The 140,677-nt window shown below is 46.2% G+C and overlaps 6 protein-coding genes, 1 long non-coding RNA gene and 1 pseudogene across 9 annotated transcripts; 7 read left to right on the top strand and 1 right to left on the bottom strand.

Moving 5' to 3' along the window:
• The first annotated feature begins 4,325 nt into the window (after nt 1-4,325).
• KRT77 (keratin 77) lies at nt 4,326-17,319 on the top strand. Its single transcript, XM_090273220.1, has 9 exons — nt 4,326-4,995; nt 9,688-9,902; nt 11,066-11,126; nt 11,662-11,757; nt 12,721-12,885; nt 14,305-14,430; nt 14,550-14,770; nt 15,225-15,259; nt 15,719-17,319. The coding sequence occupies exons 1-9, from the start codon at nt 4,426-4,428 to the stop codon at nt 16,036-16,038; spliced, it is 1,809 nt and encodes a 602-aa protein (XP_090129346.1). The 5' UTR covers nt 4,326-4,425; the 3' UTR covers nt 16,039-17,319.
• Nucleotides 17,320-25,241: 7,922 nt separating this feature from the next.
• KRT1 (keratin 1) lies at nt 25,242-30,893 on the top strand. The gene is made up of 9 exons (XM_090273219.1): nt 25,242-25,884; nt 26,940-27,154; nt 27,467-27,527; nt 27,946-28,041; nt 28,210-28,374; nt 28,509-28,634; nt 28,970-29,190; nt 29,937-29,971; nt 30,060-30,893. The coding sequence occupies exons 1-9, from the start codon at nt 25,321-25,323 to the stop codon at nt 30,410-30,412; spliced, it is 1,836 nt and encodes a 611-aa protein (XP_090129345.1). The 5' UTR covers nt 25,242-25,320; the 3' UTR covers nt 30,413-30,893.
• A 17,295-nt stretch (nt 30,894-48,188) lies between these two features.
• Nucleotides 48,189-55,701, top strand: KRT2 (keratin 2). Its single transcript, XM_090273218.1, has 9 exons — nt 48,189-48,828; nt 49,796-50,010; nt 50,375-50,435; nt 51,236-51,331; nt 51,988-52,152; nt 52,461-52,586; nt 53,378-53,598; nt 54,726-54,760; nt 54,860-55,701. Exons 1-9 carry the CDS (start codon nt 48,265-48,267, stop codon nt 55,261-55,263), a joined length of 1,887 nt encoding a protein of 628 aa, XP_090129344.1. The 5' UTR covers nt 48,189-48,264; the 3' UTR covers nt 55,264-55,701.
• A 246-nt stretch (nt 55,702-55,947) lies between these two features.
• On the top strand, nt 55,948-69,074 carry LOC150011809 (uncharacterized). Of its 2 annotated transcripts, XR_016510674.1 has the most exons (4): nt 55,948-56,127; nt 64,387-64,473; nt 66,092-67,990; nt 68,074-69,074. It is a non-coding gene; the product is annotated as an uncharacterized LOC150011809 (long non-coding RNA). The 2 variants fall into 2 exon arrangements; XR_016510673.1 differs by having other exon boundaries at nt 66,092-69,074.
• Nucleotides 69,075-77,399: 8,325 nt separating this feature from the next.
• LOC150011808 (keratin, type II cytoskeletal 73) lies at nt 77,400-86,942 on the top strand. Its single transcript, XM_090275573.1, has 9 exons — nt 77,400-77,846; nt 79,339-79,553; nt 80,359-80,419; nt 81,142-81,237; nt 81,942-82,106; nt 84,267-84,392; nt 84,759-84,979; nt 85,937-85,971; nt 86,692-86,942. Exons 1-9 carry the CDS (start codon nt 77,400-77,402, stop codon nt 86,940-86,942), a joined length of 1,617 nt encoding a protein of 538 aa, XP_090131699.1.
• An 8,654-nt stretch (nt 86,943-95,596) lies between these two features.
• On the top strand, nt 95,597-110,954 carry KRT72 (keratin 72). Of its 2 annotated transcripts, XM_090275571.1 has the most exons (9): nt 95,597-96,055; nt 97,636-97,850; nt 105,432-105,492; nt 105,843-105,938; nt 106,510-106,674; nt 107,208-107,333; nt 108,833-109,053; nt 109,684-109,718; nt 110,389-110,954. In XM_090275571.1, exons 1-9 carry the CDS (start codon nt 95,597-95,599, stop codon nt 110,580-110,582), a joined length of 1,572 nt encoding a protein of 523 aa, XP_090131697.1. In that variant the 3' UTR covers nt 110,583-110,954. The 2 variants fall into 2 exon arrangements, with proteins under 2 accessions (XP_090131697.1, XP_090131698.1); XM_090275572.1 differs by lacking the exon at nt 107,208-107,333.
• Nucleotides 110,955-120,648: 9,694 nt separating this feature from the next.
• KRT74 (keratin 74) lies at nt 120,649-130,178 on the top strand. Its single transcript, XM_090275569.1, has 9 exons — nt 120,649-121,145; nt 121,757-121,971; nt 122,407-122,467; nt 122,964-123,059; nt 123,805-123,969; nt 126,270-126,395; nt 127,806-128,026; nt 128,432-128,466; nt 128,950-130,178. The coding sequence occupies exons 1-9, from the start codon at nt 120,675-120,677 to the stop codon at nt 129,144-129,146; spliced, it is 1,587 nt and encodes a 528-aa protein (XP_090131695.1). The 5' UTR covers nt 120,649-120,674; the 3' UTR covers nt 129,147-130,178.
• LOC150011806 (small ribosomal subunit protein eS1 pseudogene) lies at nt 124,642-125,380 on the bottom strand (annotated as a pseudogene).
• Nucleotides 130,179-140,677: the final 10,499 nt, after the last annotated feature.

Here is a 140,677-nt window from a genome sequence, read left to right as displayed (position 1 = left end):
AAGTTTCTTTTGATAAATCAGCTGACAGTCTTATAGGCACTCCTTTGTAGGTAATTCTCTTCTTTTCTCTTGCTGCTTTAAGATTCTCTCTTTACCTTTTACCTTTGGCATTTTAATTATGATGTGTCTTGGTGTGGTCCTCTTTGTGTCCATCTTGTTTGGGACTCTCTGTGCTTCCTGGACTTGTATATCTATTTTCTTGACCAAATTTGGGAAGTTTTCCTTCATTATTTTTTCACATAAGCTTTTGATTTATTGCTCTTTCTCTTCTCCTTCTGGCACCCCTATGATCTGGATGGTAGCACGTTTAAAGTGGTATCAGAGGTTCCTAAGCCTCTCCTCATTTTTTCAATTCTTGTTTCCTCATTCTGTACTGGTTGACCTTTTTTTTTTTATTCCCTTTGTTCCAAATCATTTATTTGAACCCTGGTTTACTTCCCTTCACTGTTGGTTTTGTGTGGATTTTCCTTCCTTTCACTTAGCATAGCCTTCACTTCTTCCCTTATGCGTTTGCCATACTTAAGCATATCTGTCAAGTCTGTGAGCATCTTTATCACCAGTGTTTTGAGTTCTGCGTCTGTTAGGTTGGCTATCTCCTCATCACTTAGTTCTCCCACTGGAACCTTGATCCATTCCCCCTTTTGGGCCATACTTCTCTGTGTCCTCATCTTGACAGTCTCCTGTGTTTGTTTGCCTCTGTGTCTTAGGTAGAGCTGTCGCACCTGTTACTTTGTAAGGGGCAGAGCCTTAGGTATTCATCAGTACAGGATGGCCCATTTCACCACGTTGTGGCACTCGCTTGTAGGAGGAGTCTGAGAGGGAACAATGCTGCTTGCTCAGCACTCGCCCCTTTTCCAGGCACTTCTTCCACTTCTGTATGGGACTGGCACCTCTCTTGCTATTGCCTTGGTCATGGTTCCCAGAGTAGGTGAGTTTGCAGACATTCTAGGACAGTGGGGGCCTTTTAAACAAGCAGACTCTGCTGAGAGACTGGCAGTTTCTTCCTTCACCCCAACCCCCACAGGTTTGCACAGTCAGAAGCAATGAGGCTTTATTTTCCCCAGCGCTGGAACTGTGTGCTGTGCCATCTAGTCTGGTGCTGAGAGTGCTCCTCCCTACTTTTCTAAATGTTTGACTGCGCTTTCCCCTGGCCTGCCACTGCTGCCACTGCTGCCACACCGTGTCCTCTCTGCCCTGACTCCGCCCCTCCTACCTGTCTGGCTGAGTAATTCTTCTTTATATCTTGCTTGTTGGACTTACACAGAGCTGGATTTTCTGGAACTTCTGGTTGTCTCTAGTTTTGAGCTAGCTGTGTTCCTTCTTAGTTGTGGTGGACGATGCAGCGTGTCTGTCTAGGCCTCCATCTTGGCCATAAGTCTCCCCCTTTCTACCTATTTCCTATCCCAGATGATAACCCTCCAAATGATCTCCATATCTAATCTATAATTCTGTTTTTGTTCTGTTCGTTTGCTTAGTTTGTTTTTGTTATTATTTTTTAGATTATTTGTTGATAGTTGTGAGTTTGTTGTTGCCTGGACTATCCTGGTTTAAGCACTGAAAGTTCAGGAAAAGTGGGACAGCTGGTCATCCTTCCAGGATCTAAAAGTAGTTATATATATATATATATGCTCTTTTAGTGTATTACAGTTTTCTGTGCTTTTTCACATGCCTAAAAACATTGACTCCTTGAGAAATAGAAACTCTGATTTCTTTAAGTATTTGAGGCCCTAGAGTAGGTGACTTGCCTAAGATCACAGGTGGGTAGAAGTAGGGCTGGGAGCTGAAACCAGCTCCTGTGACAGTAAATTTCAGGTTCACTCTCTTGCATCCCACAGTGTTTCCTGGAGACCATCCACTAAATATTACTGAGCAGATCTGAAGGTGTGGAGGCTTGAGGCTGCCCATAGAGCCCCTCCCAGCCCTAGGATGCCTTCTCTTCATCGCTGCTCCCCAACACCTCTCTTGTTCTTTCTCACCACCCACCTTTCCCCATCTCTATAGCTCTGGCAGCTGTGATTTCAGCTCCAGCTGTTGCAAAAACTTTTACTATTGCTCAAATATAAAGGCAAAGGACACTTAAAATATTAGGAAAAAACCCTCCTATAATCCTTAACAAATCAATTCACTTTTATGTTACTTTTTAAGCTTGGCTTCTCTGCATTCTTAATTTTTATGAGTTCATTGTGTATTCATTTAGCTTTATTTGACATTGTATCACAAACATGCTGCTACATGGTTTCCATGATGATAATTTAAAATAATTTTATCCAAGGGGGAAGCTATCATTTTTCTGAGTTTGGACACTTAAGTTTCTTTTCCCTCAGTTATTTGTTGTTCTTTGTCGTCATCATCATCATCATCATCATCAAGTTTCAGATGATAGCTACCATTGATTTGAGTCCAGAGGGCAAGCACACATTTTTGTTGGCTGACACTTATGCTTGTAATGAACTTCATCCTCTGCTTGCTCCCTGGTTCAGTGCTTCCCAGAACATGGGCCCGCACACCAGTGCTGTTCCAGGGAACTTTTGTTACTGGTTTGAGAGGAAGTTAATACAGAATTTGAGAATAACTACTTAGGAACTTATTTTTCCTCCTTTTTACAATAGCATAATTTTATGTCTGTTGAATCTAAAATGAACAATTGGGGCTTGTATTTATATATCTTTAAAAATCTCTTTTTAAAAGTAACTCATTTTTATTTTGTTTTACAAAAGCATTGGCCTATAAGAGATTGGAAATGAATAGAAAAAGAGAGATTTCAGGTGAGTTTGTCTTTTGGTCTACAAGACAGTGCTAGGTGCTGGTAGATGCTCAATGAATCTACAATCACAGACCTTTAGTGCTCTAGGACCTCATCTGTTTTGTATTTGAGGATCCTGAGGTATAGAGAAAAGTAGTAATGCTTCCAGCAAAATTTGAGCTGTCTTGGACAGAGTCCTCTGGCTTTCACTTGCATTCAATGACCGCAATACCATGTTTAACGTGATTAAAATTTGGAGTGTACATGATGATGATAACAATAGGGAGCAGAAGCAGTGGGTGGGGACAACACTTTTTTAAAAGTATATTTTATTGATTATATTGTTACAATAGTTCCATTTTCCCCCCTTTGCTCCCCTCCGCCCAGCATCCTCCCTCTCTCAGCAATCAAATAATAATCAAAATAATAATTTTTCCCTCTCAGACTTAGGACCCTTTATAATCTTATAAAGGACAATGGGCAAATGTCTCGAGCTCCTCTAGCTGCTTCAAGCTGGACATGGTCGTCGTCCTTCCTACCCTTGGGTCCAGAAATCCCTAATAAGAGTGGGGGTGTGGAGGGTAGGGTGGCCTTCCCACATGGGGAAGGATTATGCAGACTCCAGGTCAGTTGGCTGTCCCGGGACAATGGCATGCTTGATTTAACAGGCTGGCATCCTTGTTGTATTCTAGGGGCAACAGATTTGGCAACAGGGTTAAAAGACATAGTTCAATCCATAACCACTAGATGACAAAAGGTAGGTATTAATTTTTCAATGTCCCACATTAGGGAAAAAAAAGGGCTTCTTTGGAAGAATGTGTGCCAGGCACATCTCACCTGTCCAAAACCCTTTTGCCCATTATACTTAGTTTGGGCTGAGGGAAATATTTTAGGTTTCCCCTCTCTCAGACCTATGGGCTCTTTCTGTCCAAGCCATTAGGATAGAAAAGAGAAACGAGTTTTAAAGTGAAACCCACAGACCACCCCATACTTCACCAACCCAGTCACTTAGTTCAGCCAAACCATTGAGTCTCAAGAGGCAGCGATGCAGACAGGATTAAGTGAGGCCTGTACATACAGACAATCACTCAGGTAATGAGATCATAGGCTTATGCCCTTTGAAAACAGAAAACACACGTTAATTTATGTAACATAACCCACAATGGGGACAGCACTTTCACCCTGCCATAATTCTATGGTAGCAGATGTCTTCACTTTTGTTCCAGCTGTGGTCCCAAGGTGGCTAGATGTTCTCCTGCTTTGCCCCATATCTCTAGGGCACAACCCCCAAACAAACAGCTCAGTGGTGAAGTTTCTTAGGAAGATATCAACTAATAATTTGGGGTGAACTTGTAGAGGAGTTTCCAACAACTTGATCCTGAAAGATCTCTAAGTGGCAAGAGATGAATGATAAATGATCAAGTTGGGGAAGTTTGTCTACACTGCAATTTCTGCAATTCATAGGTATGAGGTTTTAAACAGATGGTGCTGGCAGGCAAACTAAACATAACTACTCCCCTCCCAGGATTTGGAAAGTGCCCCGCCCAGTCATTGCCTACGTGTATATATAGAGGTTGAGCCAAATCTCTTCCAAAGGAGTCACGCTCCTTCCTGCTCTGGCCTCTCTGCTTCCTTCCAGCTGGGCTCCTTCTCTTGTCTGCTTGCCCGATGCTCCAGAAACCATGAGCCGCCAGTTTAGCTCTCGGTCAGCATTTAACTCAAGGAGCAAGCAGGCTTTCAGCCTTGGCTCTTCTGCAGGCTCTGGTGGTGGGAGGTGGGCTGTGGGGTCTGTGTGTCAGGCCCGAGGGGGGTGTGGCGGTGGTGGGTATGGGAGCCATGTGAGGGGGTTTGCCTCCCAGAGCCTGTACAACCTGGGTGGCAATAAAAGCATCTCAGTGAACCTACTGGAGAGAAGCACCAGTGGTTTCCGCCAGAGTGGGGGAGTGGGAGGGGCATTTGGAGGGGCCAGAAACTTTAGGGGTGGTGGTTTTGGAGGTGGTGCTTTTGGTGGTTTGGGGGGTGGTGGCTTTGGAGGTGGTGGCTATGGAGGAGGTGGTTTGGGGGGTAGCAGTTTTGGGCTTGGGGGCTTTGGTTCTTCTTGTCTGCTGGGGGGTATCCAGCAGGTGACTATTAACCAGAGCCTCCTACAACCACTTGACCTGGAGGTGGACCCTGAAATTCAGAGGATCAAGACCCAGGAGCGGGAGCAGATCGTGGTTCTCAACAACAAGTTTGCCTCCTTCATTGACAAGGTGAGTGCCTCAGGGGCAGCCAGAGTCCCTGGACCCTGACCAAATGGCTGAGAGGGCCCTGGGCCCTGCTATCTCTCACCATGTTGTGCTGTCTCAGTTTGGTGGTGACAGTCACTTCTAGATGTGTATGTCCTGGGACCTTAAGAAATTATTTAACTCATTTAGGCCTCAATTTGACTTAATGAGGGAATTGTCTCTATCTTTTCCTTTTGGCAGAGAAACAGATAAGAGGTGTAAATATTTCCAACAAATAAAATACATGGTGCAATAACTACATTCTCATTTATCATTATTCCCTTCTCATCCATCCATTCATCCATACATCTATCCACCCATCTACCCATTCATTTATCCATCCCACAAACATTTACTAAGCATTTATTATATACCAGACAATGTACCACAAGGTGACTCCCTGTCCCCAAGGAGCCTAGGTGAATGCCCTGGTGAGCATCGCTGGGGGCTAAGGTCAACAATATACTAGGTAGAGTTCTACCTGAGTTCCTCATTTTAGCTCATCAAGGGCCAAGAATAGGCCACATGAAGCCATTGAAGTTCCTCTCCCTAGACCTCAGATTAGGTCTTCTCCAGGCCCAAACCACCAAGCTGAGGCTGCTGGAAGACCTACAGTAAACACCTTCCTCCAGCATTTCCCTTTGTTCAGTGGTAGAGGCATGGTGGCTGCTGAAGGATTCCCCAGAATGTTTTTTGCCCTTGGGGATATAGTGGGAAGCACCCTGGATTTTCAGTGACCTTCACTCAGTCCTCAAGTAAGTACTGTGTTGAGGCCAGAGCTTGACCTGTGGTCTGACAGAAGAGTAGCCATAGCCAAGGTCCTGCTCTGGGTTGTATACCTGGCCTCTGATATCTGGGTAAATGCTGGGGGTGGGACAGAGTATGTGGGTTGGGGAGGAGCAGTAAGAATGTTGAGGCCCATAGATAGCCAAAAAGAAGTTTAACAGAGCAAAGTGCTTCTGGTTATTTCTGATCACCTTGATGGGAAATTTGGTTGAATATCATCACAACTAAGGTCCTTGACTGAGCAAGGAGGCAACAGATAAAGGAGACACCACTGGGAGGTCAAGCCTAGACAAGAGAGGAACAGGGACAAAAATGGGTTGGGGGAGGGGGTCAGTGAAATGACCACGGGCTGCTGGCAGCTGATCTCCTGAGACTCTCATTTGATTGTGGTTCCTGCCATTAATAGAATATCTGTTTAGTTTTGTGGCATGGGGCTGTGGGTAGAGGCCAAGATGAAGGAAACTGTGACTTCTTGTCCTTCCTCAAGGGCATGGCCTATGGTGACCATCCATGAGGAGAGTGTTCTTATCCAGGAGGGCTTTGACCTGACTAGAAGGGAGAACGCTTCTATTCCAGTGACTTCTGTTCCTAGTCTCTGATCTGGTCCTTCTGCCTCCACCCTTAACTCCATCCAACCTATTCTTAGCCTGACATGAGAGCCATTCTTTAAAAATATCACATCACTCCTCCATTTAAATCCTCCATTGGCTTCTTGCATCATTTAGAATAAAAACCAAGATCCTATGTGGTCCTATATAATCTGGCTTTCCACCCCACAGTGCTGCTAACCGTTGGCTTGCATTTGTGAGAATCAGGCAGTGCTACCACCACTGGATGGAACAACTTTCAAGCTGCAAGTTTTAGTAACAGAGCAAGGGCTGGAATTTATCTCCCCAGGGTACAAACTCACTGCCTGCAGTGGCCCTACACTCCCTCTCTTGCTTTTCTCTTGCTACCAGCACACTATTGTATTCTCGTCTCCTCCAGCACCCCAAGCATGGTCCTGCCTCAGGGCTTTTGCACTTGATATTTCCATTGCTTGGAATTCTTCCCTCCAAAGGGTGAACTGGCCTACCCACTGAGGTCTTAGCTCAGATGCCACAGCCTTAGAGAGGCCTTCCCTGATCTCCCCATTTAAAGTAGCACCCCAGTTTCAGCATCCCTATCCACCAACCTCTGTGTTGCTTTTCTCCATAGCCCCTGTAGTCATTTGACACACTGTATATTTTGCATTTCTTTTATTATTATTTTTTAAATCCTCACCCAAATATATATATTTATTGATTTTTGAGAGAAAGGAAGACACAGAGAGAGAGAGAGAGAGAGATTGATGTGAGACAGAAACATCAATCAGTTGCCTTCCATATGAGTCCAACCAAGGATCAAACCTGCAACCTGGGTATATACCCTGACCAGGGATTGAACTCCAACCTTTTGGTGTATGGAATGATGTTCCAACCAGATGAGCCACCTGGTCAGGGCTATTTTGTATTCCTCTACAGTTGTCTCTCGGAATAGAATGTAAACTCCTGGAAAGCAGAAATTTTGTCCGTTTAGTTTATTATTGAATCTCCAGCATCCAGAATAGTGCCTGGCACATGATAATTGCTCAATAAATCTGTGATGAATGAAAAATTGAATCAGCCCTTCATGTGTCAGGCTTGTCTCTCAGAGAGTAGGAATGGAGGCAAAGCTTTTTAAAGAACCAATGAGAAGGGGATTCCAGGAAGAAAACAGGGAGGGGGGCAGTTCTTCCCATGGGAACACTGGCCTGACTTTGTTCAATTGATCTAGAATCCTCCATGGCAGGCAATTTTAAAGCCCTTAGTATTTTGTTAGTCCATGATACTTATAAACTGTCTTCTTTGAACTGGACACTGTGTGTCCATGGGTCTCAGCACATGTGTCCACTGGAGAACAAAGCAAGCACAGGCTAGCCTTCATGGGACTCACGCCTAGCAGAGAGGGACACGCTAAAACAACACCAAAAGACTGAAAATCATGATAGATGTCATGGGGGAAAACAAGGGTTGATGAAGGGGGGATACAACTTTGGTTGAGATCTAAGGGGTGAATAGGCATTAACTGGGCAAAGAGTTGGGGAGATCTGGGCTGCTGGAGGCACCAGGAGGTCTCTGTGGCTGGAATGTCATGAATGGGAGGGTCAAGGGTACGAGAGGACGAGTGGGATGTGCTTTTTCTAGTAAGAAGTGTAGCTTGGCATGATGCTAAATTTTATCTGTGTCAGTTGAGCTTTCCCTTGAGTATTGCTGATGGGGGACACAGCCCAGGAGTGTTTTGGGGAGCCTGGGAAAAACTCACAATAGCTTTCAATGACTTTTCTAGTTAAATCCCATTGAAATTGCCTGGCACCCCCTGAAGCCAGCCTCTGCCTTTGCAGTTTGGGTGGCCTAATGAGACCCATGGTTTCTTCGGCTCAGGGGGACTCAGGCTAAGCCCAAAGCACCCAGACTTGTCTGACTGCACCCTCATAGTTTGATGTGGAGATTTCCTGTGGGACCATAAAGTTCTTTCTTTTGGTCTCCACAACATGGAGCACAGGTCTGTTAACAAGTGTTCAATAGATTCCTCCACTCCCTGGGAGTGCCGCTCAAGTGAAAATAGGCCAAGTGGCAGAAATTTCTCCTGGGGCTGTTACAAGCTGTGCTGACAAACCTGTGAGAGCTGGTTTGCTTATCTCTGGCTCTGATAAGTCAGACAAAAATGAGCCATGAGAAAGTGTTCTCTGCTAATGTTTTCCAGCCTAGAACCCAAAGGGCACTGACAAGGGCTGGACCCTCAGTTGGGCAGCCTCAAGGGTTGGGGATTCTAGGCACCCTCCTTAGTGCCATATTGCAGGGGTGTCTTTAGGGGTCTCTTCTGATAGCATAAGCAACGTGTTTGCTCCCATACATAGCTCCAAGACAGATTCTGGAGAGAGTGTGTATGTTCACTGGAGCAAAACATAGCAGCATTCATGGTCTTCGCCTAAGACATGGGAGGGGAGGATCTACCTGTGGGCAGCTGACAGAGGAAAGGTGATGGTTGATTATTATCATGCAAAGGACAGTCCATGCACTTGGTCTGTACAGCCAGCCAGCCAGCTCTCTGGACCCTGTACCTGACCTTTTTGCTCACAGTTTAGGAAAAGGTGTGCTGAGAATATAGGATGATGTTCGCTTTTGATTAGCTGTGTGAATGAAGGGAATAGCAATCTGGGTGATTCCCAAACACTAGACAACCCCAAAGTTCTGACTTTGGGGACCTGGAATGCATTGCAAAACATAAAAAAAAAAAATGCGAACATATACTTTTGAAATTCTTTCTGGGCTATAAAACCATTTAAAGAGGCAATCTTCCTGAAAAACACACTGGCAGACAGTAGAGATGACAAGGACATCCAGGCTAGTTGGCTCAGCAATCAGTTAATCTAATTGTTTCTTCCCGCCTCTTATTTCCTTGTTCCTCAATCACACAAAACATTTCAACCACAAAGAAGAATACGACTGGGGCGTGTCAGTGTTTCCAGTGCCTGGTCACCATTTCCTCATGTTGGCATGGATACACTGAGGGGGAGAGTGACAGCTGTATGGTATAAATACAGGTGGCTAAAGGAAACAAGGGGCTTGGTTGGAGGAATTTACCTTTAACGCCAGAGTGAGCTTAGTATTACTTTTAGGCTAGTTGACTTTATAGCCATTGGTCAACCATCAGCAACTACACTGCGCTCATGTGTCCTGCTCTCAAAGAAAGGGATGCTCTCTGATTCCTTAAGGGCCCATCCTGACTCTCTGAGTTCTGGACATGCTGTAGGGATGCCCATCTTCCATCTCATGGGGGTGCTTCTCAGACCCATGACCTGGGGTGAACTTGCAGGTCTCTTGCTCTTAGGTGAGATTCCTGGAGCAGCAGAACCAGGTGCTACAAACAAAATGGGAGCTCCTGCAGCAGATAAACACGTCAACTCAGACCAGCAACCTGGAGCCCATCTTGGAGAGCTACATCAGTGATCTGCAGAAGCAGGTGGATTTCCTCAATGCAGAGCAGATGCGCCAGAACATGGAGACTGTGAACATGCGGGATGTGGTGGAGGACTACAAGAACAAGTGAGGCGCCAGGCGGGGCAAAGCACTCAGGGAGAAGCATGGCAGGGAGCTGCTTCATGGGGAAGACATTCTGCCTCAGTGTTACTGTGTAAGGGGCAGAGCAAGGCCATGGGCACAGCCACGCAAGCTCTGCACTGCAGAACTGCAAGGGTGCCCTTTTGTACATGGTAGCCATGGTATTGCCAGTCCGCTCTTGATTGTGGGAACTGGGCACACTATCTCCATGGATGTTGGAGCCAGATAAGCCTCAGTTCCAGTGTGGGCTTTGCCATTTTTTGGCTGTCTGCAAATTCACCTGTCTAAGCCTTTAGTTTTCACATTAGTGAAGTGGGGATAGTAAGTACCCTCCTTGTTGGATTGCTGTGAGGGGTAGGTTGTGGCTCTCAAACTTTAGTTTGTATCAGCTTGTTAAAATCAGATCAATCAAGTAGGTCTGGGATGGGGCTGGAGTGCTTGCATTTCTAATACTTCCAAGTGATGGTGATGCTGGGAGACAGGGGACCACACTTTGAGATCCACTGGTTTAGATGAAGTTATTCTTAGTAAGTTCTTAGGCTGTGTCTGCACCCACTAAGCACTAGTTATTAATAATAATGGTAGGGGTGACAGGACTTGTTTAATTCTATATCAGCTGCTCTATCTTCCAGACAACTGAGCAGCCTCTCCCTCCCCATGCTGAGGGTACAGGAAGCTGCTCTTGACATCACCTCAACATGCTTACTGCTTTGGGCCAGTAGAGAGTCAAGTGTATGAGTCAAAAGGGAGAAATGAAATGTACAATGAAGGTGTTGGGGCAGAGGCAGAATTATAGGTGAAATTTTTTCTCTTTAAAAAAATTTAGTAAAAGTAGTCATTTCAAGTTCTCAATTTAAAAAAATAATTGAGCTTGACAAATTTACAAATAAAAAATGGACACTTTGGGGTGGGGGTTCTATGTGGTACTGGATTTTCCACCTTAGGCCACTGTCCCCTTTGTTTACCTAGAGAACCAAGAGCTAGCTTGAGTTGCTTGCCAGTGAGAGCGGCAGGCCCTGGCAGGGGACAGTCAGAGTCTAGGACAGTAAACACTTAAGGAATTCCAAGCCTCCCTGTGCAAGAAAAATTCCCAAGGAGCCAAGGTCAGCTCCTACAGCCTGTCTGTGTTTCTTATCTTTCCCCAACAGATATGAGCAAGAAATCAACCGGAGGACCAACAATGAGAATGACTTTGTCATCCTGAAAAAGGTGAGGCATGGGGGTGTCCCAAGGGGGACTGTAGGCCCAGGAGGCTGAACAGAGTGAGGAATTCCTATGGGATGTGGTGTGACTGAGGAATGGATAGGGTGACCTTGGGAGACAAATCGTTGAGTGTGCTGCCGAAACGTTGGTGCCCTTATGCCAAAGGGGAAAGTCTGAAAGTGATGCTAATATGGATCTTTGGGAATCCTAGAGATTTTAATCTCTCCAGGGTTCTGAAAGTGAAATTAAATTAACCGACAGCTTTTGAGTGTCACTTTTGTATGGCCTTGGGACCCGGGGAGGGATCTGGGATGGGACCTGGGGTATTGTGTGTGACTGACCAAGATGAAGAGCTTGGGGTCACACTTCATTCTGGCCAGGAAAACTAGAGTTTGGAGGTCCCTTATTTGAGTGAGGTGAGGAAATTTGCAGGGAAGGAAATAAACCCAGAGAAGCTTTGCAACTTGTCTGGACCACCCAATCAGCTGGTGGCAGGCAATACCTGGACAAAAAAGTCAGACTGTCTTTGTTTGCTGTTCAGGACGTGGATGCTGCTTACCTAAACAAAGTGGACCTACAGTCCAAGGTGGACGTTCTGCTGGGGGAGGTCAATTTCCTGAAATATTTATTTGAGGGGGTGAGTTCATGAGAATCCCTTGTCTTTTCTCACATCTCATAAGGCGCATGGGCTGTAAGAGGGGGAGGCCTGAAAAGAAACAATGCCCACTAGGGAATCCTCTCCCCAGTCACCTCAATCTGAACCCCTGGTGCTCAGGATTCCTGGGTGGGTGTGCTGCAGATGGGAGGCAGGGTGAGTTCTGAGTTTGGAGAAGGTGAAGCTGGCCGCATTTCTGTCTGGGAAATGAGGTTAACACCCAGGACGTTTCAGGGGCAAAACCAACCAGAAATCTTCATCAGTGCTGGGAAGACAGTGAGGCTGCTAGGGAACCCGTAGGAGGGGACAGTGTGGGTCTTGATGGGAATGGAGATGAAGATGGCCGTGGTGAGGAATAACATGCTCGTGCCACCCTTGATCCTTTACCACCCACGTCTAACATGCGGGCATTGCTCTTGGCCAGATGCTGTGCTAGGATATTTACTATGTCCTGGCATTTCCATTACACAGATGAGACAACTGAGGCACTGAGAGATTAAATCATTTGCTCAGTTACCTAGCTGGTCCAGGTAGAGTCCAGACTCAAAAGTTAGTGTGAGTGGCTGCACAAGGGGAGTCCTTTCTACTTCCTGAAAGTCCCTGTGCTTCCAAGGAGCAAGTCTGCCTGGCAGAGGGCCCAGCTCAAGGCAGCGACCAAGCCAGAGTAAGGCAGCGATACAGGGCACAGGAGCAGTGGGATGGGCAAGTGACATGTAGAGGGCTCTGGTTCAGGCTCTGTCTTCTCCTTGGAGGCTAGGTCTGGGTGCCTTTACCTTTAGTTAGGGCATCTCTCAGTGCACAGCAACAATTCAAAAAACTTTCCCCGGTGAGTCCCATCTGGCCCAGGCTTCGGACTTTCCCAGAGAGCCTTTAGGGGGCAGAAGAGGGAAACTGAGGCCCCAGGTAGACAGTAGAAGGAGTCAGCCTGTGGTCCATGTGTCGCAGGAACTTTCACAGATGCAGACCTACATCAGTGACACCAATGTCATCGTGTCCATGGACAATAACCGCTCCCTGGATCTGGACAGCATCATCAAAGCCGTGCAGACCCAGTATGAGATGATCGCACAGAAGAGCAAAGAGGAGGCTGAGGCGCTGTACCAGACCAAGGTGAACCCTGCTGCCCCACCGCCCAGGCCTGGTACCCGAAGCTTAATGTGCCTCCTGGAACTTGTATTGTCTTTCTCTTATTTCTAAAGAAAAATGTATTTGTTATAGAACACTTAGAAATCACAGATAAAGATGACTCACCTCCCTCTACCTCTATTAATATGTCAGCATATTTTCTACCAGTTCTTTGTAGCTAATATTTATTGAAAACTCTTAGGTGCCAGACATTGCATTAAGTGCTTTATATGTATTATTTCATTTAGTCCTTGCAGCAATCCTATGAGGTAAGAATGCCATAATCCCTATTTTACATAAAACAGAGAATGAGATCATCTAACTCCTTTAAGGTCTTGTGGCTGGTAAATGGCAGGCGCAGAACTTAAACTCAGGTGTGCCATCTGTCAACCACTATAATGTTTTTATTCTTAGTTTTTCATAATGAGATGTTAAAAGATAAATTTTTGTATTTTTCTTTCCTACTTATCACTTTTAATGCCTTTCTGTGATATTAAATATTCTGCATCATGTTTAATAGCAGTGTGGTATCCATGTTAAGAATAGACTCTCAGAAAAACATCTTTGTAGTTAAGTCTCTGGGCACTTCTTTGGTTACTTCTTTAACATACATTGACCTGGATCTTTTTGGAGGGTGAAGAAAGACTCTGTAGGTAACGGTCAAAGGCCAGTTACTAAATTCTGAGCACCTGGCACTTGAGATCTGCTTTGTGGATGGATTAACTGTGGCCGCCTCCAATCTCACTGGTCTCTGTCCCATTGTCCTACTGGCAGAAGTTCTGAATGGCATGGATTTTAGCATCAGATTGAGATAAACAGCCAGCAGTAAAAACATCAGAATGCAGAGATTCCCTTGAGCCAACCCTCCCATTGCTTCCTTCAGAGCTGTGGCCTGTAGGTAGAGTTCCTAGTGCTGGGGCTGTGTAGACAGGAAAAGGAGACAGAAAGGAAAATGCAAATAAATGTGGAGCATGCTGAGAGATTCAGAGGAAATGAGAGCCTGACTGCTAGGGAAATCATTCTGGAAAAGAGTAGGAAGAAATATGTCAGAGTAGAAAAAGTGAGAACGATCCCAGTGTGGGTAAGGGCCAGTGTGAAGGCTTAGGTGTGGGAAAAAGGAGGTAAAAAGGGCGTCAAGAAGCAGCTTTGCCTGTCTGAAATGTAGGGCTGACCCAGACACTGGTGGGAATGAGGGAGGCTTGGTGTGTGTGTGTTGGGGGTGGGACGGGGGTCACATCTCAGATGAGGGAGGTTTAGTATGGGTGTGAGTGTGTGTGGCGCAGGGATCTGGGAACTTTCCCAGGAAAAGTGTTCTTGGGTTGAGTCTGGAAAGGCAGATCTACTTCTCCTGGAGGGGCCCGTGGTGAGCAGCAGGTTGACCATGATGCTGCCTTTGACCCTCAGTACCAGGAACTCCAGATGACAGTGGGAAGACATGGAGATGACCTGAAGAACAGCAAGATGGAGATTGCAGAGCTCAACCGCACCATCCAGAGCCTGCAAGCTGAGATCAGCAATGTCAAGAAGCATGTGAGATGGGTGCTCAGGGTGGGCTCATCAGACAGTCCCCCTCCCATGATGCCCTGCTGGATGGGGCTCCTAATACTTAACCCTTGCACATGTCTTCTCTGTGACCATCTCATGAACAGCTTGACCAGATACACACAGTCATTTCGGATGCAGAGGAAAAAGGAAGTCAGGCCCTTCGGGACGCAGGGCAGAAGCTGCAGGACATGGAGGAGGCCCTGCAGCAGTCCAAGGAGCGTCTGGCCCGGATGCTGCGTGACTACCAGTCGCTGCTGGGGGCTAAGCTGTCCCTGGATGTGGAGATTGCCACCTACCGCAGGCTGCTGGAGGGCGAGGAGAGCAGGTGGGCCATGTTTTGGGGCCAAAGTGCAGGTTGCACTGCTGGAGCAGTGGCACTGACTGTTTGGAGAGAAGACCATCCCAGCTTTTCTGGGAAGATTGGTAGCCCAGGGTGAACAGAAACGTTTAAGTCAGAAGCAGAGGATGTGTTTTGGCAGGGTCATTGTCATCATTCTCCTGCCTCTAAGGAGAATGTTTCTGTATCCCAACCCAACCACTGCAGCCAGGTGGTGACCCTCTAATGCGAATAGACTTCAAGAAAAATGCTTAAAAACCCTTTCTGGCTCCACCAGTCCCCTGACCATCTTGCCCATGCACACACCTTTCTCATGCACAACAGGGTTTGGGGACAGCTCTCGCTTCCCATGGGACATCTCTGCTCCTGATGTCTCCAGGCTGCTGCATGCCTTCCTCTGGGTGTTGCAGGTCTGGCTAACGTGTGTACTTTGGTTTCACAGGATGTCGGGAGAGCTGCAGAGTCACGTGAGCATCTGTAAGTACCAGAGGCCCTGACCTGGGCTGGTTGGTGCTAAGAGGAGGGAGGGAGCAGCAGGGCTGCCCAGCAGGGAACTGGCATTGGGCATGTTAGTTTCCAGTTCCACACAGTGAGAACAAATGAGCAAACACAACTGCAAGGCCTGGAGAAATTCATTGAAGTAAATTATGATTTTAGCTCTTCTTTATCTCAAATTTTATGGTCCCTAATAACCAGCACTACTTAGAACACTTTAGGGTATGTCAATAATGAAAATGTGCCCTCACATCCCTTTGTAGTATGAACAATACTTTGGAAACGGGAATAATTTCATCCAGTATATCTTTCTGCAAGTCAGATGCTGCCAGTGATGAAGCATGTGGGTGGCAGCCCTGGGGGTGGCTGCAGGCAGGTGCTGTGGAGGGGGGGCCCTGCCAAGTCCTCCTGACCCGGTCTGAGCTGTCCTCTCCCCCACAGCTGTGCAGAGCAGCCAGGTGTCTCTCAGCGGCGCAGGAGGAGGCGGTGGTCGAGGCGCTGGAGGTTACAGCAGCGGCGGCGGTGGCGTTGTGGGTGGTGGTAGCTGGGGCTATGGCGGCGGCAGCTCCCTTGGGGGTGGCGGCGGCTACGGAGGGGGCTCCCGAGGGGGTAGTGGAGGTGGTTATGGCAGCGGCAGCGGCGGAAACTACGGAGGGAGCAGCAAAGACAGAAGCAAGTTCGGGGGCAGAAGCGGCGGCTCCTCCAAACTGCAGATCATCCAAACTTCTACCAACACCTCCCACAAGCATATCGTGGAGTAGAGGTGAAGGTTTCTATGACCCCTCCCTCCTGTTCCCTTCCTGCTTCTCATCCCCTCTCACTTACCTTTTCCTGATGGGTCTCAGCAGTTTGGTCAATAATGTCCACTTTAGAAGGGGAAGCAGGTGGGTCATGGCAAACAGCAGATCTGTCTGTGGAGGACCCTGGCTGGTGGTCAGAACCCAGCCAGTCACATTCTCAACTCAGACTCACCCAGTGGCCCCTGTTCCCAGGGGTGCCCAGAGTCAAGGTTAGCCGTGGGGTAAAGAGCATCTACCAGCTGGATAATGGAGAGTCCATGTCAAACACACCAGGTTCTCAGTCCCAAGCTCCCTTTCCTATTCCTGGGCTTCCCTGGGAATAAGAATCCATCCCTCAGAGAACCCCAGAATGAGGCCGTTGGGTGAGTGGCTGATGACAAGGCAAGCTAGTTGGTCCCTCTGCACCAAGGAGCAATTCTTGCTTCTTGGTCTGTAGCCTCACACTCTCATATTAATGGAGAGTGTGGATTGGTTGGCTGCCTGCATCAGACACCCATAAGTCATATCTGGACCTGATTCAGAATTTCTGTCTCAAGAAGCATTACCTCCTGGATTAACATTCCTGGGTGGGGGTATTTCAGAAAGCCTGAGTTTTAGTCCACAGCAAGGACTGTTGTGGGCAGTGAATGGAGGAGCTGATAGACAAATAATCAAGTTCTGTTCTGTCCTGTCCTTCCTGCCAGTGCTCTTCTTTGGAAGCCTGACCCTTTCTGAAACCTGCTCCATAACAGCCCTTCTGAGAATTGTCCAATAGACTAGGCACATGCAGCCCAGCTCTGCTCTGCTCTGTCCAGGTGCCCAGGCACTGAGCAATTTGAGGATCAAATTTGGGTCTCAGGAAGTTCAATCTGAACAATGCCTGAAGATGCCCTTTTCTTGCAAGGTAGCTTAATGCTCTTTGCCAGACCGCAAAGTCCCTTCTGCCTTCAGTTCTCTGTGACTGAGCATGTGTGAGAATTTGACTCTTCATTTTGGGCCTTACACAAGATGCTTGAGATGTACTGAAGGGGACGAGAAAAGGAAAGTACTGGTCAATTAATGGGCCTTGAGAGAGGGAAGGTGGTTTTGCTTCCAAGATCTGGAGTCACCTTCACTTGCTTGCTGAGTCCTAACACAATGTTCAAGCTTGTGATTCTCTCGGAGCATCTGATATGCTCAGTGTGGGTACCCTTTGGGACTGCTGTGACATCACCATTTCCTGGTTGACGGTGTTTCTACAATAAACTTTTCTGTGACCTTAAACTGCTCTCTGGTCAGGAGATGAGTTATTTCTTATTTAATTTCTCCAGGCCTCTGAAATTATTCATATTTGGGAAGTAAAGTTTATTATTTTTATTATTTTTTTATTGCACTAGTAATACATGATCTTGAAAACCTGCAGCCACAATCTTACTAATCCTTAAAGTGACCAACCATTCAAAAGTCAATCACACATTTGTTCAACAGGCATTTATTTAGCTCTTAATGTGTGGCAGGCAGTGGCCTAGGCACTGAGAATGCAATGTTGAATGAACATATTTCTAAATCTGAAGGCTGCTTACAACCAAGATGATACAGAGGAGGAGCATGTTCAGAGGGAGGAGAAATCAGAACACGTGCCCAGCACAATGGGAGCAGTGGGACCTGCAGCAGGTGCCAGTGCTGGGGAAGGGAAGTCCCAACAGATTCCTGGAAAGTGGAACATGGCTGAGGAACAGGGTCAGGGCAGATGTGGGCAGGAAGTCAGGAAAGGGGCCTCCAGACAGTCTGCTCAGAGACTCAAAGATAAGAGAAGGTGAATGTGTGTGAGTCAGAGGGAGCAACCTCACAGGAGAAACTGAGCTGGGAGACAAGAGGCTGAGCCCATTAATTCAGTAGGGGTCATGGTCACGGGCAAGGGAACTGTCTTTCACTGATGCCCCTGAGGCACAGATGCAGAAATTCAAGAATGGAGCAAGTTAAGCTATCACTTCATCCTACATGATATTTCTGAGTGCGTGTAAAGGAGTCACACAAAAGATGTGACCTACTTTCTCATTTCCCTGAAGAAATATAGATGGAAGTTGTATATGAGATTCACTCAAATATGACTGCAACTCATATTGATAAGACATTGTGTTCTCAGACACACCCCTACATTCTCTCTGAAAAGTTCCTCCGCATCTCAGCTGTCTTGGCAGCAGGCCTGTGGGGGAAGGGCTGGGAAAGGGAAAGGTGGGCAGGGAGCTCCCTGATGAGAAGGAGAGGGAGCAGACAGATGCAATTCCTACACTTGAAGTCAAAGACCAAGGGCATGAGGACAAGGACAGGAGGGACAGGGGTAAACACTAGTGGGTGTAGAGTGTTTGGTTGACAGTGGCACACATGAGCCAGTAGGACGTGCTGATTGCTGGGGACAGGCATGGGGGCCAAGAAGAAAGCATTGTGCAGAGACTTCTTTGTCTCTTCTGTAGTCAGATCACTATGAGAACATTGCCAAAGTGGAGCCCATTCAGAGGACAGTGGCCAAGATGGAGGTGATGGGGAATCAGAAACCTGGCTACATGTGGACAATGGAAGGTCCTGGAGAAGAGAAGTCTTGGGGGTGGGGAGATGTAATGGCTAACTGCAAAGATTTGAAGAGTTTCTCTAACAAAGAGGGGTTGACCTCAGTTGGTGACTCAGGGGGAAAGGTGGGAACATGGCAGATTTGGCTCAATACAAGAAGCACCATTGTATTGCTCCTGAGACAAGAGAGGGAGAGGCCACATGGGGAGTTAGCACATGTCAAGCAGAGGTTGGCTAACCCTTTGGTAGGAGGTTGAAGGAGGAAGTGAAGGATGGATGGGGATATGTGTGTGGCAGCATTTCACATCTTTGCTGCCCTAAGTGTTCATGTGATGAAGCCTGAGAAAAGAGGTAAAAAGGAATCCTCTCTATCTTATATTTGGGAAAATTAAGATTAGTTGCCAGGGGAAGATCTAGTCATGGAGAGGTCAAGGGCTCTAGGCAAAATTATGAAATGAACCCAAGTTTTCTGGGAGCACCAGAACTATTACAAGGTGTGGACTTGACTATCCCTGGATCATACTTGTGTGCATGATATTCCTAGGGAATCCACACTGGTTCTGGGGAAAAACAAGGCCAACCCAAGGTCATCCTTACCCATCCTTCTCCTTCTGCACAGGAATTGGGATTATCCCAGAAAACATGGACCTGTTTTTTTTTTTTCTTCAGAAACTTTGACTATCTCAGTCATGGTCAAGGAGGGAACCATGTGACTGAATTCTAGGAATAATGGAACAGAGATTTCACAGGGCAGGGGCATAAGAAATGAAGGCCAAGGAAAGAGCTGTTAATCAAGGAGACTCTGGGACTCTAAATGAGAACTCTCAGACTGATATTCTGGGCCGGAGCAATGGGTGATAGCACTGAAAGACACCAGAAGAGGTTTCCTGGGATCAACAATATTCCTGTTACAGACAAGAAGTAATCTCATTGGGAGCAATCATGAGCAATTCCCTAGCTCTTTACCATGTGCAAAATGTTCCCACATTCATGATCTCATATGGTTCTCCCTGGCTCTGGGAGAGGCCTGGGGAGACCAGGTGTGGGGGTTTTGTGGTCCTTCTAGAAACCATAGAGCACTCCATCCCTGTTTCTGGTCAATGCTATTCCCACAAGGCAGATACTCAGAGGGAGAACAAGCAGGTCCACCCATTTATCAACAGAAGGGCAGCAGGAGGCAACATGGTAGTCAGGACAGCAAGACTCCCAGGGAAAGTATGCCAGCTGCTCCTCCCTCTGAGAGGCCATGGCAGGGCGGGGCACTCTGGGAATCTAAATTTAATTCCACCAGCTTCTCATTTACATAGATTTCAATCTGGGGACATGGTGAACAGGAGGAGCAACCATTGGCTTAATAAAATTTCCACTCTGTCTGACCTAAGAAAAGGTGTGCACTTCTGGTCTAAGAAAGTCTCTCAAAAAAGTCACCTCACCCTCAATTACTGGCCAGCTGGCCCAGGTTGTGTCTTCTGATTATGAGTCCTGTGCTTCGACAGTCCCTTTTCAAGCACAGTGTAACCCTCATGATTTTGATGGACCTGCTGCCCTGGTTTTGTCAGCTTTCTGATCGGTAGAGGGAACTGTGTGTCTTCAGGTTGATCAACACTCTGTTACAAGACTGAGCTGGGAACTTGGGATGCTCAGCGGTTCTTGAGCATACAGGGTTGGTTCTAGATGTCTCAGTGTCAGGCCTGAAGGGCTTGGGGTGGGGGGCTCTGAGTGTATGACCTGACTTCCACGCTTGTCCCAATGTGCTTAGCTCTAGGGATCATCCTCACTGTGCAGAGCAGGCCTTTGACAGTGGGAATAATTCCCAGTCTAGCCTCACTTCCTTCCATTCCAGGTGGGCTTGGCATTCCTTGTTGTATGCAATGGGCCCCCAGCTTCCCTGGTACAGATTTATAGAACCCCTGAAGATTTCTCCCACAAGATGGTTTCCTTTCAAGAACCTAAACTTCCTTTATGAGTCTTTCTACTATTTCTTGTAAAACAGGGGCTTGTTCTAAAGCTTTTCCTGACTGTTATGTAATCTTCTGGGTCCTTCCAAATGCAAGGGTGAGAGAGAATCCCTTCTCCTCCCTCTATCATCAACCACACTCCAGTTTCCTTCTAAGATACAGCCCTTGTTTTACAGATGAGGAAACTTAGGAGGCTCAGAGAAGGTAAGTGACCTACCTAGGGTTGCACAGGTACAAATTTGCAGTCAGGGGTGGGCACCTGGTCTGTCTGACTCCATGCCTCGAAGTAAGACAACCTGCACCTTCTTCTATATGCTCATCTGTGGCTTCCTCCTTTCAGGCCTCTACTCTGCTCCAGCACTGCTAGTGGGTAACTTCTGGGGGCCTCCTTCTTTGCTGTCTGTCCTGAATAGTCTGCCCTTAGTTCTGCATCTCTCCCTCCTGTATAAGAAGCTTCAGCCCCTCCTCTGCTGGTTACCAGCTTTCAACATCTCACCCCGCCTCCCTATTGTTTGTGATTTTCCTTTACACCTCCCAAGCTTCAGTTTTCCCCACTCCCCTGAAATTTCCATCTCCCATTTCCTGGTGGAGTACTGCAGGGCTGGGTTACTTGTCATTGCATGTTTCTCTTCGACTCTTTTTTCAATCCCATCCCTCAAAAAGCTCTCAAAACATCACCACACCTGTCCAAGCCATGGCCTGTCTGTGGCAACCTCATCTCCATGATCAGTTCGGGGTGTGAGGCTGTGGGTCCTTGGGGTGGGAGGTCCTCTGGTGTTCTGTTATCCAGCACAGATGGTGGTATCCCTCAGGTGCAGGGGACCATGTGGAAGGATGGGGAAAGAGGGGGTGCTTGGGAGGGCACCCAAAGACACAGAGGACTTAGTCTCGCTTTTATAAAGCCTATAGAACAAGTGAGGGACCAGCAAACACACACATACTTACACACAAACACACATACTGCACAGGTGAAAATTAGCCAATCTATATACCAATGTGTACTTGAATCTGGCAGCAATTGAGTTTAGGAAAAGAAACCAATGGATCAGTTGAGTGGTATTAATCAAGGAGAACTCCCTGGAGGAGCCAGCCTGTCCACTGCCTGGTGGAGCAGAGGAGATAGATGTAGGTGTTTTCCCTCAAGGCCTGATGGGCCAAACACAGATTCAGGCCAAATGCTTATGAATTGAGACCTTAGGTGTTCCAGAGCTAGACATGGATAAGAGTACGAAGAGAATTGCCAAGGCAACTGGAAGGCCTTTCAGAGAAGAGATGAATAGAAGTGGGCTTGGAAGATAGAGAGGAATAAAGAAAAGGCAAGAAAAGGACTGAATAGTCTGAGCAAAACATGAAAGTGGAAAACTCAAGATGAGAGGGTGATCAGGAAATCTGTAGGTGATGTAGGCACATGACAAGAGGAGGCTCATGGGCAGACGGCAGGCATGTATTTGGAGTTTGACAAGCTTGGCTTCTCAGTTACCACCTGTGGAACTTGGGCATGTATTTAAGAACCTAAGTTGTCTCTTCTCTAAAACGGGGCTAATGATTATCACCTTGTGGACTTTGTGTGATGCTTAAATGAGATGTAGCTCCCTACACATAGATGGTGCCTGTAGATATTAATGACTCTTTTCTCTTGCATCTTGCCTTTATTTTCATTTTGCCTTTATTTTATACATTCAGAGTACACAAATAATCCAGGAATGAGAGTGTGTGGTTAACTTTCATACCCCATTTTAATATTACCACACACCCTCCACAGTCCTGGAAACATCACAGGAAATGATGAGGTTGGTTAGCTAGCAGTTTCTAGCCCTATTGGTTTCCCTCAAAAGTAAGCAGCGGAAGAGAGGAGTTCAATTCAGAAATTGGAGGATTGCCAGGCATTGATTGTAGGACTTGGAGACATTTTTGACTTCTCTGGGTCTGCCTTCTCATGTCTTGATGGACAGGTTAGATGGTGGGGGTCTCTGAACTCCTGCAGATGGGAATATTCTGTGATTCTCTGCATACTCATTTATGAGGACCAGTTCCAATTGCCTGTCCTTGAGCCTCTTCTCCAGTTTAGCAGAAAAAACACTTGAATTGCAACCAGAAAACTCAGGTGCTAATCCCAGATGTGTCATTTCTTAGCTGGAGTGTCAGAGCAAGCCATTTAATCTCTCTGATCCTCAGTTTTCTGTGTTGTAAAAACAGCTTGACTGCCTAGTTCTCAGGGCTCTTGTCAGGATAGTGTTTGTGCATGTTTTTGTTGAGGTGAACCATGCAAATATAAACCGATGGTGATTTTTATGCCTTTTTGTTCCTTCTAGTCCCTGTGTCTCTCCATCCTCATGGTAGCAGCTAGAGTAAAGTTTTCTGTTCTGTAAATTGTCTATCGATTACTTGATCATCCACCTCTGATTTTTCTCTCTGTCAGTTTCTGTGTTGGAGGATGAACACACGAGTCACTGCAAAGACTTGTTGTTGGCTGGCAGAGGTGAGAGAATGAATACACACACGCACATACATCTGATGCAAACACATATGCACACCCCTCCAAAATGCTAGAAGGAATCAGTTGTGCAGAATGATATGTCTCATGAGGGAGTAGGCTGAACTAAAAACATTTTGATCGCCTGTCAGAAGATGATTAGGTAACAGTCATTACCACACCAAGACCATCCCAGGTCCCATTGTTCCCAGTTAGGAACAAGATTTGGATTACTCATTCCTTATAGAGATGGTTGGTTTAGCAGGCCAAGGATGTTAGTGTTCAGACAGTTCCTGACAACAGTGCCATGGAGATGGTGGGGAGAGGCAAGGGACACTTTCCGGAGAAGGGTGTAAGACAAAAACTGTGGGAGAAGAGGGAAGACAAGGCTCAGTGGCTGGAGAGGGCTGACACTTGGCTGTACTGGCTCAGAACCATAGGGCAACAGGACCAGATGGTCTTCGCAGACTCCCTCTTTCCTGCATATCTTGTCTTCCACAGTGGAGAGCCTATACAGGTCTACAACCTACCACTTAGAATTGCTTAGAGCCAGCTGAAGATAATGCTGGCTTCTCCTCACTGAACTGGAGAATTCTGTGTTTACATGCAAGTGTGGGGAGAACACAGACTTCTAAGAAGTCTAGGAATGAAAGTCTGCATGGAGTTCAGGTCTTTCCAGACCTCAGTGCCACTACTATCCATTAAGATTGATCAGATGATGCTCTCCAGAAGGACCATAGGGTTACCTGGCCCATCACAATGCATGCTGGGCACCCTTGTGCCTGGACAGAAGCAAAATATCCCCATGAACTCTGAGCCTCCAATCAATCTTCTTTTCTCAGAGTTAATTGAAGAATATTTTCCAAGCATGTGTCTGGAGCCAAGGATTCAAAGGGATAAAATGGGCCTCCTGCTGTTGGAGTGCTCTGCAGCGAGAGAGCTTCCCATGCTGCCTGGCATTACACCAAGGAAGGAGCACAGCCCAAATTCAGCTGCCGTGCCATCCTATCAACATGCTGGTTAGACTCTTGCACACTATAGCTCAGCATTCTCGGTTCAAATTCCAGCCATGCCATTTACCATCTAGGTAAACTTGGACAGGCTATTCATTTCCTGTGCCTGAATTTCCTTATTTTAAAATAGATAGCATAACAGCATCTATCTCAAAGTTGTGAAAATTCAGTTAATATACATAATATATGTAGAACAGTGCCTGGTATATGGTCAGTTTTTGATACGTGTTAATTATTATTATTATTATTATTATCATTATTATTATTACTATTGTCACTACTATTGTCCAGAAACAATTTTACCTTCTCAGATCAAGCTTTCCAAATGCCCTTTCAAATCTACCTTCATCTCTCCAGATAGTTTAGTGTGAGATTCGAACCACCTGTCAAGTCCTACCTCCATCCCTTTGCTATACAAAATGTATAAAATAGCTCCTACCTGCTCACCCCACTGCTTTCTATGCCTTTCAGCTGGCACGTGTGTGCCATTTGACTGCATCTGTTTTCTGTTGCTGATGTCTCTGTCTCCTGCCCTGGTCTCTCTTTGAGGAGAATGAACTGGAAAACTTAGGAAGAACATGTCTTTCCTTTCTGATCCTTCTAGATCACCTACCTATCCATCCTGTTTGATGACAGCTTCTCTTCCTCTCATATTAATGCAGTGCATTTATAAAGCTAACCTTTAATAAAAGTAACTCCCTTTGATCGCTTACTTATTGAAGCTCTGACTTTGTGTCGGAAGATAAAACTTGGAAAGAGCTCTGGGGTTTGGAGGGAAGATCTCAGAAATGGGCCAGAGAACTCCTGAGAATAAGCGTGGGGAACTGCACCTGCCAGGCCTGAGGAGAGAGTGTCTTAGTATCTTACAAGGGCAAGGCAATAATGGGAACTTGCATATTTTTGTGACATGAGGTTATGAAATCCTATTAAGAAGCACCAGGTGGCAGATGTAGGGTCCCCTTCTCCGAAAGTCACAGGCACTTGAAGAGAGATTTTGTCTGATAAAATGATTACCACATGAGCATTCTTGCATGCACAGCAATTTTGAGAGCCATTCTGGGAGTGAGCTGTGTAGTGTTTATTGTATTGTTGAGGCTCGTAAAAAACTTGTATGGCTGCAGGCAAGCCAAACCCTTGAGTAGCACTGCGTCCCGCTGACTTGAGGACCAAGCCCAATCACTCCCTGAATATAAGGGGAAGTCTCTGGGCTTGCAGTAGAGGAGTGTTAGATCCTTTCCTTTCCACACTTTGCTCCTACTCTCTCTAAGTCAACATGAATCGTCACTTTAGCTCCAGGTCTGGGTACCGGAGTGGAGGAGGCTTCAGCTCTGGCTCTGCCGGGATAGTCAGCTTACAACGCAGAACTACTAGCTGCTCTGTGCGCCGTAGTGGGGGCGGTAGCGGGAGATTTTCAGGTGGAGGATGTGGTAGTGGGGGTGCTGGTGGTGGCTTTGGAAGTCGAAGTCTTGTTAACCTCGGTGGCAGTAAAAGTATCTCCATCAGTGTGGCTGGAGGAGGTGGACGTAGTGGTTTTGGTGGTGGTTATGGTAGTTGTGGCTTTGGGGGTGGTGGTTTCAGTGGTGGTGGATTTCGGGGTGGTTTTGGCAGTGGTGGTTTGAGTGGTGGCTTTGTCAGTGGAGGGGGTTTCGGTGGAGGTGGTTTTGGGGCTAGTATGGGGCCCGTCTGCCCCCCTGGTGGCATACAGGAAGTCACCATCAACCAGAGTCTTCTGCATCCTCTCAATGTGGAGATTAACCCTGAGATCCAAAAAATAAAGTCTCAAGAAAGGGAGCAAATCAAGTCACTCAACAACCAATTTGCCTCCTTCATTGACAAGGTGAGTTGATTTGCTCTATGTACTGGAAGAGCTGCTCCTGATCCATCTGAGATTGGTGCAGCCAAGACGTGTTTGGGTTTGAGCCTCATCTTTCTGTGTTTAGATGATTAAAGGGGTATTTTTAGAATCATCTTCTAGGAGATATGTTTGAAGTATGCTTATGAATCATGCTAATGACAAAACTCTCTCTTGGACAAAGGGGTCTGAGGTCTACATAAATGTAGGTCAATTTGACAGCACCTTGAAGTGTTTTAATTCAGCTCTTGGGAGCAGAATTGGGACTTACATAGATTGAATGAAGATAATAGAAATGGGACTAACTCAACCTTCTAGGGTGCAAATGAGAACCCTGGAAAAGTCTTCCTAACCATAAAAAGGGAATTGAGTGTAAACAGAATGCATTAGATATCATAGTAGAAAGTATGTAGATAGTGCCAAACATCTTTTGCTGTCAGAAGAGGAGGTCTGCCCTCTGAGAATTTTACATTGGTATTGTATGATGGTGGAGATTTATTTGCACTTATATTTCCAGGTATTTGCTCTGGGAAAACATGTAAAACATTTTTAAAAACTTTTTGCTTAATCATCAATAATAATGTCAACTCAAGTTATCCACAATAGATTTAGTATTCAGTTTTGGATTTTTGTAATATACTTTTGAGCTGTGTGTATGCAAACCAATTTTTATTGACCTAAAAAAATAGGAAGGCAAGTCTCTTAAATGTCATGTATCTATTTCAAAGGAATTTTATGTGTTTTGCTATTTGTTTTTGTGTAGCTACTCTCTTCTAAAGTTCCAAATGAAATAGTACTATAATTGCCCTTCTTGGGGAAGTTAAACCTTGATTGAATTAACTGTGAGCTGGGTTCTGTTTTGAAGATGATGCTAACTGGGTCATCTTCTTTCTAGTTTTTATGTTTTTCATGGCCAAGAAGACAGGAATCAAAGTTCTTTTCTAAGTAAGGTATAGGCCTTGTTGTGTGGTAGCCCTTGACACTCAGTGGCCATAGGGTGCCATGTCTGTATCAGGGGTAATGGGCTTTTGTGGTTTTAGGTGAGATTCCTGGAGCAGCAGAACCAGGTGCTGCAAACAAAATGGGAGCTTCTACAGCAGATAGATACTTCCACTAGGAGCCAAAACTTAGAACCCTACTTTGAATCATACATCAACAATCTTAGAAAGAGATTGGACCAACTGAAGAGCGATCAATCTCGAATGGATTTAGAATTGAAGAACATGCAAGATCTGGTGGAAGATTATCGGAGCAAGTAAGGAATCTTGGCTGGGCAATTCTTGACATTCGTTCTAAAATATTTCCAGAAAGTGACAAACTAAGGCTATGAACAGTATGTAACAATATCTTTTCTCAAGTTAGAGGCAAATCAATTTAGCATTTTCAGAAATCTTAATCTTTTTAAAAGCTGGAAAACTTTTAATGGTTTTATTACTCAGAGGAAAGGGGTGGCCAAAATGTCCTAGGCTAGTAATAGAAAAGCAATGAGTGCCAAGTTTAGCTGAGAAAGCTAAACTTCAGGTCTCACCTTCTCTGAATCTCCCACTCATTTCTGATTTCCTTGAAGGTACGAAGAAGAGATCAACAAACGGACAAATGCAGAGAATGATTTTGTGACCACCAAAAAGGTGAGCACATTCTGTAGGATGGACCTCACATCTAAAACAAACAGTAGAACAGGGTCTCTAATTACTAAGCAGAAAGAAGTCATGATGTGGAGAACCAGGGAGTGGGCCTGACGAGTAGCTGAAACAGAGTTTTCCTTCCACATTATCATGAACCTGGACTTACCTAGGCTCTCTGCTTCTCCAGAGCCTTTGGCATTCCATGCAATAAGTGGGGAGGCAAGTTCTTAGCAAATCAGGCAAGCTCCTTTATGATTGTGATCCCAGGGGAGAGGCAATTTAGGGACTATGATACACCTGTGACATAAAGGTGTGGAGTAGATCCCAAACACATTTTCTACTTGGAAACATCCCCTCAAAGCTGGTGAGAGGGATTTGCCCTGGAAAGGCTATGACTTCATACTGTCCATTGCTCCTTTAGGATGTGGATGCTGCTTATATGAACAAGGTGGACCTTCAGGCCAAAGTTGACAACTTGCGTCAGGAAATTGATTTCTTCACAACACTCTATCAAATGGTAATCCCTCTAATTTCAACAATGTTTATGAAGTGGAGAACTTTTAAGCTCGAACCCACCACTATCCAGAAGAATACTGATATATTTTCCATCTCCTGATCCCTCCTATTGTCTAAGTTGTTTTCTGTTTTAATACTGTGAGAGTCACTGAACTATTATGTCTTGCAGGAGCTGTCTCAAATGCAGACTCATATCAGCGATACAAATGTTATCCTCTCCATGGACAATAACCGCTCGCTGGACCTGGACAGCATCATTGCTGAGGTCAAGGCTCAGTACGAGGAGATTGCCCAGAAGAGCAAGACTGAAGCTGAGGCCCTGTACCAGACCAAGGTGAATGGGCTGAATGTCTGGCTGGTTTTCCTGAAATGTCTTGTTTCGCTATCCTGTGTTTTCTTTTACATTTGTGTGTGTGAGCCAGGGTATATGCTCTGCCACATCTCATTGACTTGATTCACCATCTTTAGTATGAAGAGCTCCAGATCACTGCTGGACAACACGGGGACAGTTTGAAAAATTCAAAGATGGAAATTTCTGAGCTGAATCGGATGATCCAGAGACTTAGATCTGAAATTGAAAGTGTAAAGAAGCAGGTACTTGCTTCTTCCTTCTCCTTAAGAGGTGGTGAGTGAGAGAAAAGGCAGCCAAGAGGTTTCAGGGAAGCATTTAGAGGAATGCCAAGGGGTAGAGAAGCCTCGACTCAGGGCCAAGAGAGACTGCTGCATCATCTTTCAGGGCTCTTATAGAAAGCAACACGGGGTATGCTATCCAGAGGCAAGTGAATGCATGGGACGACTTAAGCTTTTGTGGTTCTGTTGGACCCAGAGTACTTACCTCACTGGGGTGGAGAGATCAATTTGAGATAAGAAGGCCAAGGTGGGATTAGGTGTTAGGAGAGTGTATAATGTGCTGGATTCTCCTTTCTCAGATCTCTGCGATGCAGCAGTCCATCACTGATGCGGAGCAGCGTGGTGAGAATGCCCTCAAAGATGCCCAGGGCAAGCTGAATGAGCTGGAGGAGGCCCTGCATAAGGCGAAGGAGGACCTGGCCCGCTTGCTGCGGGACTACCAGGAGCTGATGAGCGTCAAGCTGGCCCTAGATCTAGAGATTGCCACTTACAGGACCCTCTTAGAAGGAGAGGAAAGCAGGTGAGAAAGGGAACCTAGTCAGTCTGGCTTCTGATGTGCTTCCTTCCTTGACCGTTGACTGCTGTTGAAGATGCAGCTGCGTGACTGAAGCTTGTCCTGGGTATAAGGAAGGGAAGGTATGCCAAGCAGCAGAAAAGACTTGGTTTCACTTTGGGAGCCACAGTCCCACACTTTTCTTTTCTTTCTTTCGTATTTTTTGTTACTCATTTAAAAAATATGTTTATTGATTGATTTGAGAGAGAGAGAGAGAGAGAGAGTGAGAGAGAGAGAGAGAGAGAAAGAGAGAGAGAAACATTGATTTGTGGTTCCACTTACCTATGCATTCATTAATTGCTTCTTTGTGTCCTGACTGGGGATGGAACCCACAATCTTGGTGTATCGGGACGATGCTGTAACCAAATGAGATACTGACAAGGGCCCCCACACTTTTATTTTTTGAGGGCTATAGCATCTTTATGAAATGCTTTGAGATAGAGCTATTCATTCTTAATCTGGGCTAGCTCAGATGTCATCTGGCCTAAAGTCAAGGCCTTTAGATGTAACCTGCATTTAACTGCAAGATTCTTGTCTAATTTATATGGTGATTTCTTCCTGTTTGTGAGGAAAATGATGGTTTTGGGGGGTGGCAATGGGGACTGGATTAGGTTTCAGACCAAAGAGGAGCCCCAGACAGGAAGCTTTGGGATAGCTGAGAGGGCCCGGGACGCTGGAGAGTGGTGCGGGGTTCACTTTTCTTTCTTTCGCAGGATGTCTGGAGAGTGTGCCGCCAACGTGAGTGTGTGTAAGTACAGTACAGGGGCGTGTGCAGACTTTGGGAGGTAGTTGGAAAGGGAGCTGGAGGGTTGAGAGTAACTGATGTCCCCTTGCAGCTGTGAGCACCAGTCACACCAGCATCAGTGGAGGTGGAGGCCGAGGAGGCGGCGGGAGCTTCGGCTATGGCTCCTCTGGCAGTGCCAGCTACGGCGGTGGCTCTGGAGGTGGCAGCTATGGCTCCGGAGGTGGCGGTGGAGGCAGCAGTGGGGGCCACAGAGGTGGTTCTGGAGGGGGCGGCGGCAGCTCTGGAGGCAGGGGTTCCGGCGGTGGAGGCGGCGGCGGTGGCAGCTCTGGGGGCAGCTTTGGCTCCTCTGGAGGCCGGGGCTCCTCTTCTGGGGGCACGAAGACCTCCGGTGGCAGTTCCAGCGTGAAGTTTATTTCTACCAGCTATTCCCGAGGGTCCCGATAAAGAGGTGTTCTCCACCCCATGAGTGCTCCCTCTCCATCACTACCAAATATTCTTGGCAAGACCAAGGTCACTTGCCCCAGCCGTATTGAAGAACGAAGCTGCTGGTTAGCTACAGTAGTTCATCTTATTCCCTCAGCTTTTTCCTTTCTGCTTTGCTTCCCAAAGAAGTTTTTAAATCAGTGACAAGCTCAGTCCCAGGCTATGACCTTGCTTTGTGCTTTGCCTCAGAAACAGTTCAGCCATCACCACCACACACATTACATTTCAGAGCGCCTCCGAGGTCAGCCAGAGGCGGGCTGGTGAGACCCATGCTTCTTTGCCATGCATGGAACCACGTGTTTGGGATAGCTCATTACTGTCCTGTCTCTGTGCTGCTTTGGTTTTGTACATACAGTGTAAGCAAGTTGGTTGACTTTTGTGGAGAGGTCTTAAACGCCTGTTTCCTTGTGTTGCTGCAATAAACTGCATTTGAAATACTCTATATGAGTCTCAAACTCTTTTGTTCATGGCACTGTCTATTCTGGATGGGTACTTTGTGGGAAGGAAAGAAGACCCTAGATCCACATGGCATAGAGGGAAGCTGGGGTACATGGAAATGAACAATATGGGGAGGTTGGTCAGGCAACATTTAACTGTAAACACTTAACATTTAACTAGACAAGCTCTTTTCCAGAGTGCAAATATGTCAATGGATAAATGGAGATACTGGGGTAGCAGCTTATATTCAGATGAGAAGGTTTTCTTGAAAAGAGAAGTGAGCAAAAAGGTTGGGGAGGAGGAGTTTGGCATTGAAAAGAGGAAAAAGTAGTACTGCATGGAAAAGTAATTGTTCATGTGGACCAGCTAGTGAGGAGGAGGGTGTGGGTAATGCAGGGTCAGCAGCTACTACAGCCAGAATACAGATTTTGGCATGGGGAGTTCAGGAACCAAGGCTGGTAATGGAGAGCTGGATATCCATTTCTCCTCTCTTTCAGGTCACTAAGCAAAGCTCTGCTTAATCTAAATTCATCTGTGGACATAGAGCCCACACTTGTGAATTAGTACAATGGGATATCATAGTGGCCAGAAGCATGGATATTTGGATTCAGATGTGCTTGGGTTTGGGTCTTACCACCATCATTTACTACTAGCTCAGTGATAATGTACAAGTTACAGATCTTTCTGCACCTCAGTTTTATTATCTCTAAAATGGGGATAACAAGCCTCTCTTGTGGGAATTATTGTGCAAATTGAATGAGATGATTAGCACATAATAAGTACTCAGTGAGTGTCAATTTTAATGGTAATGGTGGTGATGATGACGATGACCTGCCTGTTGTAACATTGTTGCTTGGTCTCCAGGCCACTCAGTAGATGCTTTCTCTAAGGAATAAATGAACATCAGCTTCCCAGTGGTTTTATGACCATGAAAAAGTCAGTCAACTTCTCTGAAGATCAGTTTTCTTAGCTTCCAAGTAGAAAAAATATTCTTAGCTTCAGTGTCAACCCAATGGGAATAGAGGGTATAGAGCAACAAGAGTATTTGATAAGTACAACTTGTTGAGCTCTATCCCTCCTGTTCAGTTACCCCTGTACCAGAGCTGCTTCCTGTCTGGACTGATGTGAGAGTCTGGACAGCATGATGGTGGATAGAAAGAACGAGGATCTTCAATCCAGAGTTCCATCACAGTGATATTTAAGGGGCAGACAAAGGAAATAATCCATGGTTTATAGGATGTGTGGATCCTTGGACAAACCACTCAACCATTTTGAGCCTCAGTTTTCTTGAAGGTTAAATGAGGATGAGAATATTTGCCTGTAGACATCAAGATGATCAAATACATAATGTGAAAAGGCTTTGTGAACTGTGACTGTGTTACATAGAAGTAATCAAGTAAAATTTAAAAAGAGTGACAAAGAAGTAGAGGGCAGTAGCTGACTGTCAAGGTCACCAACAAGGAAAGTAACTTGATCTGGTCACTGTGGTCCAGTGACAGCTCTGTAGGGACATAAAATTGATTTTATTAATGCACCCAAGTTTAATCTGCTCTAATGGACAGATATTTGTGAACCAAGCACATAAGAGAGGTGTGTGAACCAGAGTGTCATGTATTAGTTTGTGGGGGTACCTACATTTTCATTGACTGAAATACCAGAACCTCTGCATCCTGTTATCAAGGTACCTGGAAAACTGAATTAGTCACAAAAGGCAGATTTAGAACAGTGGGAGTTGAGTGGCCTTGAGGGAGGGAGATGGTTTATCTTCTCCATGGGAGAGTGGACTTCTGGGGCCACCAACTAAAGCACCTGGGACACTGTTGAATGAACAGGGATGTGTTTATTGCTCTGGCATTCACATTTCCTAAATTATTTCTAAGGTTGCAACTTTCTTTGGTCACATTTTAGTATTGGGAATACCCCCTGTTCATCTTGCCTGGCCTTGGGTTTTCTTGGTAAGGTCGGACATGAAAAAGAGACCACTCATAAGGTCACAAGGACCAAATGAAAATCCTTTGTAAGTCAGTATATAATGTAGAGCTAAACTGAGTAAGGTCAAGTGCCCAAATGCATTAGTATTAGAAAGTCAGTAAAGGAAAAATTTAGATTCCGTTCAGTTCAATGCATAGTTCCTGCACACATACCATGTGTCAAGGATGAGACCAAACATTGGGGTATTATGATGAGTGTGATATGGTCTTATTCTCAAAGAGCTTAGAACTTCAGTGATGGAGAGTATGTAAACATACATGTCATTGCAATGCACATGAGCCATGCTCTGATAGAAACATATGCAAGGCATAGAAATGGTACATACAGATGTGAGGGTGATTGAAAGTGATGCCTGGCAGGGTTTTAGAGGTCATTAAGTCAGAGAAGGACACTTCAGGCAGAAGGAATAACGTGGATAAAGACATGAGAAAAAACATTGCACAATTTCTGAAATTCATCTGGAGGAACATGAAGTGAGTGACAAAAAATTCATATCCAATCAAGAAGACCTTGTAGGCATTCAATGGAGTTCGGACTATAGTTTGTGGGTCAGAAGTTCTCTGATGGGGTTTTGGGACTTACTAGCTTATTACAACCTACTATGTACTGGGCCAATGGGGGGAGAGGTTGCTTCATTGATAATGGAATAAGAACCAAGCATAAGCCACAATTTGGCTTGTACTTGAGTAATCTCCTAAGAAATCTGATCTGCCTATGGGAGATCTGCCCAGGAAGTGTCATTTTTCAGGCGTCTTATGGCTGAAATAGCTGTGATGGGCGAGGAAGAGCCAGTAAAGGGATTTAATGGGAGAGTGACTTGGTCAGATTAGTGTTGTAGAGGGATCACTCAGGTCAGATTGAAGTGGCCCGTAATGGAAGACTTGTTAGGAGATTATTACAAAGATGCGGGCAAAAGACTATCAAAGTTTGCACTTTGATTCAAGTCCTTAGAGATGGTAGAGTGGTTAGAAATGAAGATAAAGATATGCATTCTAGAGATAGTTAGGAGTCAAATTATTAGGACTTGGTGATGGATTGAATGCTGGGTGGGTGGGGTGAGGCAAAGGGAGGGATTTTGGGTGGCTCCCTGTTCCCGGCTTGGGAAATAACAGAGAACATAACAAGAGGGCTAGTGGGCAGAAATGAGTTAGTTCTTTTGAGGTGCCTCTGCCCTACCCATGTAATTATTGGGACTAGACGTATAAAATAACGAGTCATCAAAATTTGAAAGTTAGAGTACACCATCAGATAATGCAGGAAGAAAGGGTAGAGGGGGAATTGCAGAGAACTCCCAGTAAGAAAGCCAGAAATACACAGGAGAAACTTGATCAAGAAGAGAAAATTTAAAGGACATGAGTCCAGTGATAATTCTGGGACTATCCAGACAAGATACTGAGGTCATCCAGATGTGGTGATGATCTCACAAAATCTTAGACTCCAGTATTTTACCCTTGGCTGTCCAGTGTAGATTTGAAGTTAGTGCATATCCAAAATAATAATATTCAGGAGGGAAATCCACAAGTACAAGTGTCAATAAAAATTCTATCCCCCACCACTGAGTTCCCTTTCTCTGTGGCAACCATACTTCTTTGGACATTCTTTCAAAGGTATTAATACACATGCAAGCAAAAATGTACCTATATATTCATTCTCCTTTCTCAGATGTCATCCCACCCTGGCAGACATGACTGTTTCCACCCCATAGGGAATTGAATTGCACAGTCTTCAGCGGTTAAGCCTTTGGAGCTTAGCTGTGGCTTCTGCCATATGGAACAGCCTATGACCCAATCTCAGCATTTTGCCTTAATTTTAGTATATCTGCACACATATCTTCTTGGGTTTAGACCCATGTCTCCCCTTCCTAGAGTCTCAGCTGGGAGTATAGAATTCTTCCCTCGGCCCACTGGCCAGCAGAGCCTTGGGGGTCCCTTAGGTGTAGCCTTCTTCCTTGAATGGCAACAACGTTGCAGACATCATCAGTTTGGTGGCCAGTCTTCCTTCTATAACCTGCCAAAGTTTCTTTCCATAGCTGTGTGGCTCTTACACAACCTCTCTAATAAAGGTCTAGAATCCATTCTAACTCTAGAGAAGAAAAACTTCCCATCTTCTTCCCTTCCCACACACTGTCTCCTCTCCCAAAATTCCAGGCCTAAGACAACCACCTGGGAAAAGAGCAGAATACAGTAACTTCTCCTGCAACCCTTGCTTCTCAGATCCTTGTTCAGTTTAGCTCAATTTCGCCATCTTAATCCTTCCCTTGGGGGAGGGTCTTCACTAGGCTCAGGGACTATTCTCTAGCTCATTGGAGAGAGGATTCCAGATGATATCTTGAACCAGAGCTTAGTTTCACATAGAATTTTAGGAACCAAATTCCCAGAACAAATTTCACTAGAATAGGAACCTTGTATTGGTCCCTTGGAGGAACTATGAGGAAGTCTCATGCGAGTGCCCAGTTCTATCAAAAACATGTGTGAAAATTTTAACAGGGACTTTGATGAATGTTTATTTTGAAAAAGAATATTATTTCTATAGGTTAGTAATTCTAAAGGTATCAGTCTTATTGACCTGTTTTGTAACAAAATTAAAGTAACACCATTTTACTGCCAAGAAAAGAAAAACACAAATAGTGTATCTTACAATCACATATAATTTAAGAATAACACAACCTAAGTGCCCATCTGTAGATGAGTGGATCAAAAAACTGTGGTACATTTACACAATGGAATACTATGTAGCAGAAAGAAAGAAGGAACTCCTGCCGTTTGCGACAACATGGATGGAACTAGAGAGAATTATGCTTAGTGAAATAAGTCAGGCAAAGAAAGCAAAATACCATATGATATCACCTAATACAGGAAACTAAAGAACAACACAAACAAAGGAACTAAATAGAAAAAAGAGCAGAATAGCAGTCAATAGGGGGGAGGGGAGAGGGAGAGAAGGGGGATAAGTAAGGGAAGGGTTTAGTCAAAGAACCCGTATAAATGACTCATGGACATGGACAACGGGGAGGGATATGATTGCGGGAGAGGGGGTGGGTTGGGTGGGGGAGAGATATTAGGGGAAAAGGGGACAACTGTAATTGAAAAACCAAAATAAAAAAATAAATAAATAAAAAAGAAAAAAAAAAGAATAACAACACAATGCCTTAACAGCAATATAAAGGAGACACAAAAAAGAAAATATTGGTAATAATACTATGTATATTTTGCTTTGAAAATTCTCAGGTGGCACTGTGTTAGAAGACGTAGGGAAGCATCAGATGTTTGTACTGACAAGCAGAATTAGTTTCTGTTTCATTTGCCATTAAATAAACGAAAGAGAGAGAGAGAGAGAGAGAGAGAGAGAGAGAGAGAGAGAGAGAGAGAGATTGGAGAATCAAGAACAGAATTCCAAAGCCACTCTGCCTAAGGATAAGACAAAGGCAGAGAAATTGATTAAGAGTGTAGAGCAGCAGTAGTCATGGAGGATGGGAGAAGTGAGAGAGCGTGTGTCATGGAAACCAAGAGGGAATTACATTTCAAAAGCAGCCAGGAAAAGAAGTCAAATGTGAGTAGAAGTTTTCTGGAGGAGCTCCATGTTGAGAAGAGCCTAGAAATACGGTCAGGATTTGGGCAGGTGGAAGGGATGAAGTGGGCCTTACGGGCTTCTTTCCTTGTGAACGGGGCAAGACAAATTGATTGACTACAGTTTGAGGCTCGAGATGTGGTCTGTAAAGTTGCTTCCTGGAGCTGCAGTAGGATGGAGTCTTGTCCCAGAGGAATGGGAAAGGTAAAGATGACCATAAGACATTTGAATGGTGCCAGCAAATTTTGGGTGTTTGATGGAAGTATGAATACCCAAGATGCCTTGGGATACTCTGTGTCACTGTACTTGCCCCTCCCATATCTGCTGGAAGGAATGTGGCACTTCTTGCCAATCCATTATCAGAAAAATGGCACAGTCTTAGTCAACTTGTGACCTTCCCAGGTTCACATAGGGTTATTCCCACCCCTCCCTGGTGCCCACACCCAGTTTCCAATCTGTCAATGGGCCCTGTTAGTTCTGTCTAGACAGCATGGAGTGTCCTCTGCTGGTACAAAGGCTTCTTTACACACAACGATGGGACCTGTATTGGCCATGGCAAGGCAGCAGCTCCCAGCGGTAGTGAGAGTGAAGATGATGTAATACGGATATTTCAGAAAACTTCTTGGGGATAATTTTTTCTTAAAATACTTTTTTCTTGGTTCTGTTCATAAAGACATAAGGAAGCAGCTAAATTGCTCTTGGTACAGAGAGTCTCTTAGTACAGAGAAAGTTCTTCCCTCTGGGTGTTGAATTCACTCCTGAGCACTTGAAAAGAGATGAGCGACCCATTGAAAGGCTAGTGTGAGCTAAGGGGCAAAAACCGGGGCAGAGAAGGGAGTTAGAAGCAATCAAAGATGATTGAGGGTGGGTATGACAGTGATGTTCACCAAAGATGGGCCATAGAATTGTTGTACAGAAGAGGGTCAGGACTGTTTTTGCTTGGATGTGACCGGGGTCACTCTAAAGAAGAACTTCCAGCCAGGTCCAGTGTATGACAAGGGTAAAGGCTGCTCTGTGAGATGATGAGTGACTGTCCACTGGAGACACACAGGTGGACTGGTCTTTTCTAAGAAGGGGCTTCAGAAGGGAATCAAACCCTGGATGGAACCACTTCCAACTTGAGCCCCCATGGCTGTCTCCTTTCCCCACTATCTTCCCAAACACACTGTAATCTCCTCTTTTCCTCCCCTAAGTCTCAGATTCATTTTCCAGAATATTTTGACAAGTTATTTTTAAAAGGCATAAAAATTAGGTGATGGTTTGAGCTGATCTGATAGGTGATTTAGAGAACATTTTTGCTTGTTCAGTTAAGAAAATGCCAGAATTCAGTTCTCGAGTTTGGGTTGTTCATGGCAAGGTGTGCATGAGACCAAGACTGAGGAGAAGCCATCCTGCCTCTCCTTCAGTTCTAGGTCCTTAATTAACCTCAATGATTTGGAAGATGAGAAGCAGTGTGGGGAGGGGCAGATCTCTGGCTCAGTTTTTTTGATTCAACAACTCGTACATTCTTACTCTGGAAATAATGGGGCAGTTGAGTTGTCCCTTTTGTTATCAGCCTTAAGTTTCTCCTGATCTCAGCACAGTTGATTTCCTTTTGTCCTACACCTGGTGGAGCTGGAAGAACATTCTGGGCAAGTGGAGAACATAGTGCAATATCTCTGTGTCCCCCAAGGAAGCTGTAGTTGGTACTTTAATTTAAACCGTCCCTTATCAACATTCACAGATTAACATTTGAGATCCATAGGGAGCGCCCCATTTTTGGCTGCCTTCTCTTCAGTAATTTTCTCTCTTGTTTTGGTAATATATAAACAAAGTTTCCATAGTGAGGACATCAGGTTATAAGGCAAGGTGGTGTGGCAGGAGCCTCATGCCACCTGATTGGCACTTGTGACCTGCCATGTGCCACCATGAAGAGGCGTGCACCTTCCAGGACCAGGGGAAGAAATGCAGTCCCTCCCATGGCGAGACAATCATCAACATGTAGCTACTGAGTTTCTGAAGAAGCAAGGGTTGGCTAATCTTGTTTCTGGACCCAACTCATTAGCCTCTTTCCTGTCCACCCACAAGCATGTGAATAGGAAGGAGAAGTTGATTTGATACCTTAACATCCCAGGGGGAGTGTTGCGATGAAAGATTTAGAAGCCTGGAAAGGACACAGCTCCTGTTCACTTCCTCTCTTCCATCATCATTGTGGGTAATTGGGTGTTGACTGTGATATTTATTAAGGCCCTGCTAGTAGTCTACCTGAGCCCTTTTCTGGCTCTGAAATCCTACACTGTCAAGGTGATGTGGTTTGGTGGCAGAGCTGCTGGGCTGGGTTCCTACTGTTACCCTTTCGCCACAAGCTGTTGACAAGTCATTGAACTCAGTCTTTATCTTAAGAATGAAGGTATCAGTTAGAGTGGTCTCTAGCATGTTTCTGAGCTGTTAGTACAGATACTAGACTGGGGTAGAGAGCCTTTGACGGGGGCAGATTGCTCTGATTGAATCTCAGTGTTGAGAGCAGAGACTGGGCAGACAAGGGTGGAGTGGGTAGCAGTGGGACTCATGGAAGAATGTAGATTCTGAAGATGTGGGTCCTTGGTCTTCCATGTACTTACTCATCTGTTGATCTCAAGCACATCTCTTCCTTCTCTTTGCTCATGTGTGAAATGGGCGTAATAATATCTGCCCAGTTTATTTCAGAAGGAGGTTGTCAAAATGAGATGATATCTGTGAGAGTGATCTGACATGTTGCAGGAAGGCAGCTATCACTAGCACTGTTGTTCTTCCTTGAGAATGTACTGGAGTGTGGGGTGTGGCCAATGAACAGAGGCACAGCTAGGGTACCCAGGAAAGGCTGCTTCCTTGGGGACCAAGGTGAAGCCCTGTCCCTCATTCTTCCCTATGGCTTCATTCTTGTGGATCTCGAAGCATTCAAGAGTCCTCCTTTTAAAAGACATACTCAGTTATGGGGGAAGGCTCATATCCTAGAACCACGACCATGAGCTTTGTAATGAGTGGCTGGTTAATACCTGAGCAGGGCTAAATCATCTGTCTGCTGGGATCTGGGGTGGGGAACGGGCCTGAGCTTGTGTACATGGTCATGTGGCAAGATGCAGCTTAGGAGCTGATGCTGTCTTTATTTTACTGCCACGATGTTGGAATTTCTAGACATTTTCTGTAATTGGGATAACTGGGAAGTAGAAACTTTTGCTTTCTGCTGGAAGTTGTGCTAAGAGCTACATGTTTGATTTCATTTATTTTTCTACTAACTCTTTGACGTGAATACTACTATGTTTCCCAATTTTCTGATAAGAAAACAGAGGCCACAAAAAGGTAAGTAACACTTCTAAGGTCAAGGAACTAATAAATGGTGAGGCCAGGACTCAACCCAGTTGTGTGATACGAATCCACGTCCTTCCTTTAACCAGCACACACTGTGGCCTTTGTTTATGACAAGGCATCCTCCAGGAAAAAATTTATCATTATAGCTTTTCTCCCTCTAAACAGAAAATCCCTTAGAAACTTTCTCTCGGGATACTGTAGTCACTTTTTATACTGGGACAGAGGGCAAGGAAAAGACCTAAGGGACAGGAAGAAGCCCCAAAGGCCCAAGTGGTTGAGCCTGCAGTTTCTGTCACCTAGGCAGAGCAGGGCAACTCAGTCTTGGACTGAGTCTCAGGAGTTTTCTTTGCACCCTTCTTGGGTGCATCTTGGACTCAGCCCTTGGACCCCAGCCTCAGGAGCTTTCTTTGCACCCCTCTTCCCCCACCAGGATCCTTTCAGGGAGATGAGGACCCATGCTCTCTCTGTCCTTGGAAGGGCCCCTGTCTGCCCTGGCACAGGGGAAGCCACTGCCCATAACCAGGCAGAGAGCTTGGTGTGGCTGCTAAGACGCCAGTGAGGAAACCTGACCTGGCATCTCCCAGCATCATCATGAAGGTAACCTAAATCCTCCCCTCCACTGGTGGCATTGTTTTCTCCCCAGCTCTTGGGGAAGGGGTAAGGACTGCTCAACCCTTGGCAGATGGTTGTCTGAGTTTTAGGGCAAAGGTAAAGTGTGCTTTTCCAGGATCACCTGAGCAGCCATCCTGCTCAGGTCTGATGTGCCCAATTTCCTGTCTTGGGAGCAGTGGTCCCTAGAAGGGCCAGCACACTGGGCTCTCACCTGGGCCTGAAGTGGGAATGGGAGTGTAGGACCTCCTGCAGAAACATGATTAGGAAGAGGCAGTTTAACCCTGGGGATCCAGCTGAGCTCAACCTCACAGCTGCTAACCTGGGAAGAAGGGAAGTAGAGGTGGAAAGTAGCAGGAGGAGGGTGGCTGGTGAGTGAGCAATCAGACCTCAAGGGTGTGGATCTGTGAAAATACTGTGCAGACCACCTGGCATTTCTTTCGACAGCACTGAGATTATCAGCAGCACAAGCTCCTCACCCTTCTTGCTTCCTCTCCACTCTGCCCTGTCCTCCCACTGGCACTCACCCAGCCCAGTGTCTGGCCCTGGATGGCCCTTCAGCTCCCAGGTCACTCTCCAGCTCCCAGCCCTCCCACAGCTGCTGAGACCCCCTCCCCAGGGATGTTGGTGACTCCTGTACCATGTGGGTGGCTACTTCCCAACTGGTATCCTTGATTTATCCTTCACTTCCCACTGGCCCTGGAGCAGGCCTCCCAGTACGGACAGGATGGCTGCCTCTCTTGATACTCTTTCTGTCATGGCACACCTGGGCTCAGGCCTGAGCCCTGCAGTGCCAGCGCTGGCGCCTCTGTGCCCAAAGGGAGCCGGGGGAGGGCCTCTGAAACTGGTTCTTACTGAGGCCCATGGAAACTCCCTGCTGTCTCCCGCAATGCCATACCAAAGCTGCTAGCATGGAGGGGAAGGATGCCAAGCTTCATCCCGTCCTTTCTAGTTTGTGACATACAGATGCCCTGGGACACAAGGAGGGAGGTGACCACCCCTCCTCCTCACAATCTGATGATCTATCATACTCTCCCTTCCCAGCCCTCCTGGGCCCACACCCACAGCAGTCTCCCTGCGCACCATCTCCACCCTTTTGGGTGTGAGCAGAAACCCAGAGCATCCTGACACCATAAAGGCCTCTTCCCGTAGCTGCCATGTGTGACCAAAAAGCAGTGGCCAGAGAGACAGGGTCAGCCAGCAAACTTGTGGCAACCTGGCAAGCCATTCTGGTAGTCAGACCTGGGACAGGTGGCAACAAACACCAGGAAATGAGATCAGCTCAGGACAGTGCTGTGTGAAGAGCTTTACTGTCTTTCCTCAGCGAAACTGCACTGTATACTCCCGAGTAAGCATCCCACTTTGCAAGAACTGCCCAGAGCCCAGCCAGGAACTCTCTATGGACTCCTGTTTAAGAAGCCACCTTGGGACTGTGTGGGCCAATACCTGCAAACATGGCTCGGCCACTTGAGAAGGTGAACAAACATTAGCTAAATAAGGGAAAACAAAGGCACAGGTATAGGAGCACAGAGTCCAGAGGGAATGGGCACTCCATGTGATGGATGAGCCAAAGCTTTCTAGAAAAGGGGCTTCCAAGCAGGAGAGGCTTGGGGAGATGACAAAGAGGGAGGATATGTGGAGAGGAGGGTGGCAATTCCAGCCCATCAGCCCCCTGGTGTCTGGAGAGATGTTGGGAATCCCTGTTACCAACAAAACAACAGGTGTCCTGGGCACCAGCCTTGTGTCCTTATAGCAAACCCTTCAATGTCTCTGTTTCCCAATCTGTAATAATTGTCAACCCAGGGGATTGTCAACAAAATTAAAAATGAGAGTGAGAACGTAAAAACAAACACCTAGTGAAGGACAAAGTGCTGTGCAACTGGGACGCATCTGAAGGCCTGCCAAGAAGACCAAACAAGTTTGAACTGTCCTTCCCAGGGTCAGTAACTCCAGATGCTGGGTTCACTGCCCAAGTGGGAGGGGGTCCCCAGGATGACCTGCTTGGTTCAACCTGACACTCCTTTCTGCTGGCTGTGGAGGACAGGATTTGTGTTTGGTTAGTGTTCACACAGAACAGGGCAACAGAAAATGTCAGCCACGTGTCATGGTCCTGCCTTCACAACCCTACCACAGATTCCCATCATAAGTTCTCTCATTATCACCTCTCTTACCAAAGAAGCATTATTCCTGCTTGATAGTGAATGCCATGGTGTAGTAGTAATGCGTTTCCAGAGGACAGGCCCTGATCAGACAGCATGGTTGTATGGGGGCTGACCTGAAGAACGGGGGCTAGGGAAGCCCTAAGCATATATGCTCCAGTGTTTAGGCACCAGCTGAAATGCTGATTTGGGGGGCTGGTAAGAGAGGTGGGGTCCACAGACTCTGCACCTCCACCTCTGCCCACTATGATCTTTGTGGAGAGGCTCCGTGACTTTCCTTTCTTCGGATCTCGCTCTGTGTGGGAGAGATGTAGCTCTGAAGCATGCAACACCAAACAAGTCAGGCTGTTCAGACAAATACCAGAAACAAACAAAGGTACTTCTGTGCAAGGGAGGAGAGAGAGCCTGCAGATTTTACATCCCAAAGCTCCCAAAATCCAAACATAAACTTCGGTTAAAATTTTTCTCAGTGGCTAATGTGGAGCCCAAGAAGAAGAGGTAAAGCTCCCTGCCTGCCCCCAGGTCTACTGGTGAACTCTGATGCCAAGGAAAGAGAAAGAATAAATGGAGAAATAACAGAGCTGAGTCCTCTGCATGTTTTGTGTGTGTGTGTGTGTGTGTGTGTGTGTGTGGCTGTCATTTCCTCCTTTGTCCTTCAGTGAGAAAATAAATGAAAGCAGGGTCTGGGTCTGATCTGTAGTTTGGTGCCTCCATTTTGCAGATGAGAAAAACCAAAGCTCAGGAAGGCTGTGGGCTACCTGTAGGTTTCTGGTTAGTTGGTCACAGGGCTGCAAATAGAATGTAGGTTCTCTGACCCCTCACTTAATGTTGTTCCAATTCCTGTTGGTTCCCAAATGCTTCATTCTACAAGTGAGAAAAGGTAGACCTGGCAAGAGGGGTGACCTGCCATGGTCACATTGTTAGTTTCTGGCAGAGGGATTTGACCTTTACACTAAACACATTCTTCCTGGTCTATCATACAACTGTCCTTGTAAAAGACTGTACAGCTAAATAGAGACAAATACATTGCATTGAATACTTGATGGGCTATAAAGTGTGCCTATGGCTCATAAAAATATAACTGTCATAAATTTGACATATCCCAAATGATTTTCTGTATTAGCTCTATTAAACATTCACTGCTTAATTAGCAATGACTTCACTTGTTCTTTTCTTTTAGAATTTAAAAGACTTTTAAAGAAGCCCCATGATTTTTGATGTTTAAAAAAAGCTGTCTATAGAGTTTTGAACAGTTTCTTTCTTCTTCTTCCTCCTCCTCCTCCTTCTTCCTCTCCTCTTCCTCCTCCACTTCCTCCTCTCTGCCTCCTCCTCCTCCTTCTCTTTCTCCTTCTTCTTCCTTCTCCTCTTTCTCTCCTTCTCCTTCTCTTTCTCCTTCTCCTCCTTCTCCCTTCCAAAACAAGGCATTTTGGTACCCACAGGATGAAAGCCATCTTGAAGAGCTTTGTTGTTAGACTACGAAAATGAGTCTCTTGAAAAAAAAAAACCAAAAAACAAAAACCTATTTATTTGGTCTTTAAAACTCCCATTTCTTTTCGTGCTTTTCCCTTTCTTTCTCATTATTTTTTTGTGGGGGGAATATTTCTCCACCTGCCTCTTCCTACCATTATCCCCAGCCAACCCAAAACAAAAAAAGGGATAGGTTGAGGAGGGGGCTGAGAGTGAGAAGAAAAGTGTGGATTGAAAGCATCTGATGGGACTCCTAGTGGGCAGCTGGCATGAGGATGCTGCTAAAGAAATATCAGGTGTCCAGATGGAGCCATTGACTGTGAATAACAGCTGTGAATGCAACAGTGCAATATAGATTTAGCAGGAAGGCTCCCCAAGAGTGAAAAGTTGAGTAAGACATGGGCAGCATTAATCTGGAGAAACTTGGAGGAATCTCTGAACTGTGAGGAAGGCATAAGTGGTATAAATAAATATGATGACTCCATTTTTCTGAAATCACCAGAACAGTATGGAATGTTCAATGGCTGACTTGTCTTTCCATGTTGGGGTGGCTATATAGTAATGGGCAAGAGGAAGAATATCAGTGTCTGGAATGAGGGCCGGGGCTGGGAATAGCAAGGGAGAGCCCTTTTTGGCTCTCTCTATGTGAATGAAGACACACAGGTAAGAACACACGTACACATATGTCAGAGTTTCCGTAGCTAGATAGCATTGTAGAAAACAAGGCACGTGCCCCAGTGCATATCTGTAGCCATGACAGGAACTGAATTCATTCAGCTGTGGATTGATCCCTTGGAGAACCCAGCTCGGATGTATAACTTCCCATTGCCTGGGTCAGAGCTGCTGGGCCCCATTAGAAAATTAGAGTTGCATATAACTTTTTGGCCACCGAAGAGGGAAAGAGACATTTGTTGAGCACCTACTGAGTGCCAGGAATGATGCTGGAGACTTCCTTTGTTGGTTGCTTCATTAGTTCAACCAACATGTGATGAGCCCCTGCTGTGTCCTAGGCAGTGTCCCTGTCCTCGTTCCTCCTCTGTCTCTGGAGTCTACCTTGCTTTGAGCAGAGGGCACATCCTGCTTTCCTGATGAGTCTGGGGGCCTCTGCATTCCAAAATGGACTTCTACACAGTGGGGTATTGGGCTTTTCATATGATGGGTAGGCCTGGCTGCCCATAAGCCTGGCGTCTCAGTTAAAACCAGTTTGCCCAGGGCACCAGAAAATCGGTAGCCACAGGGTTGGTGGTAAGTAAAGGGGCAGGTTGAAGAAAAAGACACACACACACACACACACACACACACACACACACACACACACACAAACCCAACTAAAAAGGACATGTTAGGTAAGAAAGGAAAGGAGGCCTGGAGTGTGATGGAGAACTGGGTCAGGGGCTGGGACTATAAATGAGTGAGCAGCTTTAGCATATCACTTACAAAGAAATGCCCTGGAGGAGGTATTGAGCAAGTGACTTCTGCTAGGAGCCTGGAAGTCTCCTGTCCCACCTTCCCTTCCAGCTGCTGAAGCAGTTCTGATGGAATGCACTGGGCTTAGCAACCAGAGTGGGGACTAGGTACAGCTACCTCAAGAGTTTTCTGCTGCACGCCAGCCTGCATACAGCTGGTTTCCAGGCCGCTGCTGGCCATCTCTTTGCTTTCTGAACTGGCTAAACAATTCACCCCTCTCTGCTTAGCACTGGGAGCTTGCTTTAAGGCTCCTCTGGCCAAGGGATGTGTTTTTGAAAGCCTATGAGGAAAAGCATCCAGCAGCCTGGGCTTGCCGACAGCTTGTTAAAAGAAGGATTTTGTCTTATAAGATTGCTGTTCTGCTCTCAGAGACAGCAAAACTAAAACCCATTACACCAACAAATCAATGTCCTTGTGGGACAGTGGGGATTTAGGATTACTGTTCCCATTTTATATAGATGAAGAAAGTGAGGACCATAGTGGAGGTCAGTTGCAAAATCACCGTTGAAACCAAGTGTCTTAATTCCCATTTCACTCTCTTAAAGAATACAGAACTCATTATCTAGACAAACACGTTGACATTATGTAAAAGGTAAAGTTAAAAAAATGGAAATAAAGTGTTATATAACATTCACGTTGCATTTTTTCACCTTCCACATTTCAAGAGAAGAGGAGGACTCTACCTCTTCACTTGACTTTTCAAGAACTGGTGAATGGGTCTAGAAAGGGACGGTGCCCAGCAAAAAGACGGGAAAGGGGAACCTGGTGTGAGAGCAGAATTATAGAGCACTAAAACACGCCGATTGTGTGCCCGGCACAAGCCTGGTGCTCAGTCGATGTTTAATAAATGTTCGTTCCTTTCCATAACAGGGAGACTAAGAGCCCCCCCACCCCCGCCCGAAGCTGGCATGGCCTCTCAGCACAGTCATGATGGAGTAATGGACAATTAGGGCGTAGTTCAGATATCCATAGATAATGACACATTTGACTTTGGATTGAGGCTCTCTCCAAAGCTTTTAGTTTTCTGATTTATTTGCATACTTACAATTATATAAGCCCAACTGGGGAAAATAAATAAAGGAGACACATGGATTTGCTTCCTTCAGCATTCTATTGCTGCAGATCAAACCTCTTGAATAGCTAGCTCCCTGTTCTTTACCCTCATATACACCTCACCACTTGGCTAAGACATAGGATGGGAGGTGGTATGAGAAGTTGAACAGTACTTACTGAGTTTCTGCTATTAACTAGGAACTGTGCTTAGCACATGTGTTTATCATATTGTTCTGTTGTTACGATAGCCATATTCTTCTTAGTTACTTTTCACAGGTGAGGGAACTGAAGCTTGAAGAAGATTGTGAAATATCTAAGGCCATTTAATTAAAATACAATGAAACTGAGACTTAAACTTGAAGCTTATGTTTTTTACACGAATGTATGCCAACTCTGTCTTAGGATCTGAGAAATCCTGGTTCTGTAACTTAGGTCACCATGTGGAATTCATGATTGTAGCGCATGAAAAGGAGCTATCTTTGCTTCATCCCAAGTAACAACGATACCTAGCATTTGTATTGTGTATCATGGTTTTCAAAACATTTCAGATTAACTTCCCATTTTATAGCTGAGAATACAGGAGTGGGTTTAATTCAATGTCACAGAGACAGTAAAATGCAAAACTGGGACTCGAACTCAGAATTTCTTTAAATTTAATTAGAATACTCCGTAGTGCCTCTCCTATGTATTTTGGCCACATAAACAGAGGAAGGATTGTGCTTGAATTTAGGTATGGGTGCTCCGCACATTTGGTGACTTGGTGGGTCTTCTGATATTCATCCAACCCTGGGTATCATCGAAGGGCCCGGTTTCCTAATTGCTTACTAGAATCACTGGCAAATCATGACTACTGACTGACTAAATCAAAGTACACTTGGATCTTGGAGATGTGGAGAGCCTTTGATTGCAAACTTTCACTGGGTGCCCAGAGCGAGATAGACCCAGAAAAGGAACTTTCCTTAAGCCCCTCATTTTCTGGTTTTCATGTAGAAAAATGACGGAGTTCATGGTTATAAAAACTTCTGGTTACAGGAAAGAAAATTCTCCTCTTACCAATGCCTAGCTATTGCGCATTCCTGCCATGCCACAGGAAAGAAAGAGTCAAGATATTTGGAAGAATGACTACTCTTTCGCAGTATCTTAGGTCAACTTCTTTCTGTAAGAGGATGCCTATTTCCCCACGTCACATGCAAAAGCACTTGTTAGAACTCTTCCTGGGGCAGAAGGAAAAGCAAGGAAAACTCTACAGCTCACCCTGAGGAGCTCCCACAGTCTCCAAACCTGTCATCTCTTTTATCAGCTGAGCTGTAGTGGTGAGCCTGCACAGGCCTGAGTGGTAGCTGGCTTCCCTTGGGTTGGCCCAGGACAGGAGCAGCATTCTGCTGAAGGTCCTTTTCAGATTGAGAAACACACATTCTGATCTCCTCTTCTGATGATTTTACAAAAATCAAATTGCATGACAGATGTCTAGATAAGCAGGAGAAGTTTGCAATCAAAGCAAGTTCTGGGATAGGGCTGATTATAGATTTTTAATGGCCATTAGCTTGATAATCACACACCAGGAATAGCTTCCAGGCAGACCAAACCCATGCATAAGTGGGCCCACACCCATACACAGCAATACCTAGCTGGCAGTATAAAAGGGGACCCTGATAGTCTCCCAATAGCAGAGTTGAATCTCCAGCCTTAACTCTTCTCAGGAACCTTCAACTTTCCTTGCTGGGCAAAGGCATCATGAGTTGTCAGATCACGTGCAAACCTCGAAGAGCAGGAGGAGGTGGAGGAGGATTCCGGAGCTTCAGCAGTGGCTCGGCTGTGCTCTCTGGTGGAAGCCGAAGATCAGGCGCCAACTTCTCCTGCATGAGCCGCCATCCCGGTGGCGGAGGGGGCTTCGGCAGTCGGAGTCTTGTTGGCCTTGGAGGGACCAAGAGCATCTCTATTAGTGTGGCCAGAGGAGGTGGAAGCTTTGGCTCTGGTGGTGGATTTGGTGGCCGAGGAGGTGGCTTTGGAGGTGGCAGTGGCTTCGGAGGTGGCAGTGGCTTCGGAGGCGGCGGTTTTGGAGGAGGTGGCTTTGGTGGAGGCCGCATGGGAGGCGGCGGAGGCTTTGGAGGTTTTGGGGGTTCTGGTGGCTTCGGGCCTGGAGGATTCCCTGGTGGAGGCATCCATGAAGTCTCTGTCAACCAGAGCCTCCTGCAGCCTCTCAATGTGAAAGTTGACCCCGAGATCCAGAATGTTAAGTCTCAGGAGCGGGAGCAGATCAAAACTCTCAACAACAAATTTGCTTCCTTCATCGACAAGGTGAGTCATGAGAAGCTGGCTCCTCCATCTGATGCTTAGGATGCCCTACTTCCAGTGCTCATTGGAAAGCGAGCCGCAGAGATCTGTCTCTTTTAGGAGCCATCAGTGTAGTCACATAAACCTGGATTGTTAGCAATGTCCAAATAGGAAAGGTGCTGGCTTTGTGGGCTACATCTTGCATAACAGTCTGCAGTTAGGAGTTATTTGTGCCCTTGGCTTTATTGTTTTTGCTTAAATAAATAATAGTTATGGAAAAATTCTGAAAACCATAGAAAAAGTGATATAGATAAATAATGGACTGACTGGTTCAGGCCATGTGACAGCAGGTTTTGGAATGAATTGGTAAGACATTTTCTTCTGAGACCCTCTTTCCTTCCCTAGAGGTTTTTACTCTATTAAATTCTGGGAAACTGAATCTGAAATATCTGCTTGGGGGTGAATGAAATTCCTGCCTTGAAGAGAAACATTCTCAGTTTTGTGACTTATAAAGTCTTTATTGGTGTCACTTTGGAGTGTTATAGGGTTTTCTTCTATTTCAAGACAGTTGAACCTGTCTAAGGAATTTACAAGGCTCCTAAACAGCAGACCGAGGAGCCCTGCCTTCCAGTGCTTTCACATTCATCACCCTTAGGAGCAGTGCCAGTGGAGGCCTGCTTTTGGTTTTCCCCAGAATTTGTGGGACCTTTGCTGAGGATTCAACAGGAATGGGGAGGGAAATGGCCTGAAGTCTTGGGAGCAGCTGCAAACAAACTAGTGGGTGGTGAAGTGGGGAAAGGATCCTGTGATGGAGAATGCTGGATGTAATATCAGGAGTCCGTAGAACTTCCCCAATGGGGAGTTAGGGTGTTCATAAGCTCTCTCTGGCATGAGCTGGCATCCAGCTCAGGAAGATGAAGCCATGTAGACTTCTCTAAGTCCTGTAGCAGGGCAATCCAGAGCTCATGTCCTATCCTTCTGGTCATGGCAGGTGCGGTTCCTGGAGCAGCAGAACCAGGTGTTGCAGACCAAATGGGAGCTGCTGCAGCAAATGCATGTCAGCACCCATTCCACCAACCTAGACCCCATCTTTCAAGCGTACATTGGCCAGCTGAAGAAATATGTGGATTCACTTTCTGCAGAAAGGACATCACAAGATTCGGAGCTGAACAACATGCAGGATCTCGTTGAGGAATATAAGAAGAAGTAGGTGGCAGAGTAAACATTGAGTGGAGATACTGATCTGAGCCACTTGATTATTCCCCAAGCAAGCCACTCACCTCTCAATTGCATTTGTGGTGATGAAGGGGAAAGGCATCAGGATTTTTGTTGATTAATTGTAAGGAAGACATTTTAGGCCTTAGAAATCATTTTTTTTTTTTAACCTGTTTGAGAGTTAATTTATTGGAAAGAATCTTATTTAGGATATCATAGTTTCAATTTAGACCATTAAAGAGTGCTTAATATTTCAAGAGAATAGGATAAGTTTGGTGAATCGACCAGGAAAAGGAAAAACAAAACAAAACAAAACAAAACTAATCTAACAACCATGTCTTTTGGGTCCCAACAGGTATGAGGACGAAATCAACAAGCGCACAGCTGCTGAGAATGATTTTGTGACACTTAAAAAGGTGAACAAAATGTCATGGCTGGGGTGGGGATGATGGTGCTTCGGAAGCTGTGGCATCCAAGTAGGCTGGGGGACAACTCTGAGTGAAAAGACCAGTGGCCAGGGACAGGGACGAGGCATGTCTATCACTGATCCTCTTGGAAACAAAAGTATTTCTGTAGTTCAAGCTTCTGGAGACAATTTTCAAAGTTATTGTGCAATTTGCTAGAGCCTTTCCCATCTATTTCAAAGCTATATTGGATATGAAAGATAAAAACAAAGACATCACTTAATTCTTCTAAAGGGTCGAGGAAAGAATTGTACTTCTCTTAGAATGCCTGCTGAAAGAAGCTGTTACTTGTGCTGATGAAGGTTTGAGCTAGAAGACAGAAGTGTGGGTTTTCAGCTGGTTCCTACAGAGGCTTTGATATAAAATCCAAAGAAATTCAGGAGAGGTTGGGATAGACAGACAGGATGGGAGAGTTGAGGACTTATAAAAACCATAGAGGCCACTATGTCCCATAATGTATTAAGCAAAAGAGAGAGAATGTTTGACAGAGTTTGGTCTCATCAGAGCTCTGATGGTATCAAGGGGCATGAGCAATGAATGTGAGCATGGAGCCCCCAGGAGAGGTGCACAGTGGACTCCATGCCCAATGGGGTCCCATGGAGACATGGCTCATCTGGAGGTGCCTGGGATATAGGAGTGCAGCTAACAGGGACTGAGTGGAATGGAGTGTGGAGGGGGGAGCCCATACCCAGAAAGGGGGTGAGTGGGTGGGGGGCATGAGTTTCACCAGAGGCCCCCTACCTTTCTTACAGGATGTGGACAATACCTACATGGCCAAGGTGGAGCTGCAATCCAAGGCAGAAATACTGAACCAGGAGCTTGAGTTCATGAAAGCCCTCTGTGATGTGGTAAGGAAGCCGCTCCTGGATAGACTCTTCTTTCCACCCTTTCGATCAAAGGAAGGTCCTTCCCAATTGGTGAAAAAGTATAATAGGTGGGGTGTCTGGACTAGCTGACTTCAACTTGCCATCATTCCAGGTCACTAGGGGGCTTCTGTGGTGTAGGTTTTGGAGGAGAGAAACTTTCTCGTCAGATGTCACAGGAAGTAAGACTTAGGAAACACTAGAACAACTTTTCCCTATCCAGTCCCCAAATGTCCCACTCCCTTTAAGAAGAGATCTGTCATGTTCCCATGCCTATGTCCAACATACTTCAGAGGTCAAGTATAACATACCTCTCTGCTCCCTGCCCAAATGCACACACATGACTTCTGCAACAGGAAGTAAATTTTAAGGCATTTGCCATCAACCAGCTTCTTTCTGGAGGCACTAATCAAAACTGCATAAATGATGAAGGCTGTTAACTAGGAGTCTCAGAAATGCAGACCCCTCTTCCACAATCCTCAGAACAACTTTGGCAGGGGCCTAGGAATGATGGTTATAGCACTTTAAATTCCATGTGGTACACGCCGAGTCCTGAGACTCTGTGTGTTTCCTGAATACCAGGGAGGGGGTACCTCCTCACTGAACAGGGAAGCCATGACCAGAACTCCCATGTGTTGTAGGAGCTGTCCCAGACGCACCAGACTATCACTGACACCAATGTCATCCTGTCCATGGACAATAACCGAAACCTGGACCTGGACTGCATCATCGCTGAGGTCCAGGCCCAGTATGAGGAGATCGCCATGAAGAGCAAGGCTGAGGCCCAGGCCCTGTACCAGAGCAAGGCAAGTACTAGGAGCTCAGGCAGAGCCACAGCTTCTTCTAACCAGCTAGAAGCTGTACAATAAGATTGTTGGTGTTTTTTATCTAATGGAAGTTAGACATTATTCCCTAGAAAGAGTGTCCACAGTACCTTAAATGCCCTCAGTCAAGATTGGCTCTGAACCTTTCTGAGGGTGTGAGATGGTTCCCACCTCCCATGAATGCAGCCATGACATCTAGCTTGGTCGACCCTCCCTGGACCAGTACCAGACTTTCCCTGCCTCAAGCCAAGCTTCCTTCCAGCTGCAACTGCCTTCCTCTTCCCATACAGTATGAGGAGCTCCAGATCACTGCTGGGAAACATGGAGACAGCATGAAAGAGATCAAGATGGAGATCAATGAGCTGAACCGCATGATCCAGAGACTGAAAGGAGAGATAGACCATGTGAAGAAGCAGGTGGGGTGTGGCCCCACTGGTTGAGCGGGGCTTCAGGTGGGGTGGGAGGCTGTGTATAGGTGTGTGCAAATGTGTGTGTGCGTGTGTAAGAGAGAGAGAGAGAGAAAGAGAAACTGAGATGTTCTACTCTAGGGTATGTTAATCCCAAATGCCTTGAGTTTAACATAATTCAAGGCTTATAACAATTTTTAGCATGGCCTAAGAGACATTCTAAAGCAAGGAATAGTACAGGGAAAGAACTGTGTCCATTTCTGTTGGCTTAAACCAGTGAAAGAGAATAATAACAAATAAAGTAGGAGGTCGTTGGACTCGTCATGGGTTGTGGCCCTAGTGTCACACTGCGGCACAACCTTGCACACAGCTGGATGCAAGATAGAGGGGCAGTGAGTGTTGCAGGGAGTTGTCATAGGGCTGGACATTAGCTTTGATAGAAATGATATGGGACAAAGAATCTACTCCATAAACAACAGAATATATGAAACAGTCCACATCAGATATTTCCTTTTGCAACTATAAAATGGGATAATGATTCTGGCCCTGTGTTGTGAGGATCAAAGGTCTTTATGGGGAAATCCTAAGAGTCCAGTCAAAGGTGATTTGGGAAGACAATGCCCCAGAGACAGCAGCAAGTCTTAGCACAGTTGTGTCCAACTTGCATTAACTCCGGGGGGTACCCAATATTTCTGGGGCCAGTGATTCTGGCTTCCCACACCCTAAACATCTCTGTTGCCTCTCTGCCAGGCAGATTTCAGTCTCTGTATAAACAGAAAGCTTTTCTCCTTCCCTCCTAGTGTAAGAATGTGCAAGACTCCATTGCAGATGCTGAGCAGAGGGGAGAGCACGCCATCAAAGATGCCAAAAACAAGCTTCTCGACCTGGAGGAGGCCTTGCAGCAGGCCCGGGAGAACCTGGCCCGGCTCCTGAAGGACTACCAGGAGCTCATGAACGTCAAGCTGGCCCTGGACGTGGAGATTGCCACCTACCGCAAGCTGCTGGAGGGCGAGGAGTGCAGGTGAGGGGCTCTGGGAGGGCAGAAGGATCCTGGTTCACCCTCCCTTCTCTCTTAGAACCAGGGCTGGAGCCAAAGGTTGGGAAAGCAGTGGTGGAGCTGGGCCTTCTGACAGCTGAGAGTTGATGTCACTATGTCTCCCAAGCAGAGTCAGGACATAAAGCATTATTGTACAGCGATAGATTTATTGTTATGAAATGACTAACAAGGCAGAGTAAGTTAAATTAAGCTAAGCAATAAGTTAATTGTGGTCTTTTCTGAAAAAGAAAACAGAATGCTGTGATATCAGGCAGTTTGAAACCTTGCTTTCTGGGTCTGTGGGGTGCGTAGTAGTCTCTTTTCCCTCCACATTGTGTCCTGGAATGAGGAGATTGTGGGTTGCAACGTGCTAACTGGCTGGGACATGCTCACCCAGAGAAGGTGCCAGACCTAATTTTTTGCAGGTTTCTGGAGGCATAAACAGAACCATTTACTAACTCCCCCAAAGGGAACCTTTCTCTCCAATGGGGTCGGAAAACATTGTCAGTGTTATTAACATCCCCAGTGATTTAATCCGGCTATAAGCAGCCGGACGGTGAAAGGGGCCCTGGGCCACCAGTGAGTCAGTATAGCAGAGAGGGAGCTGCTTGGCTCAGGCTGTTGCTCTGTGCCTGTCTGTGAGGCCAGGTTTTGTCTCCCCCAGCTTGCAAGAGGCAGATGAAGCAGAGGAGGGTGGGGCAGGAGGGTGGGACAGGGAGGCTGTACAGAGTTGCAGTTCTTTCTGAACTAAATGTTCACATAGTGCAGCCTCATTTCAAAATTTCTGGTGTGGCTTGGATTCTGAATATCAGATTCCCTAAGATGGATTTAGATACAGAAATGAGGTGCAAAGTCAAAAGGGAATTTGCCTTCTGAGTATTTTTATCAGAGCCAAAAATTTAGATGGATTGGGATGCCAGGCAGTGTGGAACCATGGGGCTGGTCCCACCTCTGTGATCTGGCTGCACAGAAGAGAAGAGAGTGGGCTCTCTCCGGCTCTGGTGGCTGATGTTAGAGGCTAACCTGTACAAGTGTAGGCGGCGCTTGTAAAACAACCTGTGTGGAGAACCTAAGCGCTCTGCCTTAATTCCTTTTCTCTCTCTCCCTTACAGGATGTCTGGAGACCTCAGCAGCAATGTGACTGTGTGTAAGTGAGGGGTATGGTCCTGTCCTCTGGGTGGTGTGCTTGGTGGAGGCAGGCAGAGGTCGTCAGAACTTTCTATGGTTACACCGTCTCTCTCTGCAGCTGTGACAAGCAACACTATTTCTTCAAACGTGGCATCCAAGGCCGGCTATGGAGGCTTTGCTTCTGGAAGTAAAGGATCTGGTTCCGGAGGAGGAGGTGGAGGTGGAGGAGGAGGAGGCTACAGCTCTGGAAGCAGCAGTTACGGTTCTGGAGGCAAACGATCGGGCTCCAAGAGTGGCGGTGGAGGGGGCTATGGCTCTGGCGGCGGCTCCAGAGGAGGCTCCGGCTCTGGAGGAGGATATGGTTCTGGAGGAGGATATGGCTCTGGAGGAGGCTCTAGAGGAGGTTCTGGAGGCGGGTATGGCTCTGGAGGTAGCAAAAAAGTAGGAGGGGGAGGTTTTGGCTCTGAGAAGGCTGGCTCTGGTGAAGGTTATGCTTCCAATGTAAGCTTCTCTTTTAGATAAAGATGGAGTTCTGCTCCTGATTCTCCCACTCCAGAATGTAGGAGCCTGTCTTTGTACATCTAATTGACAGCAAATCAAACCTTGTCATCCACCTCTGATAGCATTTTGGGGGAAAGGGATGCCCACATAGAATTTTTGAAATATCTCCTCTCCAAACAAATTAGGGACACCCTCTGTCCCCTGGGGAAGAATCCGCCTTGCCTAAGTTTGTGCTTCCAGCCATGCCCCCATTCCCGGCCATTCCTTGCATTGCTCATTTGGTGGTCCTCCCCCTCCCCCCACAAGTATTCTGTTGAGGACCCCATTTCAAAGCCTGTGCCTTTCCCCTGGCAGTGTCCCCAGGGAAATAAGTTTCTGTGTACATAGCCTGTTTTGCTGGCTCTGCATCTAAAGTGCTGTGGTCTTGGTATCTGCACAATAAACTTCATTTGCAATTCATAGCATGTGATGTGTGTTTCTTGTCAAGCCTTGGCAGAAGTGGGTAGCCAGGGGCTATTACTCATTGCTGTCTAACTTAGGACACCAGAAAATGGAGAGATTTGGAAAGGGTAAGAGAGGCTCCCTGGAGGAGAAACGTGTTGCCCTGAGGCAGTGTAGCTGGGAGGAGCCAAGGGTGTTTTTTCCCCTCTGGAATTCTTTAAGAACAGTGATGAAGAGGGACTAGCCCTGAGTCAGGGGATGAACGTGTGTCATGAGTGTATGCTCGTAGCCAGCCTTCAGTCCCTGCTCGGATTGTCTGATCTGGGCCTGAAGAACCAAGAGCGCCGAGTTGCCTGTATGATTACCAGTTCTACAGGTGACACTAAGATGGATTTAAATACAAATCCATTTCTGGTACAGAGAAATAACAGGGAGCCAACACAGGTGACTATGTTATTCACTCAGATTTTATTAATACAAGTTTACTTTTATTAATGCAGATTTAATTCAAATTTATACTAACCTAATAACAATACTAATCATTCAGAAACAATTAGTAATAATATTACACAAGAGAATTGAGAGATAATGAACCTGAGTCCCAGAGTCTTAGTCTGTGGGTCCGGAAGATAGCACAGTGGGCAAGGGAGTCGTCAGTGTCTTGCAAGGAAGAATCTACAGAGCCAGGAAGGCAGCAGAGCAGATTAAGTCCTCAGTCCAGCAGGGCAGAGCCTACAGCAGCTGATGCCAAGGAAGATTAGCATGGCCTGGAGCAGCACTCTGGTGTGTGGAGCTCAGCTGTCTCAGCAGTGGCCTGGAGCTTGCCTCAGTTATCCCCTTGAGAGTGGTGTACTCCACCCTTCTGGATCTTTTGATAAATCTCTTGGCACCCCTGATAGCAAGTGGGGAATTTCCTCAAGAGCCTATTTATGTGTGGTCTTGCTTTGCAGACAGGGATGTTCTGGTCATGTGTGCAGATATCTTAGGTGTGTCTTCTTGCCAGATGAGTCTAGCGTGACTTAGATAGTTTCCGTCTTGAACCAAAGTATCAGGTATGACTGGCAGCCATCTTGGTTGACATGAGGGACTCCATTTTATTTTATATATGTTATGCAATCTTGACTGGAACAATGCTGCTTTATTGGTCCTGCTCTCCACAGTGTGATGTTCTCAAAGAGTATTTGCAAGACATGGGGACTGTAATATCGACAGGAAGTTGATAGGAGGGTTTGTGGAAAATTCTCTTTTCCAGAAAAAGCCACTCTTCTTAACAAGCACTTCCCACAGATTGCATCCTACTCTTGCCCTTTCTGAGAAAAACTCTGATCTGAGGCCCCTTCTCCTCAGGGCAGACCAGCTGAGCCCCCTGAGCTCCTATCCAGGCTGCCTGCAGCTCTGCGCTTCCAGGGCAGAATTCTCTCAGGTTGGCCTAGGTCAAGGGCTCTCTATGCCCCTGCAATCCTATGTCCGCATGAGAGGCTCTCAACAAGGCCTAAGGAGAATATCTGGGGAAGTCTCTGGAACTATAAAATGACCTCCAAAATAAAAGAATGCTATTTTTACAGAATATTCCCCCCTCCCATCCGAGAAGTCTCCCAACACATTCAGCAGATAATGAATCCCTTTTTCCTCCCCTCATCCAGCAACCCTCCGTAAGCCCCCACCCCTGGTCCTCCCAAGCAGGGTGGTCTTCTCCCGTAAGTGTGAAGATAATTTCAGTCCCTTTTCCCCAAAAGGCCTTGTCACCTGACCGGGACCTCCTGGTAGCTCAGGAATGGTTGGGCAGGCAGGGTGGGCTCTTGAAGTTGATATCAGACTGGCCAGAGTTGCACAAAGAGCAGTTGGTATCTTAGGTTACGTCAGGTGAAGCTTCATGTATGCGGTGTTCAAATATAGCAGGTGTGGCCTAAAACAACTCAGAAAAAAAATGCTGAGGGGTTCGTTTCTCTTTCATTGTTCTCTAGCTTCAAAACTTTGGCGAGGCCTTTGTTGAGTCTGAGAGGCTTTTCCTGTTCCTAGAGGTTGTAGAAATGGTTTTGAGAAATGTAGGGGGAGGCATTAATAGACAAGAGGTGGGTTCACCTGTCCCCAGACCAACCAGCCCCAGGTTTGACGGTGACGGGCAGGAAGAACAGTGAAGAAGGCAGGCGGCAAGGGGACAATACTTGAAACTAACTATGTTAGGGTGACCTGGTGCTCAGAGAAGGGCACGTGGGAGAGGTCTGGGGAGGTGAGGGTGTAGACTGGGAAGAATTGCGAAGGTCCTGGCTGTTTTAGGGTGTATATACCACACAAACACAAACATGACCTTAAATAGGGACTAGTGTCCCAGAAACTTAGGGCTGGAAAGGAGCTTTAACAGTCAGTGAATTTGAACATCCAATTTAGGTCAAAAAACAGGGACAGCATAGAACCAGCCCTTCACCCCCAATTCATGCACTGTTTGAAGGCTTCAGGAATGGTGAACCATTTGATAACTTTCTGAGGGGAAAGAAGGTGAGGCAGGTAAGGTGGCAGCTTTTATTTCCAACTGCCTCAATTCCTGGGACTGTCAATGGTGTGAGTCTCGTATGGCTCATTGCTTCTCACTCCTATGTCACCTGGAATGCAATCTTTCTCTTCAGATCTACTCAAACACATGTTACTTTTATGTTGGAATCCAAGCAAAACTAACCTTTTAAGTTAACTCAGGAATACAGGCCTGAGGCCTGAAAGAAATCTGGCTGTAAGCAGGTAATGGAGCGAGGGGCCAGCTCAGGGGAGATTCTCCTTTCCCTCCTAAGAGTCCCAGGAGACTAGTCCAGAATTAGGGTAATGCCCCTCCCACCAGAGCCTCTGCCCACCTTCCCCCAAATCTGGTAATTGACTTGTCAGGTTCCAGGATTAAAAAAAAAAAAAAAAGGATGGACACAGCAGAAAGGCTTTACAAGCTCTATTTCCATAGGGAACTGGGCTAAATATTTATATTCTGATGATGTTGCAGAATATTTGGAACACACTCCCCCTCATAGTTACCTCCCTTTCTCCACCTGGGAATCCAAGAATGAATTCAAATGAGCCTCTTTCCTCCCCTTCACCAAACTCTTTCTTCCCTGTCAACTTCCATGAGTCCTTAGACAGCTCACCTTCTCCAGGAAGCCCTGTTGCATGGAGTCCTCATGCTTCCTCTACTTGCTATGAAGTGGAGAAAGCCTTGCACTGGGAGTTGGGAGACTTAAATGCTGATCTTCATCTTGGGGGGGGGGATCATTGTGTGACATTATACTTGTCATTTCTTCCCCCAAGGCTGATTTGTGCATCAATTAAAGGAGATGGAATGAGATTATCTCTATGTATCCTCCTGGCTCTGATGAAAAAGCCCTGTTTGTGTTGTTGGGTGGGCTCATTTTTTAAGCCTTCCGGTCAAATGGGGGATTTGGGACATGGAGTCAAGAAAGAGGTTTAGAAACATTCTGTGTGGATGAGCGTGAACACCTGAAGGCCTGTGTTGTTTTCATCCTGTTTTGTTTCATTTTAATTCATTTCATTTCATTTCAGTTTTTAAATCTGAAGATTTAACTGACTTTATTAAACAATTCATGAACATGGTAGCATCCCATCTAGCAAGTAGAGAAGAGCCCCTCATCCCATTTCATTTTAGTTCAGTGATTGTCTGTTGGACAGTGACTGTGGGCATGGTACTGCACTTGGCTTTTTTGAGGGTACCAATACTCACAAGATACTGTATCCTGCAGGGAGCTTACACTCGAGTTAGGGAATGAATTAGAAATGTACAAATAGCTATTAATGTAAGAGCTACTCTGAGAGTAGAAGTGGTGCGTTAAAATCACCTGAAAACCTTATTCAAAATTCACATTCATCTTTCCAACAATCTTAATGTTTTCTCTTAAAATTGAGAACAGTCAAGGACACCTGATCTTATTACTCCTATTCAGCTTCATGTTAGAATTCCTAAACAGTGCAATAATGCAAGAAAAAGAAATTAAAACATACAGATTGGAAGGAGAAAATAAAACTGACTTTATTTATATATGATATGATTGTCTACGCAAAAGATCCCAAAGGTTCTACACAAAAGCTACTAAAACTAACATGTAAGCTTAGCAAGGTCATAGGCCACAAACTAGCAATAAACAGTTGGAAGTTAAAATTAATAAGGCAGTACTATTTACAATAGCATCAAGAAAGTGTAACATACTGGATATACAGGTGAAAATTTTGTGTATTATCCATGTACTCAAAACTAAAAAAACAGTGATGAAAGACAAAAGAGTCCCTAAGTGGATAGAGAGATATACCATGTTCATGGACTGGAAGACTCATATTGTTAAGATGTCAATTCTTCCCAAATTAATCTATATGTTTCATGAAACTTCAATCAAAATTACAGCAAGATTTTTTTGTACAAATTTATAAGATTATTCAAAATGTACATGGAACCCTGGATGGGTAACTCAGTTGGTTAGAGTGTCAGACACAATACACCAAGGTTGCAGGTTTAATTTCTGGTCAGAGCACATACAAGCAGCAACCAATGAATGCATTAATAAGTGAAAAAACACATTGATGTTTATCTTTCTCTCTCTCCCTTCCTCTCTCTCTGTGAAACCAATCAGTCAACAAAAACATTTGCAAGTGTACATGGAAATGCAAACAAAGTACCTGGACTAACCAAAATATTGAAAATAATGTTACAGGACTCAGACTACTTGATTTCAAGACTTATAGTAATCAAGGTAGTATGTGTTGGTTAAAGGATAGATACATAGATTGGTGAAATGGAATAGAGAGTCATAAATAGGTGATAAACATTCTAGAAGAAACAAACAAGAAATTATTTGTGATCTTGCGTTAGGCAAACATTGCTTAGATACAATGCCCAAAATCATGAGCCATAAGAAAGAAAAAATTTAAAAACTAAAATTTATCAGGATTGAAAACTTCTCATTTGTTAAAGACAAGTCACAGCCTGGGAGAAAATATTTGCAAAACACATATATGATAAAGGACTTTTACCAAGAATTTTAAAAAATTCTCAAAACTCACTAGTAAGAAAACAGACAAATTAATAAAAATGGGCAAAAGATTTGAACAGACACTTCTTCAGAGGAGAGACAGAGATGGCAAGTAAACACATGAAAAGATGCTCAACAGCATTAGTCATTAGGGAAATGCAAATTGAAGCCACAATGAGATACCACCGCAACTGTTAGAATGCCTAAAACAAACAACCCAAGTGCTGGAGAGGGTGCAGGACAAATGGCATTCTCATGCATCACTGTTGGAAGTGCAAACTTGTACAGATGCTTTGGAAAGCAATTTTGTTATAAAGTTCAATGTACACTTACCAGGTGATCCAGAACACTCACTCCTGGGCAGAGTGGGTGCATAGTTCTACACTTCCACCAGCAATGTAGGAGAGTTTTGGTTGCTCCATCTCCTCTTCAATGATGGGTGTTTCCAGTCTTTGTCATTCTAATAGGTGTGTATGTTATTTTATTGTGGTTTTAATAAGATTTTTCTGATGTCCAGTAATGTTCTTCAATACCTTTTCTTGTGCTTACTGGTCATTTGTACATCTTTTGGGGAAGGCCTGTTCAAATCTTGCACAGATTTTTATTGGGTGGCTTGACTTATTGAATTGCAGGAGTTCTTTATATATTCTAGATAACAGCACTTTGTCAAATACATGTATTGGGAATATTTTCTCCCAGTGTGTGGCTTGTCTTTTCATTTTTTCTGAATGGCATATTACAAAGAGCAAAAGTTTTTAATGTTGATGAATTTCAGTTTATCAATACTTAAAATAGTGTGGGTTTTTGATGTCCTAGTTAAGGTATTTTTGCCTGCCTAATGGTCAAAAATATTTTCTCCTAAAATAAAAATCTATGAAGCAAAGGGAAAAAAATAGAGAGGACTGTACAATTCTGCCTCTGCCTTGGGGATCCACAGTCCCTCCCCCAGTCACTTTTGTCATTCTTAATCCCTTCACCTGTGCCTTGGCCCATCTTCCCACCTTGTCTCACTTTCACCCTTCTAGTTTTCTGTGACCCACCTCAGACCCTCTCTTTCCCAGCCCTCACTCGAAGGGGGTTTCCCCAATGTCTCTGTAAAGACCACCTTCAGTCCATGCTCCCCACTTCCTCCTGAACCTCAAAGCTCCCGGTCCATGTCTACTCAACACTTATGAATTCACTATATGATTCAGTTCAACATTTGTGTATTAAAGTTTAGAATCAGTCAGCCTTGGTTAAAATCCCACCTCTTTTACTAAACCAATGACATCATTTGGGCAAAGCAGTTAGTCTTTTGAACCTTAGTTTTCATTTCTAAAAAATGGAAATAACCATAGAGCTGTTGGGAGGATTAAATGAAATTACTGCCAGAAAAAGATGTGGGCTGAAACATTTTTACCAATGGTAAAAACTAACATTTACTTTCATTCTCTTGAATGGTTTATATTAACACCCTGGTTAAGCAGCAAGGAGAGGTGTCGTTATCACCCTATTTTGAAAGATGACAACATTGAGGCTGAAAAGTCCACAGATACAAGACCAGGAAGTAGTGAAGCTGGACTAAAAAACCAAGGCTGTGCTCTTACACCCCAAACTGTTTCCACTCTACCCCACTCTGTTTTCCTTCTCTTCCTGGATTTCCTCCCAGTGATTGGATTGAGGGGTTCATATAATAGGCGGGGGCTGCGACGGAGGCCTGGCTGAGCAGGGTGTGTACTGGATGAGAGGAGTGAGGGGACATCTCAGCTTCTCTGGTGGTTCTCAAAAAGGACACCGACTGAGAGAGTTGCTGAGCCCTACCAGTGCCTGTGTGTATGCACAGATGTGCAAAGTGACTCTGCCAGGCCTGCAGCTTCAGGCGGAAGAGGAGAATTAAGGGCTCATGGTGGGACTGCTAGTCTGTGGGGTAGCCTGCATTTTCCTGGCCTAGGTGAAAGGTAGTGAGAAGAGCTTGAGTCCAGAATATTCCCTCAGGGAGCTGTTCCCATAGTTAGGGAGTAAGCAAAAGAAGGGATCAGGGTCCTTGGCCTGTCTGAGTTTTCTACAGGAAGGGCTGCCCTCATTCCCTGCAGAGAAGTTTGCAGCCTTACAGGGCCTGGCTGCTTCTATTATGAAATTAATACCTGCCAATTATTTTAGATTTGGAAAAATAAAAAGATAGAAAATTTAAAAACAACTGTTAATATTTTGATATGTATTTTGAACACATTTTTCTAAAATATTTAGCTTTAGTTAGTTTTTAAAAAGAATATAGTTATGCTCATATTGTATCTCCAGTCTTATTGCAAGCCTTCTATTTTGTGCCTTGGATTTATTCCATTTTGATTTTTCCTTTTCTCACTTAACATTAAAACCAGATTTTTTAAATGTTTGCACAAACAAACCCTGTAACCATAATTTTTATTAATTATATCCATTGATGGACATAGTTTACTTGACTATTCTTTATTTTTTATTTGAAAATTATTTTGGGGAAAAAAAGTTTCTGTTACGGAAGCAGAAGCAATTCCCACCAACTATAGAAAACCCCATTGAGTGGGTCTCTCTGAATCACAGTTCTTTCTAGATATCAGTTTCTAATTCATCAGCATCACTCTCTTAAATTTCTAGATGTATCTTGAGTTTCAATACCACTCTGGTAGAAACTAAAAATGTTGAAAAAGGAACAATTTCAGAAAACACCCTATCTCGGAGCTTTTTGGGTATAAATGCCTACACTTCATATTGCTGAGGTCAGCCAATAGCTGACAGATAAATAATAATAAGCAAACCCTGCTAACTAAGCAATAATTATTTGATGTACTGTTCCCAAGTAGATGGTGTTATATATTTTCTTGTCAGTTTCAGCTTTGGGGAGCAAACCCATGAACCTATCCTTGGTCTGCTGCCAATTCCAGGAAAGATATAAGGGAAGCCTTCCACGCTCCAGCAGGGAACACTGAGACACTTGTTCCCACCTTCTCAGTGTTGCTCACTCCCCTTGAGTTGTTATGAGCAGGCAGGTCTATGCCTTGAAGGGCCAGAGTGGAAGCTTCATCAGGGCTCAGTTGTCCTGCCAGGAGGGTGGTAGAGATGGGCGGGAAGCTCGCTGTCGGTCCAGAAGAGCAGCAACCACTGCCAAGGTTACACTAGGCGGGAAGGTTACAGTAGCTGGAGTCTCGTTAGCCTTGGTGAGAGCAGGAGCATCTCCACCACTGTAGCTGGAGGTCTGGCCCATGCAAGCAGTCTGGGGAGCCATGGGGGTGGACGTTTTGGGGTGGGCAACCTTGGGGGGTGGACTTTGGTCTTGACCGTGGTTTTGGGGGGCTGGAGTCAGTAGGCCCAGCAGTCTGGCCTGGGAGCATCCAGGAAGTTGTATTCAACCCAAGCTTGTTGAAGCTTTTGGATGTGAAGATAGACCCTGCAGTCCAGGAGGGAAGCAGCATGAGCAGGGGTAGATTAAAGAACTGAACAACATATTTGCCTCCTCCATTGACAAGGTGAGTGCTGATGCCTGGAGACCAGACAGCCAGACCCGGATAACTCCAGGGACCTGAAGACAAGGCCTTTCTGCTATGATTGAGATGTGGCTAGTGGCTACCATGTTGGTCAGTGCAGGTCTAGGTTTTCTGAGGTCAGCTAGTGCAGTCCCTGTCTCTTAAAGCTGGTCCTGCTGGAAGGTGCTCATTTTGTTTTTCCTGTTCTCCAGACCTCCTTAGGAAACTGGATCTGAACCTCAGCACCTTATCACTGCCATGTCAAACTTGGGTCCTTCCTGTCTTGTCCTGAAATAAAGGTGATTCCTCCTGCATGAACAGTAAATTGGAACGGGATGAGAGGTCCAGTTTTAAAATCGTCAGGCTGGTCAGTGGGTTTCTTGTAAGGGGTCACTTGCAGACATTGGCAAATGGTTTCTTGCTCGTAAGCTATCATGTGATTCTGAGTCTAGGAGTTTCTCTCTGAGCAAACTGGCATTTCTGCTCCCAAAACCCATGAATGGAGACACCAGAATCAGACAGTGCCCAGTTACTGAGCTCTGAAAAAGGAGCATGGAACCAATGCAGATAATTTGACCAGGTGATTTTCAAATTCTGTTGGTCAGGCTGGGAGGGGTGACATATGTCCATAACCTTGAAAAATCCTGACTTTCAGGTCTTGTCTCAACACCAAAAGGAGGCCAGACTTCTTATACTAGCTATGCCAAAAAATCTGCTTTTGGATCAGCTTTAGATGGAGGTTTACAATGAATAGCTTTGGGGGAAAATAGGGGGCAGGAAGGCTGCACCTTGAATTTGCATCAGTGGGATGCTCCAGATTGCCTGGGAAAAGGGCTCTAGTTCTGCCTGGCCCCACCTTCCTCAGGGTGTTTTTCCTTAGGGAGGAGCAGCTATGGATTAGCCCTATTGCAAGGACTTGAAGCTCAGAAAAAACTAGGAGAAGCCAGTAAGAAATAAAGTAGAATTAATGAATGTGCCCAGAGCTCTGGGTTTGGGCACGCTTACCAGTGTAGACAGTACATTGAGAAACTATGTTCTCTCATGGTGGCTATGGTTGACAACACTGTATCATATAATTAAAATGTGCTAAGAGAGTATAGCTTAAGTGTTCTCTCACACACACAAAAAGGGTAAATATGGGGACTCTTTCACAATGTTGTGCTCTTTAAATATATCATAAGTTTATCTGTCCATTATACCTCAATAAAGCTGTAAAAAGAAGAGGTAGGAAATTGTATGGAGTTCCTGCTTGATTAAAGATCTGGCTTGGGGGAAAAAATTAAACTGTGTTCTTCCTTCTCAGGCCTCAGAGGACTGCTGTGCTGTGAGATGGGGCGGGTGTGGTGGGGATGCGTACATGGTAGATTTGCTGTAGGAAGAAATGTCTCCTGATCTTTAACAGAAAGGTGCTCAACATTCAAGATGCACGTTATCAGTTAATTCTTTTTTTCTCCTCTTGCTGCTGTCTCCTGCAATGTCATGAAGACATTGAGAAGGACGAGGACAGGGAATATTTTGTCCACACCAAATAATTATGACTATTTGTAAAAGAGCATTCCTGAGGGTGAGTTATTTTGCTGGCTCATTGATGAGTCTCTTCCTGACATCCCCTCTTCCCAAATGATTGAGGCCAGTGGTTCTGAAGCTTTGGTGGGAATTAGAATCATGTAGCTGAGAAACCTGGACCTCCATGCGCCTTCTGATCTTCCAAGTGATTGATTCCAATACCCTCTAGAGTCTGAGCACCACTCTTCTAAGATGAAATTTCTCCAAAAATGGGGCTAAACCAGACTCTACATGGCATGTTGGAAGTTAGTGCCAAGTTGGAATCACTTTTCCCTCTTGCCAGGTGAGCAAGGAGTTCTCAAACCCGCTATGCTGTCCCCTGGGGCTGAGCCCTTGGAATTCCGGTTTTAGGTGCGGTTCCTGGAGCAGCAGAACCGGGTATTGGAGACCAAGTGGGAGCTGCAGCAGCAGCTGGATGTCAACACCTGCGCCACCAGCCTGAAGCCCATCTTGGAAGGCTACATTGGCTACCTCAGGAGGCAGGTGGACAGCTTCACAGCAGAGAAGACCAGGCAGCAAACAGAGCTGACGAACATCCAGGATCCCACGGAGGAATACAGGAAGAAGTGAGAGAGCAGGTGAAAGTGGGGCAGTGGTGTTCAGCCAAAATACCTGCTCTTGCCGGGTCTAGGTCTGAAAGAAGTGCTATGGCATGAACTGAAGTTCCTTTCCAGGAATCTTTGTTTTCTTCTTGCAAGTCTGTTTGTGGGTGTTCCTTCAGGGTGTGGGAGAATGGAGAAATGTAATATCTTAGAAGTAACAGTCTTCTGAATCCTACCAGACGTGAAGCAGAAATCAATAGGACAGATGCTGAGAATGACTCTGTGGTGCTGAAGAAGGTGAGAGAGAGGCAGCTGGCTTTCTCCCCCAGGTCTTAGTTCTGGCCCTCTTCACCCTGCTCTGCACTGGCCTCAGTTTCCTCAGCTCTGAGCCAGCACTGTGCTAAGTGCAAGAATGTGAGAAGTAGTTAGAATGAAGGCAACTCCAGCCCTGACCAGGTGGCTCCATTGGCAGAAGGCCAACAGAAGGCTGTGGGTTTGATCCTCAGTCAGGGTACGTACAGAAGGCAACTGATCAATGTTTGTCTCATATCGATGTCTCTCTCTCTCTCAGGTAAGGATTAAAAAAAAAAAAGAATGAAGGTAACTCTGATTTCTGGCTCAAAAATTCAGAACAATGCACTTGACATTGTTCTCACTTTCTTAGTTTTCTAGATGCTTTTAGAGGAGCCCTGTTGATGCTCCTCACCCCTGGCATCCTGGGAGTGCAGGTAAAGCTCTTGCAGCCCCCAGGGCCCACTGCCTCTTTTCCTTCAGGATGCTGACTGGGCCTGCTTGATCATGGTGGACCTAAGGACCAAAGTGGGTGGCCTGCAGCAGGAGACTGAATTCCTCTATGTGGCTGTGAGTTTCGGAGTCTAAGCTCTCTGAGAGTCCCTGGGTTGCTTGGAAAACCAAGGAAGATGAAGGTTCCCTGGGCTGTCCCTGAGCTTCCACATGGCTGGTGGCAAGGTGGCACTGGGAACCCCAAAGTGTGGGTGACTTTTCCCAAGGACTGATCCCTGCCCTGTTGCACAGGAGCTGGCCCAAGTGCAACAGACAGTCAAGGACACCAATGTGGTCCTCTCCATGGACAGCAATCGGCACCTGGACCTTAACTGCATCTTCTCCAAGGAGATTTCCCAAAGGAGCCAGGCTGAGGTTGATGCCCTGTACCAGAGCAAGGCGCTCACCTGGAGAAGTGTCCTGTGCTTTGTTATGCCCAGAAGACATATAAGGGTCCCTCCCTTGACAACAGGGATTGACCTGTTCAATTGGCCTTGTGGTTGGTAGGGTCACCGGATCTCATATGTTCTGTCCTGAAGATGAATGGGCAGGGTACTTGTGAAAGTCTCTGGCTCAGCTACTGTGGTAAGTTACTAGGGCACTGGCTTCCTACTGGCTCTTGCCAGTCCTACGCTAGGGGAGGCAACCCAACTCTGCAGACCCAGGCACATTTAGAGACACCAAGGTGGCTTTTAACCAGTGTAGTCAGCTTTTAATTCCAAATGTTGTGGCAGCCAGTATTTCAACCAAGCCAGTGTCCTTCTATCTGTACATGCTCTCCTCTGCCTTCCCACCCCGCCTCTATGGAAGCACAGTTTCGGGAAGCCTGACCTTATTTTGTTTCCTCAGGTAGACCATATATTCCTAAAATACAGGAGTGTGTCTCCTTCTTTACGGTTTCAACCACAAAGACCAGACTGCACAGGTGGCTTAGAGGTCTGGGGTGAGGCACGCTGGGGTTGGCTCTCCCCGTGCTATGTTTTCACACTTGCTTTTCCCGGGTCACAGGACCACGAGCTCCAGGTCACTGCCGGGAGAAAGGGTGATGACTTCAAAGTGATGAAAATGAAGATCAGCGAGCTGAACCGAGCCATCCAGAGACTTCGAGCAGAAATTGTCAGCCTCAAGAACCAGATGGAGCTGCTGGAACCAGGGAAGCGCTGCTGGAGGGGCAAGCAGGTGGGGGCCCAGAGGAAAGAGACTGGACAAGCGTCCCTCAGGAGTGACCCTGTGCCAACATTCCTGTGTGATGTGGGACAATTAATCAACACACTCATTATTCCTGAAAGGACACCTGAGTTTTGTCACTGGTGGTGGGGTATGTGTCCAGTCAGGGCCTTTGTCCAGAGTCTACATAATTAGCATATATCCTGTCCCTGTATGCTGGAGTTCTTAACTCCTTTAAACTATCTTTCTAGACCTCTGGACCAAAGGGAAAAGTGGGGAGATTTCCTTTCCACTGAGAAAGACAGAGGACAAAGGTATAGTTTTCCTTAGCTTTGTCCAGTCCAGCATGACCGCACTGACACACTACTGGGATACGGGTGCAGAGTGACTCAAGGGCCAAGGGGACCTGGGGGTGAGGAGCAGAGTGGAAGTCTGGAAACAAGTGTGTCAGGCTCACTATGGTGGGAGCACAGGTCTTGTCACTCCAGGCAGAACTGATGCAATTCTGGGACCCAGGTATTTTCCAGAGTGAAACTGAATTACAAATGATGGATCAAATCTAGGATATCCTTCTTCTGGAAATTATCCTCCTCTGAGTCTCAGTCAGAGGATTTATTGATTTTTCTTATTGTTTTTGTGCCAACAGGCTGTCTGGAGAAGCCACCATCAATGTGAACTACTGTGAGTACCGGGACCTCTTCTTTGCTGGCCTGTCAGGAGTCACCCTTCCTGTTGCCTGAGATAAGGAGAGAGGATCTCTTTGCTAGGAGGCTGGGGGCCTGGTGCCCTGGCCTCACTCTGACTGGCTGTGTGGCCTTAGACAGTCACCTCTTGTCTTATGTCCTGCTATGAGGTCTTCAGGGGCCAGCAGGAGCTCCCGAGGATCCAGACCTCAAGTTGGGAATTCTGGAGACACTGGTTCTGGTGAGGGAAATGAAGAGTCAAGTTCAACAATAAACCAGGACTCCAGTTCACGGCACAGAAATATGTATATTTTCCTCCCAGAGGCAAAGTTGAATCTTTGGCCTTGATCTTGTGGCATCTATGAACTTGAGTATTTCACAGAGAACATACCTGCTCTGGCCGTAACCTCACCTTTTATTTTCTTTGGCTATTTGGAGACAGGCCCTGGGTCAAAACAGGTTCTTTTTTTTTTCTCAAACATCCAAAGGTTAGGGCTCTATGGAAACCCTTTGCATGCAGTGTCAATGGGCTGAGTGGTCTGCCAGTCACCCTCGCCTACCTTGCCCTGCACCCCTGCAGTGCTCTTATTCCATGCTGCCCCCTTCTGTGGTCCTGGAGGACAGGCATTCACACCTCCTTTTCTATGATCACTGCCAGTTCTCAGTTGTCCGCCTTCATGGTGTCAGTCATTATACTGACAATCTGCATCCACGGTTTATCAAGAACTTGTTTCAGTTTGATTTTCTAAAGCTCCATGGGATCCAATCTGGGGCATCAGAAGTCCACCCACTTTGACTCACAGGCCCTGGGTGAAGGCATCTCTCAGGGGGTCCTGCCAACCTGGAGGCGAGCTTAGGATCTTAGATGCGAAGGAAATCTTGGAACTTTCTACTCAAACGCACTCCATGGGGCACAAGACAAGAAGCAACTTGTTCAAGAACACAGAGCCAGTGTCCACAGACTGAGACCAGGGCCTCAGTCTCCCACCAAAAAGCGGGGGGGAGAGAAAGACCGACAGGACATGGTGGGTGCAGGTGTGCCAACCTGGCCCCACCCCTTCTCCTGAGAAAGCCTGTGTGGCTCATCCACCTGAAAACAACGTGAGAAGGGGCTGAGTTCATGTGTGCCCCCTTCTCCAGGGATGGAGATAAAAATGGAAACGAAGCAAATATGTGTTAGGACCACACTCCAGACAGAGTCCACTTTGAAATAAATGTCCAGTGAGACCTGCTGGGCTACAAGGGGCATCAGGAGAGCCCTGGGCCCCTACTCTCTGTGGAGAAGATCTTGTGTCCCATGTTTCTTTTTAAAGAGTTGCCTACTTCTGTCTCTACCCCCACCTCGGCCCTCTCCCTTCCCTACCACACTTTCCAATAAACTTCATGGGAAATTCATCCTTTGGTAACTTTTATGCACTGACCAGATGGACCCTGAATATTGTTCACCTCCATTCGCCCTCCTGCAACACACACACCACATGCACACACGCTCACTCTATGTTCTCCTCGCTGTTATCTCTGATGACAGAAAAGCATGTCATTTCTATTTAACTTTGCAAGGGTGGCAAAGATGCCTCTTACATTCCCTCTTTAAAAAAAAATTAAGCTCAGGTCCTTGAGCTCTGCTTGGCAGCCAAGCTGGTATTATTATTGCCTAATTAAGGGGTAATAATTTTGCTATCATTGTTACAAGGATCATTATCAGGAGAACGACCAGAGGGTGTTTAGTGGGAAGCAGCAGCCTGGGGGCAGCATGGGAGGGTAACTCTGTTGCTTTGTCTTTTGCTTGGCTCAGAAGGGCATTCCCAGCCCAGCATGCTATGGAGTTCTGTGGTGTTGGATTGGGAGGGGTTCTCATCAGTTCCCTGTCATGAGTACTTAGAACAGGGAAGGTGACCAGGGAGAGGATGGGCATAGCTCCTTGTCTGAGCAAGCTCTAGGCTCTTGGAGTGGCAGCATGTAGTCAATAATCATTAATTGAGCACCTACTATGTGCCATAACCTGTTCTCAACACAGGTACAAAAATGGTGAGCAAGACCTTTGTCTACTGGGAAGGCAGGCCAGGGGATGTGCACTCAGAGTACAGTGATATAGTGTCATCTCGAGCAAGTGCATGTCAGGAGCCAGGGGCCAGTCTAGGGCCATGGGGAGACTTCCCTGATGAAGAGTCCCGAGGCTGACACCTGAGACTGGAAGGAGGAGGATGAGTTAGCGGGTGTAGGGAATGTTTTAGACAGAGGTGCTCTAACCCCTGTGAGGAAACCAAGCCCATAGTAGGTGGTCAATAAGTAGAGACTGAATAAATGAAAAGAAGGTTGACAAGAGCATGGCTCTTTGGGCTCTTTCAAGGAAGTGAGGTCTGGCAGAACTTGAAGAGAAAAGTGATAGGAGAGGTGGGTTGGGCAAGATCATGATATGGGAGCCTTTCTGGGTAGATTGACCAACTCCCTCTGTTTTCCTGGGACATTCCTGATTTTTAAAACTGAAAGTCCCATGGCCTGAGAACCCACTCAGTCCCAGGCAAACCAGGATGGTTGGTCATCCTGCTGCTGCATTGCCCGAAGTGGTTTGGATCTCATCATGCGGTTTTGAACAGTGGAGTCATATAGGGACAAGGATGCTGACTTAGCAGACCGTGTGCCTGAGCCTGCTGTTTGTTCCCCAGTGTTCTTTCTTCCTTTCTGCTACAGAAATAGAAATTGTAGATGAGACCTGGCTACCTACCTAAAGACTACATTTCCAAGCCTCCTTTGCAAATAATTCTGGCCAGGAAACTAAGTTCTAAACCATAGAATGTGAGCTGAAATTATTTAATGCTCCTGATTGTAACCTTAAAAGGCAGAGTCCCTGAGAGTGGGTTCAGGCTCCAAAGAATAAAGTGTGAGGAAAAATAAGAAACTCTACAAGCTCATGCCCTGCCTTAGACCTTTTGAATAAGAATCTCAGAGTTTGGGAAATGGGTTATTTTAAAAAATATTTCAGGCTGTAATGGTTAAGTGCATGAGCCCTACAGTGGACCTGGCTCCATTCCTGGTGTCCAGCTGTGTGATCTCGTCCAAGTGGCTTAACCTCTCTGTGCCTCAGTTTCCTTACCAGTAAAAATATACATTAATTGTATCTCCTTGATAAGGTTACTTTTAGGATTAATGTGCTCAGTACTGTACATGGCACATAGTAAGTGCTCAATAAATGTTTCAAGATGATAACACCTTGCAAGAATGTAGTACAAGATACAGAATATTTCCATCACCATAAGTGTTCCTCCTGTTGTTTATGATGTACCCACTTTCCTCCTGTGACCCCCCCCCTTTTTTTCAACCTCTGGTAACCATTAATCTGTTTTCCATTTTTATATTCAGGAATGTTCTATAAATAGAATCATACAGTATTGAAATTTTTGTGATTGGCTTTTTTTCACTCAGCGTAATTTTCTGCAGATTCATCCAGGTTGTGGCAGGTATCAATAGTTTGTTCCTTTTCGCTGGTGAGGATACTCCCTAATATATCTGTACCACAGTTTGTCACCTGTTGAAGGGCATATGGGGTGTTTATATTTTTTTGGCTATTACAAATAAAGCTGCTATAAACATCTGCATACAGGTTATTGTGTGAACATGAGGTTTCATTTCTCTCAGATAAGTGCCCAGCTGTGTAATTGGTAGGATGTATGGCAGTTGCATATTTAGTCTTTTAGAAATTGCCAAGTTGTTTTCCAGAGAGGCTTTATCATTTTACATTTCCAGTAGCACCGTAGGAGTGATCCAGTTTCCCGGTGTCCTTGCCAGCATTTAGTGCTGTCACTAAGTTTTATTCTAGCCATGCTGATAGATGCACAGTGATTCTCATTGTGGTTTAAACTTGCATTTCCTTAATGGCCAATGATATTGAAAATCCTTTCATGTGCTTAGTTACCATCTGTACATCCTGTTCAATGAAATATCTCTTCATGTCATGTCATGCACATTTTGTAAATTGATTGCTTGTTTATTTATTGTTGAGTTTTTAGAGTTCATTATATATTCTAGATACAAGTCCTTTGGTTGATATGTGATTTGCAAATAATTTCTCTCAGTCTGTAGCTTTGTCTTTTTATCCTCCTAACAGGGTCTTTCACAGAGGAAAGTTTTTAATTCTGAGGAAGTCCAGTTTATTAAATTTTCCTTTTATGGATTATGCTTTTGATATAAACTCAAAAAGTTCTTTATCTAGCCCAGTGATTTTCAGTCTTTTTCATCTCATGGCACCCATAAACTAATTACTAACATTCTGTGGCACACCAAAAATATATCTTTTGCCGATCTAACAAAAAAATAGATATAATTTTGATTCATTCACACTAGACGGTTGTGTTGACTATTGCCATTTTTAATTTGATGATCTAAGGGAAAAGTGTCAGTGTCCCTGACGAAATAGCACGTTTAAAATATTCTGGTGGCACACCAGTGTGCCTGCAGCTGCACATTTGTTGTAAATGGCTGATTTGGCCCTACATCCTAAGTTCATTTCCAAAAGGTTTTTAGTTTTTCACCTGTTAGGTTTAAGTCTGTGATCCATTTTATATTACTTTTTGTATAAAGGCTGACACTAAGCTTGAGGTTTTGTTTGTTTCTCTGAGTTTGGCTTATGAATATCCAATTCCCCCAACAACATTTGCTGAAAAGGCTGTGTTTTCTCTATTGAATTACTTTTGAATTTATGTCAAAATCAGTTGGGGTCAATTTGTCTATTTTTTCTTTGTTGCTTATACATTTGATGTCTGTTATGGATTAAACTGTATCCTCCAAAAAAAGATATGTTGAAGTCTTAATACCCAGTACCTCTGAATGTGAACTTACTTGAAAATGATGTGTTTTAAAACTTTCTCTTGAGACTTCTTATTTGTCCCATTGATTTCCAGTTTGATTCCTTGTGGTCAGAGAATATACTTTGCATGATTTAAATTATTTTCAATTTTTGAGATTTGTTTTATGGCTCTAAATATAACCTATCTTGGTACATGTTCTGTGGAAACTTGAAAACAATATTTATTCTGCTTTTTTGGCTAGAATATTCTAAAACTGTCAATTAGATCCTGTTGCTTGATAGTGTTATTGAGTTCTTTTATATCCTTGATGATTTTCTCTGTAGTTGTTCTATTCATTGATGAGAGAGGGATATTGGAGTCTCTGACTTTACTGTAGCTTTGTCTTTTCTTTTAGTTCTCTCCCTTTCTGCTTGACATATTTTATATTAGATATGCATAACTTGTGACAGTCTGCTCCTCTTATCCTTTTACCAGTTCAAGTGACGTGAAGAAATATTAACTTTTACATCCCTTTACCCACTCTCATTTATAGTATAATTTCTTAAATATTTCTTCTAAATATATTTAAAACCACATCAGACAGTGTCATAATTTTTTGCTTCAACAATCAAGCATAATTTAGAAAATTCAAGAGGAGAAGGTAAGTCTATAGTGTTTACCCTTATTTTTTATTACCACGTTCTTTGCTTCTGCCTGGTGTTCCAAGGTTTCTTCTTTTATCATTTCCTTTCTGTTCAGAGAACTCCTTTTAGGCATTTTCATAAATCGGTACTGCTGGCAACCAATTCTCTTAGCTTTCCTTTATCTAAGAATGTTTTGAAACATCGCTGAGCATGGAGTCTAGGATTCGCGCTCTGCTTTAGTGGACGGCGTGGGGTGCAGTGTTCTCTGTGGGTGGCCGCAGTAGAGTGGTTACCGTCCACCCATTTCCTGTCTTGCTGGGCCGCCCCATTCCTACAGGTCTGGCTAGACAGATAAGGCTTTTGTTGGTGCTTTTCAAAACCTGTGCCCTTCCAAGTTGCTGCTTTCTTCTACTCTAAGTCTGGATTATATGAAACAAATAGAAAACCAGGGAGCTTACCACCAGGTTGCTTCCTGGCTCCTGAGGTCCCTAGCTGGTGTGCTTCTTCTCTCCACCTTTCAGACTCTTCTTACATTTGTCTTATAGGCAATATCCAGGTTTTAGTTGCAGTAAATGGAAGAATGCTGTTCTTACCATTTCCCTTGCTAGAGCAGTGTGAGATAAAGTACTACTGCTCCACCTATCAGGTTGAGAAATACTAAATATTTGTTCACAGCAGGATTTTATTGCAGCTGGGATGATGGGGATTAATTTGCTATTTCCTTTGTGCTAAACCCATGAGAGAGACCTGCCCTGAAGGCCATGGCAGCACTGCCCCTCTGTGGGAGGTGGGGCTGACTTAGTAACTGGGCGAAGGCAAATAAAGGTTCAGCTGACGTCAAGTTCCCCTGTGGAGAGCAATGGCAGGACATGAAGTGTAAGGGCCCACTATTTAAAAAGTCACTTAAGAAAGTTTTGAAGACAGGTGCTAAGGAGCCTATCCTTAGGGGGAATAATTTCAGGGGGCCCCTAAGAGTCTTCTGCACCCTCCAACACTTCCTGGGTATCTGTGGCCCCCATGGGTCTGGGCAGTGGGTAAAGGAGGGGCAGAACACATCCTCAAGAAACTTTCTGGCTGTCAGAGAAGGTTGGAACACACCTGGCACACACGCCAAATTAGAACAGAGAAGTGGCTGGCCAGATAGAAGTGGCTGGATTGAGATATGACTAGAGAAGTTGTCCCAAGGTAGCTTGTTGGCAAGGAGAGAAGGCCAGGGTGGGAGACGGGAAGTGAAGACCATGCGGGATGAGAGGGTAGCTGCGTGTTCACACCCACACACCGTACCGCTGAGCTGGCATTCACAGTGTGAACACTTGCTTTCAGCCCTTAGGGAGTGCTCTTCAGACCTGTGACAGCAGTTTGTAGTTCTGCAGAGAGAGGTGTCTGAGTCACTCTGCCTTGACTCTATAGTGTGCTGAAAAGAGTCGATTAGGGGGTGATTCTGGCTGGAATATTCAACATTGTCATCATAGCACAGCTTTGTTTGTCTTCACTGGTGCCTTACAAAAAAATTGCATAGATAAATCCCTTGTGTCTAATGGAAAAAGACTGTAAAAACTGCCAAGTGCCATTTCTGGTAGCGAAATTGAGACCATCTAAGAAAATGATTATTCTTAACTGTTTAATAGTTATTTTGTATTAAAAAAAGAGGGGAAGGTTGAATTTGGCAATTGTTTGGTACAACAGTATTAGGGATATAATGTTATTGTGTTATAATATATAATACAGAATAGGGCTATAATCTCTGTGCAGAAATAGAAAAGAGGGATTGGCAAACTTGTCATTCAAGCATTTCAGCTAGTGAAATAATTGCATTTTTGTGGAGGAAATGAGATACTATGCCTATATTTGGGATTTGGAAATTGTGAATACTTTGGTAATGTCAAATGACTAATGAAATTTAAGAGTCTTCCCTCCCCCTAGAATTATGAACTAGGTTTCTGTCTTATTAATTTATGACCCTGGAGCCTAGTACTGTGCCCAGGACAAAGTCAGCTCTCAACAGAAGTTTGTTAAATGAGTGGATGGATGAATGAATGAGCAGATGAATGGCTGTCTGTCTGGCTGGACTGATAAATAAGGCCTGCATAGTAAGGTCCCTCTGAATGTGGGGACAAAGACCAGCCAAGGGAGTCCTCAGGGTTGGGGCATCCTTTGGGAGTCATACAAAGAAAGGGCTCTTGAAATTTTCTTTGTCCTCAACAACCTGAGCTTTGATTTTCCCAGTTGTCAAATGTGGATCATCACAGCTCCTCCCCAGGTCAAGTGAGTTAAATGAGCTTCTGTGTGCCAGGAGCTTTTTTAATGCTGTAAAGCACTGCACCAGTGTGAGCCATCACAAAGAGTAGCAACACCATTATGTCAAGGGCAACAGTGAGGGTGACAGGAAGAGACAGGAGCAAAGTCCATGTGTGCAGAGCAGCTGGCCAGCACAGAAGAGCGGGAGACCTGCCTGAGAGGGCACAACAGGAGCTGGCAGTCAGAGGGCTGGGTTGGATTGCTAGTTCTGGCTCATTGCCCATGGTCTTGGCCACCATGAGAACTGTCTCCAGGAACCCTGGGAAGCAAGGCTGTGGAGTCTCTTCCTAACCACATAAAAGTTGTCCCTGAAGCAGCCCATCTGATGCTGGTCCTGTCATGAGATCTCTCACAGATGATGCTGTCAATTAAAGGTCTCCTGTCTGTACCCCCGCAATCCACCCACTTCCCATTCCACTCCCCAGGGAAGGGCATTTGAGGTTGTCACAAACCTCCTGGCCAAGATCTTTCTAGGGATAATTTGGCTGGGCTAAAAACCCCATGTGAATTAGATAAGACTCAAATTACATGAGCAAGGCTTGCAAGTCTATCACTTTAAGGGGGTTTCAAGTTATTTACCTGGTATCTCTGAGTTTGCTGGGAGAAAATGATTTCTTGCTCCCAGGCAAACTAAACCCCCAAATTAGTGCAATGGTTGCCTCTTGAACCCTATAAAGGGAGAGACCAAGATCACAGGCTGGTGAGTTGCATCTCAGTTAAGGATTAGCTCTTTATTCCAGATCTTTGGCCTTTCTAGCATGAGCCGCCAATTCACCTGCAAGTCAGGAGCTGCTGCCAAGGGGGGCTTCAGCGGTTGCTCGGCTGTGCTTTCTGGGGGCAGCACATCCTCTTACCGGGCAGGGGGCAAAGGGTTCAGTGGGGGCTTTGGCAGTCGAAGCCTCTACAGCCTGGGGGGCAGCCGGAGCGTCTCCTTCAATGTGACCAGTGGCAGTGGGCGGACAGCAGGCTATGGGTTTGGCCGAAGCCGGGCCAGCGGTTTTGCTGGCAGCATGTTTGGCAGTGTGGCTCTGGGACCCGTGTGTCCGTCTGTGTGCCTTCCAGGGGGCATCCCTCAGGTTACCATCAACAAGAGCCTCCTGGCTCCTCTCAATGTGGAGCTGGACCCCGAGATCCAGAAAGTGAGGGCCCAAGAGCGGGAGCAGATCAAGACCCTCAACAACAAGTTCGCCTCCTTCATCGACAAGGTGAGACTTTCGGGAGAAAGCTGAGTGTAGAGTCCCTTCCTTCTTCTACCACCTTCACTGCTTTTGGGGGCTCCCTGCTTGAGGCAGAGGAAGGCAGACTCCCTCCCCAGGATGTAGATACAGCTTAAGGACAGGGCAGGGAGGAATTGGACTATCACTGGACATCAGTGCTGGGAGATCAGGATGGTCAGAGGGGTGGGAGAAACTAGATAGCTTGCTCTGGGAAGGTGTGGAGGCAAGGAAATTGGCATGAGTTGAAAAGTAGGAGAGTGATGGCATGTGAAACTTAGAAGCCAGACCACAGAGAGGCCCATAGGAGCCTTGGATGTGTAGAATGCCAGCTCCTCCTCTTATGGGACTCAGACCAGTGCAGACTCTGCTCAGAAGACAGATTCATAGACTGTAATACACCCAAACTATAAGGCGAGGCACATGGGGATCGGTGGTGCGCCGGAGTTCCCCAAAGTGGTCCCTGACTGGCAGCATCAGCATCACCTGGTCATTCATTGGAAATGCACATTCTCAGGGCCCACCTCATGCCAATTGAACCACAAATTCTGGAGTGGGGCCCGAGAATGTGCATTTCTAACACACCCCAAGGGTGATGCTAAGGCACACTCCAGTTTGAGAACCACCGTGGAACAAAGGAGTAGGAGCGTCTTGGGAAGTAGATTTCCTGAGTTTTGGGGAGTAGGAGAAGCTTACCAAAGGTGACCTGAGGTAGGGTGGTCAAGCTTCAGTAGGAGTTTCCAGTCAGAGGTGGGGAAAGGCAACTTAGGGAGAGGGAGCAGTCACATGCAGCATGAAGGACTTGTCTGGAAAGCGGGGATGCCTTGGCTTGGTGTGGGTGCTAGGTGAATGGTGGAAGAGGGGCTGGGCACATTGTGAGGAGCATAAGAAGGAATTCAAACTTGGCTCTGTAGATGATGTGGAAGCATGAGAGGGTTTTCTGAGACGGAATGGTACAATATTTATAGGCTGCCACTTGAGAATGCTGGAAAATGCTCTGAGATCCTAGAGAATTGGACATGAACATAGAAGGGGCTGAGACCCAAGGTCAGCTGAGCACCGACCTCTGGCTGGGCTGGAGAAAGCCACGACTGAGGAAATAGAGAGCAGGCAGAGCACAGGCCAGGCCACTGGGCCCGAGTGGAGCCACCCATGAGCATGAAGGCCAGTATAGGCCAGTTTACATGTCTAAGGACTTGCCTTACAGAGCTGGGTCAAGCTGACCACCAACATTGGTCCAGGCAGTCTTACACAGGTGCAGAGGAGAGAGCTTGACTAGAGGGTAGTGATCTTAGGGACTGCTCCCAGGAAGAGAACCCTCAGTCAGACAAAGGGCCTGGGTGGGTAAGAGCATGAGGAACTTTTCTAAGGGCTGAGGCTTACCCTTTAAGCTAATGCAGCCTAAGAGACCACAGCTACCATCCAGGAAAGGAAATCCCACAGCCTCTCTCCATAACGGAGTTTCCGTTGATCTGGGTTCCAGGTGCGGTTCCTGGAGCAACAGAACCAGGTGCTGGAGACCAAGTGGGAGCTGCTGCAGCAGTTGGACCTGAACAACTGCAAGAGCGACCTAGAGCCTGTGTATGAGGGCTACATCAGCACCCTGCGGAAGCAGCTGGAGATGCTGTCTGGGGACAGGGTGAGGCTGGACTCAGAGCTGAGGAACATGCGGGACGTGGTAGAGGACTACAAGAAGAGGTGAGCAGGAATCCTGCACCCAGGTTGACCACCTCCTGGGCTGGGCTTTCTCAGCTGGCACTGGGACATTTGCCTCTGGTCTCAGGAGCACTGAGCTCAGGTGGGAGTGACCCATCCTGAGCTCCTCTGCCCAGGGAAGATGAGGGCCTTCTCTGGGCAGCTGGGCAAACTGAATGGGGGACAGCCAGCCCCTTAGAAAGTGACAGGACTGTCCTGACAGGCAGCCACCTCTTGGACATGTTCTCTCCTATCCCCACTCTCAGGGGCTCAAGTGTGCATACCTCACAGCCTCTTGGCTCCTGAGTTTCAAGGAAACTCCCCAGCATGGCAGGGAGCTGGAATTTCTGTTGGGCTTCTTTTCTCTTTTCCCTCTGGTCCTGGACATTTGAGCCATGCTTCTTCCTTCCCCAGGGGACAGTTCTGGCTTCTTTGGGACTCATGCTTGGGGGATGAGGTAGAGTTATGGGTAGGGGTGTTAGACAGCTGGGTGACACAAGAATCATGGATGAAAGGGGCAGTAGTATGTTCCTGTGATTTAGAAACTGAGTGGGAGGAGGAAGAACCTACTCATTCTCCAGGCAGCAAAGGAAATCCAAACTCCAAACCATCAGGTCACCTGGCCTGGGAAGGGGTTGCTTCAAACCCTGCCCACCATGTGGAACAAATAGTCTTAGTGAGTTGGACAGATTTGCAAAGATGTAGAATAATGCCTATTAAAAGACACACACACACACACACACATACACACACACACGCGCGCGCGCGCGCGCGCACACACACGCTCACTGTGCTGCTTTTCCTGCAGGTATGAGGAGGAAATAAACAGGCGCACAACTGCTGAGAATGAATTTGTGGTGCTCAAGAAGGTGAGGAGGGGGTGTGTATCCCTTGTTCACCCAGGGAGTGGAGTATAGAGGGTGGGGGGTGACATCAGAGAGGAAACTAAGGTCTGTGCTTCTTACAAGGGTCTGGAGTTGAAGTACCAGGGCAGATGGAGGGATTTGCTGCTTGGAACATGGTACACTTTGGTGTTTATTGAGAACACATCCCTTTGTCAGTCTCTATGTTTTGTGTAAATGGGCAGGAGCCCGAACATGGATAGTCAATCTCCAGCTCATGCCTACTTTGGCTTTAGGAACAGGACATGCTTTGAGAAAGGCTTCAGGTTTACCTTCCTGTTTCCCCTCCACTTTCTCTACTTTTTGACCAGTCTCAGGTGACAGACCTCTGCCTGTCTCTGGCAAATTAATGTGGCTGCCCTCAGCTCTGATTAGTGAATGATGGACTGTAGGGGGTATGGTAGGGGATGTAGGGGGGTTAGGGGTCTCTCCCATACCTTTTCTTTGAGAAACAGAGGTAGTAAAAACATCCCATTGTTGGATGGAGCAGAAGTAGCCCCAGAGGCACCAGGAATTTGTTCAAGTTCTCACAGTGGGTATTGGCTGGAAGTGAGGCTCCTGCCCCCTGGTTCTTGACTCAGTTCCCTGAGTCAGCCAGTCACAGAGTTAATGCTTGGGTGCCAGTTCCCAGGAGAATGCTTTCTGGGCTTCAAGAAAGACAATGTCAGGAGGTCTCTGAATTCCCGTAGGATGTGGATGCGGCTTACATGAGCAAGGTGGAGCTGCAGGCCAAGGTGGACGCCCTGGATGGAGAGATTAAGTTCTTCAAATGTCTGTATGAAGGGGTAAGACTCCCTCACCCCCACCCCAGCTCTGTCTTCTGGAAGGACAGATGTGAACGAGCAGTTACTTACTCATCAGTAACTTTAAGAGGCCAGGAGATCTCCAGTATTTGGTTGCTGGGAGCTTTGTGACATCTCTCCCCATACTTCCAAGTGATGTGTGCCATCAGTCCCAGCCTGGCCTCTCGTGTCCTGCTCTCACATTCTCCAGGAAGCCATGGATCCTTACGGGGATCCATTGAACTTCAGCAGAGCACATTCTCATTTTTGCTCATCCTCTGTCTGCCACTAGGGAAAATTCCTCAGGTCTTGGTCAGAAGTCCCCAGGGATGGAGAAGGGGAGTCCTCAAACCTTTTCTACTGCTTCAAGTCTCAGCCTGTTGGCCAAACACCTGTGGGCTCCACTGTCTTTAGTGTCTCTTGTGTGGTGTCCAAGCTGTTTTCCCTTCACCTTCTCCACTTCTGACCAGTCTCAGGGGACATACACATGGGCTTTTTTCTGCTTGGTCTGTTTCAAATGCACGCAGCAATTTTTAGGTGTGCTGTTGGAACCTCTGGGCTGGTGACTTCCATTTTTATAAGCTTTGGAGAATGCAGCTGCCTCTGTTTGGGAGGGTTTGGGGGCTCCCCTGCTGGGATAAGGCCATAACTTTGGCACCTTCTTCTGCTCACAAAAGATACTTCATACCTCCTTGTTCCCCATGCAGGAGGTCGCTCAGATCCAGTCCCACATCAGTGACACATCTGTCATCCTGTCCATGGATAACAACCGGAACCTGGACCTGGACAGCATCATTGATGAGGTCCGTGCCCAGTATGAGGAGATTGCCCAGAAGAGCAAGGCTGAGGCTGAGGCCCTGTACCAAACCAAGGTGAGGTTGCACATCTCCCCAGAGTCACATGTTCCAAGGCCTCTGGCCCAAGCCCATGACCCAGCATGGCCCACACACTGGCTGGGTCCTGACACTCTCCCTAGCACTGGGGGAAGCCTGAAGAGAGGAGAAGACAAAGCTCTGTCCTTAAGATCCACATAGACCATGACAGCCATGGGAGGACACACATAGCTGACTGCAAATGAATGTGGCACAAACAGAGTCATGAATGCAAGGGAAGCAGATATTAGGAAACTAGGATCAGATGGGGCAGGTCAGGAACAATTTCTGGAGGCAGAGTTACGAACTGAGTCTGAGAAGGAGGGGAAAAACATAGATAGTTAGCATCTCAGCTCTCTTGTTAATTACAATAAATTAGGGGGTCTTTGCAGTGTGCTTTGAGATTAGGTAACTCCTACCTTTTCATTCAAGTCCAACTCCAAGAATAAAGGGGGTGTTTGAGTCCTTTAGATCTTAACTTCTCTAATGAGTTGTGGGTGGGGAGATAATTTTTAAGATAATATGGTTTCTCAGATCTAGGTGTCAACTTCCTAATTGTTCCTTGCTGTTTATCAGATTCCTTCTCCAGGGAAATCCACACTCTTGAGATCTTATCTTGTCTAACCCCCTGCTTCCTTGCTACCCTAGGGACAGAAAAATTTGGCCTGCAGAGGTAGGAGGAAGAAAGGCTTTCAAAGCCTGGGAAACACCACAGGCCTGGGCTTCTTGATAAAGGTTCAACTCAAGTCCCCAGTCCTCAAATGCCTCTACATTACTGCTGCAAGCCAGGGTCAGGGTGGCTGTGTGACTTAACACCCAGGAGACTGCTTGGTGTCAGAACTGGGGGAATTAGTGCCTCTGTCCTGGTCAGAGGGTGGGATGGGCTGTTGTACTCACACAGCCTTGCAGAGAAGCAAGAGAAGGCCTCCTGTCCTGCTCTAGTGTTTTTTTTTTTTTTTTTTTTTGTCCCAACATTACTCCCAAAGATGAAACACAGGAGCACAGAGAGAAGGCCCCTACCTTTAAAAGGAATCCCAATCTAGGGCCATACTAGGGCCAGATATGAGGCAACCGGCAAGGCCCAGCATCCAGCAACAGAGACAGGCAGGGCACGGCCATGAGAGGTCTGAATGTCATACATTTTTGTGTTCCCCTTAAGCCAAATTCTGGATTAGAAATGGAATACTCTCTGTTAACTATCCAATGGATGACATCAAAGGCAGGAATACTCCCTAACTAGTAGATGACCCAGAATTCATGACTACTGGTGTTGGGGTATAGCCATATCTATTCCCACTACACATGCACAAAATGTCCTTCCATGCCCAGCAAGACTGCCAGTAACCTGGGGCCCAGCTGAACTATGAAGGGAAGGAAGTCACAGAAAATACAGATGGGCAGCTCATCAGCTCCCTTTTTGGTTCATCGATCACACCTCTTTTGAGTACCAGCCAAGCACTGTGCTAGGTACTAGGAATTCAGAAATTAAAAAACAAAAAAGGTTTCTGTCCTCTAGTCATTCTGAGTCTGATGATAAAGACATAGAAACTTGTGATCACAGTACAGTGTGGTAAGACCTATAGACTGGTACGGCAGGGGCTATGGGGATAGAAGGGGTCCCAACCAAGGGATCAGGGAGAGCATCCTGCAGGAAGTGATTTGGTACTGACTGAGGTGGAGCCAGATAGAGAACAAAGACTCGGACACTTGAGAGCATGTGGGACATTGTGGGAACTTGGAACTGTTTGGCTCAGGTGGAACGCCAGGTAGGTGATGGGCAAAGGCCATGAGGAATAAGTTTGGAAAGGCTGGTGGCTGCCAGGTCTCAAAGCACCTTGATGCCATACCAGGAGTTTTAATTTGACCTTGACTTTGAAGGGCTATGGGCAGAGGAGTACCATAATTGGAATTGTGTGTTATAAAGTTGCAGTGTGGAGGGTATTGGACTTTCAACAGTCTTATGGCCAAATCTAACCATCAGTGAGATTGACCATGCTTAAGGAAAATAAATAAGTAAATAAACCCAATGGTTGAGTGGGAGGCTATTTTTAGACCTGGTGAAGCTGGGGATCCCTACCCACTTCTGCCACACTCCACAGGCAAAGACACAGTCTGCCAGGCCCTGACTCAAGGTTCCCTCTTTGGCCCATCTCCCCCTAGTTCCAGGAGCTCCAGCTGGCGGCTGGTCGCCATGGGGATGACCTTAAACACACCAAGAGTGAGATCTCCGAACTGACCCGGCTCATCCAAAGGCTGCGCTCGGAGATTGAGAGTGTGAAGAAGCAGGTGAAGGGGCTTTAGGGGGTCCTGGCTCACTTCCAAGGGAGGGGTAAACTGCTCATGCCACACACTGCCCCATGTTCCTCCTTCTCTTGGTTCTCCATCTCAGAATGTCCTTTCTCAAATGGAGCCCCTGCTTTCATCCCCCATACTTAGCCCCCATCCGAAGTCTGGGAACAATTGGAAGGGTCTTTTCAAAAAGCCAAGTTGCTGAGGATAGCACCCGTCCCAGTCCCAGGTTGACAGAATTCCATCACCATGGCTGTAGCTTTGCTTTGTCCAATCACTGTGAGCACATGGTATGGGGTGGGGGCAGGAAGTGAGGCTCAAGGTGCCGTATAACTCAGCAGGATGTTAACTCCTGCCCCTCAGTGCTCCAACCTGGAGATGGCCATCGCCGATGCTGAGCAACGGGGTGACTGTGCCCTGAAGGATGCCCGGGCCAAGCTAGATGAGCTGGAGGCTGCCCTGCACCAGGCCAAGGAGGAGCTGGCCCGGATGCTCAGGGAGTACCAGGAGCTGATGAGCACAAAACTGGCCTTGGACATCGAGATCGCCACCTACCGCAAGCTGCTGGAGGGCGAGGAGTGCAGGTGGGTGACAGGCGGGGTCTTAGAATGGTAGAGCTGGAAAAACCTTTGGAGTCTCTTGACTCTGTTTCCCAGAATGCTGAGGGGCAGGCTGCTGGAGGAGCTGGAGATAATTTTCATGTCACCCACAAACAGCTTTAAATAGCATCCAATCAGATGAGACAGATTTCTTTTATTTACAGTTCTCCTTCTAGTCTTCAGACTGGAGAAAGTCTTGGCACGGTGCAATTATTTCTTTAACACAGCCCTGGAACTTGCAAATATCCCTATTAATAAAAACAATAGATCCAGGTTCAGTTTGTAGGCAGACAACAACATCTTGCCAAAGAAAATTTTTAATTGTTTATTTGTTATCATACTTATTTTTACTGCTACTGTTTTGTTCTTTTTTGGCCAGGTAGTAGGTTCTGGTTGTCTATTTATCCTGGTGATATACAACTTCCTTTTATGAGAAATGCATTTTTGTTAGAAAAGGCAGAGTCAATGAAAAATACTAGTATGAATTGTAGATGGTGATAGCAACACATGAGAGGGTGGCACATGAAGCACTGACATTAAAAAAACCTGTTCTAACTTAGCACCATTTTACACATAAGAGCCAGAGAAGACAAGCTACTGATCCTAAAATCATAGGGAGTCCACTGGTGGCAACTCCTGATGCTCACATTTCTGCATGTACTTATTCAGGCAGTAGCCTCTCAGGAATGAAAAAGTGGGCTGAAGAGAAACTTGGCAGGAGGAACCCAGGAGGTGGTTGTTGCTACTGAGGGCTCCAAAGTTGCAAGTTCATACATCTATGAAGTGGGAGAGTAGACTGAGGATGGAGAGGGAGGTGCTTAGAGACACGCAAGGGCAGCTTATGCCTGGACATGAGCTAGTCTGGCCGAGGATTTCAGGCTGTGGTGAGTCAGCTCTGATTCCATGGGATGGAGATTCACTGGTGCTGTTCTTTCTGTGCAGGATGTCTGGAGAATACACCAACTCTGTAAGCATTTGTGAGTATTTCACGCTTCTGAGGGAATATTTTTAGTCCATTAACAAACACAAAGTAAGTGGGTGCCTGCTACAAGGACCCCCTTGAAACAGCTCTATGGTTATAATCACCTCTGCCCTCTTGCTGAGACCTGCCACTTCTGTGGGGTCAGCTTGCCATCCCATTCTGACCTTTCACATTGACCCCTTCCCCCAGAAGTCTCTTCCATGCTGGGATGAAACTCAGCTTCCGCACATGATGGAAGCCTGGGAGCCGCGAGCAGGAAGAATTGCACCTACTCATTGAGAGTGGAGACCAGGCACAGATACACTGTGCACAACTAGCTTTAATGCTGGCCCTACAGAGTTCAGCTCGGTCTCCTCCTGAGAGAGGCCAGCCAAGAATCTCCCCTAAATCAACCAATGAGGAAATTCCTTGAAAAAAATAAGACTGTAGTCTAAAGGTAAATGCAAGAGTTGCTTGGGCATCATTTTTTCTTCAGGGCAAGCCTTGCTACTCCTGTTTGTTCAAAAGAGGAGAAATTGCCTGATTTGGAGGTCCTGTGGGACCTGGGCTGTTTCTCCTGGTGCCTGAGTGTGGGTCACTAAACTCCATGGTTGATGTGAAGTATTTGTGTAAGGAGGAGACAATTAAGTTAGCTGGGACTGGAAAGTTGTAGGGGACTTAGGGCCACTCCTGTTCTGAGACACACATGTATCATTCTGCCCTCCATCCTCCTCAGCAGTCATCAGCAGCTCCACGCCTGGGACCATGGGTGCAGGGACCGGCTTTGGGTTCAGCGGCGCAAGCACCTATGGCTACCGGCCCAGCTCCGTTGGCTACAGCATGCTGTCTGGGGGCTGTGTCACAGGCAGTGGAAACTGCAGCCCTCGCGGGGAGACCAAAATCAGGCTGGGGGCTGCAAGTGAATTCAAGGACTCCCCTGGGAAGACCTCAGCTCTGAGCTCACCCACCAGGAAAACCACAAGATAAAGACAAAGACCGCTGACACCTTGCCCTGGTTTCTTCCGGACCTCTCTTCTCCAGGAAATTTCTGTCATGTTTCTTCTTGGTTTTCAGTTCCACTGCCACCTCCCCTCTTCCATTTCTCTGCCTTAGCCTTTCTTAATGTAGAATCAGGAGTCTAGCCCATCCTTCTGCCTCTGTACCAGGAGACTTCTTAACTCAGCCTCCCCTTCCTGAATCCTGATCTTTGCAGAGGAAAGTGTTTTCCTCAAGGGTAACCCCAGTCTTCCTGCAGCCCCTTTCATGCCCTTGTTTATGAAGTTATTTGGCCATGTGCTCAATGGGTACATAAGATTGCAGGCCCACGGAGAGACCTGTAAAAACTGTCTCCTGTGAGAGCAACATTAACTCAGGGGAAATACCTGGTTATAGGTTGTGCCTTGCATGGCCCTGTAGATTTTATAGCTGGGCGTGTCCCTGCAGGCTGGTCCCATCAATGAAGGGATTCATGCTGTCAATATGTGGGTTCTTGTCCTTGTTCAGAACTCACCTCTCTGCTTCCTGTGTCTCACCAATAAGCTTACAAATTCATGCAGAAACAGAATACTTTTCTCTCCTAAGAGAATCCTCATCTCAGACCATGTCTCTTCTATATGTGGAGGTCAGTGACCTGGAACCTGGTGCATCTGAGGTCTAGTGTGCTCCACAGAATCTCAGAGTATCTTTAGATCTGAGTGAAAGAGATCTTTGCACAACTGCTGGGTCCCACCTTCACCTCCACTGAATATTGAGATACCCAGGACTCATCTCTGTTCCCCATCACCTGCAGATGCACCTTCTAAGTCCTGCTTTCCTCAGGCCAACACTCCAGTGAACAGACAATTTTTAAGAACATTAAGATTATCAGACAGGATAGGGAGCCAATACTTGCAGCAAGATTTCAAGTTGGTCAAGAGAAAGCCAATTCCAGAAGCCTGGGTCTCAAGTTATGGCTGTTCTCCCAGAAAAAACCAAAAGTAGATTCTCTTTAATGTAATAACCAATGTTTTCTTGGTCCTTGGTAAAGTTTCATTGGTTTGAGTGTGGATGTTAACATATACTTGTCTGAGTTGTGTTTAAACATGGGGCTCTCTCTGTGGCACACACCACTCAGCTTCTAAAATATTTGTGCTCAGAGATTTCCCATAGGTCCCCAGGCCATGATGATGCTGTCAGAACATAGCAGGATACAAAAAGCAAGTGAGGCTGGCACACATTCAGGCTGGGGCTCACAGGTGCATCTGAACAGGATCACAGTGGGTCCAGAGAGAGTCCTAGACTTCAAGTCAATAGCTTTGAATTCAGATTCAGACTCTGCAAGTAACTGAGGGTCGTGAACACAGCCTGGAACCTCATTTCTTTTTATTTTATTTTATTTTATTTTTATTTTTAATTGTTATTCTGTTACAGTTGTCCAATTTCTTTTCCTAGAGTCTCATTTCTTTAGCTATAAAATAGGCAGAGTAATATCCCAGATTGCTGTTAGGCTAAATTGAGACAACATGAGGATGTCTTGTGCAATGCCTGGTACAAAGTTCATGCTTAATAAAGGTTTGAGGAAAGAGAATCGTGTCCTCCATATTTCTGGTTCAAAAACGTGACTTCAGAAAAGGGAACCCTCAAACACTGTTGGTGGGATTGTAAATTGGTGCAGCCACTATGGAAAATAGTATGAGATTCCTCAAAAACTTAAAATAGAGCTGTCATATGATCCAGCAATTACACTTCTGGATATTTATCTGAAGAAAACAAAAACACTAATTCAGAAATATATATGCTCCCCTTTGTTTGTTGCAATAGTACTAGTAGTGGCCAAGATATAAAAACAACCTAGATGTCCATCAATAGAATAATTGATAAAAAGATATGGTATATATATTCATATGTATACATATACACAATGAAATATTTTTCAGCAATAAAAAAGTAAAATTTTGCTATTTGTGACAACATGGATGGACCTAGAGGGTATTATACTGAATGAGTCAGACAGAGAAAGACAAATACTGTTATAATCTCACTTATATGAAGAACCTAACAAATTGAAACAATAAATAAACAAAACAAAACAGAAATCTATCATCATCTATCTGGCACCTGACCTGTGTGAGTGCTGGGGTTATGGTGATACATAAGCTTGGCCCATGCCCTTAATGGAGACGTAACTATAAGAAATGTAACTGCTACGCAGTGAGGTACTGGCAACAAAAGAAGATTCAGAAGCAGCACAGAGGAGAGTGGGGATCTGCAGGGAAGTTCTAGAAAGTGGACAAGGGAAGCAGTATGTGCAGAGTTTTCAGAGGATAAAGTTTACTTTTTTAGTAGCTGTGGCGAGAGGTGGAAGGCAAGGAGGATCAGCAAGTGGAGAGGGAGGGTGCAGTGGCACCTGGAGCTGGGGAGGCAGGAAGCAGCCACACCAGAGAGGCCCCTCCTCCGGGTCTGCTGAGGAGCTGGGATTTTGTGCTTTAGAGTTTGTGAGAGAAGCTAATACCTTGGTTTGAGTCCTCCTCTGCCACCTACTAACTTTGTGACTTAGGCAAGATACTTCTGCATCACAAGCCTCACTTTACCTATCTGTAAAAAGGGGTTAATAATAATAATTCCTTGCCTTTTGACCCAGTGATCCCACTTCTGGGAATATAACTGAAGAAACCCAAAATGATAATTCAAAAGAATATATGCACTCCTGTGTTCATAGCAGTGTTATTTATAATAGCCAACACCTGGAAATAGTCCAAGTGCCCAACAATAGATGAGTGGATCAAAAAGCTGTGGTATATTTATATAATAGAATACTGTGCTGCTGTAAAAAAAAGAATATCTTACCTTTTGCAACAGCATGGATGGACCTATAAATTATTATGCTAAGTAAAATAAGCCAGTCAAAGAAAGACACCAAATGATCTCACTTATATGTGGAATTTAATCAACAAAATAGTTTAACAAACAAAATAGAAAAGGAAGCATAGATACATAGAACAGACTGACAGCTGTCAGGGAGAGGGGGATAGGGAGCTGGGTGATGAAAGGTGAAGAGATTAAGCAAAAAATATGTATATATGACACATAGACACAGACAACAATGTGTTGATGGCCAGAGGGACAGGGTAAGTTGGGGGAGGTGGATGTGGTCAAAGGGGGACAAATGGGGATGGAAGGAAGACTTGACTTTGGGTGGTGAGGGCACAATGCAATGTGCAGATCATGTTTTATTAAGTTGTACATTTGAAATTTATGTGGTTTTATTAACCAATATCACCCCAATAAATTCAATTAAAAAATAAAAAATAATAGTAGTTCTTCATAAAGTTGACATGATAATTATATTTAATGAAAGAATGTATGAGAATTATTAATTCAGTAAATGGCACATAGTATGCTATTAAACCATTTTTACCATCATCACTCTTAGTATTACAAGGATAGACCAACTATTCTTCCAAGAAGCTAAGTGAGAAGGGAAGCAGACAAGGTCTAATAGTGATTGGAGGGTTATATGATGAACATGAACTAAGGATAAAGAGCACTGCCTACTAAGAGATATTTCTACCATCCAATTTCTATGCTTGGATTCAGATAATTAATGTTGACTGCCTCAACAAACAAACCCTGAAATCTTAGTGGCTTAACTTAATTAAAAAGAAGTTTATTTCCCACTCCCAATCCAAGGCAGGTTGGGGCAGCTCTCCTACATGGTTCTCACAGTGAGTGTCTGAGGCACCTGGGCTCTTGTAGCCCCACCACATGGCCCACGTGCCTGCAAGGCTACTGGAACAGGGGGGAAGATAGATGGAGGAGGCACATGGGCTGGTAATTGCCTCACCCTAGAAGTGACACATGTCAATGCCACTCACATTAAACTGGCCCCAATTCCCAACTGAACCCCAAAGGAGGCTGGGAAATGAGGAGCAGAGCAAGGACACTTGGTGAGCACTGGCGGTTTTTGGCACAACCTTCCTCAGTGTAGATACTGACATCGGTCACCAGCCTGAGGATTCATCCTCCCTTGAGCAGTGCTAGGGTGATGCTGGCACATGCTCTTGAGTCCAGGCAAACGTCCCTTTGGTTTGGACAATGGAACCCTGGGTATATTGCCATAGACCAGACCAGACTGCATAGAAAATTCATTATACTTAGATTTCCATTATGTTGTAGCTATGTTTGAATTTGGGAAACTTAAGTCGATTTAATGGCGAAATAAAGATAATTTGCTCAGTGTTTCTTTTCTTTTTTTTTTCCAGATTTAATGTGTTTTATTGATTAAAATATTACATTTGTGCCAATTTCCCTTCCCTCTGCTCCCCTCCACCCAGTGGCCCCCCTCCCTCCAGTTGTCCCCCCCTTTTAGATTATGTCCATTAGTTGTGCATACAGTTCCTCCCAACCTCTCTCCGTCTATTCCATTCCCTCCTACCTTGATCCCCAATTCCTATATCATCTCCCTCCCTTTCCCCATTCCCCCTCCCTGTTGACCTCCCCCCAATATGCTTCCCGTACCCACAGTTCCTTTTCCACTCTCGTTGCCTATTTAGTTTGCCTTTGTTTCATCTCCCTAGCTTCTGTTTTTTTTTAAACCAGTCCCTTTAACATCTCATATAACAGTGGTTTGGATCTAATGAACTCTTTCAGTTTTATTTTGTCCTGGAAACACTTTCTCTGTCCTTCTATTCTGAATGACAATTTCGCTGGGTAGAGTATTCGTGGTTGTAGGTTTTGGATTTTCATTACTTTGAATATTTCTTGCCAGTCTCTTCTTGCCTGTAGGGTTTCCCTTGAGAAGTCAGCTGATAGTCTAATTGGGACCCCTTTGTACATAATTCTTTTCTTCTCTCTTGCTGCTTTTAAGATTCTCTCTTTATCTTTAATTTTTGACATTTTGATTATAATGTGTCTTGGAGTGGTTCTCCCTGGGTCCAGTCTCTTGGGAACTCTCCTTGCTTCCTGGACCTGCAAGTCTATTCCCTTCCCCAAGTCTGGGAAGTTCTCCTTTATTATATTTTCACTCAATTTTTCAAGTTCTAGTTCATCTTCCTCATTCTCTGGCAAACCAATGATTCTTATGTTGGGCCTTTTATAGCTGTCCCAGAGGTTTCTGATCCTCTCATCGTTGCTTCCCATTTCCTCTCGCTGCATTGGTTGACTGCTTGTTCCTTCTCCATATTCCAGTTTGTTGAAATGAACTCTGGATTTTATTTCCTTTCCTTCTGTCTCGTATGCGGTTTTGTTCCTTTCGTTATGAAAGTTTTTCGCTTCTTTCATATCTTTTTCCTGCTCTTTTGTGAATTCTGTAAGCCACCTGATAACAATGGCCCAGAACTGAGCCTCTGACAGGTTTCTTATCTGTTCATCTGTCAGGTTCTCTATCTGCTGCCTGGTGAGTTGTGCCACCGGGATCTCTATATTTGTCTGCCACATTTTGACAGATGCGTTTTGTTTTCCTGGGCCGGCTGTCGGGGGCGGTGCCTGTGTAAGCGTCACAAATCAGCGACCGGCCGGCGCCTGCCTGTCCGCGACCTATTTCGCAGCCCTGTGGTGCTTTCTGTGGGGGCGGGGGTCCAAGATGGATTCACACAGTTATTCAGCTAGGAGACCGGGATCCGTCCTCCCGCCCCCCTGGGCCTCACTGTTCAAGGCGATGCGGCGGCCGCTCTCCCCAGTGCCGGAGTCGCGCACCGGCAGGGGCTTGGCCGCAGCTGGGATTCCTCGCCGGGGTCGCGCACCGCCAGGGGCTTGATGGATCCGGGATTCCTCGCTGCCCCGCAGCTCCAGGTGCGACCGCAAACAGCACTGCCCTCTTTAACTCTTACCTGCCCAAATGGCACCGCTGGTTTATAACTTCATATGTTGGACTTCCGTGTAGTTTTATTTTCTGGAATTTCTAGTTATCCTTTGTTTTGAAGTAGTTGTATTCCTCTATAGTTGTAGAGGGAGACCTAGCGTGTCCGTCTAAGCCTCCATCTTGGCCGGAAGTCCTTGCTCAGTGTTTCTTAAAGTATATTCCTTTATTTCTGATACTAGGACAGCCTTCCTCCCCTTTCTTCTCTAGTTTTTAAAAAGATAACTGATTTATAAATATATGCTTATATTAGAAAATTAAAAAATATTAAAAACTAGAAAAAAAGAAACCTTATTCACAATCGCACTTCCAAGTCACCGTGTGTGGGAAACACTGAATTTTGCAACACTTTTTGTGCAGTAGAAAGCACTAAGCATATTAGTGGATCTAAACCATCTTGCAAAAAGTCACTTGTTTAACTTTTCTTTAACCCATCATGGAATCCATTCTTACACATTTTTCCTACATGATAGGTAATAATTTCCCCAAAGTCAGTGTTCCAGGGCAAAAGAGACCCCATATAATAGGTACCATTTGCAAATCCTCACTTTGAGAGGTTTTCTCCACCTTACGTGGCTGAGCTGTGGTGTCAGAGGGTTGCTCTCACCCAGAACTGCTGGCAGAGGTGGTCGCCAAGGCTCCAGATCACACCATAAGCTGGTGTTGGAGGCAGGTGCAATGAGAAGGCCTCCTTCAAGGCCTCACCTGCCTTTTGATCTGCCCACACATATGATGCCTCTGAAACCTGGATATGTCACTTGTCTCCTCATAATCTGGAATAAAGGTGAGCCACGGCAGAGGACTGTAAGGAATTCCTGATTCATCCAGCTAGTCAGCCCCTCATGGGAAGATAAGAAAAGGTCATCTTACCTGTGTACTAACCCTGGGCAGAAGTGGTGTTGTCCCGAATGGATGGGTGTCTCAGCTTCTTAGAAAGTTTTAAGAAAAAAAGGGATTGCACATGCTCCCTTAGACAGCCAATCTTATGTATGCATAAGTTTCTCCTGTTTCAATTTTAATCCTCTTCTTACTTTTCTGTTATCAATGACCAGAATTAATTCTTTCTTGTTCTTGCAGAAAAAAAAAAAAAAAAAAAAGAAAAGAAAGAAACTGGCCAAAATGATGGGTCAAGGGGTAAAAATCTCATGAAACAATGGAAAGCATAACCTTGAGCTTCTTGAAGGGTCTGCTGGTCACCCGAGCTTACTGACATTGCCCTTCCCCTCTTCAGAGGGAATGGACTATATAGCATCTTTTTTTAGGCAGCAGAGAGAGCCCAACCTCCTCACCATGCAGGACATCCCAAACTCCTCTATCTGCTCATCTGTGGCTGGTGCCATCTCCATCACTCACCGATGAACCAAGCCTTGTACCCCTTGGGATAAACACCTTGGTTATTATTATGCTTTGGATTGGTTCAGTGGAGGCTGTGTCAGCCAATTACCCCCAAGTACCTTCTGGCCACCCCATGAGGACCCCAGGCTCCAGGGTATAACAGAGGGCAGAGCAATGAGCCTTGTCCTAAGCACCAGTCTGTTTCACATTCATCCTGAATGTCCCTGGTGCCAAGGCCTAGGCTGAGCATGGGAGGAGCAGGGGAGGGAGGGATTAATCCAGAGGGACCTGTCAATCTGATGGGGAAAATGGGACACACCTGGGACTCAGACTGAGCAGTAGAGTGATGAAGTAGAACCCCACCTGGGGCTGTTTCTAAGCGAAGAATTGAAGGCAACTTAAATTGAAGAAAATAAAATTGGGTTAGATCAAAGAAAGATACTCCTGCTCTTACATGGAATGAAGTTCTAGAATGTGGTTTTTAATTTCAGAACAGAAAAATCTTCCACAGCCCTTCTTGGCCTTATTTCTAATAGTTGGTCACATATTGATCCAGAATCAGAGACACCAGGGCAGTAAATGTCCTGATCAGAGGGTCCTTCGATTGGATGAATATTCCTTTTCTGTTATTAAAGAACCTCCCCCCACCAAACAAACAAAAAACTCTCAGGAAAGACCACTTTTCTAAAGCTTTCCCATGCCATCACCCCAGGCCATCTTCTTCCCAGCTCCCCAGCTAGTATCTCCCCACTCTTATCCCGGAAATGCTTTTCTGGAGAACATTTCAGCTCTGGCCCAAAGTCACCTCCAGCACTTGTGACCAGGGCTGTCAGTGACCTTAGGTCTGTCACTGTGTCCTGCCTCCTCCAAACGACTGAGTTCCTTGCAGATAGTCCAGAAGACTCAACTCTCCCAACTTCCTTCCAGTACTCAGGACAGAGCCATCCTCATCTAGAAGCCTCAGGAAGCAGCAGGGGACAGGCTACAGGTGACTCTCTGGAATATTTGTGCCCCTGGTCATGTCTTGACTGAACCAGCCTGGACATCTGCTTCTCTGTACCTCTCTCTTCCCCTACACACCCAGAGAGGCCAGACCCACTGGAAGCTTCCATGTGAGATCATGGCCGTGATAACCCCAGTAATTGGAGAGCAGCAAGTGGAGATAAGGCAACCAAATTATTATAATGCAGGATGTAAGCAAAACAAATTCAGGGTTCTGGGCCATTATAGGAGACTTATGGGGAGTTCCGGGAGGAAGAGACAAAAATCTCAGAGAGAGAATGGTAATTTCCTAAATGAAGAACCCAAGAGGCCCTATGTGGCCTAAATGATGTTTCCGACCTACAAATTAGGCTGACTCCAGCCTGTCAGGCCCGCGCTATTTAAGGGGTGAGCAAGGGCAGGAGGTCCAGCCGCCCTCTGCTCCCTCTCCTGCCTCCTGCACCGCCCCACAGCCTGTATCCTTGCCACCATGAGCCGCCAGCTTCACACTTTCCCTGGTGGGGAGCGCCTGGGCTTCAGCGGCTGCTCAGCAGTCATCTCGGGCCGGGTCAGCAGCAGTTCCGCCTCGTTCAGGGCTGGTGTCAAGGGCACGGCTGCCTTTGGCAGTAGGAGCCTCTTGAGCCTGGGGGGCGGCCGGCGCCTGGCTCTGAACTCGTCAGCCGGGCGGGGAGGCGCCTTCACGCTGGGTCACTGCGCGGGCACCGGCGGCCGTATGGGGGGCTTCGTGGGAACCGTCTTTGGCAGTGCTGGGCTGGGGCCTGCGTGTCCATCCGTGTGCCCGCCAGGCGGCATCCCTCAAGTTACTGTCAACAAGAACCTCCTGGCCCCCCTCAATGTGGAGCTGGACCCCGAGATCCAGAAAGTGCGCGCCCAGGAGCGGGAGCAGATCAAGGCGCTGAATAATAAGTTCGCCTCCTTCATTGACAAGGTGGGTACCGCAGCACGTCCCTGCATTGGTAACCACTCTACACAGGGATGCTCGCTCTGCTACTGACAGCTGCGTGGGGACTTGGGCGAATCAGTTATCCCTCTGAGCCTCTCTTTCCTTAACTGTGAAATGGGCGCAAGAGTGGCTCTTAACCCCTAGGGTTGTAATGAGAATGAGCTGGATATGTAGAAGGTACTTACAGCAGTGCTAGGCAACACTCCCCATAAACCAAAGCTTCATTCCTTCTTTGCAAGAGAAGACCCTGGGAAGGGGTTGGTGTCTAGGGCAGGAGATGCGTATAATGGGCCCTCTGAGGGTTCTCAATGTCAGACTAGGAGGTAGGGACACACATCCACAACAGGGGCACCAGCGGGACACAGGCCAGGAGGTGTCACAGGACATAATGCTTGGTGAATGGGGAAGAACTTAGAAGGTAAGAAGTGGGATTAAGTTGTAAGCTAGGATAGGTTCTAGAGAAGGTGTTTAAAAAGGTTCATTAAATTGAAAGATGAGCCTGAAGGGAGAAGATTCAGAAGGGCATGTCAAGTTACATGTGTGTGTTGTGTATGTGTGTGGCGGATACCCAGAAATTGGGGTAGCAAGGAAGCTATCTCTGGAGATTCTAAGGTAGTGACCCTAATGAATGGGGAGGAGATAAGGAATGGGCTTTTCTTTTCTCCACCTGAAGCAGAAGGTCTAGATCATGAGTGATAGGAGATGTAATACTAACAACAGCCAACATTCCTCAGTGCCGGGTGCAGTCCCAAGTGGTTCTTGTTTATCAATGGGCAACCCTTGATTCTGTTATCATTCTGCCATGGAGATTTAGAAATCAAAACAGAGGGAGGCCAAGAAATGTGCCCCAGCTGATAGAATAGGACACAGTCTACTGCTGGGTCTCTCACTGCTATGCTCAGGAAGAGGAAGGGAGTGGTTGGAGGGGAGAAGACAGGAGTAGCAGAAACAGAGCTACTATCCCAGAGGACAGGCGTCACTTTTTTCCTCTGCCTAAGTCTGTTCTTCCCTAGCACATTTCCTTCTCTCCCTCAAGCTAAAGAGATAGGTGAGAAGGGGAATGCTGGCGAGTAGCAGAGTTGCCTGAGTTTATTTGATCCAAAAATGTGAAACCTTTGGCCAAGTAAGAAGGAAACTTACCAAGATGTGATAACCCTCTTTGAAAATCAAACCAACCAACCAATCAAGAGCCATTTAGGCTGCGCATGAGAAAGAACATGCTAATCACCAGAGTAACTTTCCAAAGCCATCCCTCCATCATTGTTTCTCCCCTGCTTCCCATTTCCCTTCTCTCGGAAAACACCAGCATTCACAGCAAAAGAAGCTTCCTTAATCACATGATAACCCCTGGTGGCAGTTATAGCATTGCTTAAGCCCAGTTCCTCATTTCTTTTAGAGTAGATCTTACTTCTCCTGGAGACTCAGTAGGCATATCCTCCTGGCTGAATCTACTTGCTGCCCATCTTCCACCCCAGGGTGATTACATCTGATTTTGGGGGCCCTCTCCCCACTCTTGAGAGGCGACAGCATGGGGATTCTGGGTTATGACCACCTTTGGGCTCCAGGTGCGGTTCCTGGAGCAGCAGAACCAGGTGCTGGAGACCAAGTGGAGCCTGCTGCAGCAGTTGGATATTAACAACTGCAAGAACAACCTGGAGCCAGTGTATGAGGGCTACATCAGCACCCTGCGGAAGCAGCTGGAGACGCTGTCTGGGGACAGGGTGAGGCTGGACTCGGAGCTGAGGAATATGCAGGATTTGGTGGAGGACTACAAGAAGAGGTGAGTGGAGAGATAGAGAATAGGACCCTGGAGGGTCTTGTTTAGAGAGGAGGTTTCAATTTGGAGCCAGCATTTTTGCCTTCATAGATCTTTTGCTGATCCCATTGAAACTTCCTTTCCCTTAGCGGAGGGAAAGAGATTCAGACAGGATGAGGCTTAGGAAGAGAAAAGAACTACTCAAAAATGGTGCTCCGAATTGCCTAGGAAATAGCATGCTCAATTTAAAAAGATATTTTAAATTCTCACTCCAGGATGTTTACTGATGAGAGAGAGAGAGAGAGAGAGAGAGAGAGAGAGAGAGAGAGAGAGAGAGAGAGAGAGAGATCAGTGTGAGAAAAACATTGATTGGTTGCCTCCCAAACACGTTCTAACCAGAGATTGAACTGGCAACCTTAGGTATGTGCTGTGACCAGGGATCAAGTATGCAACCTTTTGGCATATGGAACAATGATCCAACCAACTTAGCCACCCAACCAAGGCAGTATACTCAATTTTTAACATTGGAAATGGAGGAATGGGAGGAAGAGAATTGTCTCAAAACCAGACAGACAACCCAAAAGGCTTTGTAGCTCCTCCTGAGGGAGGTTTTCTGTGGGAGTTCCCAGAACATGAGACACTCACCAGTCTTAGAACAAATCTTAAAGCTAAGCAAAAAAAAAAAAAAAAAGAGTTTTTAAAACATTTTTAATGCGATTCTGAATGCCACCATTAAAGAGAATAACTGGGAATATACTTGGAACCTGAGATCACCCCCCCACCCCTCCAGGTTGAGCCAATGAGGAGAGAGTAACACATCTGGGCTCAGCATGAGCTGATAGTTGGACAGTTTGCTTCTGGGTGCCAGGATTTCTGGGACTAGATGACTGCCACAATTCAAGGGGTGAAGATGGTTTCTTGTTTCATGTTTGATCTGCCTGTTTCTCCCTATTCTGAAGTCCCCCAAGCAGAACTTTGACTTGAGGTGCATGGAGATCCTGACAGAGGAGGTGATGGGGTCCCTGACTTCCAAAAGCACACAGATTGTGAGGGCGGGCTTAAAGAACAGTTTCAGGTGGCTCCCAGTCAGTGGAAATAAATGCAGTGTGAATTGAGGTTGAGTGAAAGTAAGATGGGAATATTGCAGCTCCATGGAGATTTGAGCAGGATTCTGGGAGGAAGAAAGGGCTGCCTAGCACAGCCCAGCTGTCCAGGTCAGAGGCATCCCAGGACTGCTCTCTCTCTGAGCCTTTCAGAGTGGAAGGGTCAGGTGTTCCAGCATTACTACTCACTAGTAGAGTGGCCATGGGCAAGTCCCTTGATCCTCTGTGAACTTCAGTTTTAATGCTGATAAAAATCTGATACTGATACCTGCCTTGCCACCTACAAGAGCAGTTGAGAGGGAACAGCCAGATAGTACTGTACTAACAGCCCTCAAAAGAACCCAAAGCCTAAACAAATGGAAGGCATTGTTTCCTTGATGTCAGAAATCTTGGATTTGGATCCTAGCTTCACTAACTAGCTTTATGACCTCAGGCAAGTCTTTGCCTCGTTTATAAAATGGGAAGATAATAATAGAACCTACTTTATATGGTTGTTGTGCCTATTAAATGAAATAATGTATGTTAAGACTTAAGCGCAATGCTTAGCCTGTAGTAGCGGTAAAAAATATCAGCTGCATTTATTATTATTATTACTACTATTATTGTTATTAAAATAACTGTATTACCACCTCTCCCACCTGTGGGTTCTCAGCCACATTTTTTGGTGCCTCTCTTACAATGTATCATGAAATCCTAATCATAAGTCATTTTTGTGTTAGAATTTTCAGTGCATTTACCTTTCCGAGAAACTATCAATTCTTAACTACCATCATCTACTCTGGCAGTGGTCAAGATTTTTCTCATAGATACTCTAAAATAATTTTTTAGTATTCACAATTTAAAAAAATCTCCTCACAATTTAAAAATGTGGACAAAGATTTTTAAACCATAAACTAAAGTCATTGCAAAGGACATAATTTCAAGCATATTATATATATTGCCATTTAAAATTATAAGAGCTACATTAACTCATTTACATATACTAAATTGGATCTAGATGTCATGGCAGTTTAATATCCACCATCATTCACCTGAAAAGTTAATAAAAAAGCCAGAAAATCCTTTTCTATTATGTTATTGGCTCTGATTTTTCATTCAATATATTTGACTGTTTATGTCACATTTTGATCATCAGTGAGGCAGATAATCAGTGTATTTCATGGAAAACTTTCTTTTATCTCAACATTAGAAAAAATAAGTTTATTAAAAAAACAAAAAAAGTTAGTGAGAATAAGCTCTGCTTTAAAAATCATAAATTTTACCTTGGTCCTTCCCTCATTTAAATTCCAATTTTCATGCCACTTTCCCCCGTGATTTTGTTCCAATGTAATGTATTTTAAACCCCATAGTCTTTTGTTGGATACCCTAGCTGCCATAAAATCTCTGTATAACTTGAAATTTTAGAAATTTTATTGTGATCATACATTTTTCCTTTATTTTTATTGTTGACATTATTGCAGATGTCCCCATTTGCCCGCCCTTTGCCTCCCTCCTTCCATCCTCCACTCCCCCTTCCCTCTGGCCATCACCACACCGTTGTCTGTGTTCATGGGTTATACATACATATTTTTTGGCTAATCCCTGGCTTATTTCACTCAGCATAATAATCTCCAAGTCCATCCATGCTGTCACAAAAGGCAAGATTTCCCTTTTTTATAGCTGTGTAGTATTCCATTGTGTAAATATACCACAGCTTTTTTCTACTTTATTTTTTATTGTTTATTCTATTAAAGTTGTCCCATTTTTTTCCCTTTTGCCCCTCTCCGCCCATCCCACCCCACCTCTCTCTTCCACAATCAATCCCCTCTCAGTTGTCCATGTCCATAGGTCATTCATAAATGTTCTTTGACTAATTCCTTCCCCTCCCTTCCCCTCACCCCACCCCCATAGCTATTAGCCTGTTCCATGTTTCCATGTCTCTGGTTCTATTTTTCTCATTAGTTTATTTTGTTCATTAGATTCCAGTTTTAAGTGAGGTCATATGGTATTTGTCTTTCACCAATGGGCTTATTTCACTAAGCATAATATTTTCCAGTTTCATCCATGCTGTTGCAAAAGGAAGGAATTTCTTCTTTCTTTCTGCTGTGTAGTATTCCATTGTGTAAATGTACCACAGTTTTTTAATCCACTCATCTACTGATGGGCACTTGGGCTGTTCCCAACATTTTGTTATTGTAAATAGTGCTGCTATGAACATAAGGGTGCATAAATTCTTTTGAATTGGTGTTTCAAGATTCTTAGGGTATATTCCCAGCAATGGAATCACTGGGTCATAAGGAAGTTCTATTTTTAATTTTTTGAGGAAATTTCATACTGTTTTCTGCAGTGGCTGCACCAGTCTGCATTTCTACCAACAATGCACAAGGCTTTCTTTTCTCCATATCCTTGCCAGCACTTGTTGTTTGTTGATTTATTGATGATAGCCATTCTGACTGGTGGGAGGAGGTATCTCATTGTGATTTTAATTTGCATTTCTCTGACAGCTAGTAATGTTGAGGATTTTTTCATACATCTATGGTCCAGCTGTATGTCCTTTTTGGAGAAGTGTCTATTCAGGTCCTTTGCCCATTTTTTAATTGGGTTGTTTGTTTTCCTAGTGTTGAGTCATACAAGTTCTTTACATATTTTGGAGATTAAACCCTTGTCTGATGAATCATTGGCAAATATTTCTCCCATGCAGTCAGTTCCCTTTTCATTTTGGTTTCTTTAGCTGTGCAGAAACTTTTAAATTTGATGTAGTCCCATATAGTACTGGAAGTTTCTAGCCCCAGTGATTAGATAATAAAAAGAAATAAAAGGCATCCAAATTGGAAAGGAGGAAGTAAAACTGTCATTATTTGTAGATGACATAATAGTGTAGATAGAAAGCCCTATAGTCTAGTCTCCACTAAAAAAACGACTTGACCTAATAAATGAATTTGACAAAGTAGCAAGAAAGAAAGTCAATATTCAGAAATCAATGGCATTTTTGTACCCTAACAATGAATTATCAGAAGAACAAACTAAGAAAAAAAATCCCTTTTACTATAGCAACAAGATAAATAAAGTACTTAGGAATAAACTTAACCAAGGATGTAAAAGACCTGTACTTGGAAAACTATAGAACTGAGGAAAGAAATTGAGGAAGATACAAATAAGTAGAAGTATATACCATGTTCAGGAACTGGAAGAATTAACATCATTAAAATGTCCATACTACCCAAAGCAAACTATAGATTCAACGCAATTTCTATTAAAATACCAATAGCATATTTCACAGATGTAGAATAAACATTCCAAAAATTTATATGGAACCAAAAATGACACCTAAGAGCCTCAGCAATTCTGAGAAGGAAGAGCAAAGTTAGAGGGGTCACAACACCTGATATTAAACTATACTACAAGGCCACTGTAATTAAGAAAGTCTGGTACTGTCATAAGGACACATAGATCAATAGAAGGGAATAGAGAGCCCATAAATAACCCATGTCTCTATGGTCAATTAATATTCAACAAAGAGGACACAAGCATACAATGGAGTAAAAACAACCTCTTCAATAAATGGTGTTGGGAGAACTGGACTGATACATGCAAAAAACAAAAATAAAAAAAAATAAAAAGAAAGAAACTAGACCACCAGTCTACACCATACACCAGAATAAATTCAAAATGGATAAAGTACTTAAATATAAGTCATGACATCATAAAAGTTCTATTGGAAAACAGAGGCAGTAAAATTTTAGACATACCACATAGCAACATTTTTTCCAATATATCTCCTAGGGCAAGGAAAATGTATCTCAGCTTTTTTATCCACTCATCTAGTGATGGGCATTTGGGCTGTTTCCAGATCATTCAGGGTTGAGTTATCCAAACAACATGATGTATTACTAATTTTGTTAAATAAACATTAAACATAAAAAAATAAAAAATAATTTTTGATGAGTTGAATGGGGAAGATTGTTTTCCCCAAGTGGTTTAGCTATTCATGTATGAATATTGAATTAGATAGGATTCTAGTCCTATATATTTTTAATTCTTATCTAAGTTCTGGGAAACTTTGTTCATTCAAATAGATTTTAATGGAAGGAGTTTTGCAAGAGCAGTGTTACTCAGTTCTCTGAGTGCCTTTCCAGTTTTTCTGCTTTCTTTCCCTCCCATTGTATTTATCACTTTCTAACCTACTGTATAATTTACTTATCTGTTATATTTATTTTTTCTCTCCTTCTTTTCCATGAAGTCAGGGATATTTGTTTTGTTCATTGATTTATCCTCAGTGCCTGAAAGTACCCTGCATTCAAAGATTGTATGTCAAAACCACATTATGACTCATTACTAGAAAGTTCCTTTTTACCAACCTGTCGATGACAACTCAGTTCCTTCTTTACCTTTGTTGAGAACAAAAATTGAAAAACACCTGACTTGCAAAAACAAGTTGTTTCCTAGTCAATAAAGTCATTTACCTTCCAAATTTCTGCAAAGTTTTTCAAAACTACAGTTTTACAAAGATGGATCAAGTGACCACTGTTTGTACCACATACTCTGCCCCTTAGGGCATCACTTTTAATCTAGTAGATCAGAAAAGACTGGGAGCATAAAAACATTGTTAGTATTCAATGCACCTTGGCCAATTTTTTATTAAAAATAATGTTTTATTCCATTTTTATAGATGTGTACACACACATACATGCATTTCCAAAACTTCAGAGCTGCAGATTTAGCTCATTTAACTTATAGAAAACATCCAACATTTATATTAATTGGAAAGCCAGCCTTCCTTGTCGAACCAGAGAGTTGTTTTCTCTCAGAGAAAGTCTGATTTAACTTCTAAATTCAAATAAAAACATAAATATACATTTCATGAACTATTATAAAATCCACTCAGCAAACAGCTAAGAAATACATCTTGTAAGTAGATTATTGAGAACATACAAGATTAAAATGATGTAGATTTAATGTAATTAATGTTAATTATTATTTTATTAAATAATCATCTAGTTCTAAAATAAGATAAATGAATATGTACTTTCTCATGGTTTAACTTTTAATTATGCATTGTAATGTGTTTTTAAAACTAGAAGTTATTTATGAAGTCAATAGTACTACAAAATGCATTATTTTTCTTTGTAAATGTGTGTATGTGCATTAAACTCTAGCGTTTGGTTTCTACAAGTAAATAATGAAAAATTATTTGTAACAAAGGAATGTCTTTTTTTAAAAAAGATTTTATTTATTTATTTTTAGAGAGAGGGGAAGGGAGAGAGGAAGACAGGGAGAGAAACAACAATGTGTAGTTATCTCTTCTGCGCCCCCAACTGGGGACCTGGTTCACAACCCAGACCTGTGCCCTGACTGGGAATCCAACCAGTGACCCTTTGGTTCACAGGCCAGGACTCAATTCACTGAGCCACGCCAGCCAGGGCCAAAATTATTCTTTAATTTTGATAGCCATAATGACCATACCTTTTCTACGTATTTTATGAACTGAAGATGTAAACTGCTAAAAACTAATTGGCTTACAATTAGAATATGCTTTTATTTCTGTTAATAGGAAGAAGAAGACAATATTTTTAAAGATAACATGAGATAAAGACTGATTGTAGTAGAAACAACTGTTTCATAATATAATTTGATAAAAAGTTTTCAATTATCTTTTGAATAACACACATGGAATCTGAGATCAATCATATAATGTTTTCTGTGTTTTATCCAGTATTAACTAGAAAAAATCTGGCAGTTTTCAGAAAAAGTTTCAGTCTCATTCACTAACATTGAACAAGGCTCTTTGTTTACTTGGCAATCAGTGATGTGCCTCAGGAAGGGGTAAAAGCTGAACAGACTTGCTCATGTTAAAGTGTATGGGAAAAAAAGCCATGTTCTAGCATTAATGATTTCTTTCAAAGGTTCTATTTTGTTTGTTCTTACATATGTCCTGCAATACATTCTTTAACAATAGTAAGGGATGAGATAGTGAGATCTGTAAGTGAAATGATCAATACTCTTAATCTTCCCAGTTCACCATATATTTTTAATAAGAACATCGTATCCCATCCAAATACCTATTTCCAAGACCTTGCTTTTACATATGTATAAGAAACAGATACAGCATAGAGCTCGAAGGTGGGATAGTGTTATGTTTGGTGGCTGTGAGGTTTTACATGCTGGGCTAATGCCTGTTGGAGGAGGGGTGCGTCTTTCTGCTGTCTCAGGGACCAGGAAGTTGTGAAAGGGAGGTGGGACAGTGGAATCTGCATGGCATCTCCCTCACAGATGAATTTCCAGGTAGATCCATTTTAGGGAAGACTGCATAGGACCTAAGGAGCTGGAAATGGATTCCTTTAAATCTGTCCTCATCACATCCCCTTGAGGAAGGTTATGCATGCCCCAGGGGTCCATGAACCCCAGTCTGTAGACCACTGCCCTGCAGCTCTTGGCACAGAGGTGGTCACTAACTGCTAGGTGAGGACTTGCAGAAATGAATGACCCCAATGGCCATGCTGTCTCCTTTCTCTTCCCCCACCAGGTACGAGGTGGAGATTAACAGACGCACAACTGCTGAGAATGAGTTTGTGGTGCTCAAGAAGGTACGGGAAGGAAGAAGGGCTGGAGGAATCCTAGAGGGCTCTCTGAGTACTTCGCTGAGGAGATGGACCCTCAGTCCCTTGGGAAGGGGTATCTGGGATTCTAATTTTCCAGCTCCTCTCTCCAAGTCCTTGCATGCTGCTCCTAGAATATGTCAGTTTCAAACCCAGGCATTTGCCACACTTGCGGTGCACCAGTGCACATTCATGGGTTTGCTCTCAGGGATGGGGCCTTCCTGTGAAGCATGGGATAAGGGGAGTGGAGAGAACAGGGAAACTGAGACTCCTTGTGGTAGTGAGGGAGGGAGAGAAAAGAGAGAGGGAGGGTAGCTGGCCACTCTCTGTGTCCCCAGGATGTGGATGCTGCCTACATGAACAAGGTTGAGCTCCAGGCCAAGGTGGACTCCTTGACAGATGAGATCAAATTCTTCAAGTGCCTCTATGAAGGGGTAAGAACCTTGATGACCTCCTTGTGTGGTCTGCCCTTCTTATAAGTGGCTTTTGGCCTGTGGCTCAGATGGCTGTGTGGATCAAAGGCTGGCAGAGAAGTCTTTCAACTTACTGCATCTCAGACACTACTACGTGCTGGGTGATGAGGTGGGTTTTGAGGAAACCATGATGGAGAAAAAAATGATTCTTGTCCTTTCAGAATTCACAGTCTCAGAGATCTGAGTTGTGTTGAAGCATGAGGGGCCTAGAGAAGGGAAGGTCACTGGCAACTCCCTAGAGGGCTCTGAGTGCCACATAAGAAGTTTGAACTTGATTGTATGGGTGAAGGGTGGCTGTTGCTGCAGAGAGTATGGAATAGGGGTGGGAGCAGTCCGGTATGCACGGTGGAAGGGCTGGTCCCACACGGGCTGAGCCCAACGCATGTGTCTTGCACTCAGCAGGCACCTGCACTGTGGGGCTCTGCTAAGAAAGGACAGAAAAGGACAGTGAGCGTTTTACCAGGGAGGATCAGGACATGTGCTCCCCACAGGGGAGCCTCTAACTGGCTCCACCCCCCAAACTGTCCCCTAGGAGATTGCTCAGATCCAGTCCCACATCAGTGACACATCTGTGGTGCTATCCATGGACAACAACCGGGACCTGAACCTGGACAGCATCATCGATGAGGTCCGCGCCCAGTATGAGGAGATCGCCCTGAAGAGCAAGGCTGAGGCTGAGGCCCTGTACCAGACCAAGGTAAGCTGTGCACCAGATGTGCTGAGGCCCGGTGAGCATAGCTGCTGCCCTCTTGTCATGTGTGCATGTATTTGCATGTGTGTGCATTTAGGCTGGGTGGAGACCTCCTTCATCTTGGAGTTGGGCCTTGTGGAAATGCCTCCTTGTGGATCAGGGAGGCCAACCACAGTCTTGGTATGGATCAGGGATATGTATGAAGCTCGCTGATAGAAGAGGCCACACCAGCCACAGCTCTGACACCATTTCTGTGGTTAATCCAGATATATTGGCTTTCCTTTCTGTTCCTAATTTTGTCAAAATAAGGACAGGGAATTTGAGTTCACATTTGAGAACCCGAGGATTCTGCTGAACTGGGTCGGGGCTTTTCTATCCAGAAGGAAAGAGTAGTTTTCTTCCCTTATCTCTCCCTCCCTCCTGCCATCTCCTTACCCTCCTCTCTCCTTTGATTGTGTCTACGCAGTTCCATGTTGAATACTCTTGAGAGGTGAATGCTCAACTGTCTGTGCTCCCCTTCTCTTGTCCTCCAACCTCAGATCCAGGAGCTGCAGGTCACAGCAGGCCAGCATGGGGACGACCTCAAACTCACCAAGGCTGAGATCTCAGAGCTCAACCGGCTGATCCAGAGGATCCGCTCAGAGATAGGAAGTGTGAAGAAGCAGGTGGGTTCTATGCAATGAGTCAGCCAGCAGAGTTTATTGAGCACCAATATGTATAGGACCAAACATGGAAAGGGGTCTCTCCTTTAGGCATCTATAATTCATCAGGCAAGAACAGCCTGAGCTGGGATGGAAGGGTGAAGCACCCACCCAGTGTGCAACACACCTCTCAGTGCTACAGGAGTCCCGAGAGGCTGGAGCTGCCTGTTGGAGGTGGGATTACACTGGGATGGGAGGCAGAAGGAGAGGGAGGGGGCCTGGTAAGGGAGCCAGCAGGAGCAGTGGGCACATGCATGGCATGTGTGCAGGGAGGAGAGGCATGGACCCTGAGCAGAAGGGTTAGGTGGGTGTGGTGGCAGGGAGCAGGACAGCCCTGAGGAGGAAGAGGTGGATGATGGGTGCCTTCAAAGCCAGGCAGTGGGGCTTAGACCCAACGCAGTAGGCAAAAGGGAGGTATTGAGCGGTTTCATGTGATGAATCTGTGCTGGAGGAAGCAGGGTTGGGCAGTGGATTTTAGAGCATAGGGAAGAGCCTAGAACCCTAGCATTGGCCCAGGGCTCCACTCCATGTTTGCCCATCCCAGCTTTTTCTGGTTGGAGAGCTGGGTCCCAGGTGTTTCTACTGAGACTGTGAGCCACTCACCCCAAAGGCTGTGGGTGTTTGCATGGCTGGGGCCGCCTGACAGAGGAGGATTGTGCCAGCTAGACAACAGTCTAAAATTCCATGCAGCCTCGGAATCAGTGTTCTCCTTGGGGTGAAACAAATGTGACTCCAGAGGAAGGGGAAGGGGACACAGCAGAAAAAGAAGCTGGATATGTAGATCCCACCTAAGCCTCAGCCAAGTGGCCAGAACAGACACTGCCCCTGCCACCGCCTCCGCCTGCCCCCAGCATTCACATGGATGCCACGGAGCCCCACCTGCAGTTTTCTCCTGCATGTTACATTCCTACCCAACAGCAGATGTTTGTCAGCTTGTAAAACCTGTCAGTTATCTTTTAAGGCTGTTGCCATGTAGCATGATTGTGAAATTTTGGAGGTCAGACTCAGTGTGGCAGACATTTTATTTATAGGGACTTTATTAGTCCTCAGTTTTTTTCATGATTTACAGGGTCTCCCAAGACAACGTTTACATTGTGAGGCAAAATTAAGGTCAGCTACCCAGAGACTTTTCAGGGTTGCCTTTAGAAACTTTTAGCCCACGTTACAGACCAGAAGGGAGAGGGCAGGGGCCATGTGCCCAGGTGCTCACCTTCTCCGTGCCCTTCCCCTCTTCTCTCTCATGGTTAGGATGCTCTACCTTCACATGCCACCACCCTAGTTAGGGTGAACCATGCCTGAAGCCAGGGGAAGGGCAGGCTCTCCTCTAGTGATATCCAAAGGTAGAGAAACCAGGAGGACCTCAAAGCATTTACTGTCAGTCAAGACCAAGTGAGGGGAGGTCCTCTAAAAGGGATCTCAGAACCAGGCTCTGACTCAAAGTGTTGAATTCATTTGACCCTCAGTGCTCCAATCTGGAGACGGCCATCGCTGATGCTGAGGAGCGGGGTGACTGTGCCCTGAAGGATGCCCGGGCCAAGCTAGATGAGCTGGAGGCCGCCCTGCACCAGGCCAAGGAGGAGCTGGCCCGGATGCTGCGCGAGTACCAGGAGCTCATGAGCCTGAAGCTATCCTTGGACGTGGAGATCGCCACCTACCGCAAGCTGCTGGAGGGCGAGGAGTGCCGGTGAGGGCCAGATTTCTTTTGTCTGGAGCAGTTATCTCTTTGCTTTAGTAGAAAGATTGAAAGCAAACAGTTTGGTTTTGTTCAAGTCTTACTGAGGTAAAACCTTATAGAAAAAGGCTTGACATAGTGTCAGGAGTAGGAAAGACCAAAGTTAGACAGCAGAAAGAACTGAGTTAAAAAAAATCCCAAAGACATGGTAGGAGAGGGAGTATTGATGTCAGCAACATTTGAGAAACAGAGTAGCACTTGGCCCTTTGTGAAGTATTCTTAAGGAGCAGGGGCAGGATGGCCTCAAGTTTGCTCTGGCAAAGTTGAGGCCCAGTGAGGGTGTGAGCTCATTCCTCTTAATTAAATTAAGACCAAGGGCATAACTAGAGGGAAGTGGAGGCACAATTAGCTCACACATCAGATAATCCTAAAGCCACTTTGATGAAGAGCTGACTCCTTGTAGCAGATTTTTCATCTTCGTTCTCCATTTCTTCAGAGGTGCTGCTGGGGCGTGTGAGAGGAGCAGAGGCTGGGAGGGGGTGGACAGTGGGATGTTCCGAGAGGAGAGACTCATTCCCAGGAGACTCCCTGGATTGACAGGGATTTACCAAGGGCTTATCTGTTTTTCTTCTCCCTCTTCAGGATGTCTGGTGAATATCCAAATTCCGTGAGCATCTGTAAGTAGCTGCAGGACCAGGTCTGCTTTTGGTCACCCACCACACATCTAAGCTCCTCTGATTGCAGGGAAGTCAGAATACTAGAGTGGGTTCAGGACAGACTTCGGGTTACAAAAAGGGAGCTGTCTTTAGTCACCAGGCAGAAGCAATGGATGGAGAAAAATAAAATGTGAAATACAAAGTATAATCTGTAGAAAATCAAATGGTATTCAACAGTATAAAATCCAAAAGTCTATTTCTACTGAGGCCAGGCCCAAATAAAGGCCCTGAATTACAATAAGAGGTTCTTGAGGGAAGCCTGAAAGGGAAATAATAAATAAGATGGCTGAAATCTCCTTCTCCAGATTTAAAGCTCCAGAGAGTGAGGGGAGGTGCTATCTATGACACATAGGGACACCCGGGATGCCCCTGTCTTCAGCAGCAGTGGCACCTGAAGGCCTCCATGAAAGCCTTTCTTCATTTGGCCCCACCCATGGGGAAAGTCACTGATAGAGGCTGGAGAAGCAGATTGACACAGACTAATAGGAAAAGGTCAAATACATGGGGCCAAGTTCATCAGAATGACCAGTGCACAACAGAGAGAATCTGTCTCAATGTGAAGCCACCACAGGGGAGAGAACAGGGGGGTGGCAGGGTTGACAGGGCTGGGGTCTTCTCTCGCCCATTCCAGCTGTCATCAGCAACACCGGAGCTGGGGCAGGAGGGGCCGGTTTCAGCGTTGGCTTTGGAGCCTCCAGCAGTTACAGCTACAAACCTGGGATGGCGGACATGAAAACCAAAGGCATCTGTGGCAGTGACTTCAAGGATCCCCTTACCAAATCCTCGGGCAGCTGCTGTGCAACCAAAAAGAAGGCCTCCCGGTGAAGGGCAGAAAGCTGCAGACCCCTCCATCTCCCCCCCCCTCAACTAGGGCCCCTCTCCATGTCTGGAGGTGCTGCCCCTGTAACCTCAATCCCAGTCCCCTCCCCTCTCCCTGTTTGCTCAGGTGGGTGACACTCCTGTGCAGGAAGTCCAGTCATGAGTGTGCTTGGGGACCTCCTCCTGGACCACCTCTCAACGGTCGCTGCTGCAAATGCAGAGACAAGACTCATGCTCAGCATGCTTCCTTGCAGCCGGTGCCAGCCCCGCTGTCCCCACCTGCCTTTCCTGGGCCTTCGCCGCCAAGGGGCTCTCTTTGTCTTCTGGTTGGGGTCATGGCCAGTTCTCCACTCCCTCTGCAATAAACACTCAATGCCATTTGTTTCTCAGTGTCCATCTGTTGCCCAGAATGTCAACATCTGCTTCGCCTCGTCTAACTTTCATTGGTCTAACTCCTGCTTTCCTGTGAGTCCCTGGCCTGATCCGGAGCTTTGCTGTCCGACTCTGGCCAGGTGGGCACAGGGTGAGAGATGCTCCTGGTAAATGGCTGAGCTTTGGTACTGACATGCATCTGGGTAGACTCAGGACCCCTATTCCCCACACTGGCCCTGTGGGAGGGGCATTATCAGAGAGGTTCACACCCCTAAGCAAGGAACCAAGTCATGCCAGGACTGTCAGGTGTTTAAGCCTTGGCCTGGCTTCTCAGGCCAGTTCTCAAAAGCACCTAGTGTCCCACACTAACTCCCTCTCATTGCTAGAGTGGTGAGTCTTTCTTTTTGTTCATTCCCTCACTCTCCTGCCAACTCACCTGCCAATCAATCCTGCTCCCCCACAGTGGCCTGCTTTCTTCTTCTTTCTGCCAACTCTTTCCCACCCTGAAGTTTGAGGCCTGCATGCATATATGCTATGGATGCATCTGTATCTATTATGAACATATAGTAGTGGCTCACACAAATCCCTTAGTGAGCCAGGCATGGCTCAGGCACTGGGAGTACCACCATAAACAAACAGTTGCAAACCCTGTCCTCAGAGAGCTTACAGGCTGGGTGGTGGGGGTGGGGAGTAAAAATAAGCCACCAACAAAGGAATAACTAATATGCTATCACTAGTGATAACTGCTAGGAAGAAAAACTGAGTGAGATAAGAGGGGCATTTTTTTAGGCGTGCGTGTATGTTCCTGGAACAGTGTTTGTTTTCTCAGAATCAGCACAGTCTCCTCTACCAGGGGGCTAAGGAGCAGATTCCTTAAGGATGAGACCACCTTCCAAGGATGAGAGTGGCATTCCAGGTGCCCATGACCCCTCCTCATCCTTAGTCATTCCCTGTCCTTATTCTCCAGTCTTTCTTCAAGCAGGCCAGGACTTCTCACGCCCATGGACCTTTGCAAATATGATTTTTTCAATCTCAGGAATCATGCCCCATTTATTGAAAATGTGCTCATCCTTTGTGGCCCAGATGAAATGCCACCTCCAATGTTCATGCATTTGCCTGGTCCCTCCAGGTGGGCTCTGTTAAGCCATCAAGTATTAAATGAGAAGGAACATATAGAGCTGCTGGCCCAGCAGCTCTCCCTTTCCCTTCTCTTTGCAGGGGAGCAAACCGGGGGCCCAGAGGGCTAAGTGCTCTGTCCAGCTTCATAGCCCCTCATACCCACAGCACCATTCTCAACTGTATCACTGTTGAGGCTTTATCTTCCTGGTGTCATGTTAAGCTGCACACATGTCTGCCCCCTCACATCCCCTCTTAGCCCCTGTTCTGGCATCCTCAAGTCTGGTGCACAGTCAGCACTCACACACGTTTGATGCAGGAATTTGTGGCTTAGCCTAGCTTACCTTCACTGGGGAGAGAGAGCTCAAGGTACATGCATGTACTGATGATTCAGCATGCAGATGATAAAATACATTTGGGGTAAAAAAATTGTGTTTTCTGTGCATCCACATGTAGGAAGTTTATGTGATTTATCGACTAAACTAGGATGCTTTTGTTCTGGACACATGCTGAACTGGATCCCAGACAACAGGCATCAGCCAGTACCATCTCAGGCAAGTGGTCCCCCTGGGGGTCTAGCATACTGGCTGAGTAGTCATATACCTGGCTTCGAATTCTGGCTCTTCTAACAGCTAGATGTGGCCTAATGCAGGATTTGGTTCTTGTAAAATATAATTGATACAAGCTGGTCCTTATTGAGTGTTTCCAATGTGCCAGATACTATTATTCTCAGCATTAATTCTTCTAAGCACTTCATGTCTGGCAACTCAATGAACTCTCCCAATAACTTGATATGGATTTTTGCAATTATAATAATGTACATCTCACTAATGAGGATACTGAGGCTCAGAGGGCTTAAGTAACTCACCCAATGTTACATGGTTAGTAAATGGCAGAATTAGGAATTGAATCCCTGTCCCAATCCACAGTCCATGCTTCCAGCCACTATACCTCATTACCTACCAAAATTCTCACCTTAGAGCACAGTTGAGAATGTAAAAAGGGATAATGGAAGAACTATAGTGCCTGGAAAACAGTTTGCAGCCAAAAGATATTAGTTGCTATTATAATACTTGTTACCAATGCTCATTTGTGAAGCCTTCTGTGTTTTCTGGCCATGCACTGGTTCACGACCAGTTGATCCACAGCAGGATTATGCCCAGAGACCTGGCTGAGATGGGCCAAGTGCAAGACACTGTTCCTTGATGCACATTCCCATCCAGTCACCAACTGCTTATTTCCAAGCAGGTAAAATAACTCTCCATGTCTGTAGTTTGTGCATACACTGCCCTCTGCCATCAGATCCAGGTACTACACCTTCCATCTCTGACCCAGGAGACTAGCCCACAAACAGAGAAGGTGTGGGATGATCTTGGATAAGCTCTGTGCCCCTTGCGCAGCTGCCAGCTAGAGAAGCTGTTTTGCTTCCTAGCATGTCCAGACTAGCCCCAGCCTCCTTATCGCCCAGGACCTGGCTCCTGTCTTCCCTCCCTCTCTTCTCTGACCCCTCCTCTCCCAGGAGGCGGGTGGCGGTGGGGTTGCTGGTGCTGCTGCCATCTGAACCTCCTCACCTCTAGTCACAGAACCCGGGGCCTTCAGACAGTTCTTCCTCAATGGGCACCCAAGAATGTTGATCTTGGTGCTGATCTGGAGGTCCTGGGAATGAGAACCTCCATTCTTCATTGATACTCCCCAGACCCACCCATGCTGTGTTCAAAACCCTGTCCTGGCTGCTGTAATGGGGCGGGAGGGCTCTGGCATCTCTCTCTCTCTCTCTCTCTCTCTCTCTCTCTCTCTCTCTCTCTCTCTCTCTCTCTCTCTCTCTCTCTCTCTCTCTCTCCAGAAAATCCAGGCCTGGAGGCACTGGCAAGGCACAGCCAAGGGGTTACAAAGGAAGGAAGGGATCAGAATCAAACATTGACAATCTGGGAAGTCCTCATGGAGGAGGTGAAAAGGACAAAACGTCACCTTGTGTAAGGAAACACACTATGTACTCAGCCAGTCAAGAGTCTGAATCCCATTGTTGGGGCTGGGCTGTGGTCTCAGCCCGAGATGGAGGAGCTTGTACTCTGACCCCAGCCTCACTCACCAGCACTGAGTATCAGCTAAGCCCCAGGGACCTGAGCCTCTTCATCCACGGCAGGCGCAGGTTCTGGAGGGTGGTGCTTAGTGCCCCTGGCACGGCAGCGAGGGGTTCCTCGCAGTCAGTAGGTAGCTCATTCCTTCCACGCAGGCAGGTGTGGAAGAGCAAGAGCTCCATTCCAGCCTCTGCCTCCAGCCCCTGGGCTCACCCTCCACCCTCTCTTGCATTTTAGCCCCTCCCCTCTGGACAAGCCCATGCCTCCTCACTGACCCAGTCTTTTCTAGTTCCCTTTTCTTAAAATTCTCACTTATTTTTTAAAACATTTCTTTCTTGACGTCCTACTTTACATTTTTTCCTCCCAGTTTTTGCCTTGCCTGTGGTAATCCAGGCCCTTTAGTGCTTCTTCTCTGCCTGGGTGTTCAAGTCCCCCTCCTAACCCTGTCCCCACCCAGGTCCCTAGCAGGCTTAGTTATAATGTGGGCACAGGAAAGAGTGATGGTGATTCCCTCACACCTGAAGCAGGTGCTCCCCCACCTGTTCCCTGGCCCTGCCCACCTCTGCAGCAGCTTCTTCCTAGGGAACGAGTGGGGGCAGGAATGACCTCCCTCCTGTTTGGACAGGGCTGTGCATGGTGCTCAGATGGGAGATAGAGAACAAGTCATTAGTGATGACTGGCTTAATTACCACCGGCTTCGCAGCCTGCTTGTTTGCTTTGGAAATGGGTAAAGGAAGAGGAGGATCAAGCTTCAAACTTCACAGTCACAATCAAAAGATTAAGGCACTTCCTCCAGCCTCCCTATTCTCTTCCAAAAAGAAAAAGAAAAAGAAAAAGAAAAAAGAATCATGCCATAAAGGGAGAGGGAGTTGGGGGTCAGAAAATACCTTACCAACTTCTTCCAGAAGCGGTTGGGGGTGGAGGGCTCTGAGGTAAGGACTTGGATGAAATAATACAGAAAATGAGGGCCTGGTGGTATTTTGAAACAAGCAGATGGAAGAAAACCTGTCCTCCCGAGAGCAAGACCGCACTTGTCCTACATGCCTCTGTGCATTCAAGTTCTGAGGAAAGCTCCCTGTGATGACCAGGCAGGTGATGGGGGTGGTGATTGTAAAGAGTCTAGAGAGCTTGTCTTTAAAAGAAGAGGAAAGGAGAGAACTGAAGACTGCTTGATCGGCACTAAAGGACGAGGGGCCTGTGCAGTCATAAAGCCTGAGAAGGCAGGGGCGGGGGGTGGGGGTGCAGAGAGAAGAGGAGCATGGAGGAGCTTAGTGAAACATGGGTCAGGATGTGCTGTAGGCCAAAGGTCAGGAGGGTGGGAGAAATGAAAGTGTCTGCAGGTCCCTAAGCCAGGGGGAAGCAGGGCAGCGCAGTTACCAGTGGACAGAGCCCAGAGGGAACAGAGAGGGGAACTGGGGCACCACTACTTTCCCGGGGGGACTCGGAGAGGAAAAGACCCAGGGGACGGGCAGACAGAGCTCAGCCAGCCTGGAGGAGGAGGGGATAACACAGGGGGAAGCCGGGCTTTCTGATGACCGTCCCTCGAGAGCACTAGAATTTTGGCCAAAGGTGTGTAACATGAGCTCACCTGTATAACCTGAGCTTACCCTCGAGATTCAGGGAAGCTACCCAGGGATGCCCTGAGTGCCCTATGGGTTGTATCAGGCGCTAGGGCCTGGCGAGGGGCAGGGGGCCTGAAATTCAGCTATGCACTCTGTAAAGGGCTGCATCCTTCTAACAACACTAAGTTGCCCCAAGGGCCCTTCAGCCACTTGGTTAAAGTGCTGTGACATTTCTCTACTGAAGCAGGAAGAATAAGACATGTACCCCGCCCCCAGCTGGGCTACAGCAGACAGAAGAAGGAGGTGTCGATGCAGAGGAGAGGTTGGGGGAGGCCCTAGACTCAGAGTGGGGTGTTTGGGAGGGATGCCAATGAGTGCCGCTAGAAAGTTCTATGACTGGCTATGCTGAGGGAACCACCGCCAGGTGTCACATCACTAAATATCCTCTGATAAGTTTTAGTAAATAGAGGCTTAGTGCACAATGTCTTCTGCACTATGTGGCACCAGTGGGGATTTGGAGTGTGTTGACAGCCTGGGTGGGATTTCACGCAGCACAGCACCTGCATTTGATAAGTGAGAGTGACATTGAATTTAAATGGCTGTGATCCAGCTACCTGTGTTCTTAATAATCTGGAGGATTCGCATTAACACGTGTGTAGGGGAAGAGGGACTAGTAGGGATGGAGAGGACCCATGAATTGCTTGAATATTTACGTTTTACACACCTTGAGAGATGTAACTCCCATGACCCCTACAAACCACTGGGAAGTCTGGTATTCTGCATTCTGCAGTATAATGGGTGATGTTAGGATGATCGACCATCCAGGTTTTCCAGAACTGTCTAGGTTGTAGCCCTGGACACACCATCAATCCTGGGAAACTGGGACAGTTGTCCAGTCTGGAGCCCAGGCTGCAGCAGCGGGCTCTGCCCCGCGGGTCGGGTGCACATCTCATTTGCTGCGGGACTCAGTACACCAGGACACAGAGGATTTCATGTGAGGAAGGTAAAGGGTGTTGGGAGGGAAGGGGAAGGCATGGGAGACAAGCACGTGTGTGCAGGGTTTGAGCTAGCTTACTCCAGACAAGGATGGAAAAACAGGCTCCCTCCAAACTGGTTCAGACAGGCAAAGAGCATCAGGTTTCTGCCCTGGGCTCCTTTTCAAATAATCAGAGAACTCAAGTCCTTTTCAGTTCTAAGGTGCTGTGGTTTGTCCCCAAATCTTGTGCCCCCAACGTTAGGTTAAAAATCCTTCAAACTTCTTCCTTTTTCCATTAATGACCTTTTATCTACAGAATGCTGGTTTTCTCGACTATGCCGAGAGTAGTCAAAAAACCAATAGACTAGAGAAAAATGACCTTCAGGATCTGTTCTCCAACCAAGCAGATGACTCTGAGTACATCCCTTTGGGATTATTCATGGCCATGCTTTCTATTTATATCCGGTGTAGTATGCTTGGCGGAGCGGGACTTTTACCCTCCAGGAATATCCCTAATGTAGATGGCGGAGGTTATGGCAGGAATGGACTCAGCTCCTTCAGGACTCTCTGGAGTCCTGTCTCTCACATAGTTCTCCTTGTGTAACATGTAAGCCTGTTCTTTACCTTAAAGCACTGGCTCAGTGATGTTCCTTCCCTTCATGACCCTCGTATGAGTCCACACTGTCTGCGGAGAGAAGGAAACACAGAGCCCAATATATTTTATTCTGATTTTTCAAAAGAATCAGAATTTCAATAATAGCTTATCTGAGTCACTCATTTAAGAACATTATTGAACACAGGACTGTGCAGTTAAACTTCAGCAATAACAGCAGCAAAACAATGTTCATGAGCTTATATTTTTGTCTTTACCAGTTCAATTTCACTTTCTTAGAGTGGAAGGAGAAGGTCTTAGAGAGCTCCCTTTCTCAGTGTCCAGCACTGAGTAGTCCACACAGTAGGCACTCAGTGTTATACTTGTTGAATAAACCAATCTCTTCAGGCCTTGGGACACTTATTAGTCCAGTGAACTCAAAGACTGGGGAGTGGAGTGTATGACTAATTAAAGGGTAGCCAACAAGGTGAAAATTGGGACTGTCAGAGATCCTACTGTGTAGGTCAAAGAAAATTCCCTGCAATTACTTACATTCCCTAGGAGTCAGCGGAGAGGGGCGGGCGGGCCCCTGTGTGTGGCCATGGTCACAGCACTGTTGTCCGGAAACCCCCCTCTGCCTCCTTCTCTTCTTTCTGCGTCACAACTACCACTGCCAAGTACCCACCAAAGCCACCCTTCTCACCGCCGGACATCATCATCATCACCATCACTAGACTCTTACTCGCCAGCTCTTGGCACAGGGTCTGGCACAGAGAAGCACTTGTTGAGTGTGTGTGGAATGCCCTCAGAAAGGTGTTGGGCCCCAGCCCTAGCCCTGGATCTCCCCACCCTGTCATTTTGGAACGTGAGTGGGCTCGGTTCATTCTACAGCATTTCCCCAGGCACCTGAAACTGCTTTTTATTCACCCTAAATCTTCTCCAGCCTTGAAGATCTAGCTTTGTACCTTTCCTGCTTTCTAAATGTTCTTTCGTGAAGGCCTCTGGTAAGAGGTCCAGCTCCCCCAGGAGAGAGGGCTCACACTCGGCCAGACTGCCCAGGTGCAAAGTGGACTCAGAAGACTCAGGAGACTCAGCTCACCTGAACGATGTGTATTTCTCATTGAGAGCCCCTCAGGGAAGGCTACTAGGGGAGGGGTCTAGAATAAAATAGCCCTGCATGAAAATGAGTCTTCCCCTCCCTCTGTCCATCCCCATTTTGGCTGACTCTCTCTCTGTACCCTAGAGTGATGTCTAATCTATACCAACTGCCTAACGTAAGGCAATTGCCCCAGTTCAGGGGAAAATTCCCCTTCTCCTGTCACCAGCTGATCTCAATACACACACACACACACACACACACACACACCAGCATGACACACGGCTGTCACACCTGTCTCATGTGTCAGAAAGTCTTTGCTTCTTTGGCTCTGACTCATCTCTGTGACATGTGATGATGATGGTTAGAAGCAGAGACTTTGAAACCAGACACACTGAAATTTCAGTCCCAGCTCTGGCTTACTAGCTGAGTGATCTGGGCAAGTTCCTGAATATCTCTAAGCCTCAGTTTCTTCAACTGCAAAGTGAAGTTAGTAACATGAGGGTTAAATTACAAATCCTTGTAGTACTTGGCACAGTGTCTGGCCCATGCAAAGTGAACACAATGTTAACTTATGTTGTTACTACCGTCACTATGACCACAACTGATTTTATTGCTGCCACCATTGCTCCTATGCCTGCAAGTCATACTTCAATCCTGCTGCCTGGGAGTGCCCACTCAGAGCCAGCCCCTATGATGAGTGCTGTTGGGGATATAAACCTGGCCTTCTGGAGGCCCCTAAAACCCCAAACACAATGAGCCCCTCCTCTCTAGTGCACCTCTGATCCCTGTTTACAATGGTTTTCTGTTATTCCGGAGCTTTGGCCCCCAATTAAGTTCTTTGTATGGATTCCTCTCTTTGGTCTTCAGGCTCCCTGGGAGCTGGATCCACTCATTATCCCCAGTCAAGGTCAGACATCAGAGCTCACACACGAGAACTCACTTCAGTTGTTATTCCCTCTCATACCCTAGGCCCTGCCAGGAAGTTTGGGAGGCAGGGTCCCTGGAGAAGGTGCTTTCACCATTGCCTCTGGGCTGCGAGGAGAACGCTGAAGGGAAAACCCTCTGGGGCAGCGCATCAGGCCCACGCTCAGGCCGCTACCTAGCTCACTGTCTTCCACCTTTCCCTTCCCCAGCAGCTGGAGCAGTTGTCTACTACCCTCTGGCTGATCCAAAGGGGTCAAGGCTCCCCGATTTAGTTACAGAAGTGGTCAGAGTCCTGCATTAGGGCAGCTATCAGGCACCTGTTTTTGAAATAGTTTTCTAACATTTTTAACCTGCCCTCCCTCCCCAGAACTACCTGAGCTATAAAGGGCTAGTCTCTTCTGTTCCAAGAATGAGTGGCTTCCTGAAGTGATCAGGAAATGCAGCACAGCCCATTCTGAACCCAGGAGTGAGCCTCAGGGTCTTCTGTGCCTTGGTCACGGGGCTGGCGTGTCTCCCCAGGGAGAGAAGAGCGAATGTCCCAGCCCCTGAGGCTGCTCCATTGCCCCGATGGACCAGATCACCTTGTCCAGGAGAAAAAACTCAGCTGCAAGAACTGCCAGCCCCTGAAAATGTTCTCACTGTTGAAAAGGTAACATTGAGATCACTGCTACCAAGGCCTTGCTCAGTACAGAAAGCCCCAGAGAGTATCCCTCCTGGGGGGCCATGCAGTCATTTCCATTGTCTTTCTGGGGTCTGTTCGGGTCTGTTCCATTGCTGGACAGCTGTGGTCCTTAGAGTGACCCAGAGAGAGGCCCCTGGAACTTCCTTCTTGAGTCCAGATCTTTAAAGACACCCATCATATTCTTTTCAAGTCTCCTCCTTTCCCGCATGAACACCCCAGCTCCTCAATAAGACCAGATAATAGGGAGATGGGGCCTCTGGGGAGGAACCTGGGGATTCTGGATGAGCTCTCTTGGATAAAGCCAGGCATTTCCCCTGCTCCTTTGTGGCAGATAACTTGGAAGGAGGAGCCCTGGAAAAACAAATGTAGAAGATCTCTGAAGGGGATAACTCTCCAGGCCCCTAATTAGGAGCACAGATCAACACCCGATTAGACCCCTTCAGTCTGCAAGGGCAGCATATTCTGCTCACTATCAGAGGTGCTTTGTTGCTGTGAAGGGCTTGGAGATACCTGTTCTTGAAATTGCCTTTGGCCCCTGGCCCTTTAGCTGGAGGAAAAGATACAGTGGAGAGACACCCCTTTCCGGTGTCCAGAGCTCGATGGGATAAAAGGGGCCAGAGCTCTGAGTGTCCCATCAGTGTTGTCTCTCTGTTGGTGACTGCTTTTCTCCAGCTCTGTCAACCTCCCCTTTCCTACCATGAGTCGGCAACTGAACATCAAGTCCGGTGGTGACAAGGGTGGCTTCAGTGGGTACTCAGCAGTGGTGCTGAGGAAGGCCGTGGGCAGTGTGGCTTCTCACCGGGGGGTTGGCAGAGGAGCTGGGGCTGGCTTCGGCAGTCAGAGCCTATACAGTCTCAGAGGGGAGCGGTGTATTTCCCTCAATGTGGCTGCTGGTGGTGTACGAACAGGAGGCTACAGCTTCTGGCCTGGCTCTGGGTATGGAGGAGGCCGGGTGCCTGGCTTTGCTGGCAGCATGTTTGGCAGTGTTGCCCTGGGGCCTGCGTGTCCATCCATGTCCCTACCTGGGGGCATCCATCAGGTCACCGTCAACAAGAGCCTCCTGGCCCCCCTCAACGTGGAGTTGGACCCCAAGATCCAGCAAGTGCGTGCCCAGGAGAGAGAGCAGATCAAAGCACTGAACAACAAATTTGCCTCCTTCATTGACAAGGTGGGTTTCACAGGAGGAGCATAAGATAGTCAAGTGAGACATGAGTGGTGTCCAGCTGCTTGTGAGTGGACAGGGCATTGTGAATGGAAAGGTTGCTGGACCTCAGGAAGGGCTCCCTGATCATAACAGGGAGAACAGACCTGGAAGTTTGGGAGCACAAAGAAATAAGTGACTGTGTTGCTCTCTCTAGGGAGCAGGGAAGGGTGGGGAATTGGGTAAAGGGTAGCCATTCAGAAGCCTTGAGAAAGAAGTGATGGATTTCTGGAGGATGGCTGGATGAACCTCCAGCTTTTTAAATAAGATGAGGGGTTAATAGAATTCACACTATCTAGAGAGAAGGGCTCGTGATAGAGAAGAAACACATACAGACACAAGGCAGAACATCTCCTGAGTGCTGGGTCAGATGTCAGAAGAAAGCTGTAGACTCTCCTTTTTCAGTCATTGATTTTGTCCAGAAGGCTGTGGAAGGAGCACTTGCAAAGGGTCTAGTTTATATGGAATTCCATGAGGAGAGTCAAGACTTGAGTTAAATGACTTTAGGAAAAATCTATGAAACCTGGGAGTTAATGATGTTGATCCATGGAACATGACAGAATCCATTGTGGTTCCAGGTGCGGTTCTTGGAGCAGCAGAACCAGGTGCTAGAGACCAAGTGGGAGCTGCTGCAGCAGCTGGACCTGAACAGCTGCAAGAAGAACCTGGAGCCCATCCTTGAGGGCTACATCAGCACCCTGCGGAAGCAGCTGGAGATGCTGTCTGGGGACAGGGTGAGGCTGGACTCAGAACTGAAGAGCATGCGGGACCTGGTGGAGGACTACAAGAAAAGGTGAACAGGGAGCACCAAACATCATGGGTCATGTTCCCAGATGCTTCTGAGCTCACCCAATTTTTGAGCCACTTTATGAAGAGAGGGAGCAAGCTCACATCCTTTCTCTGGTTGGAGGGCAAAGACCTACCTTGTTAGATAAACTTCTTATCTGGTTGATAGGAAGAAGTTCCTATGCTCACGGATCCACTAACTGCTTCACTGACCAATCTGGGGAGCCTAATAGGCACCTGAAAAATTTCCTAGGATCCAGCAAGTAGAATGTAAATGACATAACTCAGGGACATAGGACTGCCACCACAAGCTTCTGCAATGCTCACCTCTAGAAGATCTTGTGGGGATTCTATATCCTGAGCACTTGCCCGACCAGAGGGAAGACTAGGTTACTTGGCTATTGGGACTGAGGCTTCTGCTCTCCTCTTTCCTGGCCCATAGGTATGAGGTGGAGATTAATCGGCGCACAGCAGCTGAGAATGAGTTTGTGGTGCTCAAGAAGGTAAGGGAAAGAAGAGCCTAAGGACTCTCTTGCACCCCCCATCCTAACCAGCTCTGCTCAGGACTTCAACCCAGGCCTCTTTAGGAGGGGCTAGTGCCTGAATGGGGATGGAATCATAGTTCTGGTCTCCAGAAAGTTGAAGAGGTAGGCCATATGCCTAGGAAATGGACAGAGACAGATAGGAGAGAATTCCGGTCTGGCAATTGGGAAACTCTGGTTCAGCTCAGCCTTCCTGTGTGACTTGAGGAAACTCACTCTGCCTCTCTGGGCCTTGTTTTCTTCATGTGTAACAGAGAAAGAGTAGTCTTCATTCTCTTTCCCTATTCCCAAAGATTTAGTGAGTCTGAGAGAAAAGCAATATTGGGTGATTTTATTCATTAATATGCTTTCCTTTGTGGGCAAAGCAGAAAAAAAAGCAGATAGCTTTGGGGCAGGGACAGGAAAACTGACAGAATGAGGGTTGTATGGACCAATGGCTCTGGGTTCCTCTTGGCAGGATGCAGATACAGCCTATGCGGTCAAGGTAGAGGTCCAGGCCAAAGTGGACTCTCTGGAGAAAGACATCAAGTTCCTCAAGTGTCTGTATGATGCGGTGAGGACACATCTTCCCCTCCCTATTCCACCTCTTTCCAGCTTAGAACTTCATCAGGCTCTTCCAGGGAGATGCTGATAGGAGGGATTTAAGATTAAAGTATAAAGGCTATTTTGATGGAAAGCTGCAAAATCCTGCACTGGGAGGCCATTCAAGTGTAGGATCCTGGTCTCCAGAGACCATAGACACAGGAGGTAATCTCATCTGAACCACGATAATGACCTTGCTCATAGGCAGGAAAAGAATGACCCTGTGAAATCCTACTAAAGCACAAATTCTTTTTTTTTTTAAGCTGTAGAGTTTTTTAAAATTAATTATTTATTTATTTTTAGAGAGAGGGAAAGGGAGGGAAAAAGAGAGGGAGAGAAACATCAATACGTGGTTTCCTTGTGCGTGCCCTCAACTGGGGACCTGTCCTGGAACACAGGCATGTGCCCTGACTGGGAATTGAACAGGGAACCCTTTGGTTTGCAGGCCAACACTCAATCCACTGAGCCACACCAGCCAGGGCAAGCACAAATTCTTGATGCTGTAAATTGTAGGAAATGTCTTCCACTGCCTATTGCCTGTATGGGGTATATCTTGCTACTGAGAGCCTTCTCCCTTGGCTCCAACAGACACATCTCCAGCACGCACTACCTGCCTCCACTTTAGCTCATTCTGCCAGGGGCCACAGACCCAGAAGACTGATGGGCACAGGAGGGAAGCTGGGAGACTCTGACTCTGTCCTCACTTATCAACTTAGGAGATGGCCCAGATCCAGACTCATGCCAGCGAGACATCCGTCATCCTGTCCATGGACAACAACCGGGACCTGAATTTGGATAGCATCATTGCTGAGGTCCGCACCCAATATGAAAAGATTGCCCTGAAGAGCAAGGCCGAAGCTGAGGCCTTGTACCAGAGCAAGGTGGGCACCAGGGCGACGTAGTCTTCCTCCTCCACCAGCCCCTCATTTTTTGGGAGGGGACATCTCCACCAGTCAATGGTGTGCTTTGTAGATGTGCTGAATGACAAAGTGGCTATAATGGATGGTTTAATGACATTCTGCCCTGGGCTTGGAGGGTGTCCTGTGCTAAGGCCAGAGTGGGATTGTGGCCTGCAGAGCTGCAAATGGGCTACCTCTGTGGAGCTGTGTGTGGGATCCAGGAGGCTGGGGTGATTTATTTTATGGGATTCCTGGGATGCAAGCATGGAGAAACCAGGGCCAGGTCTGGGAGCAGCAGACCAAATCTGAGCAGCTGCCTGTGAAGTGTAAAAAAAGAGTCCTCGGCAAGGATGATTATCAAAAATAAATTGTAGAACGGGTGTGAATGGGCATATCCAACATAAAGGACAGGCAATCCTCTGGTGGAGTCAAAAAACAGGTGCTCTTGTTATGAAACAAAAGTGTTTCCAGGGATTGGAGCATGTTGCCGTGCGGCAGAAGGAGGGTAACAGATATAGAGGACGTGGCTATGGGTGAGCTGGGGTGGGCCAGGGGGGAAGAAGAGGAAGTCAGAAACTCTTTTCTATCTATATTTTTCTTTTTCTTTTAAATCACAAATAGGATTTCTATTTGTCATCATTAAAAGTATAAATTTTAAATAGATTCTTGGACTGGGGTCTCATATCTATCAGCTTGTTCAGTTTTAGCACCTGCCTCATCCCCAATAGCTTTCCCAGAACTGCTACCTTTACCATGAAGCTCCTTGAGTCTTCCCAATGCAAACCTGGGCTTCTTTGAAATTTTGACTTTTCTAACAAAGACATCATGGAGCAGAAAAATAGATTGCCAAGCCTTTTCTATGTCTCTTCCAATGCTTTCTGGAATCAATTTATTGACCAGTTCTTTTAAGACCTTTGTCTGTACCTCTCAGGTTATGATATCCATCGTCTGCTTCCAGATTTGATGGAACATAAAAGGTCTTAATCTGATTGTTGCACTTCTTTTAGTAAAACCAACACAGAATAGACAGAGCACATAACCATCGGTAGTCTTGACATCAACATGAGCTTCAATCATGGTCTGCACATTTTGTCACGGGTAAGATCCATGCTATGGAAATTAGTCAGGCAGTTTTTGCCATGAACATCCTCAGTAATTAGCTTGAATTTTCTGAATGTGATTTCATTACTTCAAAAACACGACCCTTGAGACCATCAGTTGCAATTTGGATTCCTTGAGTTCTTGTGACTAGTGTTTTTCTAATATTTCTTACGTCGAACATGGCTGGTGCTGTCACATCACATCAATCTTTCTTAGAAAATGGACCAGACACTTGCTTCTTGGCTTCTTTTTTGCCACCTTTTATAAGTTGCTTGTTCTTGCCGACCTCCATGGTGCTGCTCAGAGAGCCAAAAGGCTAGGACCTCTTTTCTGATCAGTATGGAAGGACTTCCAAGAGGGGAAAGTAGAATTCTAGGAGCTGTCTTGATAAGAGAAGTTATGCTTTGGAGCAAAACCCTTTCAGGCTGTCACTGAGAAGACCCTTTACCTGGGGCTCTCAGGACTCCACTTCTGCCAGTTCTAGCATTCTTCCCAATAGTCACCAAAGCCCAGGAATAACATGTCTCCGTCTATGGCCTTGTGATTCCCTCTTCTCTGAAGGACTGGCCAAGGGGAGAGGGGAAAATTTGAGCTACAGGTCCCGAGCCAAAAGTCCCACCACTCTGAGGATATGTGCTGCCGTTGGTCCTCTGCCTAGAGGGTAGCGGTGGACAGTGGAACCCCAACTTGCTGTTTGGTAAATGTATGGAAGGGCTGAAAGACAATGTGTATTTCATGGGGGCAAGGACCTCACCTGTCCTGTTCACAGCTGTATCCCCAGTACCTGAACAGAGGCTGGTCTTTAAAAGATGCCTCTACAATGAAATACTAAATAAATGGAAAAGGTCAGAGCTCTTCTTATATTTTGAAGTGCTTTATAAATGCAAACTGCCTCTTTCCTTTATCCAGCCGAGGAAAGACCGTAGTCAGGGTGATGAGGAAAGAGGGCAAGCCCAGCAAACAGGTTCTGCTTAGAGAAGCAAGTAGACTTCTCAGTCAGAACCACCACCAAACAGCTGGAAGGATGCCCAGGTCCTGGCTTCGTCACCTTCTGCTCCGGGGCCACCTTCCCCTGGCTTGTTCTAGAGGTGGAAGGAAGTATTTGCTCAAGACTCTTCCCCTACCTCACAGCGGGGTGGACAGTCCTCTCTCATCACCAACTTCCTATCTCTGGGAAACAGATCCAGGAGCTGCAGCTGGCAGCTGGCCAGCATGGAGACAACCTTAAGAAGACCAAGAGTGAGATGTCAGAGTTGAATCGGCTCATTCAGAGGACCCAGTACGAGACTGCCAGTGTGAGGAAACAGGTGGGCAGCCACACCGCAGAGAACTCCAGGGTCAGTTGCACCCTCTGTGATGAAGAAATTGGAGCCCACTCTTTAGTAAAAAACAAATCTCTCCCACTTGGGGTTGGGAGCCCCTCAGCCATCCAGAGTCCTTCCTTCCCAACTTGCCTCAGTACCCCTGCTGTCAGAACAGGCACCTTGCTCAGAATTGAGAGGGGCCTGGAGCTTATTTCATCTGACTCCACAGTCTAGACAAGGAAACTGGGCTGGAGAGGAGAAGTGACTTGCTCAGGGTCTCTAGTTGGTTATTAACAGAACCGGGATTAAAATCCAGGTTTCCTCTTTCTTTTCCCCTCTTTCTCAGATTTGTCTGTGTGCAATGAACCTGCCCCATGTCCCCTTCAGATGTGACCCTCTGAGGGCAGGCCCCACACTTCCTCCTCCCACTGGACACTCAATTTATGTGGGGTGTGCATCCAGGGCCCCTCAGGGTGACTGAGCGAGAGTGACAGCAGATAAAGCACTGCGGGCCCCCTGCAGTGTGCTACAACACCATTTCTATTTCACCTGAGGGCCCTATCATACCTGGAAGCAGTGAACCTTAATCGCTGTGTCAGTGGGGAGCTGATTTTATGGGGTGGAGAATCCTTCCTGTGTTCTCCCCAAAGAACTCGATTAACTCTTCTAATGACAGAACTGCCACACTGAAAGACCAGAGCCTGCTCTCCTCCCTGTACCTCACAGTTTTCCATACCAGGCAATGTTGGGAACATGGGGACAGCCTCTTGGCTCTGCATGCAGACTGCTCCTCTCCTCCTTCATTAGTACCTGTCATTGCAGGGTTACTAGATGTTCGTCAGAGCCCAGTTTCTGAGGCCATGGGTCTAACTTCTGGCCCTTAACCTCCTGCTCTAAGGAAAGACTCTTTGACCCATTCAGGTCAGACTTGGGGACATCTAGACAGATCATCCTCACAGGGTACTGGAATAGTCTAGAAGCACTTATGATTGGTGCTGATGGTAGGAAGGGTTCCTGCTGGGAGAGGTCCTACAGGCAGAAAAATTCCATCACGGTGGCAGTTGGTGTGTTATCTGATCCTTACAAGCATCCTGGCTGGGGTCTCAGCATGAGTCTTCTGGATCTGACATATTTGGAACCTATAGGCATTGATGGCCTCAAACCCCAGGCACTAGACAGCTTTTCAAACATCGAAGTCTCTGCTTGCTCTCCAGAAATACAGCTGGTCAGACAGCTTCTTATGACAGCTTTAAACATCCATCTGCAACAGAAATTAGAGGAGACCCAGGTTCTGGTGTCCACTCTACTGTCACCTTGGGCCTTATCTGCAAAGTGAAGGGGTTAGGCTACCTAACATTTAAAATCTAAAAATTATTTTGTGTTTTGATGACCTCCCTATTCTTTGCCTTTCAGTGCATCAACCTGGAGGCGGCCATTGCGGATGCTGAGGAGCGGGGGGACAATGCCCTGAAGGATGCCCAGGCTAAGCTAGACGAGCTGGAGGCCGCCCTGCACCAGGCCAAGGAGGAGCTGGCCCGGATGCTGCGCGAGTACCAGGAGCTCATGAGCCTGAAGCTGGCCTTGGACATGGAGATCGCCACCTACCGCAAGCTGCTGGAGGGCGAGGAGTGCCGGTGAGCGGGTGAGGGTGGGGGATGCCATGGTGCCAGGGGAGAAGAGGCTGCGGGTGGCTCTCCGCTGGGATGAGGAGCTATTTGGGAACTTCCTGCAAGGGGAGGTCGGACGTGAGCCATGACACACAGGTGGTTGGTGGTGCTGTGAAGAGCCTGCGGGGCCAGACAGACCTGGGTTTAATTACTGGCTTTGTCACATAGTAGCTATTTGGTTTTGGTAAATCATTTAGTGTCTCTGTGTCTCTATTTTCTCATCTATAAAATGAAAATTATAAGCTCCATCTCATGGGTTGTTATAAGGATGAATTAAAACTCTATATCCATAAAAACAGGAGCCCATCAAGGCTTAGCTGAATCTGGACACATCCCTGAGGTTTTCTCCTGCTCTAACTTTCTGTTTTTTAGAATGTCTGGTGAGAATCCATCCTCTGTGAGCATCGGTGAGTAACCCTGAGAGATGGCTTGGGTGGGGTTTCTGGCTGGCTGGGGAAGCCAGGGAACCCCAGGATAAGGCGGTGCCACCTCCACTCATTGTCTCCCCCAAGTTGGGAGTTTCTGGTACTGTTGTGAAGGTTCTCTGACTTCAAAGGAAACCTAGTTCCCTGTTGTCCCATGGAAATAGGGACTGAAGTCATGCCCATCCCATGTCCTTTCTAGCTTTCTCCTGGGGTGTTGTCATCAAGAGGAAGGGTTGAGGATATGGCCTTGGGAGCCAAATGGTCCTAGAATCTCCAGGAGGATAGTGAGCCTGTCTGTCCTGTCCTGTGTGGTCCTCACCTCACAAAAAGCCAGGCCCACAATAGGGTCTCGATTCATCGTAGTGGTGTTTCTTGATGCTGAAGGCTACTGCGGGATTCAGGGGGTTGGCTCACTTGCTGACTGACCCCACCGCCTTCCTTCCCTGCTTGGCTCCTTCTCCTCAGCCTTCATCAGCAATGCAAGCAGCTACCACACTGGATCCCCTGCCAGCCCCAACCTCGGTGCCAGCGGCACAGTGGGAATCTCCAGCAGCACCTGGAGTGAGCAGACCGAGACCAAAAGGGCACGAGCGGGGGACCCTAAAAACTCCCGAGGCAAGAGCATCCCAGTCAATGCCCCAGCCAGGAAAGCCACCCGATAAGCCACATGGCCTCACTCACTTCAGCACCTCAGAGAAGAGAGGCCCTTGCCACTGCCCTGCCTGAAGACACTGCCTCACCCCAATACCTCCCCTGAGTTGAGTACTAAAACCCTCAGCCATCTGTACCATGCTCTATCTTACTGTCAAGGTCTGATTGGAACTGTCACCTCTCTGTTTCCTCAGGTCCCATGTGGACTTTGTGACTTCTTGTTTTCTCTGCTGCCTTCAACTGACAGGGGTCTTAGGGGAACAAGCTATAATTATCTTTTTGGCCCTGCTCCCTACAGAGAGCATAGAAGGGAGTGAGAGAGAAGGAGGGAGATGGGGGAGGGGAGGCGGAGGGTCTTTGCAGAACCACTCTATTATTCAGGAGAACATGTGTATACTCTCAGACACCAGCTGTGCCCATATTCACAAGGCCAAGTGAAGGAAAACTGGGAGTCTTCTGCCACCTGCACCACCCATCCAAACTTTATTATCAGTAATAGCTTCTACCACATGCCAAGAACCTACTACATGCCAAGCTCCCTACCTGCATGGCCTTTAATTTTCACCCATCCTGCAAGATACAATCAGCATCCTTGGGATGGATGAGAAGCCCCATCCTCTGAGAGGCTGCAGAACTTGTTCCTGTCACCCACCGAGTGCCAAGGTCAGGAGACAAGCCAAATCTAGCTGACCCTAGGGTCTATGTTCTTTCCATGGTGTGACACTGTCTCTTTAACAAAGGGAATGTCAAATCCATGATTCTTTTGATGAAGGTGGCAGAGCTATGCTGTATTTTTGTCAAGGATGGTGGGTATGTATGTGATTTATCTTTGGTTTTCTTTCTGGGGCTGTGTCTTGCAGTAGTTTCTGACTCAATCCCTATTGTCAGGAGCTGTATTCAGTGAGAGAAATTTGATCTGTTTCTGGTGGTACCTCCCAGCCTGGAAATCATGGTTCTTGATGTAGATATTCCTAAGAATGACAACACCCACTTCCTCCTTTGTTTGAGCCAAGGACTCTGAATTTCTGCTGTATATTCAATAAACTGCCCCTGAGTAATGTCAGAGGTGTCCTCCTGCCAGTGTGTCAATCTCTCCAAATTGCCCGTAATGATAATATGCCCTACGTCACACGCACACAAGCCTTTTGGGAAGATAGAGGCAGACCAGAGCAGCCTGCTCTAGGGGTAATCTCAAGCTGATGGGAGAGATGGACACACCTGCAAAGCCATTCACTCATGCAAACCAGGGAGGGGCAGTCCAGTGCAGCAATGCTGAGAAGTGACTAGAATGGAGAAATTAAGCAAGGAAGACTTCCTGGAAAAGGAAAGGAATTTTACCAAGTAACCACAAAGATGAGCACATAGATTAATGAAGAGAGAATTTAAATTTCCCCATCTCAGTAGGTTTGGGTGTAGGTTTTGTGTGCTGGTTTTTGTGATAGGTGGGAAGTCTCAGATTTTCTGAAGTCAGTAGTGGACTTCCAAGTTCCTCAGCTTTGGCTGGGAGAATTCAGCCCTTTAGTCAGTTTTCTGATAGGTCTCATGCTACAAATTTGCATGGAGATGTTCCCCCTACAGCTCTCAGGACAACAAGGGTGGGGCCTAGTGAGGGTGGGCCTCTGGTCCCAAGCTGCCACCTCCATTGACCTCACTGTGCCTTTCCAGTAGTAAGGAGGTCTTCCTCTGTGTGTGCCAGGATGCAATAAACCTCAGGAAGGACAAGATCCCAGGAGTCTCGTCGGCTTTCTGCCCAAATGCCTCTCTCTGATGTCACTGGGTCATCACCGTGACCACTGGCAATAGTGCCCTGGGGTTCTGTAGCAGCTTGGCCACTAACAGTCACCTGCTACTTTCAGACCAAACCAGTGGCTCTTAACCTGGTGACTCATGACCCCTTTGAGATCTGATGAAAGTTATGGACCTTTTCCCTTGGAAAGTGTACAGAATTATGTCTGCATGTTTAGAGGTTCAAAGATTCCCCCCACCAAAGCTCATCCAGGGACTCCCTGGGTTATGATCCCCAGAACCAGAACCCCTCAAAGTCCTTCCCAGCACTGATGCTTTGCCTTTCCCAGAAGACGAAATTCCCAGTGACCCAATAAGAGGAGCTGGGGTGGATGGGATTCGCATCTTGAAATAGCCTTTAGAGGAATCTGTGAGCCACCCATGGAATTGCCTCTTTCAGGGCCTCAATGTAGGCATTCCTTTGACCACTGAACTATGAGGACTGAGTGCTATGCCCAGCCCTGGATGCACAGTGAAGGACCCAGAGGATAAGGAAATGTGATCTCGGGGGACAGAGGTAATGTGTCCTGTGCTGGGGTGTTGAGGATGGCAGAGGGGCAGTCCAGCTTGAGAATTGAAGAGATTCTTTGTTATCTGGGCCTTTTAGATCCTGAGAAGTGCACTGGAGTGACTATGCTCTTTCTTTAGGACTCAATTTGGAGATTTCTTTGAAGTCCAGTAGGGGAAAGCATGGAGTGGTGACCGACTTCAGTTCCATAGGTCAAGCTTCAGTATGCAGGGCAACATTTACTGCTCCTTTGAGATTTTGCTCAGGTACCCATTCTACCTAGAAGCCTTCCTAGACCCCCAGTTGGGCTGAGTGCCTATTGTCTAGGACCTTGCAGTACCCAGTGCTCACTTCCACTCTGATATCTCTACATGGGATTGAGAAGATCTCTCTCTGTGACTGAGTCCATCACCACCATACCTGGGGTCCCCAAGGACAAGGACTGGCCTTATCATTTGTTGGGCTTAGCAATTGGTAGACACTTAAGGGAGAGTCACCCAACAGAGACATAAAGAGAATAATGTTCTTAATCCTTCTATCCAGCATGATTTATTTAAAAGGTTTCATGGGGTAAAACCCACACATCTATGACCATTTTGACAAGGGTGCCAAGACCATTCAATGGAGGAAAGAAGGGTCTCTCCAATAAATGGTGCTGAGACAATTGGATATCATCATGCAAAAGAATAAGGTTGAACCTCTACTTCAGACCATATACAAAAATTAACTCAAAGGTGGATCAAAAACCTAAATATAAGAGCTAAAATCATAATACACTTAGGAGAAAACATAGGGCTAAGTCTTCATAACTTTGGATTTGGTGAAGGATTCTTAGATATGACATCAAAAGCACAAGCAACAAAAGAGAAAATAGAGAAGTAGGGCTTCATCAAAATTAAAAACTTCTGCACCTCAAAGGACATTATTAAGAAAGTTTAAGAATGGAAGGGCAGATAAAGAGCTTCCCAGAAAAGGTAAAGCTTAAGGAACTCATCATCACCAAACTATTATTATATGAAATGTCAAAGGGACTTACTTAAGAAAAAAAAGATCAAATTTATGAACACTAAAATGACAACAAACTCACAACTATCAACAACTGAATCTAAAAAATAAAAACAAAATCCAACTAAGCAAACCAGAATAGGAATAGAGTGATAGTCATGGGGATCATCTGGAGGGTTATCAGCTAGGAGAGGGAAGGGGGAGAAATGGGGAAATGGTGCAGGGATTAAGAAGCATAAACGGTTGGTACAAAATAGACAGGGGTAAGTTATGTATAATATAGGAAAGGGTGAAGCCAAAGAACTTATATGTATGACCCATGGACATGAACTAAGGGGGGTGGGATTGCTGGAGGAAAGGAGGGTACTGGGAAGAGGGGAGCTAAAGGGGGGAAAATTGTGATACTGTAACAACATAATCCATAAAATATACTTTAAAAAAATTAGGTTTAAAGACAACCCACAGAATGAGGACATATTTGCAAATCATGCTTCTGATAAGAGTCTAGTATCCAAAATACATAAAGAACTCTTAGTCCTGGCTGCTGTGGCTCAGTGGATTGAGCGTTGGCCTGTTAGCCAAGTGTCGCTGGTTTGATTCCCAGTCAGGGCACATGACTAGGTTGCATGTCAGATCCCCAGTTGGGGGCGTGAGTGAGTGGCAGCCACACAGTGATGTTTCTCTCCCTCTCTTTCTCCTTTCCCCTCTCTCTAAAAATAAAATAAATAAACAAACAAACAAATAAATAAATAATTGAAATTTAAAAAAAAAGAACTCTTACCACTCAACAACAACAAAAAAACAAACAGCCCAATTAAAAAATGAACCAAGGGCTTTAATGGTCTTTCTTCAAAGAAAACATACAAATGATCAACAAGCACATGAAAAAATGTTCAACATGATTAGTCATCAAGGTAATGCAAATCTAAACCACAAAGAGATACCATTTCACACCCACTAGAATCACTGTAATAAAAAATAATGGAAAATAAAAAAATGTTGTTGAGGATATGGAGAAATTAGAACATTTCTACATCGCTTGTGGGAATGTAAAATGGTTTAGTCACTATGGAAAACACTTGGACAGTTCCTCATAAAATTAAACATTGGATTGTCATATGACTGAACAATTCCACTCCTAAGTATACATATCCAAAAGAGTTGAAAACAAGTCCTTAAACAAAGACGTGTACATGCATGTTCATAGCAGCACTATTCACAGTAGCCAAAGGTGGAAGCAGGCTGCTATGGTCTGAATGTTTATGTCTCCCCAAAATTTGTATGTTGAAATTCTAACCCCCAAAGGTGGTGGTATTAGGAGGAGAGGCCTTTGGGAGGTGCTTGGGTTATGAGAGTGGAACCCTCATGAGTGAGATTAATGTTCTAATGAAAAAGACCCACAGAGCTCCCTAGCACTTTCCACCAGTGAGGGCATAGCAAGAAATAGCCATTGTCTGTGAACCAGGAAGAATTCGACTATGCTGGCACCTTGACCTTGGACTTCTCAGACTAGAACTGTGAGAAATAAATTTCTGTTGTTTATAAGCCACCAGCCTATAATGTCTGTTGTAGGAGCCTGAAAGGACTAAGACACAGTCCAGATGTCCATTGATGAATGAATGGGTAAAAATTTTTTTGGCATATTCATATAATGAAATATTATTCAGCCATAAAAAGGACTAACATACTGAAACATGCCACAGTGTGTGGATAAACCTTGAAAACACCATGCTAAATGAAAGAAGCCAAACACAAAAGTCACATATTGTATGATTCTACTCATCTGAAATGTCTGGAATAAGTAAATCCAGAGGGATTTGGCGGTTGCAGAGACCAGGGTAGAAGGAATGGTGTCTGCTCGGTACTGAGTTTCTTTCCAGGATGCAAATGTTTGGAGCTAGGTAGAGTTGGTCATTGCACAACATTGTAAATATACTACATGTTACTGAAGTATTCACTTTAAAATGGTTAATTTTATATTATGTGGGTCTTACCTAAATAAGAAATAAAATTCTTCTTTGAGGGAGAGGGATTGCAGAGAATTGGCCAGAGAAACTGTGTTCCTGGACTTTGCTCTCAGCTTTTCTACCATATGGGAAATAGCAACCTTAAATAAATAAAGGGAGAGCTTTTGGGGCCAGAAGGAGGATGGAGATAACTTGCCCTCCATTTGATTGATCAAAGGTAAGGCTGGGGGATTTGGGGACCTCTCTCTTCCTTTATCCCCATATGAGAGCACAGAGAGGTTGCTCAGTAATTGGCAAATGAATTACTGATTGCAAAAGAAGATGGCAGTCATGATGTGTGCACCCTATCTCCTGGAACGTCATTCACCCTTTCTTGCCTCTCCTCCCTGTGCTTTTCCCTCTGCCTCTGACCTTCTCATTTTCTGATCTTCACAAATATTCTCTCTAGGTTCCAAACTTGGTGTAGCACAAAACTTTAACTAATTCATTTATACTCATTGATAGAGAAAGTCTCATTGAAATGAATGCTCTGTGACCTTGAGAAGTCACCTTGTCCATCCTCCTGCCCCTGGGAAGGATGTTCTTACAGACCCAACTAGTCAGAACTTCTCCTGCCTTTATGGTCTCAAGGATGCTGAATGAATGAATGAATTTGATTCCCTTACTTGGTCACCAGCTGTGTGTCACCACATCCCCTTGTGGCTATTATTGAAAAAGAACATAGTGAAAATAAGACAATCAGTTCTTGCTTACATGCCACTAGTGGAGAAGAATGGGAGAATAGAGATCTGCAAGAAATAACTAATTCAAGTTGTGGCCGATTGTCAGGTGGATGGTCATCAAAAACCCATGTACACATACATAGACATGTGCTTGTTGGCACACAGGTTCATGTCTATGGAAGATATTGAAAATATTTAACACTTGGTACAATCAGGTACTAACCCATCACAATAGATGTCAACCACAGACAACCAGAAAAGCTATGCCGGTCCTTACTTACTGGATACCCATTTTGCTCATGTCCATGTTCACACCCATGCACATAGAGATGTGCACTCACACACAGATGTGTACCCACACACATTTTCTGAGTTGTTGGGGCATGTCTATCAGCAGGCAAGAAGCATCCACAGTTCATACCACAAGCACTGCAGCCTGTGGCCACAAGAGCAGAGAGCATTGTCTGGCCTTGGAGAGACCCATTATATCATTTTAGGTTGGAGGAATGCACACAGCACCTAAACAATAGAGTCATGTGCAGAAAGATGAGGGAGGGTATAGAAATCTGAGAAAATCGAGGACGGCTTGGGGAAGCTTTCTAGAGGTGTGTCTTAGTTTGTCTTGAAGGATAGGATGAGCCTGTCCTGGTGGGTGGGAGGCCGGGAGAGCAGCTCCGAGCATGATATCAGGGAAAAGCATGATGGGTATGAGAAACATGTAATTGTCTCATAAGCAGCCCTGCTCCATCTTCACCCAAGTCCTGAAATTACATGTTTTATTCCGAAGAGCAAAGAAGGTTGAGAAGGGAGCGAGGGGTCAGATCTGGCTGGCCAAGGTGTGGGAGAAATCTGAAGTGGACTTGCAGGATAGGTTGAAGGGGTCAGATGGGCAGACAGGAAAGGACTGCCCAAGAGGCCACTGCCAGAATTTCAGAAGGAAAGAGGATTGGGCTCAGCCCGGGCCATGTGGTGGTCATAGATACAGAGGAGATGGGGCAAGAGAGGGCAGGTGACTTTCTGAGGGCGGGGAGCATGTGGGCAGATGGGCCATGGGCACTCATTGTGTGGCAGAGTCCATGTGGGATAGGAAGTGTGAGCTCAGTTTTTAACACTGTGGTGCAGATATAGGAGGGAGAGCAGGAAATAGGACCCAGAGCTTGTGCGAGGCTAGAGTTGGGCATGTGCGCCTGCACTGGGCATTTGAACATGAGAAAACCAGGATGGTGTGGAGGCTGAGAGTGCAGATTACAGCCAGGCCGCCTGGGTTGAACCCTGGCTCAAATCCTGTGTGGCTTTGAGTGAAATACTTAACTTCCTGCTCCTCAGTGTCTTCATCTGTAAAATGGGGATAATAACAGTACCTGCCTCACAGGGCTGTTGTGAGTTAAATGAGTTAATAAAGGTGAAGAGCTCAGAGCTCACACTGTGTATTAGTTGTTATTATTTTTATTATTATCATCATCATCATTATTATTTACAAGTTGCCTGCCATCCACCTTGGGGAGTAGGTATTAGTATCCCCCTTTTTGGAGAAGTGGAAACAGAGGTTTAGGAAGTTGGGAGACCTGCCCATGGTCACACAGCAGGACCAGGACCTGTGTCCTCAAAGCCCCAAGAGTATACACTTTACCAGAGGCTTGGGGTGAGCCTGGAGGAAGGAGATGGCCAGCAAAGCTCAAAGAAAGTGCTTCCAGTCAGGGAGCTGAGCAGAGGGGGTGGGGCTGCTCAGGAAGGCACCTCTCTGGCAGCCACAAGGCTGAAGGGGAGCTGAGCTGAGTGCCTGGCAGGACAGCCTTCTTCTCTCCTTTATATCCCAGCTCCTCTGGGGTGAGCTCACCTTTGGTCCTGCCAGCTGCAAACCTACTGAACAGCTGTCCTGTCCCCATACAAGTGGCTCTGACTGTGGCCAAGACCCCAAGGGACAGCGCTCCATCCATCTGGCTTGGGGGTGAGCACCCTTGCCTGCCTGAAACTACAGGAGCATGCGGGGGTGCCTGAAACTGCAGAAGGATGCGGGGGTGCGAGGAGGAGAGGGACTCGTGGGGGTTCACAGACAACATGCTCATTTCCTGGGTCGGTCTGCTGAGGAGAGCTGGCAGGACCTGAGCTGACGTCATCCAAACAACCCAGCTCATTCTCTCTAATTTTGGAGACAATTATTTGCTTAGAGAACCACCTGCCTCTCTCTCAGCACCTCCAGCCTCTCCCAACCCCTACTACTCCTCCCCACACAGCAGTTCGATTCTGTTTTCTGGAACATACATGGTTCAGACTCTGCCTGGCTCATGAGCCCTCAGTGGCTGCCTACCATTTACCCTCTCCCATGCACTGCTTGGGACCTGGGATCCCTCCCCCATGGTCACCCTTCACTCCCATGATTTCTTCAGCTTGGAGGGCCCTTTCCTCAACCCCCTCACTCCCGCCAGCCTGGGCTGTTTTCACATTTCCTCACTGCCAGTCCACTCATGCCTTCTTCCTGTCCAGTAATCGAATTCAGACCCCCTCCTTTAGGCAGCCCTGTGGCGTTAGTGTCCCTGGGTCCTACGTCTCTACTGTGCATTCCCTTTTCTTCTCACTCAGCAAGGACCATCTTGCATTATCCTAGATTTTCTCACCCATCTCTTTCTGAGACCTTCTCTGGAGGCTTATCAGACCCCAGAACACTGGATGGGGAGCAACATGTCAAAACGGTCATCTTCACAGACACAGGACCAAAAATACAAAGAAATTTGTATGAACCAAATAAAACATTTTAGCTATAAAATCAAGAGACATACAAATGTAGTTTATTTAAGACACAATTTAACTTTTTTTCTTGAACATCCAAGCTAGATGTTCCTGGGAGCTTCGGGCTTTGATTCTCTGATCTGATGTACTTCCTCCCACTGTTTCACAGATGAGTAAAGCTGCGGCGCGGAGACTTCCAGGCCTGGCCAAGCATCACTCAGAATTTCATTCCCATGAGCAAGCTGGAAGCTCCACAGAAGGGCAGGAAGGGAAAATGAAGCTAAATTCAGTAGACCACATCCTGTCTCTCCCTCCAGCCTGAGAGGCCTCTCAAAGCAAGGAGCTCTACCTTTTTCTGCTCCAAGTCTCCCCAGATCTCAGTGAAGGCCAGGCAAGGGCCTTCGCAACCTCAGTGAACTGTGGCCCTGTCCTGGTTTCCTTCAGTCCCTCCCTTTTTCCCTCCAGCAAAAACACAAGCACCCCAGGAGCCCCACCTGGGCCCACCCTTCCTGTGGGTGGCCTAGAACTCTCCTCCCTTCTGCTCTATCATCATCTTCATCAACAACATTGGGCGTTTCATGCCTAATGGCCAGTATCTGATTAACTAATTCACACTACGATGTTAATGACTTGTTAATAGCTTGATGAGATGTTTTTTTTCCCAGAGACACCGGATTTGGAGGGATCCAGAAACTAAGTTCTTTGAGGGCAGGACACTTTGCATTGTCCCCCTCAGCACTTGGTAAGTGCTTGGTAAATAGCTGATGAACGGATCAAACCAAGAGACTTAATGTTTGAAAAGTGCTTCCTACTGAGTTTTGTACTTGGGAAGCACTTGTTAGACAGTGGCTTTATTATTATTATTCTAACAGAATTTTTTCATGATCAGACATGGTCTGAATGGAGAGATCCCTTGAGTCTGGGACCTCTGGGAAGACTCCCTTTCCTTGTACGCTATCAGTAGATGACACTTCATGGGACTGGGCTGATCCAGACATCCTCCCCGGGGAAAGGAAGCAGAAAGGAGGAGAAGGCAGGTTGACTCCTAAATTCTGCTTTACTCTCTACTTTTAGTAATGGATAAAATTAACTTTTATTTTCTTTATTTTCAGAGATAGGGGAAGGGAGGGAGAAAGAGAGAGAGAAAAACATTAATTGGAACGCTCCCAACTGGGGACTTGGCCCATAACCTGTGTACGTATGTGCGCTGACTGGAATCAAACTGGTGACATTTTGGTTCACAAGCCAGTGCTCAATCCAATGAGCTACACCAGCCAGGGCAGTAATTGATAATATTTATTGAACATTGAATATGTACTAGGTACTTACCAAATACTTTATGTGTATTAACACATGTAATCATCACAACTATCCCAGGAGGACTTTTTGATCCCATTTATAGTTGGGGAAGGTGAGGCTTAGGGAAGTTAAGCAAAGTAACACTGTTGGGTGGTTGAGTGGAATTAAGACTCCAGGGGAATCTCCTAGAACCTAGGCTCTTATGTAGTGCCATTCTAGGTGGGTGCCGGCCCAGCAACTCCTTGAAGATGCACTGTCCCTGCTGTTTATTTGCCGTACCAACAACTATTGGCCCTCCCACACCTGGGAAGGGATGTCCAGAGACTGGTCCTGGGCCCTGAGCAAAGGCACAGAGAGAGGAGGCAGCTGTGGGGACACAAAATGCTTGCCTGGGCCCAGTCCCTACAGAATGCAGTATCCTACACACTGGTGTCCATGGACAGAGAAATCCAGGGCACAAAGGAGAGGAGATGGGGCTAAATCCAGGGGTTTAAACAAGATTTTAAAAGAGCAGAAGGATTGGATCAGAAGAGATGGGGAGAGAGGCTGTTCTGGGCTGGGTAGGAACAGTTTGGTAAAATTTTGGAGGCCTTTGAAGAGGAGGCCTGTGGAGGAGCAGGGGCAGGGGGCGGGGCAGAAGCAGGGCAGCAACTGTGGGACATTGAAGGTTGGGCTGGGGAACTGTCATGCAAGTCAGAGAAACACACAGCCAGCAAAGCCACAGTGGGGGATCCCGTATGAGGACTGGGTTCCGAGAGCTGTGAGACATGTTTAGTGTTAACCACAGACTCCTCGTCCCCAGCACAGGGCACCATGCCTGGCACACAGTAAATGCTCAACAGAGGGTCACAGCAGGGAGAGCCTAAGGGCGGGAGGGAGGAGTACACTAGGTTGTCCCGGATCTTGAGAACCTTTTACTTTCTTTACAAAGAAAAACTAAAATGACATGTGACACAGCCTTCAGAGGAACCTCGTGGGAGCTGCCCACAGAGTCACTGTCCTTCCAGCATATTCCAAGGATGTGCTAAGGGCTGAGGTAGACTTGGGTTATGCTGGCCCAGGAATACCCCTGGTAAGAGGGCAGGGTTGGGGGAGTAAACAGATAAAGAGATTGCAAAAGAGAAGGGGAAGGATGGATGGAAGATGGAGAGGAGGGATGAGAAGGGATGGAGAGAAAAGACAGGAAAGAGAAAATCTGGTGGTTTCAGTAAGAACCATGAAGACAAAATGGCAAGGGGAAGGGTTAGAAAGATGCTGGGGACCGGGAGGGAATAGATTCTGGGTCAACCCTTGAACAAACTGACAGAGAGCCCCACGCCAGCCTGGTTCCAAATTCTCCTCCCTCCTGTGGCCCACCACCACCCCAAAGTCCCAGCATACCATAGGGCCCCAGCAGGGATTTGGGGGAGTAAAAGGGGCCACAGTAGCAAAGGCTGTTATGTGGGAGGACCAGAACCCGTCCCCAGAGCCAGGGACACAGGATGGAGGGGGCAGCAGGCAGAATGTGGGGCAGGGATCGCAGGGACCAC

Source organism: Furipterus horrens, unplaced genomic scaffold (genome assembly GCF_987537825.1).
Source record: "Furipterus horrens unplaced genomic scaffold, mFurHor1.1.pri manual_scaffold_4, whole genome shotgun sequence".
Taxonomy (NCBI): domain Eukaryota; kingdom Metazoa; phylum Chordata; class Mammalia; order Chiroptera; family Furipteridae; genus Furipterus; species Furipterus horrens.
Note: the sequence above shows the minus strand (reverse complement) of the source record. Positions and strands in the feature narration are given on the sequence as shown.

Coding starts and splice junctions, on each gene's coding strand:
- KRT72 (XM_090275571.1), top strand. CDS start 95,597: ATGAGCCGCCAGCTTCACACTTTCCCTGGTGGGGAGCGCCTGGGCTTC. Junction 97,851..105,431: donor GTGGAGGACTACAAGAAGAG/GTGAGTGGAGAG, acceptor TTCCCCCACCAG/GTACGAGGTGGAGATTAACA. Junction 105,493..105,842: donor AGTTTGTGGTGCTCAAGAAG/GTACGGGAAGGA, acceptor CTGTGTCCCCAG/GATGTGGATGCTGCCTACAT.
- LOC150011808 (XM_090275573.1), top strand. CDS start 77,400: ATGAGCCGCCAATTCACCTGCAAGTCAGGAGCTGCTGCCAAGGGGGGC. Junction 79,554..80,358: donor GTAGAGGACTACAAGAAGAG/GTGAGCAGGAAT, acceptor CTTTTCCTGCAG/GTATGAGGAGGAAATAAACA. Junction 82,107..84,266: donor AGGCCCTGTACCAAACCAAG/GTGAGGTTGCAC, acceptor ATCTCCCCCTAG/TTCCAGGAGCTCCAGCTGGC.
- KRT2 (XM_090273218.1), top strand. CDS start 48,265: ATGAGTTGTCAGATCACGTGCAAACCTCGAAGAGCAGGAGGAGGTGGA. Junction 51,332..51,987: donor TGAAAGCCCTCTGTGATGTG/GTAAGGAAGCCG, acceptor CATGTGTTGTAG/GAGCTGTCCCAGACGCACCA. Junction 52,153..52,460: donor AGGCCCTGTACCAGAGCAAG/GCAAGTACTAGG, acceptor CTTCCCATACAG/TATGAGGAGCTCCAGATCAC.
- KRT1 (XM_090273219.1), top strand. CDS start 25,321: ATGAATCGTCACTTTAGCTCCAGGTCTGGGTACCGGAGTGGAGGAGGC. Junction 28,375..28,508: donor AGGCCCTGTACCAGACCAAG/GTGAATGGGCTG, acceptor CACCATCTTTAG/TATGAAGAGCTCCAGATCAC. Junction 29,972..30,059: donor TGCCGCCAACGTGAGTGTGT/GTAAGTACAGTA, acceptor GTCCCCTTGCAG/CTGTGAGCACCAGTCACACC.
- KRT77 (XM_090273220.1), top strand. CDS start 4,426: ATGAGCCGCCAGTTTAGCTCTCGGTCAGCATTTAACTCAAGGAGCAAG. Junction 11,758..12,720: donor TGAAATATTTATTTGAGGGG/GTGAGTTCATGA, acceptor CATGTGTCGCAG/GAACTTTCACAGATGCAGAC. Junction 15,260..15,718: donor GCAGAGTCACGTGAGCATCT/GTAAGTACCAGA, acceptor TCTCCCCCACAG/CTGTGCAGAGCAGCCAGGTG.
- KRT74 (XM_090275569.1), top strand. CDS start 120,675: ATGAGTCGGCAACTGAACATCAAGTCCGGTGGTGACAAGGGTGGCTTC. Junction 121,972..122,406: donor GTGGAGGACTACAAGAAAAG/GTGAACAGGGAG, acceptor CCTGGCCCATAG/GTATGAGGTGGAGATTAATC. Junction 128,467..128,949: donor TCCATCCTCTGTGAGCATCG/GTGAGTAACCCT, acceptor CCTTCTCCTCAG/CCTTCATCAGCAATGCAAGC.